The sequence below is a fragment of the Salvelinus alpinus genome, chromosome 9, assembly GCF_045679555.1.
Source record: "Salvelinus alpinus chromosome 9, SLU_Salpinus.1, whole genome shotgun sequence".
NCBI classification, from domain to species: Eukaryota; Metazoa; Chordata; class Actinopteri; order Salmoniformes; family Salmonidae; genus Salvelinus; species Salvelinus alpinus.
Genome location: NC_092094.1, coordinates 4213899 through 4358077, shown reverse-complemented (window position 1 = coordinate 4358077; position 144179 = coordinate 4213899). Strand labels below are relative to the sequence as shown.

The 144179-nt window shown below is 42.4% G+C and overlaps 2 protein-coding genes, 1 long non-coding RNA gene and 2 pseudogenes across 4 annotated transcripts; 2 read left to right on the top strand and 3 right to left on the bottom strand.

Annotated features, from left to right (window-relative positions):
• Nucleotides 1-6810: 6810 nt before the first annotated feature.
• On the top strand, nucleotides 6811-12820 carry LOC139584174 (uncharacterized). Of its 2 annotated transcripts, XR_011676728.1 has the most exons (6): nucleotides 6811-7206; nucleotides 7426-7489; nucleotides 7840-7890; nucleotides 9260-9324; nucleotides 11162-11269; nucleotides 11688-12820. It is a non-coding gene; the product is annotated as an uncharacterized lncRNA (long non-coding RNA). The 2 variants fall into 2 exon arrangements; XR_011676727.1 differs by lacking the exon at nucleotides 6811-7206 and having other exon boundaries at nucleotides 7231-7489.
• Nucleotides 12821-15617: 2797 nt separating this feature from the next.
• LOC139531048 (U2 spliceosomal RNA) lies at nucleotides 15618-15797 on the bottom strand (annotated as a pseudogene).
• Nucleotides 15798-16693: 896 nt separating this feature from the next.
• LOC139531083 (U2 spliceosomal RNA) lies at nucleotides 16694-16777 on the bottom strand (annotated as a pseudogene).
• Nucleotides 16778-26575: 9798 nt separating this feature from the next.
• LOC139584173 (growth arrest-specific protein 2) lies at nucleotides 26576-123970 on the bottom strand. Its single transcript, XM_071415719.1, has 8 exons — nucleotides 123694-123970; nucleotides 91462-91625; nucleotides 81790-81929; nucleotides 43521-43662; nucleotides 36394-36457; nucleotides 35249-35471; nucleotides 34873-34980; nucleotides 26576-28765 (listed from the first exon to the last, which is right to left on the bottom strand). Exons 2-8 carry the CDS (start codon nucleotides 91604-91606, stop codon nucleotides 28556-28558), a joined length of 1032 nt encoding a protein of 343 aa, XP_071271820.1. The 5' UTR covers nucleotides 91607-91625; nucleotides 123694-123970; the 3' UTR covers nucleotides 26576-28555.
• A 3643-nt stretch (nucleotides 123971-127613) lies between these two features.
• On the top strand, nucleotides 127614-129450 carry LOC139584107 (uncharacterized). Its single transcript, XM_071415614.1, has 2 exons — nucleotides 127614-128604; nucleotides 128657-129450. The coding sequence occupies exons 1-2, from the start codon at nucleotides 127614-127616 to the stop codon at nucleotides 129448-129450; spliced, it is 1785 nt and encodes a 594-aa protein (XP_071271715.1).
• The last annotated feature ends 14729 nt before the right edge of the window (nucleotides 129451-144179 follow it).

Sequence of the window (144179 nt, the reverse complement as noted above, 5' to 3'; positions counted from 1 at the left end):
CTCCTTCAAGACTGTTGGAAAAGCATTCCAGGTGAATCTGGTTGAGAGTGTGCAAAGCTGTCATCAAGGCAAAGGGTGGCTACTTTGATGATTTGTTTAACACTTTTTTTGGTTACTACATGATTCCATATGTGTTATTTCATAGTTTTGATGTATTCACTATTATTCTACACTGTAGAAAAATAGTAAAAATAAAGAAAAACCCTTGAATTAGTAGGTATTCTAAAACCTTTGACCGGTGGCATACATTTACTGACTGAAAAATTCTCAAAAAAGTACAAGTACTTGGAAAAGCTACTCAATTACAGTAACGAGAGTATTTGTAATTAGTTAATTCCCACCTCTGGTTAAAAGTATTACATTTTAAATTGTATTCGATATTCAACATGTATACTTACGCTACAATATGACTCCTGGGCCTGATCAATGCTTGTGCAGGCAGTCCTCTTTCCAACTCGTTACTGGTGGTGGGAGAAACTCTCAGGACAATGTTGTCTTTAGTATCTGGGGGACCAAGGTTTTAGGGGTCAGGTAAAATGGATACACATTTGAGACACTACCTTCGATTCAATATGTACAGTTGAAGTCAGAAGTTTACATACACCTTATACAAATACATTTATACTGTTTTTCACAATTCCTGATATTTAATCCTAGTAAAAATGACCTGTCTTAGGTCAGTTGGATCACCACTTTATTTTAAGAATGTGAAATGTCAGAATAATAGTAGAGAGAATGATTTATTTCCGCTTTTTTATCCTTCATCACATCCCCAGTGGGTCAGAAGTTTACATACACTCAATTAGTATTTGGTAGCATTGCTTTTAAATTGTTTAACTTGGGTCAAACGTTCTGGGTAGCCTTCCACAAGCTTACCACAATAAGTTGGGTGAATTTTGGCCCATTCCCATTCAGAGCTGGGGTAACTGAGCCATAAGTTACCCCAGCCATTACCCCAGCCATTTTGCCACAACTTTGGAAGTATGCGTGGGGTCATTGTCCATTTGGAAGACCCATTTGCAGCAGGTAGCCTAGTGCTTTAACTTCCTGACTGATGTCTTGAGATGTTGCTTCAATATATCCACATTAATTTCCTACCTCCTACCTCATGATGCCATCTATTTTGTGAAGTGCACCAGTCCCTCCTGCAGCAAAGCACACCCACAACATGATGCTGCCACCCCCGTGCTTCATGGTTGGGAATGGTATTCTTTGGTTTGCTATCCTCCCCCTTTTTCCTCCAAACATAACGATGGTCATTATGGCCAAACAGTTCTATTTTGTTTCATCAGACCAGAGGACATTTCTCCAAAAAGTACGATCTTAGTCCCCATGTGCAGTGGCAAACGGTAGTATGGCTTTTTTATGGAGGTTTTGACGATATAGGACTCGTTTTACTGTGGATATAGATACTTTTGTACCCGTTTCCTCCAGCATCTTCACAAGGTCCTTTGCTGTTGTTCTGGGAGTGATTTGCACTTTTTGCACCAAAGTACGTTCATCTCTTGGAGACAGAATGCGTCTCCTTCCTGAGCAGTATGACGTCTGCGTGGTCCCATGGTGTTTATACTTGCGTACTATTGTTTGTACAGATGAACGTGGTACCTTCAGGCATTTGGAAATTTCTCCCAAGGATGAACCAGACTTGTGGAGGTCTACAATTGTTTTTCTGAGGTCTTGGCTGATTTCTTTTGATTTTCCCATGATGTCAAGCAAAGAGGCACTGAGTTTGAAGGTAGGCCTTGAAATACATCCACAGGTACACCTCCAATTGACTCAAATGATGTCAATTAGCCTATCAGAAGCTTCTAAAGCTATGACATCATTTTCTGGAATTTTCCAAGCTGTTTAAAAGGCACAGTCAACATAGTGTATGTGAACTTCTGACCCACTGGAATTGTGATGCAGTGAATTATAAGTGAAATAAGTGGTCTCTAAACAATTGTTGGAAAAATGACTTGTGTCATGCACAAAGTAGATGTCCTAACCGACTTGCCAAAACTATAGCTTGTTAACAAGAACTTGTGGAGTGATTGAAAAACAAGTTTTAATGACTCAATGACTGAGAAAATATGTAATTATGATAGCTAGGTCTATTTAACCTGAATGGATCATTGTCATGTTAGCTAGCTAGCTTTTTACTCACCGTTTTTGGTCAGCCACAACGCCTTTCCCATTTGTCCAGCAAAAAGTAATTCCATTCAGCGCTGCTAGACTTGCTAAACAGCTGCAACAATCCTCATTGACAAGCTTACCTCATCACTTTGACCTTCTGGATTTGGCGGGAGAATTAACGCAGCATCAATAACCTAGCGTTAACAACCCAACCATGCTCTTTCTAAAGAAAGCAACCCAACTGACTGACCCAATGCCTGCAACCACCAGTCATCCAAACAACCCAGCATTTTGTGTAGTGTAATGTAGTGCATATGAATATATTTAAGGGGAGAAATACAGGTTAAATATGTATTCTACACAATTTCCCAATTACTGTTTGCATGGTCAAATAAGGGGCAAATTATATATTTTTTAATTATTGGAAATAGATTGACATGCATGTACAGTACCAGTCAAACATTTGGACACACCTACTCATTCCAGGGTTTTTCTTTATTTTTACTATATTTCTACATTGTAGGTTAGTAGTGAAGACATCAAAACTATGAAATAACACATATGGAATCATGTAGTAACCATAAAAGTGTTAAACAAATCAAAGTAACCACTCTTTGCCTTGATGACAATTTTGCACTCTTGGCATTCTCTCAACCAGCTTCACCTGCAATGCTTTTTCTACAGTCTTGAAGGAGTTCCCACATATGCTGAGCACTTGTTGGCTGCTTTTCCTTCACACTGCGGTCCAACTCATCCCAATTGGGTTGAGGTTGGGTGACTGTGGAGGCCAGGTCATCTGATGCAGCACTCCATCACACCTCCTTCTTGGTCAAATATCCATTACTGTCACGTCTGCTCCAGCTCCCACTCTCTGGAGCTCGAGGTCACCAGGCTGCTCATCATTACGCACACCAGCACTTCATTGGACTCCATCACGTCATTGATTGCCTCCCCTAGATCTGTCACTTCCTCAGTTTCATTCCCATGTCTGCATTGATGTTGTTTTTGTTTCTCTTGTCCAGATGCTGTTCTTGCTTTGTTTCATGTCTATTATTTATTAAATCCGCACCCTGTACTTGCATCCCATCTCCCAGCGTCTGTAGTTACGGAACGGTTACACTTACACAGTCTGGAGATGTGTTGGGTCATTGTCCTGTTGAAAAACAAATGATAGTCCCACTAAGCGTAAACCAGATGGGGATGGCGTATCGCTACACATGCAGAGATCATCCGTACACCTTCTATGCGTCTCACAAAGACATGTTGTTTTGGAACCAAAAATCTCACATTTGGATTTATCAGACCAAAGGACAGATTTCCACTGCTCTAATGTCCATTGCTCGTGTTTCTTGGCCCAAGCAAGTCTCTTCTTATTGGTGTCCTTTAGTAGTGGTTTCTTTGCAGCAATTTGACCATGAAGGCCTGATTCACACGGTCTCCTCTGAACAGTTGATGTTGAGATGTCTCTGTTACTTGAACTCTGTGAAGCATTTATTTGGGCTGCAATCTGAGGTGCAGTTACCTCTAATGAAATTATTCTCTGCAGCAGAGTTATCTCTGGGTCTTCCTTTCCTGTGGCGGTCCTCATGAGAGCCAGTTTCATCTTAGCGCTTGATGGTGTTTGCGACTGCACTTGAAGAAACTTTCAAAGTTCCTGAAATGTTCAGTATTGACTGACCTTCATGTCTTAAAGAAATGATGGACTGTCGTTCCTCTTTGCTTATTTGAACTATTCTTGCCATAATATGGACTTGGTCTCTTACCAAAAAGGGCTAGCTTCTGTATACCACCCCTACCACGTCACAACACAACTGATTGGCTCAAACACATTAAGAAGGAAAGAAATTCCACAAATTAACTTTTAAGAAGGCACACCTGTTAATTGGAATGCATTCCAGGTGACTCCCTCATGAAGTTGGTTAAGAGAATGCTGAGTGTGCAAAGCTGTCATCAAGGCAAAGGGTGGCTATTTAGAAGAATCTCAAATATAAAATATATTTTGATGTGTTTAACACTTTTTTTGGTTACGACATAATTCCATTTGTGGGATTTCATAGTGCTGATGTCTTCACTAATATTCTACAATGTAGAAAAAAAGAGAAACCCATAAATAAGTAGGTGTGTCCAAACTTTTGACGGGTACTGTATATTATTAGGCTAGTGCGTAAAATGTCAAATTCATAGCATGGCGCTCCATTGTGCCTCTGGAATAATTTATGATCATCGAAATTATAGCGGTTGAAATCTAATTCATGAGAAATGGAAACGTGTTGACTCTACCGAGAGTCGCTTCGCTTTATTAGGAAAATGTATGTCAGACAAACAAGGCTATCCCCGTGCCAATGAACGGAAGATAACCCCTTTATAATTATTCCAAAAAGAAAGTCTTTAAAAGTGAAGTTGGTGATAGCCCTACCTGTCTGCGTTGAGGAGAGTTCGAGTCCGGGATCCACTGAATGAAACTGAATTTGAGTATCCATGGTGCGATTCCGGTAGCCTAACCTCGGAGAAACTATGTCATTAGGCTAACTGATACACATGAAATTAAATATGGTTCCCCGAAACGGAGTCGGACCATGGTCTTCCAATAGACACTGACGCACTGTCCTTTGACATGTTCATCATAGCGGTATTCATGGGTGGGGTTTTGAAATTCGATTGGTTATGAGTCTGACAGCATTACATAATAAAACGCCTATTGATTATTGATTGGTGGAGTGGTGAAATCAAATCTGTGGAAAAAAATGCTCGCCTATTTAGCTGAACAGGGCTAATCCAAGATGACAAAAAAAGATGATCATAGGCTAGATTTCAAATAATCTAATATACTGGAATATTTACATATACAAGTCTGTACAGATCTCTTGATTGCATGTCAATGGATTACACACATAAAGATGCATAGCTGTGAAGTCTATCCATCTGAAGTGATCTTGTCCAGGGTATACTTTTGTAAATAACATGTAGGCGACAGTAGTACAGAAGAGTGTATTTTTGTTCATTTATACATGTCCTTTTTATTGATTTTGAAGGAACACGTCACATTCCCCTCCTATGCTCTCTTAAACCCCAAATCATGCAGCAACGGACTGACATTCCATGAGAGAAACTATGGAAACTAGCCATTATTTGTTTACATTTCCTATGATAAAAAAATAAAAAAACGAACAGTGGAGTCGTAATGTATAATGAAATCAATAATATTCCATTTGCTGGACAACCATCCCAACTGCATGAAAACGCTGGTGTTCCAAGACTTCTTTTTCCAGTTCTCCACAGATGATCAGATCTCACAACACCTGCATAGACGCCCGGCATTTTGCCTTCAAAATAAAAGTCGGCGGTATGACGCTATGTGTAAACTAATATTTTTTTTGCAGCTTTGAATAGTGCATGATGTTAAAATGATGTAAAAAATATAACTACACGTGTGAAAATTCTAAACGAAAGACAATTACTACATTATATAAGATAGATAATATTATAAGGTTTAGCACATTGAGGAAAGGTTGGAGTTTAAGTAAATTAATGTCAAGAACATAATAATAGCCTACTGGTAAAAAAAATATATACACAAATACATACAAATTTAAATAATAAAAAAACATTTTATTCTGATTGTAAGATTCTTGTTTATTTACTGGTGCTATTGTTCAAGGGATGCAATTTAGAAATGTAATGTTTAAGAAAAGTCACTGTATTTTTGTTCTATTGCACAAACAAATTGCACTGTACAGGAAAAATTATTGATTGTGTGTCCATAAAACCAGGGTTCAGTCTACTCACTAGAGTCCCTAGTCCAGTCTACTCACTAGAGTCCCTAGTCCAGTCTACTCACTAGAGTCCCTAGTCCAGTCTACTCTCACTAGTACCTAGTCCAGCCTACTCACTAGAGTCCCTAGTCCAGTCTACTCACTAGTATCTAGTCCAGTCTACTCACTAGAGTCCCTAGTCCAGTCTACTCACTAGAGTCCCTAGTCCAGTCTACTCACTAGAGTCCCTAGTCCAGTCTACTCACTAGAGTCCCTAGTCCAGTCTACTCACTAGAGTCCCTAGTCCAGTCTACTCACTAGAGTCCCTCGTCCAGTCTACTCACTAGAGTCCCTAGAATACAAATCAGTTTAAACAAAATGCTAGGTCATAGGAAATGTTGCTGGACTTTTACTGCGGTCAAACAGCTTAAAATGTGGTGCCTGGAAACTATACGGTACAAATATAGCACTTTACAGGAAAAACGATTCATACGGAATAACACAAGAGTGTTGCTGGCCTTTCTCCACCCATTCCATTGATCACAATGCAAATCACTGTATATGTAATACATATTGGCAACACTCCGTATTATTCAGAACACCATGAAATGACTCCATATATACATTCTACAGACACCTCTGAGTATTTCCTATAATACTTTTACTGTGGCACCCAGAATATGTGTTGCTCTATAGGCAAATAGGTATTCCATTTGCGTTGATTTGCATTGGGAACATTTATTTGACCTTAGAACATATATATTTTTTTTACAAATGTAATGCAAATGCAACTTAAATATGAACAAATATGAATCATTGTTAATGTTTAGACAATAGTTGTTCATATATCATGAATAAATACAAGTTATTCACACTTTTTATAATATTACGTGGGGGACTTTTATTTTGAAAGTTTCTTAAATTCCGCAACACGGAGGTACCGTTTTTTTTTGTGTTGCTGACAACAAGCTGGTGACTCCTCGTTACAGGGCGGCAGCTTCGATCGCACATGGCAGACTACAAAAGGGTTGTGTTTCAGATCGCAAAACGGTTCACAAATATATTCAGAACACACTATGCAGCCGGTCTGTATACATAAGTGTTGTGTGCAGCCTGTCCGAGTGGTGAGATGCCTTTGGATATACGGCGTAAAAAACAACATTATTTTATTGGGTTAGGCTGAAAGGCTGTAAAGTTGAGCATCCCACTGCGACTGTTCTAGATGACTGTTGGGAATATACAAGTAGACAAGGCAGTGGTTTTGGTTGGACAGTTGGAAAAACTTGCTGATGAGAGTGGTTGGAGGAAGTTGGAGGTTGGCCCTTCCGTGGTGATTAAGGTCTGTTCCTCCATGGTTATAGTTAGTTAACTCGTAGATTTAGCAAAAGCAGAGTGGGTAGCCACTTTGTCGATGTGCACAAGAGTAACTAACTAGGCACTTTTGCTAGCCTTGCCTGCTGGGTTCTTCTAGATTTAGCGAACTAACGTTAACTCAATCTAGTCAAGTAGCCAACAAACATTCAACACTGAAACTAAAAAGTTGATTTCCTTGCTCAAGTATGGGGATGTGCTTACCGTGCCTTGGTGGACCTGGAAACGACTTGTCCACCTCACCAGATCGAGTAAGTAGCAAGTTACAGTAGCTAGGTTCATTATTAGCTTGGTTGCTGCCGGTAACTAGCGAGCTACACGTTATATATATTGCCAGCTGTGTATATACACACACACACAATTGTCTATGTTTCAGGTCAACATCGTAAACCAATTGTACATACATTTGGATTCCAAAATGAAACAATGTAACATAAAACAGCATAACCAATAAACACCAAAACAATAAGAATTATACGTTCCCATTCAGATCTCTGCTCTTCATTTCTCATTACTTAAATTTTTTTTCTTCTCCTCATTAATTTCATTAACATTATTATTTAATTTTCCTCACACTCAACATGTTCTGCTTCCTTCCCAGGAGACAAGGAGACGTGAGCTGGCAGAGGCCGCTGAGAAGAGACAGAAAGAGGTATGACTGTTTTGGACAAGTCTTTATGACAACCATATATGGTAGGCTTACACTGGTACAGCAAAGGGCTGGTTTCCCGGACACAGATTAAGCCTAGTCCAGGATTGAAAAGCATTTTCCATGGAGATTCACCGTTAAATTATTCTTTTTTTTTAGTCCAGGACTAGGATTCATTTGTGTCCAGGAAACCAGCCCTATATAGCCTACACATGGTGGTCCTGTGTGGCTCAGTTAGATTAGGGTGTGGTGAGGTTGTGGGGTCAGTTCCCACAGGGATCCTGTACACCACTGTACCATGAGTCATTTAGCTGGGATGAGTGTCTTCTAAGTGGCGTACTGTAGACAACCACTGAACAGTCAGTAGAGCTGGGCGATACGGACAGAAATCCATATTGTGATAAATTGCCTGAATTTATGCGATAAAGTTTATAACATTTAATGTGCACCATTTGTACAAAAAATAAAAAAAATCCTTTAAACTCCTACTACTAGTTGTATGGTTGTAGCCATCTATTGTTCCATGAACAATCAGTCATATTAGAAAACATATTTAATTTCAAAACACGTTTCTCTAGTATAGGCTACTTATCGTAATGAACGATATCTGCCAAAATGCCTGTGATAAGTGATCGGTATGGTTTATTTGTCCCAACTCTACCAGTTCTACTCAGCAGCCAGCCACTCTCCCAGTCTTGTTATTCGTATAGCATAGAAGAGCTTACTGAGACAGAGTGGAGTCTGCTGGGAGAAGAGAGAAGGCATCTCATTACCTATCCCTTTTTACACTATCGTGTTAACTGACCGAAAACCCCTACTGCGCTGGCTCCAATCCCTTCCCAGCACGGTTCCAGCAGCTACAGATGTAGGATCTTAATGTGATCACCCTGTTGCAGGAGAACTGTCCTGCATTGCAGGACATTTAAAACTTGCAGTATATTTGAGATTTAAAAGGTCTTCTGAACTTTGTAATTTCCACTGTGAAATTTCAGACTCGATTTTTCCCTTACGAAAAATGTATCAACTCCTACAAAAAAAATTATATTGAATTATAATACACATAATAATTCACATTTCCTGTTGCTGCATGATTATGTTCAGGCTGTAGCAAACTGGCTCAAATGAAGATCCTACATCTGTACGGTAGATGTGCCGTGTAACCAGGTCGGCACACTGCAGCTCGGCTTGATTCGGCTCCGTAGTGTGAATAAATGTGCCTATATAACGAGCCTTGAACCAAGAAATCCAATCTAGAAATTCAATCTATGGTGTTTTGTACCCTTTGTTGCAAGGCTACTAAAGTCTCTTCAATCATAATGTTTAGTAGCTCCTCATAAGACTGGTGGGTATTTTTTGTTTTACTGTTATACAGAAATTCTTCAGTCAAAGCCAATTGTATCCAACCCATAAAACATGTCGCCCTACTAAAGCATCGAGGTGAGTATGAAGACCGTGTTCTTAGCTCCATGTTTTGACTCGGCTGGTATTTCCTCCCAACACCCACGCGACCCACCTCTCACTTCTGGTGCTGCAACACTTTGTCATTCTGTCTTAACTTTATTTTAAACGTTCCAGATCTGTTTGTGCTGTCCAATGGTTATTGTCACTCCGTCAACCACAGGAGTTGGCAAGACGGCACAAACGGATCTGGAACCAGGCTATAACTTATGCTTTTCCCCGACACAACAACACTATATACTGGAACGTAATGCCTCTAACAGATCTGGGACCAGGCCTCTTGCCACATTGGAGGTCATATAATCCAGCATGTGTCAAACAGCTGGCAACTGGGTTCCCACTAGATAGCACAGCCACAAAGTCAAAATTGTCAAAATTGTAAAATTCATGAAAGGGGGAAAAAATCTAATTTTTGTTGTCTTAATTTAAGGTAAGGCATAAGGTTAGCAGTGTGGTTATGGTTAGGTTTAAAATAATATTTTAAGAAGATAAATTGTAGAAATACGTGGTGTTAAGACTTTGTGGCTGTGGTAACTAGTGACGACCTGGCAACGGCTATCTGTCTGCATGAACTGTACTGAATGTCTCTCAGGAAGTCTGACAACTGGCTGCCCTGCCCAATGGCGAGCACTATCCTCTTTCAGGAAGTCTGACAACTGGCTGCCCTGCTCAATGGCGAGCACTATCCTCTCCCTGGAAGTCTGATAACTGGCTGCCCTGCCCAATGGCGAGCACTATCCTCTTTCAGGAAGTCTGACAACTGGCTGCCCTGCCCAATGGCGAGCACTATCCTCTTTCAGGAAGTCTGACAACTGGCTGCCCTGCTCAATGGCGAGCACTATCCTCTTTCAGGAAGCTCAGTTTGATTTGCAACCCTTCTGTATCTAGCGTTTAACCGTACAAATAGAATTACGTTCAACATAATATTTCTAGTCAGACCATGACATGCACATGTAGGCCTGTATTCTAGTAAAACTCTTGTCTGTAAATTCTCTCAATTATGCGAGACCCATTTCTGAAAAGATCGATAAAGTGAACTGAAGACGATGAATTAACTCGTTTCAACTGAACACATGATAAGAGACGTTAGACTTGTAACAGTGTAGTCAACACTATGGGCCCTTGTCTAAAGTAGTGCACTATATAGGGTTCTATATGGCCCTGGTCTAAAGTAGTGCACTATATAGGGAATAGGGTTCTGGTCTAAAGTAGTGCACTATATAGGGAATAGGGCTCTGGTCTAAAGTAGTGCACTGTATAGGGAATAGGGCTCTGGTCTAAAGTAGTGCACTATATAGGGAATAGGGCTCTGGTCTAAAGTAGTGCACTATATAGGGAATAGGGCTCTGGTCTAAAGTAGTGCACTATATAGGGAATAGGGCTCTGGTCTAAAGTAGTGCACTATATAGGGAATAGGGCTCTGGTCTAAAGTAGTGCACTATATAGGGAATAGGGCTCTGGTCTAAAGTAGTGCACTATATAGGGAATAGGGCTCTGGTCTAAAGTAGTGCACTATATAGGGAATAGGGTTCTATAGGATCCTGGTCTAAAGTAGTGCACTATATAGGGAATAGGGTTCTATAGGGCTCTGGTCTAAAGTAGTGCACTATATAGGGAATAGGGTTCTATAGGGCTCTGGTCTAAAGTAGTGCACTATATAGGGAATAGGGTTCTATATGGCTCTGGTCTAAAGTAGTGCACTATATAGGGAATAGGATCCTGGTCTAAAGTAGTGCACTATATAGGGAATAGAGTGCCAGTGGTGACAGAGCCGTGTGTCTGTAGCTGCCATTCTGACCTCTCCATCTCCTCGTAGACAACCTACAGGGGTGTCAAAAACCCCCAAGCAGTTGAGAGAAATAAAAAGAATAAGGAGATGGAGAAACAAGAGATGAGACCGTCTCTGCCTGGAGGAGGGCTGAAGGTTAGTCCTCATATTTTCAACACAGATTATGTCATGTCACAGTCTGCCTGCAACTTCAGGAGGTAAGTCTCTTAACGAATCAGCACACCTTTGAGAAAGGCAAGACGGCCTAACCTTGTATTCTTTGCTGACTTATAGATAATAAAATAAAATGAATTAATCATATAGGTCATTTGTTTTGAGCTAGAATAGTTAAATGATGTAGCCCAAAACATAAAGGCGTTTTAATGTCTCCGACTACATGAATGACTGAATCTGGTTTATTTATGGCACATATCGCCCACTTGTTGTTCGAATGTTTCCTGTTTCTCTCAACAGGTCATTTATTTGTCTACGAGTATGCTTTTCCCCTTTTTGAGGAGATGCGTGAGCTGTGTCTATTCAATCCTTTAATACCATGTTTTCTTCTGTTTTGTAGTGGCAGGTAGGCTAAAGATAGACATGGAGAGATCCTGGAAGTCTCAATGTAGACTGAGGTTCAGCTAACAACATGAAGAGTGTTGGTACCAGTTGACTTGAAAAGGCTTTTTTTTTTGGAATGTCAGCCCTTCTACTAGATTTTTTATTTTTAAATGCAAGCTTCTTTTCTCTTTTTTTTTGTTGGCGATTGTGTGTCTGCATCTCTCAACTTCGTAGGATAGTTTGCCAGGCTTCGACGCTGGTTACATTTTTTTTATTTTTTTTGGGCCGTGTGAATCACAGGACATGCCTCCCTTAATGCCAAGATATACAAGAGAATATGCAAGCCAGCCAATGGAGCTTTGGAACAGACAGAGTGGCATAGCTATGAATAGAATATAAACACTCAGAGGAAATATGCTCTCACACTACATCGATAAACTGTAGCAGGCGTCTTGTAGTGAACTCTCTCTCTTTGTGTTCTCTTTGTCCTCTCGCCTTTCTTTCTCTCAGCCATTTCAACTTTGCCAGCTTTAACACCATGGCGCTTACTTCTTTTGCAATTGTTTCAGACATTTTGAACTTTGAGGAATATTCTCATACTTGTGACCTATTTCCTGTATAGTATATTTTCCTTCTAAAATGATTTTATGCAACAAAGTCCTTTTTAATGTTCAAAATAGGCCTAGATTGTAGATCAGTGTGAAAAGAACTACATTTCCCATAGCTACTGATGAACCACGTGAATGTTTTAGAGTTCATGCACCAGCACTATTCAGTTGACTTTTCTATTGTAGATCAGTGTGAAAAGAACTACATTTCCCATAGCTACTGATGAACCACATGTGAATGTTTTAGAGTTCACGCACCAGCACTATTCAGTTGACTTTTGACTTTAGTGTTTGATTTTCATATGTCTGTGCAATATAAGTAATTTGCTACACGTTGTATTGGTTTGTAATGGTTTCTATCGGTTTGTAATGTATGAAGAAAATGCTATATTTTAAATGAGGTAAGAAGTTTGAGTTGTGAAAGCATGATGAAAAAGTGTTTTTTATGCATGAATATTTCTGTTTTTTTCTCCTCATTTCAACCTGTTCAGTAATATTGTTGACATGACAATGTTCCAGGAATTATGTTAATCCAAACATACACCGGTGTCACATAATGTTCTTTCTTGGGTATGCAGTCTGTTGTCAGGATGGTAATAGGACTACCGTTATTCACCAGGTTTCGGTCAATTCCATTTCAGTTCAGGAAGTACACTGAAATTACAATTATCTGCAATGGTTTTCAATGAGGAACATTTTTTTGATTTACTTTCTGAATTGAAATGGAATTGACCCCAAGCCTGTCATCCACTGGGGCGTACCTGTCCACGATGATAACTCTGCAGATCTCAGGTGGAAATGGGAAGAGAGCCTGAACGAGCAGGTGTTATTGTGCACTTGGAAGTATTGAATTTATACCTGCCTTGCTTTTTATACTTGAGGTTTTCTTGAGCATCCATCTTGGAACATACAGTACCGCCCTGTGATGATCTCTTATCACTGTAGGTGGTAGTAGTGAATTGTCATCATTGGCATCAGGACTGCAACTAACCTCTCGAGGTCAGTAATGGATATTTGAACCTTTATTTAACTAGGCAAGTCAGTTAAGAACAAATTCTTATTTTACAATGACGGCCTACCCCGGCCAAACCCTTCCCTATCCCCGGACGACGCTGGGCCAATTGTGCACCGCCCTATGGGACTCCCGATCACGGCCGGATGTGATACAGCCCAGGATCGAACCGGGGTCTGTAGTCATGCCTCTAGCACTGAGGTGCAGTGCCTTAGACCGCTGCGCATAACAATGTGTTTATAAGTAATGTAAAATAATAAACAATTTGTCACATACACTGGAAAGGTACAGTTTACAGGGTCAGCCATAGTACAGCACCCCTGGAGCACATTAGGGTAATAAGTGCCTTGCGCAAGGGCACATTAACAGATTATTCACCTTGTCGGCTCGGGTATTCAAACCGTCAACCTTTCGGTTACTGGCCCAACACTCTAACCACTAGGCTACCTGCCACCCTTTATGATGGACACACAAATCAAATCAGAGTTAATTGGTCACGTACACAGATATACATATAAAAAGATGCTTGTTTCTTGCTCCAACAGTGCAGTAATACACATATAAACCAAAAAGTAATAGAAAGATATTAAGAAATATCAGAACGAGCAATGTCATAGTCCGGAATATACAGTGTGTGTACACTACTTGTCAAAAGTTTTAGAACACCTACTCATTCAAGGGTTTTTCTTTATTTTTACTATTTCTACTGGCCTCTTTCTAGAGCTCCGACTTCCCGATTCATCTTGAAAGCACCATAATAGCTCAGAAATGAGCGAAATGACAGGCTACTTTGACACTGACACACTGAGAATCTGAGATCAATGAAAACAACCTCTTCTTGAATCCATCAATAGCCAATGCCTAGTTGTGTGGAGACACATATTGTAGGCTACAATATGAGGAGGAAATTATAGTCCTAAAAATGCTTTCCAGTTTCACTGACTCTCACCCAAAGATGTGCGGCTCACTCACTGGTGATGGCCTATGCGCTCATGTCTATCAGAGCAGAGAGAGGTCATAGAAAGTGAATCTCATTCTAGTTTGGTGAGAGATACAGGGGGGGGGGGGCAGAAGAATTAAGGAAGAGGCAACTCGAATGAACTTTGTTTGTGTTTATTCGAATTTTACATTGTAAAAAGTGACACTTATTTTTCATGCCACGAGAGGTACCAGATCCGGCCAAATAGGGTCCGGAACGAAACAGTCCAAAACGTAGAGGTGCCGGATCTTGTTCCGACAGGATTCGGCTCAAATTAAGCACTTGAACTTGTGTTCCTCCACCTTTCCTTAGTTCTGTTGTGGATTGTGTTTCTGTACGCCAATGGAAAGTCGACAAAACAAAGAGCAAACCAGCCTATGTATTGAATACATGGAATTGGATTGGGATGGTACTGATGAATGAATCACACACACAATCTGCTTATTTTTGAAATATTTTTTTGAAATCAGGTATCAAATTTGATTTGTAATATTGTTTGGTGAAATATGCTTAAAATGAGTCATTTCCCATAATTCTGTACCTTTGGATAGTTGCACTTCCAATTTTGATCATCATGATTTTAGTGACTGCAAAGAAAATGTATAGATCTACTGGGATTTTTTAAAATACAAAACTAACTTCCTGTTTTGTCCGCTTGGACACAAGAGACAAGTATAGTCGCGTTAATCTTTTTGTTGTTGCAAGCAGTCGTGTTCTTTTGATGAATGTATTTATGTTTTAAAAAGACAACTACATTTTGAAAATCCATTTCCTGTTTTGCAACAGCTCTGTAGGTCTTATGGACGCTGTTTTGAAACTCGACAACCTTGTTCCAAAAAAACTAGTAGGTAAAGACAGTTGTTTCCTGATTGAAATAGTACAAGAGTACACCATGAGGGACTCGTTTCGCTACCAGCAGGTTACGGGAGGACCAAAGTGCGTCCTTCAGACACGTGAGGGTGGGCCAGAGCTTGGTGGAGGCCTTCGGCCCACCCCATAACAGCATGAGCTGGGGCGTTAGGTCTTCCCCTGCTGGCAGACATGAGATCAGGGCCTGTTTTCTTCCACAGGTCCCTGGCGGGTCTCCCAGAGAACATATATTTTCTTATGGAAAAGTTTTATTGTTGCATTTTCTTTGAAAACAGCTCATATATATTTTTGTACATCATTTTATACACATAAAAACGGCATTAAATCATCAAAAACTATTTGAATTTGTTTTGATTAAATGGGTCACTGACCACTATCTAGTGACATAGACACAGACTTGCTCAAACCCAATATCCATCATGATTCTAATAAAAGAACCATCCGGTTACCTTCGTCTGCTTTTTTATTTACAACGGCAGGGGGTGCACCGTTCCTGGGGGTACTGCAATACCAGGTCGATGCGTGGAGTGGACGGAGCAAGCCCCTATTCCATCTCCCTATTCCAAAAATCAATTTAATATATGGTCCCCAGATAGGGGACGTATCAGATATTAAACTGATAAGAACAGATTTTTTTTTTTTTTTTGGAAAAAGAATTTTTATTTTCATTTCACATTGAAATACAATTACAAAATCAGTGCATTACATTACATCGATTCATAAAAACAGTATCCAAAAGTAGTGTAACAATATAAAAATATCAAAACTACTCAACAAAGTGCAGTTCTGCATAACCTGACCAGTATTATTACATTCAAGTTTAACTTGCCTCTAACAATCTCTAAAAACCAATACAAAGAATTCTATAAATACAAACATATACACATACCAAAGTGAATTCTGAATAAACCTAAGTGTATATCACATATGTACAAAGGCTTAGCCTACATTTGAATTGAAGGGTAAATCCCTTTCCATTTCTGTTTCACTGAAACAATGCCCCACTTATCTATATCGAATTGTACTCTCTTCCAAATGTCCTGTTTTATAAATTCAACTAATCCCGTCGGTGACCACTTGAGGGTGTCATTGACCGCACCACATCTGGCCTCCCAAAGTTTGGTCTTGATAAGGGACACCAGAGTCACTAATGCTAATAATTGCACCCTTTCCACATTTTTTAGTTCAAGTTTGGCTACCTCTTCATAATCAATGTTTTTTAAAATCTCAAAAAATAGTTTAATTTTTCTCCAAACCAATTTGGCAAAAGAACATTCCCATAAAACATGGGGAATTGTTTCAATTGCGAAACAATTGTCCCTGGGACAAAATTTATTCAGGGTCAAATTATGATCATATAATGTTGATCGGACCGGAAGACGTCTGTGTAAAACCAGCCAATTAAAATCTTTCAGTCTGTTGTCTAAACCTTTTAATTGTGTCCGTAGCCAGGTGGAAGGCGATATTGGTAATCTGTTTCTAGGACGACAATTTTCTATTAATTTCGCGTATAGCAATCTGTGGTTGATTACGTTTTCTTTTACTTTGCAGACAGGGGTTTTCTTTGCCCATTCCACTATTTTCTTAAAATGTAACAGATACTACACTTGATCTTAGCCAAAAGGCCGAGAAGCGATACCGCAATGCTTTCGGGAGAAAGGTGCCGTTCTCAGACACGTCAAATCCGGAAACGCTTACAGCAAAATGAGCTCTGTAAACTTTACATCAAATATCAAAGATTATGATGCTGTTAAAAAATGGTGGCATAGATCGGGATTTGATCAACGTCGGGAAAAGACACTTTTCACTGATACAAAGTAACACATTGGTAGGATACAAAGTCACGCGGTCATCCGCCCTCCAATCGGAAACTAGACAAATCCTTATTGAGTTAAAACCAGATTTACAGCTAAATTGGAATAATAATCTATCAAATACGAGTGGGAGAAACAATTTGCAGATAATAATATTGACATAACATTTTATAAAATATCTCAGGAAGCGTTGATGCCACAAGGGAACAAAACAAATTGTCCACTTGGTGGCGCCAGACTTCCACCGACCGTCGCCTTGTACAAGCAGTTCTATGTTGTCAATAAAATACACTTGAATGTTGAACCACTTGACTTCATCATCAACGCAAAAATAGCCTATGTATTTTTAAATCTGTCTGTAGAGCCTTGTATGATAAGGCCATTGTGAGGAGGCCTTTATAAAGTTGCCCTCCTAAATTACTCATACCGACAGCAGTGTCTGGTATACCAGCACCCTGTCCATCAAACGCTCAAAAGTAGCTGGAGCGTTGCACAGGCCAAAGCACAGGACCTTGAACTGCCAGTGTCCTCTGTTAGTGGAGAACACAGTTTTGTCTCTGGCCTCTGGGGAGAGGGGCACCTGCCAGTAGCCACTAAAATGAGCTAACAGTTCAAACTGAGCATGAAAAGCTTCCCAATCCGCCTTACCGGAACAGCTAGGGACGCAGCTGGGAACCGGGCGCTGCCATGTTTGTTTACATCCTGAGCCCCAGATTCCTCGTGTCGACGTCACACCTTCGGTCCGCCCACCAGAATCCGCGCGAAGCACAGTCGACGAAGCGCTCGTGCCCGCTTCAGCGGCCATCAATCTAACGTCCTCCCTCAAGCGGCCTCTGGGCTCCGACGCCCTGGCGATCTCCTCAGCCAGATCCTCCGACGTCCATTCACACGCACCTCCTTGGCCATAATCGTCCCCTACCTCTACCTTCACTTTCGGATTCCCTCGAAGCATTTTCAACCCCGTTCTCACCTACGGTAGCTAGCCACAGAAGTCAGCTAGCTAGCTGGCTAACTTTTATCAACGTTTTTACTTCTGACACCAATGTAATGACCTGACTAGATCATAAAGGAACAATTGTCCAGACAGAGGATTGAGTTTGCGAATTGACGGTTTATTAACCCAACTTTACACAGGCTACTGTTTGGCCGTAGCCCACGCCAAATAAATGAAAGATAACTCACAAGCCAACCGTGACCTTCTCTTGTGAAGGCCAGACGTAAGAGGGAGAACAAAGGCTGAACCTGGTCTTAACTTCCAATGCTCCACCCCCTGCCCAACCCCCCTCCACGCCACTCCGCCAACCACCACGATGCCTGGCATCAGAACATTCCAGGCATTCCCGTGATTGGCAGATAGCAGGTTGATTGACATGTCGGACCCCGCGAACACTGGGTGCTGGTCAGTACAACACAACCACCTACTAGCCTAACACATAACACACAGCTGTCTGTGCGGGTCGCTACAATATGTTAAAAGTACATGTTGTTATTAAAACAATAAAATAACCTAAGAAATAAGTAATTTTAAAAATATCCAATCTGTAAAAGCCATTTCAAATGTGCACATATAATTCAAACAAGAGTATACTTTTTTTAAAGACATGTAAAACGGTTTAAAAATCCCTTTATTAAAAAAGCGGTCTTCTCTCCTTTGTGGAGGAATGGGGTGAGTCCTTATCAAATTTGCATCCTCCTGCTCTTCCGAATCAACTCCGCCCCCATCCTTCAGGGCCCAGAAGAGATCCCTCCCCTAGGGGCCGCAGCACTGTCAGGCCGTGGCGGCCGGGACCTTAGATGTTGTGGGTGATACTTTGTCTGGGGTCGAGACTATTTTGTCCATACCACCTCAGGGCTTCCGTGGCTCTCAAGGCCACTACCTGGTGGGGGGTCTCCACCCGTTTCCCTACCAACAAGTTGTCAGAGGACCACAGTGTGTCCTTCGGACACCTGAGGGTGAGCCAGAGCTTGGTGGAATCGGCCTTCGGTCCACCCCATACAGCACGAGCTGAGGTGTTGTGTCCTCCCCTGCTGGCGGACACAGGGAGATCAGGGGGCTTCTTTCCACAGGTCCCTGGCTTATTTCACTGCAGTTACTCTTCTCTTCCTTATAGTTTCTTAATGTTTGGTATCTGTTTTGATATTTATATTGACATTGGTGGTACATAGACAGCGGAGACTGGGACAGGCCTTTCTCCAGTATTAACACTAAAGCTCACCACACCTCCTCCTCTTCCTCCAACCTTCTCCTCTTCCTCATCTTCTTTTGTTTCCTCCTCTCAACTCATTTATTTAACTAGGCAAGTCAGTTAAGAACAAATTCTTATTTACAACGACAGCCTACCGACCGGGCCAAACCCGGACGACACTGAGCCAATTGTGCACCGCACTACGGGACTCCCAATCACGGCCGGTTGTGATACAGACTGGAATCAATCCAGGGTGTCTGTAGTGACGCCTCTAGCACTGAGATGCAGTGCCTTAGACCGCTGTGCTGCTCGGGAGCCCAACAATGCCAAATCACTTATCTACCAATTTAAATCAACCTTTAAGTATAATTTATCTTGTATTCCCTGAACATCCAAACATAAAGGTGGATAAGAGATATTATGCTTTCAGACAGGCTGTGTCCTGCAAAACTCTGCTTTATCTGGGAGATATTGAATCTCTCTTGTTTTACTAGTAACTTTTAGAATTCTAATTGAATGGAGAAGCAGCCTAAATCCTCTTGATTTTTATCACCTTAGTTTATTCTCGTGTGAAGTTTCAGAAGCATGTGATTGTAACTGAGATATCCAAGATGTCTGTGGATTGACCGATAGCTTGGCTACTCAATGAAGACAAACATTGTTTTACTGTACTAAGATTACCACAAGTGCTTGTGAATAAAAAAAAATCTTACTTGAAGAACTATTTCTTCACAATTATTTTTACAGAAGGACGTTCAGAGAACAACCAGCCCATTGTTGGACCAGGCTGTATTCTCCCTTTCTACTGGTTCTGTTATGATGGGTTCATAAAGACTGTTATTTAGGAACTGCCAGGTGTAGCAGACTGTCTCAGAGGAGAGTACCACTTCACAGGTGTAGCAGACTGTCTCAGAGGAGAGTACCACTTTGCAGGTGTAGCAGACTGTCTGAGGAGAGTACCACTTTGTAGGTGTAACAGACTGTCTGAGGAGAGTACCACTTTGCAGGTGTAGCAGACTGTCTCAGAGGAGAGTACCACTTTGCAGGTGTAACAGACTGTCTCAGAGGAGAGTACCACTTTGCAGGTGTAGCAGACTGTCTGAGGAGAGTACCACTTTGCAGGTGTAGCAGACTGTCTGAGGAGAGTACCACTTTGCAGGTGTAACAGACTGTCTCAGAGGAGAGTACCACTTTGCAGGTGTAACAGACTGTCTGAGGAGAGTACCACTTTGCAGGTGTAGCAGACTGTCTGAGGAGAGTACCACTTTGCAGGTGTAGCAGACTGTCTCAGAGGAGAGTACCACTTTGCAGGTGTAGCAGACTGTCTCAGAGGAGAGTACCACTTTGCAGGTGTAGCAGACTGTCTCAGAGGATTACCACTTTGCAGGTGTAGCAGACTGTCTCAGAGGATTACCACTTTGCAGCTACACAGTGGCGTGCAAAAGTATTCACCCCTCTTGGCGTTTTTCCTATTCTGTTGCCTTACAACCTGGATGATCAATGGAAACAGGATGCACTTGAGCTCAATTTCGAGTCTCATAGCAAAGGGTCTGAATACTTATGTTTTTTTTATATATATATATTTGCAAAAAAATTATTTTCACTTTGTCATTATGAGTATTGTGCGTAGATTGATGAGGATTTAATTTTTCCCATTTTAGAATAAGGCTGTAACGTAATAAAATGTGGAAAAAGTCAAGGGATCTGAATTCTTCCCGAATGCACTGTATGTACAGGGGTAATGTGACTAGGCATCAGGATATATGATTTGTATTTAATTCAACTAGGCAAGTCAGTTAAGAATAAATTCTTATTTACAATGACGGCCTACACCGGCCAAACCCTAACGACGCTGGGCCAATTGTGCGCCCCACTATGGAACGCCCAATCATGGCCAGATGTGATACAGCCTGGATTTGAATCAAGGACTGTAGTGACACCTCTTGCACTGAGATGCAGTGCCTTAGACCGCTGCACCACTCAGGAGCCCAAACATAAACACAGTAGCAGCAGCTTGTGAGTGTGCATCTGTGTAGTCAGTATAAATGCATGTGCATATGTGTGTCATCAAATGATGTAGTGAGTGTTTGTGTGTGTGTTGGAGTGTCAGTGTGAGGGTGCATAGACACAGTCAAAAATAAAAACTCAGTTAAATACAAGGGTCAACTCAGATAGTCCGTGTAGCCACTTTGTTAGGTATATAGTTAGCTATTTAGCAGTCTTATGGCTTGGGGATAGTAGCTGTTCAAGAGCCTGTTGGTGTTTGCCGTGCGGAAGCAGAGAGAACATTCTATGGCTTGGGGATAGTAGCTGTTCAGGAGCCTGTTGGTGTTTGCCGTGCGGAAGCAGAGAGAACATTCTATGACTTGGGTTGCTGGAGTCTTTAACGGTTTTCCTTTTACACCACCTTATATACAGTGGGGAGAACAAGTATTTGATACACTGACGATTTTGCAGGTTTTCCTACTTACAAAGCATGTAGAGGTCTGTCATTTTTATCATAGGTACACTTCAACTGTGAGAGACGGAATCTAAAACAAAAATCCAGAAAATCACATTGTATGATTTTTAAGTAATGAATTTGCATTTTATTGCATGACATAAGTATTTGATCACCTACCAACCAGTAAGAATTCCGGCTCTCACAGACCTGTTAGTTTTTCTTTAAGAAGCCCTCCTGTTCTCCACTCATTACCTGTATTAACTGCACCTGTTTGAACTCGTTACCTGTATAAAAGACACCTGTCCACACACTCAATCAAACAGACTCCAACCTCTCCACAATGGCCAAGACCAGAGAGCTGTGTAAGGACATCAGGGATAAATTGTAGACCTGTACAAGGCTGGGATGGGCTACAGGACAATAGCCAAGCAGCTTGGTGAGAAGGCAACAACTGTTGGCACAATTATTAGAAAATGGAAGAAGTTCAAGATGACGGTCAATCACCCTCGGTCTGGGGCTCCATGCAAGATCTCACCTCGTGGTGCATCAATGATCATGAGGAATGTGAGGGATCAGCCCAGAACTACACGGCAGGACCTGGTCAATGACCTGAAGAGAGCTGGGACCACAGTCTCAAAGAAAACCATTAGTAACACACTACGCCGTCATGGATTAAAATCCTGCAGCGCACGCAAGGTCCCCCTGCTCAAGCCAGCGCATGTCCAGGCCCGTCTGAAGTTTGCCAATGACCATCTGGATGATCCAGAGGAGGAATGGGAGAAGGTCATGTGGTCTGATGAGACAAAAATAGAGCTTTTTGCTCTAAACTCCACCTGCCGTGTTTGGAGGAATAGAAGGATGAGTACAACCCCAAGACCACCATCCCAACCGTGAAGCATGGAGGTGGAAACATCATTCTTTGGGGATGCTTTTCTGCAAAGGGGACAGGACGACTGCACCGTATTGAGGGGAGGATGGATGGGGCCATGTATCGCGAGATCTTGACCAACAACCTCCTTCCCTCAGTAAGAGCATTGAAGATGGGTCGTGGCTGGGTCTTCCAGCATGACAACGACCCGAAACACACAGCCAGGGCAACTAAGGAGTGGCTCCGTAAGAAGCATCTCAAGGTCCTGGAGTGGCCTAGCCAGTCTCCAGACCTGAACCCAATAGAAAATCTTTAGAGGGAGCCGAAAGTCCGTATTGCCCAGCGACAGCCCCGAAACCTGAAGGATCTGGAGAAGGTCTGTATGGAGGAGTGGGCCAAAATCCCTGCTGCAGTGTGTGCAAACCTGGTCAAGAACTACAGGAAACGTATGATCTCTGTAATTGCAAACTAAGGTTTCTGTACCAAATATTCAGTTCTGCTTTTCTGATGTATCAAATACTTATGTCATGCAATAAAATGCAAATTAATTACTAAAAAATCATACAATGTGATTTTCTGGATTTTTGTTTTAGATTCCTTCTCTCACAGTTGAAGTGTACCTATGATAAAAATTACAGACCTCTACATGCTTTGTAAGTAGGAAAACCTGCAAAATTGTCAGTGTATCAAATACTTGTTCTCCCCACTGTAGAAGCTCTGCCCCAATGATGTACTGGGCTGTCCGCATCACCCTCTGTAGCAACATGCGATTGAGGGTATTGCTATTGCCGTACCAAGCAGTGATGCAGCCAGTCAAGATGCTCTCAATGGTACAGCTGTAGAACTTTTTGAGGATCTGAGGGCCCATGACAAACATTTTCAACCTCCTGAGGGGGAAGAGGCACTGTCACGCCTTCTTCACGACTGTGCGCACGTGTGGACCATTTTAAGTCGTTGGTAATTTGGACAGCGACGAACTAGAAGCTCTCGACCCGCTCCACTGCAGCCCAGTGGAGCGGGTCGGAGCCCAGCGGATCAGGTCCAATCACTAAATACAGTGCCTTGCAGAAGTATTCACCCCCCTTGCTGTTTTTCCTATTTTATTGCATTACACCTGTAATTTGAATTGATTTTTATTTGGATTTCATGTAATGGACATACACAAAATAGTCCAAATTGGTGAAGTGAAATGAAAAAAAGAACTTGGTTCAGATTTTTTTTATTTTTATAAAACGCAAAAGTGGTGCTTGCATATACACTGCTCAAAAAAATAAAGGGAACACTTAAACAACACAATGTAACTCCAAGTCAATCACACTTCTGTGAAATCAAACTGTCCACTTAGGAAGCAACACTGATTGACAATAAATTTCACATAGTGTTGTGCAAATGGAAAATGACAAAAGGTGGAAATTATAGGCAATTAGCAAGACACCCCCAATAAAGGAGTGGTTCTGCAGGTGGTGACCACAGACCACTTCTCAGTTCCTATGCTTCCTGGCTGATGTTTTGGTCACTTTTGAATGCTGGCGGTGCTTTCACTCTAGTGGTAGCATGAGACGGAGTCTACAACCCACACAAGTGGCTCAGGTAGTGCAGCTCATCAAGAAGGTTTGTCAGCGTAGTGTCCAGAGCATGGAGGCGCTACCAGGAGACAGGCCAGTACATCAGGAGACGTGGAGGAGGCCGTAGGAGGGCAACAACCCAGCAGCAGGACCGCTACCTCCGCCTTTGTGCAAGGAGGAGCAGGAGGGCACTGCCAGAGCCCTGCAAAATGACCTCCAGCAGGCCACCAATGTGCATGTGTCTGCTCAAACGGTCAGAAACAAACTCCATGAGGGTGATATGAGGGCCCGACGTCCACAGGTGGGGGTTGTGCTTACAGCCCAACACCGTGCAGGACGTTTGGCATTTGCCACAGAACACCAAGATTGGCAAATTCGCCACTGGCGCCCTATGCTCTTCACAGATGAAAGCAGGTTCACACTGAGCACATGTGACAGAGTCTGGAGACGCCGTGGAGAACGTTCTGCTGCCTGCAACATCCTCCAGCATGACCGGTTTGGCGGTGGGTCAGTCATGGTGTGGGATGGCATTTCTTTGGGGGGCCGCACAGCCTTCCATGTGCTCTCCAGAGGTAGCCTGACTGCCATTAGGTACCGAGATGAGATCCTCAGACCCCTTGTGAGACCATATGCTGGTGCGGTTGGCCCTGGGTTCCTCCTAATGCAAGACAATGCTAGACCTCATGTGGCTGGAGTGTGTCAGCAGTTCCTGCAAGAGGAAGGCATTGATGCTATGGACTGGCCCGCCCGTTCCCCAGACCTGAATCCAATTGAGCACATCTGGGACATCATGTCTCGCTCCATCCACCAACGCTACGTTGCACCACAGACTGTCCAGGAGTTGGCGGATGCTTTAGTCCAGGTCTGGGAGGAGATGCTTCAAGAGACCATCCGCCACCTCATCAGGAGCATGCCCAGGCGTTGTAGGGAGGTCATACAGGCACGTGGAGGCCACACACACTACTGAGCCTCATTTTGACTTGTTTTAAGGACATTACATCAAAGTTGGATCAGCCTGTAGTGTGGTTTTCCACTTTAATTTTGAGTGTGACTCCAAATCCAGACCTCCATGGGTTGATGAATTTGATTTCCATTGATCATTTTTGTGTGATTTTGTTGTCAGCACATTCAACTATGTAAAGAAAAAAGTATTTAATAAGAATATTTCATTCATTCAGATCTAGGATGTGTTATTTTAGTGTTCCCTTAATTTTTTTGAGCAGTGTATATATATATAGTTTCACAGACAAATTGTTGCATTTTTTTTCTGTTTTGTGTGAATTCGTTAAGAATAATATAAAACCAGTCTGCACACCACCAAGGTGAATTGGTTTAGTTTCAGACAGTAGCCTTCAAGTAACAAAATATAATTCAGTTGATTGAACATTAAATGTATTTCAATATGATTAAAATGGTCCTATTGTTTATATTTTAAAACAGTCATCGTTTTGCATTAGAAGCATATTTGTATTCGTCGCTTGTTAGTATAAATTGCAAAGGCATTGGCAACTTTGTATTTGTAGTCAACTTTGTTCAGATGTTATCGGCGGTCACAGACGGAAAAACACATGTGATTCTAGGTTCATGTTTTACCGGAGATCTGTTTATTAAAAATATTTAAAAAACATGTACCGACGCATTTAGCTGTTCTCCGAGTGGTCTGAGGTACCTTATTAGATTTACGAGCGTTTTCCAGTGCAACGTTAATAACAATGGTTTTGTGAAACCGCTCGGGAAATTGTACGATGTTCCTACGAAGGTTCTAACGATGAATTTATCCTTAACATGCTTTTGGGAAACCGGGCCCTATTCTGTTTGAATGATTCTAATCTAATGTTCCGTCCCTTTTTTTAAATAAATTCAATAAATTGTATTATAAAACGGATGTGTTGTCTTGGTGATTGTTTATGTATTCTAGTAGTTTGTGTGAATAAAGTGATGTTATTGAATTCTAGTAGTTCCTGGTTGGTTCATAGTTCTAATCTGTAATGTAACCCAGCAGTGATCTGTCGGTGCTACAGGCTCTACCAAATGACAGCCTATTCCCTGTCATCATGTGTACTTTTGAACACAACCCTATGGGGTCCTGGTCAAAAGTAGTGCACAGCACTATAGGCTAGAGTGTGTAAAATATACTATTTGTTCTGTGACTGAATAACATTGATGAAGGATAACGACTCCAATTTCTATGCTGTTGTAAAACGGGTTACTTTGTAAATGCGAATAAAAGAGGATTAGATTTGATTGGAGGTTGCTCTGACGGTTGGTTGAATGTCATGTTATAACATGTCTGTTAGTGTGGTTTCGCAAGGCTTCTTGGAACAAGCCAGTGCCAGCCATCACGTTGTAGTTGTGGATGGCCATTTTCAGTACTGTAACATACCAGTAGGTGTCAGTAAAGTAGCAATCAACACTAGTCTTGTCTACCAGCCAGCTCTCTAAGCAATTTGCCAGCGGATGAGGTTGAATGTACACAAATCTACGTTATCGTAGACAGACCATACAATACATGTTATCTGGATCAGTCCTATTGCCATTCACAAGAATCAAAAATAAATATTCTACATTTGATTGTCTCTTTAATCCTCGGAAATAATCTTCTCACAATAATGATGTTAATAGCGTTCCTTAACAAATGATCAAAAGCTTTTAACTTCAAAACAGGAGAGCAGAACTAGCTCGTGAAAAGAAGAGAATCACTCATAATAGACATTACAGAGAAATCCATAATCAGCACCATAATAAACACATCCTACAGCTGTTCATATTAGTCAGGACTTTTAACATAATAAAGTAGCACTATTTCAAACATATTTTAAATGTTGACTTCCATTAGATTGAATGGTGGAACCCTTTGGTCTTTAAAGCAAAAAAGCTCAAGCCAGAGACAAGTCCCTGGGCATGGTAACCAGTAAGCCTGTACTGTGACTGATTGTGTGATTACATGAATACATTTATTAAAACATATTGTTTTAGCCATGATTATCTTCCCTTGTGTGGTGTAGCTGCATATTTAGAAAACAAGGAAAGGAGAAACCCCATGATTGGTGGAACCGTAGGAGGAACATGATTGGTGGAACCGTAGGAGGAACATGATTGGTGGAACCGTAGGAGGAACATGATTAGTGGAACCGTAGGAGGAACATGATTAGTGGAACCGTAGGAGGAACATGATTAGTGGAACCGTAGGAGGAACATGATTAGTGGAACCGTAGGAGGAACATGATTAGTGGAACCGTAGGAGGAACATGATTGGTGGAACCGTAGGAGGAACATGATTAGTGGAACCGTAGGGGGAACATGATTAGTGGAACCGTAGGAGGAACATGATTGGTGGAACCGTAGGAGGAACATGATTAGTGGAACCGTAGGAGGAACATGATTAGTGGAACCGTAGGAGGAACATGATTGGTGGAACCGTAGGAGGAACATGATTGGTGGAACCGTAGGAGGAACATGATTAGTGGAACCGTAGGAAGAACATGATTGGTGGAACCGTAGGAGGAACATGATTAGTGGAACCGTAGGAGGAACATGATTAGTGGAACCGTAGGAGGAACATGATTGGTGGAACCGTAGGAGGAACATGATTAGTGGAACCGTAGGAAGAACATGATTGGTGGAACATGTCCAGATTCAGCTTTACCAGTATCCAATCACTATTCAGAATATATCAATTATTACAGAAGTCATACTTTCACACTATTAAATGAATGAATGACAAAAGTCAAACAAAATACACACAAGGTAACATTAGAAAACATGCTTTTAGAACCAAATATACCAGCCTCAATCCTCGACTAAAAATGATTGTCAAAATGATTGCATAGATTATTCTCAAAGGCTGGAAATCCAAATCAAACTGTCACGTGACGCTAGTTTGCCATGACCGCTAGGACAGGATATATATACCTGCTGGCCACTGTCTGTTCTGTAGCTCAGGTGGGCTGGCTGTGGCTTACATCAACTAGAAGACATACTGTACAAGCAACTGGTTGGAATCTGGTTGGAATGACAGTGTCAGCTGGCTTTGCCCTGTGTCACTATCATCTCAATCAGTTTTGCTAGTTGGGAAAGGCAAGAGGTAATTTCCTCAGGTCCTCATAAATGTCTTTACTTCTTGTTGCGGTAGTAGGCGGCCATCTTTACTTCTTGTTGTGGTAGTAGGCGGCCATCTTTACTTCTTGTTGCGTAGTAGGCGGCCATCTTTACTTCTTGTTGTGGTAGTAGGCGGCCATCTTTACTTCTTGTTGTGGTAGTAGGCCATCACCATCCTCGCCTTGCTCAAACTGATCCCCTTGGTTGAAGCGCCAGTTGACTTCTTGCTGCGGTAGTAGGTGGCCATCTTTACTTCTTGTTGTGGTAGTAGGCGGCCATCTTTACTTCTTGTTGTGGTAGTGTACGGCCATCTTTACTTCTTGTTGTGGTAGTAGGCGGCCATCTTTACTTCTTGCTGCGGTAGTGTACGGCCATCTTTACTTCTTGCTGCGGTAGTAGGCGGCCATCTTTACTTCTTGTTGTGGTAGTAGGCGGCCATCTTTACTTCTTGCTGCGGTAGTGTGCGGCCACCACCAAGTAGCTGTCTGGGGTGAGGTCCTTGGTGTTGGGGGACTTGGGGGACATGGGAAAGGTCTTCCCCTCCACTCTGGAGATCTGGAGCATCCGACATGGGTCGTGTTTCAACAGGTAGCTCTCAAAGGTCTCCCAGCCTCCTCCCACACGCACCATCACATGCTTGTTGTGTAGCATCTAGGAGAACAAGAAGAAGAAGATTACTATATTGTCCAGTCAGTGTTCACAAACGTAAAAAAAAAAACTCTGGGAAAATCTGTAGCTGACAAGGATATTATTTCATGGTGTAGTACAAAGGGGCTATTCAAATCCCAGCCTGGAGGTCCAGAGTACTGCTGGTGTTCTGTTCTACCTGATAATTCATCGCACTGACCCGATGTCCCAGGACTAAATCAGACCTTGATTAGAGGGGAAGAATGAAAATCACAATGGAAATGTCTTTTGAGATCCAGATTTTAATTTGCCTAGTGTAGTAGATGGACATCTCTAGTAATTCACAGCTAATACAATGGCTTTGTTTGATTCCTTTTTCACTAATAAATGACTCCAAAACTAAAAATTCATGTGCTGTGGTTTAACCAAGAAATTGTAATGATGTGGGTTGCATTGTATATAGCAATATTCTGTTAATTTCCTTCACACCTTTTAAATTACAACAACTCTCCTGCCTGCCACCTGCTACCTTCTGTAACGTGGTACTACTGTAAACACTACTCCTGCCTGCTACCTTCTGTAACGTGGTACTACTGTAAACACTACTCCTGCCTGCTACCATCTGTAACGTGGTACTACTGTAAACACTACTGCTGCCTGCTACCTTCTGTAACGTGGTACTACTGTAAACACTACTCCTGCCTGCTACCTTCTGCAACGTGGTACTACTGTAAACACTACTCCTGCCTGCTACCTTCTGCAACGTGGTACTACTGTAAACACTACTCCTGCCTGCTACCTTCTGTAACGTGGTACTACTGTAAACACTACTCCTGCCTGCTACCTTCTGTAACGTGGTACTACTGTAAACACTACTCCTGCCTGCTACCTTCTGCAACGTGGTACTACTGTAAACACTACTCCTGCCTGCTACCTTCTGTAACGTGGTACTACTGTAAACACTACTCCTGCCTGCTACCTTCTGTAACGTGGTACTACTGTAAACACTACTCCTGCCTGCTACCTGCTACCGTCTAACATGGTACTCCTGTACGTTTCCTGGGTTGGTTACCGTGGCAGCATCTACACCACACAAATAAATAGCGGGACAGGGAAATAAAAAGGGCGCCATTGCCATATCCACAATACGTTGTGATTCCATTAAACTACATAGCTATCCTGCCATTATCAATCCTACTAAATACATGATAAACAAAAGGAGATCACATTTACAGTAGAATGTCTTTAGAGCACAATCAATCCAAGCAGGAATGAGTGCCTGCAGAAAGCCCCATTTGACAGACAGTGACAGGAAGTACCAGCTAACCCATGGAGTGTACGTTCATGGAGAGTGCTGCTGATTGTTGACATTAATGGCCAAATACAAACAGAACATATTGTATATGAAATATTGCTACAGACCTCCGACTCGACAATCAAGCCTGAATGAAAGTAGCAAGTTAGATTGTGTGTCCCATAGAATTACATATATCATTTAATAGTCTCTCTCTCTCTCTCTCTCTCTCTCTCTCTCTCTCTCTCTCTCTCTCTCTCTCTCTCTCTCTCTCTCTCTCTCTCTCTCTCTCTCTCTCTCTCTCTCTCTCTCTCTCTCTCTCTCTCTCTCTCTCTCTCTCTCTCTCTCTCTCTCTCTCTCTCTCTCTCCTCCACCAGCATAACATCAAACATTTATAAGCCTCTTTAACAGAATCAATCAACAGGCCATTGGCGGGACACTCGTCCCATGAATGTGTGCCCTCTCAGGCATTGTGACTAGGGATATAATGGGCTTTTTTCAATTATGTCTCTATTGTGCTGGGAGACAGGGGGACCCCGGCTAGGCCTGTACCCAGGAGAGAGAGAGGAGCCTGGGTGTGAACAGGAGTCCTGATGGCCGGTTAGCAAAGCATTTTATTGGAGAAGAGAGACAGTGGAAAGAGAGAGAGATTTTTTGGGTATCTGTATTTTACTTTACTATTTATATTTTTGACAACATTTACTTTAACTTCACTACATTCCTAAATATAATAATGTATTAAAAAAATGGAAATACCTTATTTACATAAGTATTCAGACCCTTTGCTATGAGACTTGAAATTGAGCTCAGGTGCATCCTGTTTCCATTGATCATCCATGAGATGTCTATACAACTTGATTGGAGTCCACCTGTGGTCAATTGACATGATTTGGAAAGGCACACACAGTGTATGTCACAGCAAAAACCATGAGGTTGAAGGCAGGATCGTGTCGAAAGCACAGATCTGGGGAAGGGTACCAAAAAATGTCTGCAGCATTGAAGGTCCCCAAGAACACAGTGGCCTCCATCATTCTTAAATGGAAGAAGTTTGGAACCACCAAGACTCTTCCTAGAGCTGGCCACCTGGCCAAACTGAGAAATCGGGGGAGAAGGGCCTTGGTCAAGGAGGTGACCAAGAACCCGATGGTCACTCTGACAGAGTTATAGTTCCTCTGTGGAAATGGGAGAACCTTCCAGAAGGACAACCGTCTCTACAGCACTCTACCAATCAGGACCTTATGGTAGAGTGGCCGGACGGAAGCCACTCCTCAGTAAAAGGCACGACAGCCCACTTGGAGTTTGCCAAAAGGCACCTAAAGACTCTCAATGTCACGCCCTGACCTTAGAGAGCCGTTTTATTTCTCTTTTTGGTTAGGTCAGGGTGTGATGTGGGGTGGGCATTCTATGTTTTGTGTTTCTATGTTTTGGCCGGGTATGGTTCTCAATCAGGGACAGCTGTCTATCGTTGTCTCTGATTGGGAATCATACTTAGGCAGCCTTTTTTGCCACCTTAGTTTGTGGGATGTTGTTTTTTGTTAGCTCTGTGTAGCCTACGGAACGTGACGTTCGTTATTCTTTTGTTGTTTTGTTTGGTGTTCTGAGGAAATAAAGAATCATGAACACGTACCACGCTGCACCTTGGTCCACTTCTTCCGACGGGCGTTACACTCAGACCATGAGAAACAAGGTTCTCTGGAAAGACCTGAAAATAACTGTGCAACAACACTCCCCATCCAACCTGACAGAGCTTGAGAAGATCTGCAGAAAAGAATGGGAGAAACTCCCCAAATACAGGTGTGCCAAGCTTGTAGCGTCATACCCAAAAAAGACTCAAGGCTGTAATCGCTGGTCAAGGGGTCTGAATACTTTCCGAAGGCACTGTACTTTTTCCTCCATACATTTCCCCTGACACCCAAAAGTAGTCATTACATTTTAAATGCTTAGCAGGGCAGAATCATTTTTTGAAATTCACACATTTATCAAGAGAACATCCCTGATCCTCCATTCTGCCTCGATCTGGCAGACTCACTAAAGAAAAATTATTCGTTTGTAAATGATGTCTGAGTGTTGGAGTGTGCCCCTGGCTATCCACATTTTTTTTAAATATAATAATTGTGCTGTCTGGATTGCTTAATATAAGTAATTTTAAATGATTTATACTTTTACTTTTGATACTTAAAGTTGTACTATGCAGAAATCACACCACCATTTCCTGGTTGCTAATATTCTAATAGTTTTCCTAATTTCAGTTTATGTGACAAAACAAACAAGTATAGTGTAGAGAATCAATGTACAATCTAAAACCGCTTTGAAATATATTTTCCATAAACAAAAAATATTAATATTGTATTTTCAACTGTTTGAAGTACAAAACCGAAAGTAAAATATACAGAAACGAAACGTAAGAACAGGAAGCATAGAAATAGCACACATAGAACAGATCTACCGCTTCTTAGACTTCCTTTCAATTGTGAATGACACATCTAGAACTCACATTTCTATGTGAATTTGATGGGTCGCCCAAAAAAGTTACATATTGTAGCTTTAAATAGATTTTAGCAATTACATTTACTTTTGATACTTAATATAAGTAATATTATAGCTTTCATTTATATTTAAAACCCGAATACTTTAGACTTTTACTCAAGTAGTATTTTACTGGGTGACACCTTGACTTGAGTCATTTTCTATCAAGGTACCTTTACTTTTACTCAAGTATGATAATTGGAGTACTTTTTCCACCGCCATTGCTAGCTGAGAACCAGAGTGAGATGGAGGTTCACACCTTCCGTGACTTAACAGGCAGCCCATGTAGAGAGCACACAGCAACAGACGTTTCATTTCATCCAACACTCTAGAGTCCAAGAAGCTCATTATTGGAATTGAACAGTCATGGACCAAGAAGAATCAAGACCCGCCTTTAGTTGTGACTTGTCCTTGGTTGCTCAGCAACTCTCATGGATGGTTGAAAGAAACGTCTATCGTACAAAAGATGTCTGGGTTCCCCCTCTCTGTATGGTATCTACTTGACAGCAGAGGGCACTATCGGAACAAAAGGTTTATTTTAGACCCTGAACACTGGTCCATGTACGTTAAAGCCAGGCTAACATACAACCTTTCTCTTATTCTGCATTTGTGATCCTCAAAGAGCTATCCATCCAGAAATTGTGATACTGTGTGCTACCAGCAGGGGTCCTTCTAGAGCGCATTGTCAGCCCTTGTTGACCTACAGTCCAGATCCTCCTTCAACAGCATTTTAAGACATGTGAATCCTGGTTGTGAATCCAAGATCCCAAGAGCACCAATGATACTTCACCAATCTGTACTTGTCAATAGAATTCATTCTTGCAAGGCATTTTTTTTGCAAGGTCTGTGTGAGTTAGGGGTGGCAGGTAGCTTAGTGGTTAGAGTGTTGGGCCAGTAACCGAAAGGTTGCTGGATCGAATCCCCGAGCTGACAAGGTAAATATCTGTCATTCTGCCCCTGAACAAGGCAGTTCCTAGGCTGTTATTGTAAATAATAATTTGTTCTTAACTGACTTGCCTCGTTAAATAAATAGAAAGTTACAGTATATATTTACATAAGAACATTTATATTTTATGTAAACGAGGAAACAATTAAGAATAAATACAAATTAGGGCGATAGCTCATTGGCAACAATAACTGCATATGCATTATCGTAAAGTATCTTTGTGTTATTCCAATCCTATGTATTATTTGTCAAGCCTGTTGATCCTGAGGGCTCTCTTTTCCCCCGAACCCCATCAACCCTGGCTGGCCCATAGAGGTAGAAAGAGGAGTCTAGATGGATATAAACCATTTTTTTTTAGCATGGATAATACAAAGAGGAGTTCTCTTTCTATCTCTATGGGCCAGGACACAGACATAGTTGGAATAGCATCACCAGTAAATGAAGGCTCACAGCAGAGGAGCTGCTACCAGCAGAGACAATGGACGTCTGTCATCCACACAGTCAGGCAGTCCAAATATCAACACACTGCAATGTGCAGTGTGTGTGTGTGTGTGTGTGTGTGTGTGTGTGTGTGTGTGTGTGTGTGTGTGTGTGTGTGTGTGTGTGTGTGTGTGTGTGTGTGTGTGTGTGTGTGTGTGTGTGTGTGTGTGTGTGTGTGTGTGTGTGTGTGTGTGTGTGTGTGACTCAGTTCACATTGAGATGAGAAACATTATTGTTGTTAAACTGAAAACCTCATATAACTCCAACCTGGATAAAAAAAATCCTGCCAAAAGTGAAAGGTCAATAAACAACAAATTCCTGAAAAAAGTGGGTCAGCCAAAATCCAGACTCATAAAATTCAGACTCATCAAATCCAGACTCATAAAATTCAGACTCATCAAATCTAAGAACAAGAAGGAAAGAGTGGGTTTGTTATGAGGACAGAATTGGCTGTCATTAATAAACAGCCATCTGTAGTCATCAATGGTCTGTGGTCCCTGAGGACACTGAGAAGCAATGGACCTAAGTAAGTAAGGAAGTATTTCTGTAGCCGGACATACAATCCGTATTCATATCTGCCGTATCAATATAATATTCACAGCAATATGAAACACCACAACCCCAGTGTAAATCACTTACAGTACAAGCCAGCCATGTGCAAAATTATTTACACCAGATTTCAACACTTCAGATTTGACCCCACCGAACCCAAAACATTCGGTCAAAGATATTTTGGCAGGCACAGTCCAAGCCCAATTTAAAGTCCAGCTGCTGTTAACTACGTGGCTGAGCCGTGTGCAACTAGAAAATCACGTTACAAAAACAAGGTGGTTTTGTGTCAGAGAAAGTGCGTTAAAAAAGAAGACGAGGAGGTGGCACACACACCCGGATGAAGAGCATCTTCTCTCCGACGCGATAGCGGCCCTGAGCCTGTCTCTCCACACAGAACTTATTGGGACACTTGCAGGGAGGGTCCTCAAAGATATGCTTCACCTGAGACGCACACATGCACAAACAAACATCATTAGATTAGTCCGGAGGTCAACACAACAACCCTCCACAAAATGCATGTTAATCTTCATAAATTCCTGGTAAACCTGATACATTCCTGGTAAACCTCATAAATTCCTGGTAAACCTGATACATTCCTGGTAAACCTCATAAATTCCTGGTAATCCTCATAAATTCCTGGTAATCCTCATAAATTGAAAAGTTCAACGTAATTTCATGTAATTGTGTTGACCTTGTGTACTCTACTCACAGCATCATCCAGCAGCTTCCCTGTGCTCTTCTTGCTAGACGACAAGCACTTGGTTGGAGAGGGGGTTGCAGAGGGGGTTGCAGAGGGGGTTGTGGGGTTTGGAGAAGGGGATGGAGAGAGGGATGGGGAGGGAGAGACAGGCGAGGGTGGAGGTAGAGGTACTTTCTCCTCCTGTTCTATCTCCTTCTCCAGCTTGATAAGCCCCGGAGGCTCCACATTGTACCTAAAGATAATAGGACAACAGTTTACATTAAGGTATACATTATAATGGCCTGGGGTCAAATACATTATAGTGGCCTGGGGTCAAATACATTATAGTGGCCTGGGGTCAAATACATTATAGTGGCCTGGGGTCAAATACATTACAGTGACCTAGTGTGGTCTGGGGTCAAATACATTATAGTGGTCTAGGGTGGTCTGGGGTCAAATACATTATAGTGGCCTGGGGTCAAATACATTATAGTGGCCTGGGGTCAAATACATTATAGTGGCCTGGGGTCAAATACATTATAGTGGCCTGGGGTCAAATACATTATAGTGGCCTGGGGTCAAATACATTATAGTGGCCTGGGGTCAAATACATTATAGTGGCCTGGGGTCAAATACATTATAATGGCCTGGGGTCAAATACATTATAATGGCCTGGGGTCAAATACATTATAATGGCCTGGGGTCAAATATATTACAGTGGCCTAGAGTGGTCTGGGGTCAAATCATGTATACCACTGCAGCGTGGGGTTGAATCTGTCCCAATGCTATTTCAGCAAAGTCTCTCCTCTATCTCTGTTCTATACAATAAACTAATAAAAAAACATGAGCTGGTGCACATCCAGAGAATTTTTACTTATTTAGAGGTGCTGACTAACGGCGAATAAACTATAAGCTATGAAAATAAAGAGAGTCGCACACTCTATATACAGTATATATAAACTACCAGTAATGTATTGGGTAAATCATCCAACGTTTCAGTATCCCTGTGCCTTCTTCTATACAATAAACTACAAATATGTTAGGAGAGGGACTACCCCACTCCTTTTGAATGTTTTCTTTACTAAATCGTTTCTGAGAGGAAGCTTTTTAAGTGAATCATTTAAATCAAGGCAAAGAGGGAAAATCCCTTACGGGAAAGAGGGAAAATCCCTTACCGAGATGCTATCCTTCCTAGTTGTAGGAGACAGAGGCATACTTCCCGTGGCTGTTTGTGAAGAACTAAGGGGAGAAATACATGGAAAAGAGTACATGATCTTCACTGTGTTCCTTTGCAACACATCTCAATTACAGGGTGGTAATATTATCCCTGTCACATTGAAACTTGCGTTATAAAGTGATGTGGGAAAGTGGTTTAAAAACTCTTACACACATGCCAGTGGGTACAGAGAAAATGAGAAGTGTTCTTTGTGATAAGTGGTGATTGAGTTATTGATATTGGTGTGTTAGTGTGAGGTGAACATAAGTGTGAGCTCAAAACAGCTACAGAATTATTATTATTTTTTTTTAAGATCAACAAGCAGCAATTTCACACAAGACTAAAAACTACATGAAATTAAATGTTCCACAAACACAGTGCCAGGCAGTAAGATGATTGATGGGCATGTGACGTGACACAGCACACCATGCGTCATGACAGCAATAGTTCTCTCCAAACCTGTTGTCGTATGCTACACCGTGATGATGCACTTTTCAATCCACCACAGAAGAAGGAAAAGAAGGGGAAAGAGAGGGAACAGGATAGTTAGCTAGCTACCCTGTTGTAACGCACCAGGCTTGTGTGACCACACTAACTAGCCTTGGATGGACAACCAAGTTCTATTCAATTACGGTCTAATAAATTCTAGTCTAATTAGTAAGTTATCCATCATTTCACCGGAATAAAACGTCCAAGGGGGGCACAGCTGGTTGGGGTTGAAAGTAGAGAAGAATAAACCAATCGTCAGCCAGAAAACGGACAAGGAGAGAAAAACACGAGAATCGTCTGTACCTCCCTACCGCTGACATGGCCTTATCACTCTGGTTTAATAGGTACATACCTGCTGAGGTATCTGAGATCATCTTCACATTACGTCAGACTATAACAGCCTGAGACGTAGTTCTACAAACAGTGTAAAAGAGAGCAACACAAAACTCCCCTCATCACTGCATACTGAGTGAAACATTTACCAGAAAGTGTGTGCCCCCAGGCTTGGATTGAAGCAAATGTCATTCCGCTACCCAGGAATAGTAAAGTCCCCTTTACTGGCTCAAATAGCCGACCAATCAGCCTGTTACCAAAACCCTTGGTAAACTTTTTGGGAAAAAATTGTGTTTGACCAGATACAATGTTATTTTTGCAGTAAACAAATTGACAACAAACTTTCAGCACGGTTATAGAGAGGGACATTCAACAAGCACAGCCCTAACACAAATGACTGATGATTGGCTGAGAGAAATTGATGAAAAAAAGATAGTGGGGGGCTGTTTTGTTAGACTTCAGTGCAGCTTTTGACATTATTGATCGTAGTCTGCTGCTGGAAAGAACATATGTGTTATGGCTTTACATCCCCTGCTATAATGTGGATAAAGAGTTACCTGTCTAACAGAACACAGAGGGTGTTCTTTAATGGAAGCCTCTCAGACATAATCCTGGTAGAATCAGGAATTCCCCAGGGCAGCTGTCTAGGCCCATTACTTTTTACAATCTTAACTAACGACATGCTACTGGCTTTGAGTAAAGCCAGTGTGTCTATGTATGCAGATGACTCAACACTATACACGTCAGCTACTACAGCGACTGAAATGACTGCAACACTTAACAAAGAGCTGCAGTTAGTTTCAGAATGGGTGGCAAGGAATAAGTTAGTCCTAAATATTTCTAAAACTAAAAGCATTGTATTTGGGACAAATCATTCACTAAACCTCAACTAAATCTTATAGTACATAATGTGGATATTGAGCAAGTTGAGGTGACTAAACTGCTTGGAGTAACCCTAGATTGTAAAAACATATTGATTCCACAGTAGCTAAGACAGGGTGAAGTCTGTCCATAATAAAGTGTTGCTCTACCTTCTTAACAACACTATCAACAAGGCAGGTCCTACAGGCCCTAGTTTTGTCACACCTGGACTACTGCTCAGTCATGTGGTCATGTGCCACAAAGAGGGACTTAGGAACACTGAATTGGCTCAGAACAGGGCAGTACAGCTGGCTCTTCGATGTACACAGAGAGCTAATATGAATAATATGCATGTCAATCTCTCCTGGCTCAAAGTGGAGGAGAGATTGACTTCATCACTAATTGTATTTATGAGAGGTATTGACATGTTGAATGTCATCCATGAATACCCCACAAGACATGGCACCAGAGGTCTCTTCACAGTCCCCAAGCCCAGAACAGACTATGGGAGGCACACAGTACTACATAGAGCCATGACTACATGGAACTCTATTCCACATCAAGTATCTGATGCAGCAGTAAAATTAGATTTAAAAAAACAGATCAAAAATACACCTTATGGAACAGTGGGGTCTGTGAAGCAACACAAACATTGGCACAGACACATGCATACACACACACACGATAACATACGCACTATACACACACGTACACATGGATTTAGTATTGTAGATATGTGGTAGTGGTTGAGTAGGGGCCTGAGGGCACACAGTGTGTTGTGAAATCTGTGAATGTATTGTAAAAAAAAAAAAAAAATGTTTTATTGTATAAACTGCCCTAATTTTGCTGCACCCTAGGAAGAGTAGCTGCAGCCTTGGCAGGAACTAATGGGGATCCATAATAAATACAAATACATAACATTGCCCTACTTTCTCTCTCTCCAGCTAGCTAACGCCTCACTGTCTGTCTTCACTCACTTTCACTCTGTGTTTCCTGGGAGGTTCTGTACAGCGAACGACTGTTTAAAATCCACATAACTGTTCATATCATTCATCTGGTAAGCCAAGACAGTCACAGCGTTCTCAGAACATAGCCTGAAGTAGGTATTGTGTGAAGTCAGGGTATTGTGGGTGGAGTCTGTGGACAACAGAAGAGGAGCTTGTGTACAGAGAGAGGAGAGGAGGAGAAGGAGAAGAAGAGGAGAGATCTAAGAGATGCCTTTGTGTCTCTCTCTCTCTGCATCCCACCAGTCAGTCCTTCACCCATAGACGGCAGTCTGGGTCTATCCTCCTCCCTGGAAGTGCTGCTGACAGCCTGAGGCAGATCCGGACAAGGCCATATTTAGTGTGACTTGCTTCAGAAGTCACATTCCCAATCTTCAACTTATTTGAGACGTATTATAGTTGTTATTATTATTTGGCCATATTTATTAAAGGAAACTGAAACCTGACTATCTGTGACCAGAGCGGTGTACTGTTCTCACCAGGGTTTGGGGTTAATTCCATTTCAATTTAGTGAATTCATGAAACTTTCGGAAGCATTGTTCTAGAACCTAATGAGTGGTCATTGAGATCTCTGCCATTTGTTCTGTTGTGTTCTAGAACCTAATGAGTGGTCATTGAGATCTCTGCCATTTGTTCTGTTGTGTTCTAGAACCTAATGAGTGGTCATTGAGATCTCTGCCATGTGTTCTGTTGTGTTCTAGAACCTAATGAGTGGTCATTGAGATCTCTGCCATTTGTTCTGTTGTTTTCTAGAACCTAATGAGTGGTCATTGAGATCTCTGCCATGTGTTCTGTTGTGTTCTAGAACCTAATGAGTGGTCATTGAGATCTCTGCCATGTGTTCTGTTGTGTTCTAGAACCTAATGAGTGGTCATTGAGATCTCTGCCATTTGTTCTGTTGTGTTCTAGAACCTAATGAGTGGTCATTGAGATCTCTGCCATGTGTTCTGTTGTGTTCTAGAACCTAATGAGTGGTCATTGAGATCTCTGCCATTTGTTCTGTTGTGTTCTAGAACCTAATGAGTGGTCATTGAGATCTCTGCCATTTGTTCTGTTGTGTTCTAGAACCTAATGAGTGGTCATTGAGATCTCTGCAATTTGTTCTGTTGTGTTCTAGAACCTAATGAGTGGTCATTGAGATCTCTGCCATTTGTTCTGTTGTGTTCTAGAACCTAATGAGTAGTCATTGAGATCTCTGCCATTTGTTCTGTTGTGTTCTAGAACCTAATGAGTAGTCATTGAGATCTCTGCCATTTGTTCTGTTATGTTCTAGAACCTAATGAGTGGTCATTGAGATCTCTGCCATTTGTTCTGTTGTGTTCTAGAACCTAATGAGTGGTCATTGAGATCTCTGCCATTTGTTCTGTTGTGTTCTAGAACCTAATGAGTGGTCATTGAGATCTCTGCAATTTGTTCTGTTGTGTTCTAGAACCTAATGAGTGGTCATTGAGATCTCTGCCATTTGTTCTGTTGTGTTCTAGAACCTAATGAGTAGTCATTGAGATCTCTGCCATTTGTTCTGTTGTGTTCAAGAACCTAATGAGTGGTCATTGAGATCTCTGCCATTTGTTCTGTTATGTTCTAGAACCTAATGAGTGGTCATTGAGATCTCTGCCATTTGTTCTGTTGTGTTCTAGAACCTAATGAGTGGTCATTGAGATCTCTGCAATTTGTTCTGTTGTGTTCTAGAACCTAATGAGTGGTCATTGAGATCTCTGCCATTTGTTCTGTTGTGTTCTAGAACCTAATGAGTAGTCATTGAGATCTCTGCCATTTGTTCTGTTGTGTTCTAGAACCTAATGAGTAGTCATTGAGATCTCTGCCATTTGTTCTGTTGTGTTCTAGAACCTAATGAGTGGTCATTGAGATCTCTGCCATGTGTTCTGTTGTGTTCTAGAACCTAATGAGTGGTCATTGAGATCTCTGCCATTTGTTCTGTTGTGTTCTAGAACCTAATGAGTGGTCATTGAGATCTCTGCCATTTGTTCTGTTGTGTTCTAGAACCTAATGAGTGGTCATTGAGATCTCTGCCATTTGTTCTGTTGTGTTCTAGAACCGAATGAGTGGTCATCGAGATCTCTGCCATGTGTTCTGTTGTGTTCTAGAACCTAATGAGTGGTCATTGAGATCTCTGCCATGTGTTCTGTTGTGTTCTAGAACCTAATGAGTGGTCATTGAGATCTCTGCCATGTGTTCTGTTGTGTTCTAGAACCTAATGAGTGGTCATTGAGATCTCTGCCATGTGTTCTGTTGTGTTCTAGAACCTAATGAGTGGTCATTGAGATCTCTGCCATTTGTTCTGTTGTGTTCTAGAACCTAATGAGTAGTCATTGAGATCTCTGCCATTTGTTCTGTTGTGTTCTAGAACCTAATGAGTAGTCATTGAGATCTCTGCCATTTGTTCTGTTATGTTCTAGAACCTAATGAGTAGTCATTGAGATCTCTGCCATTTGTTCTGTTGTGTTCTAGAACCTAATGAGTGGTCATTGAGATCTCTGCCATTTGTTCTGTTGTGTTCTAGAACCTAATGAGTGGTCATTGAGATCTCTGCAATTTGTTCTGTTGTGTTCTAGAACCTAATGAGTGGTCATTGAGATCTCTGCCATTTGTTCTGTTGTGTTCTAGAACCTAATGAGTAGTCATTGAGATCTCTGCCATTTGTTCTGTTGTGTTCTAGAACCTAATGAGTAGTCATTGAGATCTCTGCCATTTGTTCTGTTGTGTTCTAGAACCTAATGAGTGGTCATTGAGATCTCTGCCATGTGTTCTGTTGTGTTCTAGAACCTAATGAGTGGTCATTGAGATCTCTGCCATTTGTTCTGTTGTGTTCTAGAACCTAATGAGTGGTCATTGAGATCTCTGCAATTTGTTATGTTGTGTTCTAGAACCTAATGAGTGGTCATTGAGATCTCTGCCATTTGTTATGTTGTGTTCTAGAACCTAATGAGTAGTCATTGAGATCTCTGCCATTTGTTCTGTTGTGTTCTAGAACCTAATGAGTGGTCATTGAGATCTCTGCCATGTGTTCTGTTGTGTTCTAGAACCTAATGAGTGGTCATTGAGATCTCTGCCATGTGTTCTGTTGTGTTCTAGAACCTAATGAGTGGTCATTGAGATCTCTGCCATTTGTTCTGTTGTGTTCTAGAACCTAATGAGTGGTCATTGAGATCTCTGCCATTTGTTCTGTTGTGTTCTAGAACCTAATGAGTGGTCATTGAGATCTCTGTCATTTGTTCTGTTGTGTTCTAGAACCGAATGAGTGGTCATCGAGATCTCTGCCATTTGTTCTGTTGTGTTCTAGAACCGAATGAGTGGTCATCGAGATCTCTGCCATGTGTTCTGTTGTGTTCTAGAACCTAATGAGTGGTCATTGAGATCTCTGCCATGTGTTCTGTTGTGTTCTAGAACCTAATGAGTGGTCATTGAGATCTCTGCCATGTGTTCTGTTGTGTTCTAGAACCTAATGAGTGGTCATTGAGATCTCTGCCATGTGTTCTGTTGTGTTCTAGAACCTAATGAGTGGTCATTGAGATCTCTGCCATGTGTTCTGTTGTGTTCTAGAACCTAATGAGTGGTCATTGAGATCTCTGCCATGTGTTCTGTTGTGTTCTAGAACCTAATGAGTGGTCATTGAGATCTCTGCCATGTGTTCTGTTGTGTTCTAGAACCTAATGAGTGGTCATTGAGATCTCTGCCATGTGTTCTGTTGTGTTCTAGAACCTAATGAGTGGTCATTGAGATCTCTGCCATGTGTTCTGTTGTGTTCTAGAACCTAATGAGTGGTCATTGAGATCTCTGCCATGTGTTCTGTTGTGTTCTAGAACCTAATGAGTGGTCATTGAGATCTCTGCCATGTGTTCTGTTGTGTTCTAGAACCTAATGAGTGGTCATTGAGATCTCTGCCATGTGTTCTGTTGTGTTCTAGAACCTAATGAGTGGTCATTGAGATCTCTGACATGTGTTCTGTTGTGTTCTAGAACCTAATGAGTGGTCATTGAGATCTCTGCCATTTGTTCTGTTGTGTTCTAGAACCTAATGAGTGGTCATTGAGATCTCTGCCATTTGTTCTGTTGTGTTCTAGAACCTAATGAGTGGTCATTGAGATCTCTGCCATTTGTTCTGTTGTGTTCTAGAACCTAATGAGTGGTCATTGAGATCTCTGCCATGTGTTCTGTTGTGTTCTAGAACCTAATGAGTGGTCATTGAGATCTCTGCCATTTGTTCTGTTGTGTTCTAGAACCTAATGAGTGGTCATTGAGATCTCTGCCATGTGTTCTGTTGTGTTCTAGAACCTAATGAGTGGTCATTGAGATCTCTGCCATGTGTTCTGTTGTGTTCTAGCTTGCAAGAGAATCAAAACAGAGCATTAAAATGCAAACTGACATGCATCCGTACTCACCCAGTCCCTCAGACTCAAACAGGCAGGTCTCTCCCACCCCCACCTGACGACACCAGGTCAGGAAGTTAGCTGTGTTGTCCCTGGCGAAGAAGGACCCGGAGGGCGCACTGGCACGACACGGGATCCTCCGGCATGGGATGGCCTGGTGGAGGGAGACATTAGAAGAAAATAGATTCCTTTTTGTGAGAAATGGAAGTGCCCCTGGTTGGAAGGAGAGCTTGCTCAAGGTTACAACGGCAGGGGAGACACATTAGGAAGAGATAAACATTTACATTTTAGTCATTATCCAAACTTACCGTAGTGAGTTCATACATTTTCATACTTTACCCCGTACTAGTCCCCCATGGGAATCAAACCCACAACCCTGGCATTGCAAGCACCATCCTCTACCAACTGAGCCACACAGGACCCCAAACATCAACCACAATATCAGTTGGTGTTTTTTGTAAATAGCAACTTATTAATACAAAGCAACGTCACAGACAATTGTCTCGGCGGGTATCCTAGAGGCTGTAGAGGCGGACCAGCAACCCTCCATCCAGAGATGCCCTGACTGACCCTGTACCTCTCAACATGTGTGTGTGTGTCTGAGGGCGTAAGGAAAAAAGGCTGTTTCTGTTTTCATCAAATGGACAATAAAATATCTATTGTATTCTCAACAGAACAGCAAGGCTGTGATAGTGATACTTTGTAATGATTTATCCTCAAAGGGGGGGAAAGATTTTCAGACAGTGACCACAAACTGTAGCTGCACGGCCGACTGTAGTCCACCAGGCCCAACAGAAGTTGGTCGGACTTCATTGTTCCTTTCAGAGAAAAGACAGTCCTTGTTAATTCACTCTCAGTCTCAGATCGAATCTGAGCTTCCCATCCCCCCAACCCCCAGTCAGTTGGGTTCCCATCAGAACACACTATAACCATCTACCCCCATACACTTATGTCTATCCCTAGTACATATGCCGCCTGTCGTTTCCAGATTTCTTCTCCATATGTTGAGGGGCTCTGGTTTCAGCTCTGGATCGAGGAACTTTTCCTTTCGCAGATCAATATTGTAGATGACGGCTGGGGGGGAAACCGAGAGAGGGAGAGAGAGATGGAGAGGAGGAGGGGAGGAGGGCTAGACTACTACTGCACCAGGCCTGGCCTGGTATGGGAGAGAGGGATGGGGAGGAGGAGGGGAGGAGGGCTAGACTAATACTGCACCAAGCCTGGCCTGGTATGGGAGAGAGGGATGGGGAGGAGGAGGGGAGGAGGGGAGGAGGAGGGGAGGAGGGCTAGACTAATACTGCACCAAGCCTGGCCTGGTATGGGAGAGAGGGATGGGGAGGAGGAGGGGAGGAGGGGAGGAGGGCTAGACTAATACTGCACCAAGCCTGGCCTGGTATGGGAGAGAGGGATGGGGAGGAGGAGGGGAGGAGGGGAGGAGGAGGGGAGGAGGGCTAGACTAATACTGCACCAAGCCTGGCCTGGTATGGGAGAGAGGGATGGGGGGGAGGAGGGGAGGAGGGCTAGACTAATACTACACCAGGCCTGGTCTGGTATGGGAGAGAGGGATGGGGAGGAGGGGAGGAGGAGGGGAGGAGGAGGGGAGGAGGGCTAGACTACTACTGCACCAGGCCTGGCCTGGTATGGGAGAGAGGGATGGAGGGGAGGAGGGGAGGAGGGCTAGACTACTACTGCACCAGGCCTGGCCTGGTATGGGAGAGAGGGATGGGGGGGAGGAGGGGAGGAGGGCTAGACTAATACTACACCAGGCCTGGTCTGGTATGGGAGAGAGGGATGGAGGGGAGGAGGGGAGGAGGGCTAGACTACTACTGCACCAGGTCTGGTCTGGTATGGTCTGGTCTGGTATGGTTTGACTTGAGGATCAAATGACACTTGAGGCTACACACAGGCAGCAGCCCCCCACCAAACCTGGGTTCAAATACTATTTGAAAATCTCTTCAAATGATGTATCTGTGCTTGATTGGGTTTGCCTGGCTCGATGGAACCAATTGAATAGTTCCAAAACCGCAATTGGGACTCCAGGCATGCTTAAGTAAATACGTAAAGTATTTTAACAATTTCAAATAATATTTGAACCCAGGTTTCAGGTCTGCCCCCCACACGATGGGGCCTGGGCTGCGATGAGGTAGATTTATGCTCCTTGCTATGGTTTAATACAGGATGTGTGCGTCTCCGAGCTGAGAGAAAGGGTTTGCCTCCCTAATGTCACCCTATTCCCTATATAGTGCACTACCTTTGACTGGCTCTGGTCACAAGTGGTGACCTATATAGGGAATAGGGTGCCATTTGGGATGCAGACAAAGAAAGGTACAATGAGGTCATGGTGGAAAAATGCAGTGTTTTCTTTCATTCCAGGCTCTTCTAGTTGGCTCCTCTCTGGGAGGGACTCTCTGCCTTTCTCCTTTCATTCCAGGCTCTCCTAGCTGGCTCCTCTCTGCTATTGGCCACATTAGCTCACATTCTTTGGTTGAAGGTTATGCCCGCATCTTTGTTTTAGTGGACCACCGTATTAGTATGAGCTACTCTGTACACTACCGACTCAGTGGTCTTGTGGTTAGAGTGTCCGCCCTACGTCGGCAAGGTTGGGAGATCAATTCCCGGCCGGGTCGAAGACTAAACTACTGTCTCTGCTTGGCACTCAGCATTAAAGATATAGAATGGGGCTAAGGTCCTGTGATAGACTAACGTCATGTCCAGAGGATGGCTCGTGCCTGGTTACATACAACTATGGATACTGTAGCTACCTGCAGAACCCTCCTCGCCTGTATAGTTAGTATTTAGTATGGATGGAGATGGTAATCTGTATAGTTAGTATGGATGGAGATGGTAATCTGTATAGTTAGTATGGATGGAGATGGTAACCTGTATAGTTAGTATTTAGTATGGATGGAGATGGTAATCTGTATAGTTAGTATTTAGTATGGATGGAGATGGTAATCTGTATATTTAGTATGGATGGAGATGGTAATCTGTATAGTTAGTATGGATGGAGATGGTAATCTGTATAGTTAGTATTTAGTATGGATGGAGATGGTAATCTGTATAGTTAGTATGGATGGAGATGGTAATCTGTATAGTTAGTATTTAGTATGGATGGAGATGGTAATCTGTATAGTTAGTATGGATGGAGATGGTAATCTGTATAGTTAGTATTTAGTATGGATGGAGATGGTAACCTGTATAGTTAGTATGGATTGAGATGGTAACCTGTATAGTTAGTATTTAGTATGGATGGAGATGGTAACCTGTATAGTTAGTATGGATGGAGATGGTAATCTGTATAGTTAGTATGGATGGAGATGGTAATCTGTATAGTTAGTATTTAGTATGGATGGAGATGGTAACCTGTATAGTTAGTATTTAGTATGGATGGAGATGGTAACCTGTATAGTTAGTATGGATGGAGATGGTAATCTGTATAGTTAGTATGGATGGAGATGGTAACCTGTATAGTTAGTATTTAGTATGGATGGAGATGGTAATCTCTATAGTTAGTATGGATGGAGATGGTAATCTGTATAGTTAGTATGGATGGAGATGGTAACCTGTATAGTTAGTATTTAGTATGGATGGAGATGGTAATCTGTATAGTTAGTATGGATGGAGATGGTAATCTGTATAGTTAGTATTTAGTATGGATGGAGATGGTAATCTGTATAGTTAGTATGGATGGAGATGGTAATCTGTATAGTTAGTATTTAGTATGGATGGAGATGGTAATCTGTACAGTTAGTATGGATGGAGATGGTAACCTGTATAGTTAGTATTTAGTATGGATGGAGATGGTAACCTGTATAGTTAGTATGGATTGAGATGGTAATCTGTACAGTTAGTATTTAGTATGGATGGAGATGGTAATCTGTATAGTTAGTATTTAGTATGGATGGAGATGGTAACCTGTATAGTTAGTATGGATGGAGATGGTAATCTGTATAGTTAGTATTTAGTATGGATGGAGATGGTAATCTGTATAGTTAGTATTTAGTATGGATGGAGATGGTAATCTGTATAGTTAGTATGGATGGAGATGGTAATCTGTATAGTTAGTATTTAGTATGGATGGAGATGGTAACCTGTATAGTTAGTATTTAGTATGGATGGAGATGGTAATCTGTATAGTTAGTATGGATGGAGATGGTAATCTGTATAGTTAGTATGGATGGAGATGGTAATCTGTATAGTTAGTATTTAGTATGGATTGAGATGGTAATCTGTATAGTTAGTATGGATGGAGATGGTAATCTGTATAGTTAGTATTTAGTATGGATTGAGATGGTAATCTGTATAGTTAGTATGGATGGAGATGGTAATCTGTATAGTTAGTATTTAGTATGGATGGAGATGGTAATCTGTATAGTTAGTATGGATGGAGATGGTAATCTGTATAGTTAGTATTTAGTATGGATGGAGATGGTAATCTGTATAGTTAGTATTTAGTATGGATGGAGATGGTAATCTGTATAGTTAGTATTTAGTATGGATGGAGATGGTAACCTGTATAGTTAGTATTTAGTATGGATGGAGATGGTAATCTGTATAGTTTAGTATGGATGGAGATGGTAATCTGTATAGTTAGTATTTAGTATGGATGGAGATGGTAATCTGTATATTTAGTATGGATGGAGATGGTAACCTGTATAGTTAGTATTTAGTATGGATGGAGATGGTAACCTGTATAGTTAGTATTTAGTATGGATGGAGATGGTAATCTGTATAGTTAGTATGGATGGAGATGGTAATCTGTATAGTTAGTATTTAGTATGGATGGAGATGGTAACCTGTATAGTTAGTATTTAGTATGGATGGAGATGGTAATCTGTATAGTTAGTATGGATGGAGATGGTAATCTGTATAGTTAGTATGGATGGAGATGGTAATCTGTATAGTTAGTATTTAGTATGGATGGAGATGGTAATCTGTATAGTTAGTATGGATGGAGATGGTAATCTGTATAGTTAGTATTTAGTATGGATGGAGATGGTAATCTGTATAGTTAGTATGGATGGAGATGGTAATCTGTATAGTTAGTATTTAGTATGGATGGAGATGGTAACCTGTATAGTTAGTATTTAGTATGGATGGAGATGGTAATCTGTATAGTTAGTATTTAGTATGGATGGAGATGGTAATCTGTATAGTTAGTATTTAGTATGGATGGAGATGGTAACCTGTATAGTTAGTATGGATGGAGATGGTAATCTGTATATTTAGTATGGATGGAGATGGTAATCTGTATAGTTAGTATTTAGTATGGATGGAGATGGTAATCTGTATATTTAGTATGGATGGAGATGGTAACCTGTATAGTTAGTATTTAGTATGGATGGAGATGGTAATCTGTATAGTTAGTATGGATGGAGATGGTAACCTGTATAGTTAGTATTTAGTATGGATGGAGATGGTAATCTGTATAGTTAGTATTTAGTATGGATGGAGATGGTAATCTGTATAGTTAGTATTTAGTATGGATGGAGATGGTAATCTGTATAGTTAGTATGGATGGAGATGGTAATCTGTATAGTTAGTATTTAGTATGGATGGAGATGGTAACCTGTATAGTTAGTATGGATGGAGATGGTAACCTGTATAGTTAGTATTTAGTATGGATGGAGATGGTAATCTGTATAGTTAGTATTTAGTATGGATGGAGATGGTAACCTGTATAGTTAGTATTTAGTATGGATGGAGATGGTAATCTGTATAGTTAGTATGGATGGAGATGGTAATCTGTATAGTTAGTATGGATGGAGATGGTAATCTGTATAGTTAGTATTTAGTATGGATGGAGATGGTAACCTGTATAGTTAGTATGGATGGAGATGGTAACCTGTATAGTTAGTATTTAGTATGGATGGAGATGGTAATCTGTATAGTTAGTATTTAGTATGGATGGAGATGGTAATCTGTATAGTTAGTATTTAGTATGGATGGAGATGGTAATCTGTATAGTTAGTATGGATGGAGATGGTAACCTGTATAGTTAGTATTTAGTATGGATGGAGATGGTAATCTGTATAGTTAGTATTTAGTATGGATGGAGATGGTAACCTGTATAGTTAGTATGGATGGAGATGGTAATCTGTATAGTTAGTATTTAGTATGGATGGAGATGGTAATCTGTATAGTTAGTATTTAGTATGGATGGAGATGGTAATCTGTATAGTTAGTATTTAGTATGGATGGAGATGGTAATCTGTATAGTTAGTATTTAGTATGGATGGAGATGGTAACCTGTACAGTTAGTATTTAGTATGGATGGAGATGGTAATCTGCATAGTTAGTATTTAGTATGGATGGAGATGGTAATCTGTATAGTTAGTATTTAGTATGGATGGAGATGGTAATCTGTATAGTTAGTATTTAGTATGGATGGAGATGGTAATCTGTATAGTTAGTATTTAGTATGGATGGAGATGGTAATCTGTATAGTTAGTATTTAGTATGGATGGAGATGGTAATCTGTATAGTTAGTATTTAGTATGGATGGAGATGGTAATCTGTATAGTTAGTATTTAGTATGGATGGAGATGGTAATCTGTATATTTAGTATGGATGGAGATGGTAATCTGTATAGTTAGTATGGATGGAGATGGTAATCTGTATAGTTAGTATTTAGTATGGATGGAGATGGTATTCTGTATAGTTAGTATGGATGGAGATGGTAACCTGTATAGTTAGTATTTAGTATGGATGGAGATGGTAACCTGTATAGTTAGTATGGATGGAGATGGTAATCTGTACAGTTAGTATGGATGGAGATGGTAACCTGTATAGTTAGTATTTAGTATGGATGGAGATGGTAACCTGTATAGTTAGTATGGATTGAGATGGTAATCTGTACAGTTAGTATTTAGTATGGATGGAGATGGTAATCTGTATAGTTAGTATGGATGGAGATGGTAACCTCTTTAGTTAGTATTTAGTATGGATGGAGATGGTAATCTGTATAGTTAGTATTTAGTATGGATGGAGATGGTAATCTGTATAGTTAGTATTTAGTATGGATGGAGATGGTAATCTGTATATTTAGTATGGATTGAGATGGTAACCTGTATAGTTAGTATGGATTGAGATGGTAACCTGTATAGTTAGTATTTAGTATGGATGGAGATGGTAATCTGTATAGTTAGTATGGATGGAGATGGTAATCTGTATAGTTAGTTTTTAGTATGGATGGAGATGGTAACCTGTATAGTTAGTATTTAGTATGGATGGAGATGGTAATCTGTATAGTTAGTATTTAGTATGGATGGAGATGGTAATCTGTATATTTAGTATGGATTGAGATGGTAACCTGTATAGTTAGTATTTAGTATGGATGGAGATGGTAATCTGTATAGTTAGTATGGATGGAGATGGTAATCTGTATAGTTAGTATGGATGGAGATGGTAACCTGTATATTTAGTATGGATTGAGATGGTAACCTGTATAGTTAGTATTTAGTATGGATGGAGATGGTAATCTGTATAGTTAGTATGGATGGAGATGGTAATCTGTATAGTTAGTATTTAGTATGGATGGAGATGGTAACCTGTATAGTTAGTATTTAGTATGGATGGAGATGGTAATCTGTATACTTAGTATGGATGGAGATGGTAATCTGTATAGTTAGTATGGATGGAGATGGTAATCTGTATAGTTAGTATGGATGGAGATGGTAATCTGTATAGTTAGTATTTAGTATGGATGGAGATGGTAACCTGTATAGTTAGTATTTAGTATGGATGGAGATGGTAATCTGTATAGTTAGTATGGATGGAGATGGTAATCTGTATAGTTAGTATTTAGTATGGATGGAGATGGTAATCTGTATAGTTAGTATTTAGTATGGATGGAGATGGTAATCTGTATAGTTAGTATGGATGGAGATGGTAATCTGTATAGTTAGTATTTAGTATGGATGGAGATGGTAATCTGTATAGTTAGTATTTAGTATGGATGGAGATGGTAATCTGTATATTTAGTATGGATGGAGATGGTAACCTGTATAGTTAGTATTTAGTATGGATGGAGATGGTAATCTGTATAGTTAGTATTTAGTATGGATGGAGATGGTAATCTGTATAGTTAGTATTTAGTATGGATGGAGATGGTAATCTGTATAGTTAGTATTTAGTATGGATGGAGATGGTAATCTGTATAGTTAGTATTTAGTATGGATGGAGATGGTAATCTGTATAGTTAGTATTTAGTATGGATGGAGATGGTAATCTGTATATTTAGTATGGACGGAGATGGTAATTGTATAGTTAGTATGGATGGAGATGGTAATCTGTACAGTTAGTATTTAGTATGGATGGAGATGGTAATCTGTATATTTAGTATGGATGGAGATGGTAATCTGTATATTTAGTATGGATGGAGATGGTAACCTGTATAGTTAGTATTTAGTATGGATGGAGATGGTAATCTGTACAGTTAGTATTTAGTATGGATGGAGATGGTAATCTGTATAGTTAGTATTTAGTATGGATGGAGATGGTAACCTGTATAGTTAGTATGGATGGAGATGGTAATCTGTATAGTTAGTATTTAGTATGGATGGAGATGGTAATCTGTATAGTTAGTATTTAGTATGGATGGAGATGGTAATCTGTATAGTTAGTATTTAGTATGGATGGAGATGGTAATCTGTATAGTTAGTATTTAGTATGGATGGAGATGGTAATCTGTATAGTTAGTATGGATGGAGATGGTAATCTGTACAGTTAGTATTTAGTATGGATGGAGATGGTAATCTGTATATTTAGTATGGATGGAGATGGTAACCTGTATAGTTAGTATTTAGTATGGATGGAGATGGTAATCTGTATAGTTAGTATGGATGGAGATGGTAATCTGTATAGTTAGTATGGATGGAGATGGTAATCTGTATAGTTAGTATTTAGTATGGATGGAGATGGTAATCTGTATAGTTAGTATTTAGTATGGATGGAGATGGTAATCTGTATAGTTAGTATGGATGGAGATGGTAATCTGTACAGTTAGTATTTAGTATGGATGGAGATGGTAATCTGTATATTTAGTATGGATGGAGATGGTAACCTGTATAGTTAGTATTTAGTATGGATGGAGATGGTAATCTGTATAGTTAGTATGGATGGAGATGGTAATCTGTATAGTTAGTATGGATGGAGATGGTAATCTGTATAGTTAGTATTTAGTATGGATGGAGATGGTAATCTGTATAGTTAGTATTTAGTATGGATGGAGATGGTAATCTGTATAGTTAGTATGGATGGAGATGGTAATCTGTATAGTTAGTATTTAGTATGGATGGAGATGGTAATCTGTATAGTTAGTATGGATGGAGATGGTAATCTGTATAGTTAGTATTTAGTATGGATGGAGATGGTAATCTGTATAGTTAGTATGGATGGAGATGGTAATCTGTATAGTTAGTATGGATGGAGATGGTAATCTGTATAGTTAGTATTTAGTATGGATGGAGATGGTAACCTGTATATTTAGTATGGATGGAGATGGTAACTCTGTATAGTTAGTATTTAGTATGGATGGAGATGGTAACCTGTATATTTAGTATGGATGGAGATGGTAATCTGTATAGTTAGTATTTAGTATGGATGGAGATGGTAATCTGTATAGTTAGTATTTAGTATGGATGGAGATGGTAATCTGTATAGTTAGTATGGATGGAGATGGTAATCTGTATAGTTAGTATTTAGTATGGATGGAGATGGTAATCTGTATAGTTAGTATGGATGGAGATGGTAATCTGTATAGTTAGTATGGATGGAGATGGTAATCTGTATATTTAGTATTTAGTATGGATGGAGATGGTAACCTGTATATTTAGTATTTAGTATGGATGGAGATGGTAATCTGTATAGTTAGTATGGATGGAGATGGTAATCTGTATATTTAGTATGGATGGAGATGGTAATCTGTATAGTTAGTATTTAGTATGGATGGAGATGGTAATCTGTATAGTTAGTATTTTGTATGGATGGAGATGGTAATCTCTATAGTTAGTATGGATGGAGATGGTAATCTGTATATTTAGTATTTAGTATGGATGGAGATGGTAATCTGTATAGTTAGTATGGATGGAGATGGTAATCTGTATATTTAGTATGGATGGAGATGGTAATCTGTATAGTTAGTATTTAGTATGGATGGAGATGGTAATCTGTATAGTTAGTATTTAGTATGGATGGAGATGGTAATCTCTATAGTTAGTATGGATGGAGATGGTAATCTGTATAGTTAGTATGGATGGAGATGGTAATCTGTATAGTTAGTATTAAGTATGGATGGAGATGGTAACCTGTATATTTAGTATGGATGGAGATGGTAATCTGTATATTTAGTATTTAGTATGGATGGAGATGGTAATCTGTATAGTTAGTATGGATGGAGATGGTAATCTGTATAGTTAGTATTTAGTATGGATGGAGATGGTAATCTGTATAGTTAGTATTTAGTATGGATGGAGATGGTAATATGTATAGTTAGTATGGATGGAGATGGTAATCTGTATATTTAGTATGGATGGAGATGGTAATCTGTATATTTAGTATTTAGTATGGATGGAGATGGTAACCTGTATATTTAGTATGGATGGAGATGGTAATCTGTATATTTAGTATTTAGTATGGATGGAGATGGTAATCTGTATAGTTAGTATGGATGGAGATGGTAATCTGTATATTTAGTATGGATGGAGATGGTAATCTGTATATTAGTATGGATGGAGATGGTAATCTGTATAGTTAGTATTTAGTATGGATGGAGATGGTAATATGTATAGTTAGTATGGATGGAGATGGTAATCTGTATATTAGTATGGATGGAGATGGTAATCTGTATATTTAGTATGGATGGAGATGGTAATCTGTATATTTAGTATGGATGAGATGGTAATCTGTATATTAGTATGGATGGAGATGGTAACCTGTATATTTAGTATGGATGGAGATGGTAATCTGTATATTAGTATTTAGTATGATGGAGATGGTAACCTATAGTTAGTATGGATGGAGATGGTAATCTGTACAGTTAGTATTTAGTATGGATGGAGATGGTAATCTGTACAGTTAGTATTTAGTATGGATGGAGATGGTAATCTGTATAGTTAGTATTTAGTATGGATGGAGATGGTAATCTGTATAGTTAGTATTTAGTATGGATGGAGATGGTAATCTGTATATTTAGTATGGATGGAGATGGTAATCTGTATATTTAGTATGGATGGAGATGGTAATCTGTATAGTTAGTATTTAGTATGGATGGAGATGGTAATCTGTATAGTTAGTATTTAGTATGGATGGAGATGGTAATCTGTATAGTTAGTATGGATGGAGATGGTAATCTGTACAGTTAGTATTTAGTATGGATGGAGATGGTAATCTGTATATTTAGTATGGATGGAGATGGTAACCTGTATAGTTAGTATGGATGGAGATGGTAATCTGTATAGTTAGTATGGATGGAGATGGTAATCTGTATAGTTAGTATGGATGGAGATGGTAATCTGTATAGTTAGTATGGATGGAGATGGTAATCTGTATAGTTAGTATGGATGATGGTAATCTGTATAGTTAGTATTTAGTATGGATGGAGATGGTAATCTGTATAGTTAGTATTTAGTATGGATGGAGATGGTAATCTGTATAGTTAGTATTTAGTATGGATGGAGATGGTAATCTGTATAGTTAGTATGGATGGAGATGGTAACCTGTATAGTTAGTATTTAGTATGGATGGAGATGGTAATCTGTATAGTTAGTATGGATGGAGATGGTAATCTGTATAGTTAGTATTTAGTATGGATGGAGATGGTAATCTGTATAGTTAGTATGGATGGAGATGGTAATCTGTATAGTTAGTATGGATGGAGATGGTAATCTGTATAGTTAGTATTTAGTATGGATGGAGATGGTAACCTGTATAGTTAGTATTTAGTATGGATGGAGATGGTAATCTGTATAGTTAGTATTTAGTATGGATGGAGATGGTAATCTGTATAGTTAGTATGGATGGAGATGGTAATCTGTATAGTTAGTATGGATGGAGATGGTAATCTGTATAGTTAGTATTTAGTATGGATGGAGATGGTAATCTGTATAGTTAGTATGGATGGAGATGGTAATCTGTATAGTTAGTATTTAGTATGGATGGAGATGGTAATCTGTATAGTTAGTATGGATGGAGATGGTAATCTGTATAGTTAGTATTTAGTATGGATGGAGATGGTAATCTGTATAGTTAGTATTTAGTATGGATGGAGATGGTAATCTGTATAGTTAGTATTTAGTATGGATGGAGATGGTAATCTGTATAGTTAGTATGGATGGAGATGGTAACCTGTATAGTTAGTATTTAGTATGGATGGAGATGGTAATCTGTATAGTTAGTATGGATGGAGATGGTAATCTGTATAGTTAGTATGGATGGAGATGGTAATCTGTATAGTTAGTATTTAGTATGGATGGAGATGGTAACCTGTATAGTTAGTATTTAGTATGGATGGAGATGGTAATCTGTATAGTTAGTATGGATGGAGATGGTAATCTGTATAGTTAGTATTTAGTATGGATGGAGATGGTAATCTGTATAGTTAGTATTTAGTATGGATGGAGATGGTAATCTGTATAGTTAGTATGGATGGAGATGGTAATCTGTATAGTTAGTATTTAGTATGGATGGAGATGGTAATCTGTATAGTTAGTATTTAGTATGGATGGAGATGGTAATCTGTATATTTAGTATGGATGGAGATGGTAACCTGTATAGTTAGTATTTAGTATGGATGGAGATGGTAATCTGTATAGTTAGTATTTAGTATGGATGGAGATGGTAATCTGTATAGTTAGTATTTAGTATGGATGGAGATGGTAATCTGTATAGTTAGTATTTAGTATGGATGGAGATGGTAATCTGTATAGTTAGTATTTAGTATGGATGGAGATGGTAATCTGTATAGTTAGTATTTAGTATGGATGGAGATGGTAATCTGTACAGTTAGTATTTAGTATGGATGGAGATGGTAATCTGTATATTTAGTATGGATGGAGATGGTAATCTGTATATTTAGTATGGATGGAGATGGTAACCTGTATAGTTAGTATTTAGTATGGATGGAGATGGTAATCTGTATAGTTAGTATGGATGGAGATGGTAATCTGTACAGTTAGTATTTAGTATGGATGGAGATGGTAATCTGTATAGTTAGTATTTAGTATGGATGGAGATGGTAACCTGTATAGTTAGTATGGATGGAGATGGTAATCTGTATAGTTAGTATTTAGTATGGATGGAGATGGTAATCTGTATAGTTAGTATTTAGTATGGATGGAGATGGTAATCTGTATAGTTAGTATTTAGTATGGATGGAGATGGTAATCTGTATAGTTAGTATTTAGTATGGATGGAGATGGTAATCTGTATAGTTAGTATGGATGGAGATGGTAATCTGTACAGTTAGTATTTAGTATGGATGGAGATGGTAATCTGTATATTTAGTATGGATGGAGATGGTAACCTGTATAGTTAGTATTTAGTATGGATGGAGATGGTAATCTGTATAGTTAGTATGGATGGAGATGGTAATCTGTATAGTTAGTATGGATGGAGATGGTAATCTGTATAGTTAGTATTTAGTATGGATGGAGATGGTAATCTGTATAGTTAGTATTTAGTATGGATGGAGATGGTAATCTGTATAGTTAGTATGGATGGAGATGGTAATCTGTACAGTTAGTATTTAGTATGGATGGAGATGGTAATCTGTATATTTAGTATGGATGGAGATGGTAACCTGTATAGTTAGTATTTAGTATGGATGGAGATGGTAATCTGTATAGTTAGTATGGATGGAGATGGTAATCTGTATAGTTAGTATGGATGGAGATGGTAATCTGTATAGTTAGTATTTAGTATGGATGGAGATGGTAATCTGTATAGTTAGTATTTAGTATGGATGGAGATGGTAATCTGTATAGTTAGTATGGATGGAGATGGTAATCTGTATAGTTAGTATTTAGTATGGATGGAGATGGTAATCTGTATAGTTAGTATGGATGGAGATGGTAATCTGTATAGTTAGTATTTAGTATGGATGGAGATGGTAATCTGTATAGTTAGTATGGATGGAGATGGTAATCTGTATAGTTAGTATGGATGGAGATGGTAATCTGTATAGTTAGTATTTAGTATGGATGGAGATGGTAACCTGTATATTTAGTATGGATGGAGATGGTAATCTGTATAGTTAGTATTTAGTATGGATGGAGATGGTAACCTGTATATTTAGTATGGATGGAGATGGTAATCTGTATAGTTAGTATTTAGTATGGATGGAGATGGTAATCTGTATAGTTAGTATTTAGTATGGATGGAGATGGTAATCTGTATAGTTAGTATGGATGGAGATGGTAATCTGTATAGTTAGTATTTAGTATGGATGGAGATGGTAATCTGTATAGTTAGTATGGATGGAGATGGTAATCTGTATAGTTAGTATGGATGGAGATGGTAATCTGTATATTTAGTATTTAGTATGGATGGAGATGGTAACCTGTATATTTAGTATTTAGTATGGATGGAGATGGTAATCTGTATAGTTAGTATGGATGGAGATGGTAATCTGTATATTTAGTATGGATGGAGATGGTAATCTGTATAGTTAGTATTTAGTATGGATGGAGATGGTAATCTGTATAGTTAGTATTTTGTATGGATGGAGATGGTAATCTCTATAGTTAGTATGGATGGAGATGGTAATCTGTATATTTAGTATTTAGTATGGATGGAGATGGTAATCTGTATAGTTAGTATGGATGGAGATGGTAATCTGTATATTTAGTATGGATGGAGATGGTAATCTGTATAGTTAGTATTTAGTATGGATGGAGATGGTAATCTGTATAGTTAGTATTTAGTATGGATGGAGATGGTAATCTCTATAGTTAGTATGGATGGAGATGGTAATCTGTATAGTTAGTATGGATGGAGATGGTAATCTGTATAGTTAGTATTAAGTATGGATGGAGATGGTAACCTGTATATTTAGTATGGATGGAGATGGTAATCTGTATATTTAGTATTTAGTATGGATGGAGATGGTAATCTGTATAGTTAGTATGGATGGAGATGGTAATCTGTATAGTTAGTATTTAGTATGGATGGAGATGGTAATCTGTATAGTTAGTATTTAGTATGGATGGAGATGGTAATATGTATAGTTAGTATGGATGGAGATGGTAATCTGTATATTAAGTATGGATGGAGATGGTAATCTGTATATTTAGTATTTAGTATGGATGGAGATGGTAACCTGTATATTTAGTATGGATGGAGATGGTAATCTGTATATTTAGTATTTAGTATGGATGGAGATGGTAATCTGTATAGTTAGTATTTAGTATGGATGGAGATGGTAATCTGTATATTTAGTATGGATGGAGATGGTAATCTGTATATTTAGTATGGATGGAGATGGTAATCTGTATATTTAGTATTTAGTATGGATGGAGATGGTAATCTGTATAGTTAGTATGGATGGAGATGGTAATCTGTATATTTAGTATGGATGGAGATGGTAATCTGTATATTTAGTATTTAGTATGGATGGAGATGGTAACCTGTATATTTAGTATGGATGGAGATGGTAATCTGTATATTTAGTATGGATGGAGATGGTAATCTGTATAGTTAGTATGGATGGAGATGGTAATCTGTATAGTTAGTATTTAGTATGGATGGAGATGGTAACCTGTATATTTAGTATGGATGGAGATGGTAATCTGTATATTTAGTATTTAGTATGGATGGAGATGGTAACCTGTATATTTAGTATGGATGGAGATGGTAATCTGTATATTTAGTATTTAGTATGGATGGAGATGGTAATCTGTATAGTTAGTATGGATGGAGATGGTAATCTGTATATTTAGTATGGATGGAGATGGTAATCTGTATAGTTAGTATGGATGGAGATGGTAATCTGTATATTTAGTATGGATGGAGATGGTAATCTGTATATTTAGTATTTAGTATGGATGGAGATGGTAATCTGTATAGTTAGTATGGATGGAGATGGTAATCTGTATATTTAGTATGGATGGAGATGGTAATCTGTATATTTAGTATGGATTGAGATGGTAATCTGTATAGTTAGTATGGATGGAGATGGTAATCTGTATAGTTAGTATTTAGTATGGATGGAGATTGTAATCTGTATAGTTAGTATTTAGTATAGATGGAGATGGTAATCTCTATAGTTAGTATGGATGGAGATGGTAATCTGTACAGTTAGTATTTAGTATGGATGGAGATGGTAATCTGTACAGTTAGTATTTAGTATGGATGGAGATGGTAATCTGTATAGTTAGTATTTAGTATGGATGGAGATGGTAATCTGTATAGTTAGTATTTAGTATGGATGGAGATGGTAATCTGTATAGTTAGTATGTATGGATGGAGATGGTAATCTGTATATTTAGTATGGATGGAGATGGTAATCTGTATAGTTAGTATTTAGTATGGATGGAGATGGTAATCTGTATAGTTAGTATTTAGTATGGATGGAGATGGTAATCTCTATAGTTAGTATGGATGGAGATGGTAATCTGTATAGTTAGTATTTAGTATGGATGGAGATGGTAATCTGTATATTTAGTATGGATGGAGATGGTAACCTGTATAGTTAGTATGGATGGAGATGGTAATCTGTATAGTTAGTATGGATGGAGATGGTAATCTGTATAGTTAGTATGGATGGAGATGGTAATCTGTATAGTTAGTATGGATGGAGATGGTAATCTGTATAGTTAGTATGGATGGAGATGGTAATCTGTATAGTTAGTATTTAGTATGGATGGAGATGGTAATCTGTATAGTTAGTATTTAGTATGGATGGAGATGGTAATCTGTATAGTTAGTATTTAGTATGGATGGAGATGGTAATCTGTATAGTTAGTATGGATGGAGATGGTAACCTGTATAGTTAGTATTTAGTATGGATGGAGATGGTAATCTGTATAGTTAGTATGGATGGAGATGGTAATCTGTATAGTTAGTATTTAGTATGGATGGAGATGGTAATCTGTATAGTTAGTATGGATGGAGATGGTAATCTGTATAGTTAGTATGGATGGAGATGGTAATCTGTATAGTTAGTATTTAGTATGGATGGAGATGGTAACCTGTATAGTTAGTATTTAGTATGGATGGAGATGGTAATCTGTATAGTTAGTATTTAGTATGGATGGAGATGGTAATCTGTATAGTTAGTATGGATGGAGATGGTAATCTGTATAGTTAGTATGGATGGAGATGGTAATCTGTATAGTTAGTATTTAGTATGGATGGAGATGGTAATCTGTATAGTTAGTATGGATGGAGATGGTAATCTGTATAGTTAGTATTTAGTATGGATGGAGATGGTAATCTGTATAGTTAGTATGGATGGAGATGGTAATCTGTATAGTTAGTATTTAGTATGGATGGAGATGGTAATCTGTATAGTTAGTATTTAGTATGGATGGAGATGGTAATCTGTATAGTTAGTATTTAGTATGGATGGAGATGGTAATCTGTATAGTTAGTATGGATGGAGATGGTAACCTGTATAGTTAGTATTTAGTATGGATGGAGATGGTAATCTGTATAGTTAGTATGGATGGAGATGGTAATCTGTATATTTAGTATTTAGTATGGATGGAGATGGTAATCTGTATATTTAGTATTTAGTATGGATGGAGATGGTAATCTGTATATTTAGTATGGATGGAGATGGTAATCTGTACAGTTAGTATTTAGTATGGATGGAGATGGTAACCTGTATAGTTAGTATGGATGGAGATGGTAATCTGTATAGTTAGTATTTAGTATGGATGGAGATGGTAATCTGTATAGTTAGTATGGATGGAGATGGTAACCTGTATAGTTAGTATGGATGGAGATGGTAATCTGTATAGTTAGTATTTAGTATGGATGGAGATGGTAATCTGTATAGTTAGTATGGATGGAGATGGTAACCTGTATAGTTAGTATTTAGTATGGATGGAGATGGTAATCTGTATAGTTAGTATGGATGGAGATGGTAATCTGTATAGTTAGTATGGATGGAGATGGTAATCTGTATAGTTAGTATGGATGGAGATGGTAATCTGTATAGTTAGTATTTAGTATGGATGGAGATGGTAATCTGTATAGTTAGTATGGATGGAGATGGTAATCTGTATAGTTAGTATTTAGTATGGATGGAGATGGTAATCTGTATAGTTAGTATGGATGGAGATGGTAATCTGTATATTTAGTATTTAGTATGGATGGAGATGGTAATCTGTATAGTTAGTATGGATGGAGATGGTAATCTGTATAGTTAGTATTTAGTATGGATGGAGATGGTAATCTGTATAGTTAGTATTTAGTATGGATGGAGATGGTAATCTGTATATTTAGTATGGATGGAGATGTTAACCTGTATAGTTAGTATGGATGGAGATGGTAACCTGTATAGTTAGTATTTAGTATGGATGGAGATGGTAATCTGTATAGTTAGTATTTAGTATGGATGGAGATGGTAATCTGTATAGTTAGTATTTAGTATGGATGGAGATGGTAACCTGTATAGTTAGTATTTAGTATGGATGGAGATGGTAATCTGTATAGTTAGTATTTAGTATGGATGGAGATGGTAATCTGTATAGTTAGTATGGATGGAGATGGTAATCTGTATAGTTAGTATTTAGTATGGATGGAGATGGTAATCTGTATAGTTAGTATGGATGGAGATGGTAATCTGTATAGTTAGTATTTAGTATGGATGGAGATGGTAATCTGTATATTTAGTATTTAGTATGGATGGAGATGGTAACCTGTATATTTAGTATTTAGTATGGATGGAGATGGTAATCTGTATAGTTAGTATGGATGGAGATGGTAATCTGTATATTTAGTATGGATGGAGATGGTAATCTGTATAGTTAGTATTTAGTATGGATGGAGATGGTAATCTGTATAGTTAGTATTTTGTATGGATGGAGATGGTAATCTCTATAGTTAGTATGGATGGAGATGGTAATCTGTATATTTAGTATTTAGTATGGATGGAGATGGTAATCTGTATAGTTAGTATGGATGGAGATGGTAATCTGTATATTTAGTATGGATGGAGATGGTAATCTGTATAGTTAGTATTTAGTATGGATGGAGATGGTAATCTGTATAGTTAGTATTTAGTATGGATGGAGATGGTAATCTCTATAGTTAGTATGGATGGAGATGGTAATCTGTATAGTTAGTATGGATGGAGATGGTAATCTGTATAGTTAGTATTAAGTATGGATGGAGATGGTAACCTGTATATTTAGTATGGATGGAGATGGTAATCTGTATATTTAGTATTTAGTATGGATGGAGATGGTAATCTGTATAGTTAGTATGGATGGAGATGGTAATCTGTATAGTTAGTATTTAGTATGGATGGAGATGGTAATCTGTATAGTTAGTATTTAGTATGGATGGAGATGGTAATATGTATAGTTAGTATGGATGGAGATGGTAATCTGTATATTTAGTATGGATGGAGATGGTAATCTGTATATTTAGTATTTAGTATGGATGGAGATGGTAACCTGTATATTTAGTATGGATGGAGATGGTAATCTGTATATTTAGTATTTAGTATGGATGGAGATGGTAATCTGTATAGTTAGTATTTAGTATGGATGGAGATGGTAATCTGTATATTTAGTATGGATGGAGATGGTAATCTGTATATTTAGTATGGATGGAGATGGTAATCTGTATATTTAGTATTTAGTATGGATGGAGATGGTAATCTGTATAGTTAGTATGGATGGAGATGGTAATCTGTATATTTAGTATGGATGGAGATGGTAATCTGTATATTTAGTATTTAGTATGGATGGAGATGGTAACCTGTATATTTAGTATGGATGGAGATGGTAATCTGTATATTTAGTATGGATGGAGATGGTAATCTGTATAGTTAGTATGGATGGAGATGGTAATCTGTATATTTAGTATTTAGTATGGATGGAGATGGTAACCTGTATATTTAGTATGGATGGAGATGGTAATCTGTATATTTAGTATTTAGTATGGATGGAGATGGTAACCTGTATATTTAGTATGGATGGAGATGGTAATCTGTATATTTAGTATTTAGTATGGATGGAGATGGTAATCTGTATAGTTAGTATGGATGGAGATGGTAATCTGTATATTTAGTATGGATGGAGATGGTAATCTGTATAGTTAGTATGGATGGAGATGGTAATCTGTATATTTAGTATGGATGGAGATGGTAATCTGTATATTTAGTATTTAGTATGGATGGAGATGGTAATCTGTATAGTTAGTATGGATGGAGATGGTAATCTGTATATTTAGTATGGATGGAGATGGTAATCTGTATATTTAGTATGGATTGAGATGGTAATCTGTATAGTTAGTATGGATGGAGATGGTAATCTGTATAGTTAGTATTTAGTATGGATGGAGATTGTAATCTGTATAGTTAGTATTTAGTATAGATGGAGATGGTAATCTCTATAGTTAGTATGGATGGAGATGGTAATCTGTACAGTTAGTATTTAGTATGGATGGAGATGGTAATCTGTACAGTTAGTATTTAGTATGGATGGAGATGGTAATCTGTATAGTTAGTATTTAGTATGGATGGAGATGGTAATCTGTATAGTTAGTATTTAGTATGGATGGAGATGGTAATCTGTATATTTAGTATGGATGGAGATGGTAATCTGTATATTTAGTATGGATGGAGATGGTAATCTGTATAGTTAGTATTTAGTATGGATGGAGATGGTAATCTGTATAGTTAGTATTTAGTATGGATGGAGATGGTAATCTGTATATTTAGTATGGATGGAGATGGTAACCTGTATAGTTAGTATGGATGGAGATGGTAATCTGTATAGTTAGTATGGATGGAGATGGTAATCTGTATAGTTAGTATGGATGGAGATGGTAATCTGTATAGTTAGTATGGATGGAGATGGTAATCTGTATAGTTAGTATGGATGGAGATGGTAATCTGTATAGTTAGTATTTAGTATGGATGGAGATGGTAATCTGTATAGTTAGTATTTAGTATGGATGGAGATGGTAATCTGTATAGTTAGTATTTAGTATGGATGGAGATGGTAATCTGTATAGTTAGTATGGATGGAGATGGTAACCTGTATAGTTAGTATTTAGTATGGATGGAGATGGTAATCTGTATAGTTAGTATGGATGGAGATGGTAATCTGTATAGTTAGTATTTAGTATGGATGGAGATGGTAATCTGTATAGTTAGTATGGATGGAGATGGTAATCTGTATAGTTAGTATGGATGGAGATGGTAATCTGTATAGTTAGTATTTAGTATGGATGGAGATGGTAACCTGTATAGTTAGTATTTAGTATGGATGGAGATGGTAATCTGTATAGTTAGTATTTAGTATGGATGGAGATGGTAATCTGTATAGTTAGTATGGATGGAGATGGTAATCTGTATAGTTAGTATGGATGGAGATGGTAATCTGTATAGTTAGTATTTAGTATGGATGGAGATGGTAATCTGTATAGTTAGTATGGATGGAGATGGTAATCTGTATAGTTAGTATTTAGTATGGATGGAGATGGTAATCTGTATAGTTAGTATGGATGGAGATGGTAATCTGTATAGTTAGTATTTAGTATGGATGGAGATGGTAATCTGTATAGTTAGTATTTAGTATGGATGGAGATGGTAATCTGTATAGTTAGTATTTAGTATGGATGGAGATGGTAATCTGTATAGTTAGTATGGATGGAGATGGTAACCTGTATAGTTAGTATTTAGTATGGATGGAGATGGTAATCTGTATAGTTAGTATGGATGGAGATGGTAATCTGTATATTTAGTATTTAGTATGGATGGAGATGGTAATCTGTATATTTAGTATTTAGTATGGATGGAGATGGTAATCTGTATATTTAGTATGGATGGAGATGGTAATCTGTACAGTTAGTATTTAGTATGGATGGAGATGGTAACCTGTATAGTTAGTATGGATGGAGATGGTAATCTGTATAGTTAGTATTTAGTATGGATGGAGATGGTAATCTGTATAGTTAGTATGGATGGAGATGGTAACCTGTATAGTTAGTATGGATGGAGATGGTAATCTGTATAGTTAGTATTTAGTATGGATGGAGATGGTAATCTGTATAGTTAGTATGGATGGAGATGGTAACCTGTATAGTTAGTATTTAGTATGGATGGAGATGGTAATCTGTATAGTTAGTATGGATGGAGATGGTAATCTGTATAGTTAGTATGGATGGAGATGGTAATCTGTATAGTTAGTATGGATGGAGATGGTAATCTGTATAGTTAGTATTTAGTATGGATGGAGATGGTAATCTGTATAGTTAGTATGGATGGAGATGGTAATCTGTATAGTTAGTATTTAGTATGGATGGAGATGGTAATCTGTATAGTTAGTATGGATGGAGATGGTAATCTGTATATTTAGTATTTAGTATGGATGGAGATGGTAATCTGTATAGTTAGTATGGATGGAGATGGTAATCTGTATAGTTAGTATTTAGTATGGATGGAGATGGTAATCTGTATAGTTAGTATTTAGTATGGATGGAGATGGTAATCTGTATATTTAGTATGGATGGAGATGGTAACCTGTATAGTTAGTATGGATGGAGATGGTAACCTGTATAGTTAGTATTTAGTATGGATGGAGATGGTAATCTGTATAGTTAGTATGGATGGAGATGGTAATCTGTATAGTTAGTATTTAGTATGGATGGAGATGGTAACCTGTATAGTTAGTATTTAGTATGGATGGAGATGGTAATCTGTATAGTTAGTATGGATGGAGATGGTAATCTGTATAGTTAGTATGGATGGAGATGGTAATCTGTATAGTTAGTATTTAGTATGGATGGAGATGGTAATCTGTATAGTTAGTATGGATGGAGATGGTAATCTGTATAGTTAGTATTTAGTATGGATGGAGATGGTAATCTGTATAGTTAGTATGGATGGAGATGGTAATCTGTATAGTTAGTATTTAGTATGGATGGAGATGGTAACCTGTATAGTTAGTATTTAGTATGGATGGAGATGGTAATCTGTATAGTTAGTATTTAGTATGGATGGAGATGGTAATCTGTATAGTTAGTATTTAGTATGGATGGAGATGGTAACCTGTATAGTTAGTATGGATGGAGATGGTAATCTGTATATTTAGTATGGATGGAGATGGTAATCTGTATAGTTAGTATTTAGTATGGATGGAGATGGTAATCTGTATATTTAGTATGGATGGAGATGGTAACCTGTATAGTTAGTATTTAGTATGGATGGAGATGGTAATCTGTATATTTAGTATGGATGGAGATGGTAACCTGTATAGTTAGTATTTAGTATGGATGGAGATGGTAATCTGTATATTTAGTATGGATGGAGATGGTAACCTGTATAGTTAGTATTTAGTATGGATGGAGATGGTAACCTGTATAGTTAGTATGGATGGAGATGGTAACCTGTATAGTTAGTATTTAGTATGGATGGAGATGGTAATCTGTATAGTTAGTATTTAGTATGGATGGAGATGGTAATCTGTATAGTTAGTATTTAGTATGGATGGAGATGGTAATCTGTATAGTTAGTATGGATGGAGATGGTAATCTGTATAGTTAGTATTTAGTATGGATGGAGATGGTAATCTGTATAGTTAGTATGGATGGAGATGGTAATCTGTATAGTTAGTATTTAGTATGGATGGAGATGGTAATCTGTATAGTTAGTATGGATTGAGATGGTAATCTGTATAGTTAGTATTTAGTATGGATGGAGATGGTAATCTGTATAGTTAGTATTTAGTATGGATGGAGATGGTAATCTGTACAGTTAGTATTTAGTATGGATGGAGATGGTAATCTGTATAGTTAGTATTTAGTATGGATGGAGATGGTAATCTGTACAGTTAGTATTTAGTATGGATGGAGATGGTAATCTGTATAGTTAGTATTTAGTATGGATGGAGATGGTAATCTGTATAGTTAGTATTTAGTATGGATGGAGATGGTAATCTGTATATTTAGTATGGATGGAGATGGTAATCTGTATATTTAGTATGGATGGAGATGGTAATCTGTATAGTTAGTATTTAGTATGGATGGAGATGGTAATCTGTATAGTTAGTATTTAGTATGGATGGAGATGGTAATCTCTATAGTTAGTATGGATGGAGATGGTAATCTGTATAGTTAGTATTTAGTATGGATGGAGATGGTAATCTGTATATTTAGTATGGATGGAGATGGTAACCTGTATAGTTAGTATGGATGGAGATGGTAATCTGTATAGTTAGTATGGATGGAGATGGTAATCTGTATAGTTAGTATGGATGGAGATGGTAATCTGTATAGTTAGTATGGATGGAGATGGTAATCTGTATAGTTAGTATGGATGGAGATGGTAATCTGTATAGTTAGTATTTAGTATGGATGGAGATGGTAATCTGTATAGTTAGTATTTAGTATGGATGGAGATGGTAATCTGTATAGTTAGTATTTAGTATGGATGGAGATGGTAATCTGTATAGTTAGTATGGATGGAGATGGTAACCTGTATAGTTAGTATTTAGTATGGATGGAGATGGTAATCTGTATAGTTAGTATGGATGGAGATGGTAATCTGTATAGTTAGTATTTAGTATGGATGGAGATGGTAATCTGTATAGTTAGTATGGATGGAGATGGTAATCTGTATAGTTAGTATGGATGGAGATGGTAATCTGTATAGTTAGTATTTAGTATGGATGGAGATGGTAACCTGTATAGTTAGTATTTAGTATGGATGGAGATGGTAATCTGTATAGTTAGTATTTAGTATGGATGGAGATGGTAATCTGTATAGTTAGTATGGATGGAGATGGTAATCTGTATAGTTAGTATGGATGGAGATGGTAATCTGTATAGTTAGTATTTAGTATGGATGGAGATGGTAATCTGTATAGTTAGTATGGATGGAGATGGTAATCTGTATAGTTAGTATTTAGTATGGATGGAGATGGTAATCTGTATAGTTAGTATGGATGGAGATGGTAATCTGTATAGTTAGTATTTAGTATGGATGGAGATGGTAATCTGTATAGTTAGTATTTAGTATGGATGGAGATGGTAATCTGTATAGTTAGTATTTAGTATGGATGGAGATGGTAATCTGTATAGTTAGTATGGATGGAGATGGTAACCTGTATAGTTAGTATTTAGTATGGATGGAGATGGTAATCTGTATAGTTAGTATGGATGGAGATGGTAATCTGTATATTTAGTATTTAGTATGGATGGAGATGGTAATCTGTATATTTAGTATTTAGTATGGATGGAGATGGTAATCTGTATATTTAGTATGGATGGAGATGGTAATCTGTACAGTTAGTATTTAGTATGGATGGAGATGGTAACCTGTATAGTTAGTATGGATGGAGATGGTAATCTGTATAGTTAGTATTTAGTATGGATGGAGATGGTAATCTGTATAGTTAGTATGGATGGAGATGGTAACCTGTATAGTTAGTATGGATGGAGATGGTAATCTGTATAGTTAGTATTTAGTATGGATGGAGATGGTAATCTGTATAGTTAGTATGGATGGAGATGGTAACCTGTATAGTTAGTATTTAGTATGGATGGAGATGGTAATCTGTATAGTTAGTATGGATGGAGATGGTAATCTGTATAGTTAGTATGGATGGAGATGGTAATCTGTATAGTTAGTATGGATGGAGATGGTAATCTGTATAGTTAGTATTTAGTATGGATGGAGATGGTAATCTGTATAGTTAGTATGGATGGAGATGGTAATCTGTATAGTTAGTATTTAGTATGGATGGAGATGGTAATCTGTATAGTTAGTATGGATGGAGATGGTAATCTGTATATTTAGTATTTAGTATGGATGGAGATGGTAATCTGTATAGTTAGTATGGATGGAGATGGTAATCTGTATAGTTAGTATTTAGTATGGATGGAGATGGTAATCTGTATAGTTAGTATTTAGTATGGATGGAGATGGTAATCTGTATAGTTAGTATGGATGGAGATGGTAATCTGTATAGTTAGTATTTAGTATGGATGGAGATGGTAATCTGTATAGTTAGTATGGATGGAGATGGTAATCTGTATATTTAGTATTTAGTATGGGTGGAGATGGTAATCTGTATAGTTAGTATGGATGGAGATGTTAATCTGTATAGTTAGTATTTAGTATGGATGGAGATGGTAATCTGTATAGTTAGTATGGATGGAGATGGTAATCTGTATAGTTAGTATGGATGGAGATGGTAATCTGTATAGTTAGTATTTAGTATGGATGGAGATGGTAATCTGTATAGTTAGTATGGATGGAGATGGTAATCTGTATAGTTAGTATTTAGTATGGATGGAGATGGTAATCTGTATAGTTAGTATGGATGGAGATGGTAATCTGTATATTTAGTATTTAGTATGGATGGAGATGGTAATCTGTATAGTTAGTATGGATGGAGATGGTAATCTGTATAGTTAGTATTTAGTATGGATGGAGATGGTAACCTGTATAGTTAGTATTTAGTATGGATGGAGATGGTAATCTGTATAGTTAGTATGGATGGAGATGGTAATCTGTATAGTTAGTATTTAGTATGGATGGAGATGGTAATCTGTATAGTTAGTATGGATGGAGATGGTAACCTGTATAGTTAGTATTTAGTATGGATGGAGATGGTAATCTGTATATTTAGTATGGATTGAGATGGTAATCTGTATAGTTAGTATTTAGTATGGATGGAGATGGTAATCTGTATAGTTAGTATTTAGTATGGATGGAGATGGTAATCTGTATAGTTAGTATGGATGGAGATGGTAATCTGTATAGTTAGTATTTAGTATGGATGGAGATGGTAATCTGTATAGTTAGTATTTAGTATGGATGGAGATGGTAATCTGTATAGTTAGTATGGATGGAGATGGTAATCTGTATAGTTAGTATGGATGGAGATGGTAATCTGTATAGTTAGTATTTAGTATGGATGGAGATGGTAATCTGTATAGTTAGTATTTAGTATGGATGGAGATGGTAATCTGTATAGTTAGTATGGATTGAGATGGTAATCTGTATAGTTAGTATTAAGTATGGATGGAGATGGTAATCTGTATAGTTAGTATTTAGTATGGATGGATGGAGATGGTAATCTGTATAGTTAGTATTTACTGTATGTATGGATGGAGATGGGAACCAATAATTCCAGATCTTAAAAGCAAACATCTTAAAGGTTTTCTGCTGGGAAACGATAGACAGCTCTACATCAGCAGCTCTTTATCAACAGCTCTATATCGACAGCTCTATATCGACAGCTCTACATCAGCAGCTCTTTATCAACAGCTCTATATCGACAGCTCTATATCGACAGCTCTACATCAGCAGCTCTATATCGACAGCTCTATATCGACAGCTCTATATCGACAGCTCTACATCAACAGCTCTACATCAGCAGCTCTATATCAACAGCTTTATATCAACAGCTCTACATCGACAGCTCTACATCGACAGCTCTATATCAACAGCTCTATATCAACAGCTCTATATCAACAGCTCTATATCAACAGCTCTATATCAACGGCTCTACATCAACAGCTCTACATCAACAGCTCTACATCAACAGCTCCACATCAACAGCTCTATCAACAAGTCTATATCAACAGCTCTATATCAACAGGTCTATATCAACAGGTCTATATCAACAGCTCTATATCAACAGCTCTATATCAACAGCTCTATATTCACAGCTCTTTATCAACAGCTCTATATTCACAGCTCTTTATCAACAGCTCTATATCAACAGCTCTATATTCACAGCTCTATATCAACAGCTTTTATATCCCACTAGTTTTATTACATCGTTCCAAATACAGAGAGGACTTCAAAGCTTTAGCTCAAACTGCTCCAAACTACTCCGGTTTGGAGCAGTTTGGAGCTATAACTTTGAAGTCTTCTCTGTATTTTAGTAGAAATTACTCGGCCTTTTAAAACAAAACTGTTCTGAATCTGAGTAGAGATGACTGGGCCATTTAAAACCAAACTGAGTCTGAGCAGAGATTACTTTTAAAAGTAATAATTAAAAAATAATTGCAGGAGACACTGTGTAACTTCAGATTGTTTAAATGAAATAAAATAAAAAGCCCTGTGAAATAATGAATTGACAAGTCTTGGAGAGAAATTGCCCCCCAGGTATCCTGTGTAACTCAGGTATAAGTAATAAGCCTGAACTGACTGACTGGCTGGCTGGCTAGCTGACTGGCTGACTGACTGGCTAGCTGGCTGACTGGCTGACTGACTGGCTGACTGACTGGCTAGCTGGCTGACTGACTGACTGACTGGCTAGCTGGCTGACTGACTGACTGACTGACTGACTGGCTGGCTGGCTGGCTGACTGACTGGCTAGCTGGCTGGCTAGCTGACTGGCTGACTGACTGGCTAGCTGGCTGACTGACTGGCTGACTGGCTAGCTGGCTGACTGGCCAGCTGACTGGCTAGCTGGCTGACTGGCTAGCTGGCTGGCTGACTGACTGGCTAGCTGGCTGACCGGCTGACTGACTGGCTAGCTGGCTGACTGACTGGCTGACTGGCTAGCTGGCTGACTGGCCGGCTGACTGGCTAGCTGGCTGGCTGACTGGCTAGCTGGCTGACTGGATGGCTGGCTGACTGGCTAGCTGGCAGACTGGCTAGCTGGCTGACTGGCTAGCTGGCTGACTGGCTGGCAGACTGACCGGCTGACTGACTGGCTAGCTGGCTGACTGACTGGCTGACTGGCTGACTGGCCGGCTGACTGGCTAGCTGGCTGACTGGCTGACTGGCTAGCTGACTGGCTGACTGGCTGACTGGCTGACTGGATGGCTGGCTGACTGGCTAGCTGGCAGACTGGCTAGCTGGCTGACTGGCTGGCAGACTGACCGGCTGGCTGGCTGACTGGCTAGCTGGCTGACTGGCTGGCTGACTGGCTAGCTGACTGACTGGCTAGCTGACTGACTGGCTAGCTGACTGGCCGGCTGACTGACTGACTACCTTTCAAGTCCAGTCTCTATCCAAACATGATCTATTGACCTCAGAGATACAAATATGTTTCGCCCTATTTTCTTTTAGGGGGAGTGAACAGAATTTCTAGGTCAGACAAGCCCAAATAAACCCAAACCATTTTCTCCAGAGTTCCTGTCTCTGTCTCTCTCTCTTTCTCCCTCCCCCTCTCCCTCAGTCTCTCACTCCCTCCCTTTCTCTCTCTTTCCTAGATCAATAGGCTGCTCTATATTCACAAGAGGCCTCCCTATGGCCATTGACCTCAAGTATTTCCACACATCTGTGCTACTAGCTGATCTACTACCACCAGCATCAGGAGACCCATCACCAGCAGCCCTGTAACAGACTACCACCAGCATCAGGAGACCCACCACCAGCAGCCCTGTAACAGACTACCACCAGCTTCAGGAGACCCATCACCAGCAACTCTGTAACAGACTACCACCAGCATCAGGAGACCCACCACCAGCAGCCCTGTAACAGACTACCACCAGCATCAGGAGACCCATCACCAGCAGCCTTGTAACAGACTACCACCAGCATCAGGAGACCCATCACCAGCAGCCCTGTAACAGACTACCACCAGCATCAGGAGACCCATCACCAGCAGCCCTGTAATGGCTCAGACCAGCATCAGGAGACCCATCACCAGCAGCCCTGTAACAGACTACCACCAGCATCAGGAGACCCATCACCAGCAGCCCTGTAATGGCTCAGACCAGCATCAGGAGACCCACCACCAGCAGCCCTGTAATGGCTCAGACCAGCATCAGGAGACCCACCACCAGCAGCCCTGTAATGGCTCAGACCAGCATCAGGAGACCCACCCCCAGCTGCCCTGTAATGGCTCAGACCAGCATCAGGAGACCCACCACCAGCTGCCCTGTAATGGCTCAGACCAGCATCAGGAGACCCACCACCAGCAGCCTTGTAACAGACTACCACCAGCATCAGGAGACCCATCACCAGCAGCCCTGTAACAGACTACCACCAGCATCAGGAGACCCATCACCAGCAGCCCTGTAATGGCTCAGACCAGCATCAGGAGACCCATCACCAGCAGCCCTGTAACAGACTACCACCAGCATCAGGAGACCCATCACCAGCAGCCCTGTAATGGCTCAGACCAGCATCAGGAGACCCACCACCAGCAGCCCTGTAATGGCTCAGACCAGCATCAGGAGACCCACCACCAGCAGCCCTGTAATGGCTCAGACCAGCATCAGGAGACCCACCCCCAGCTGCCCTGTAATGGCTCAGACCAGCATCAGGAGACCCACCACCAGCTGCCCTGTAATGGCTCAGACCAGCATCAGGAGACCCACCACCAGCTGCCCTGTAATGGCTCAGACCAGCATCAGGAGACCCACCACAAGCTGCCCTGTAATGGCTCAGACCAGCATCAGGAGACCCACCCCCAGCTGCCCTGTAATGGCTCAGACCAGCATCAGGAGACCCACCACCAGCTGCCCTGTAATGGCTCAGACCAGCATCAGGAGACCCACCACCAGCTGCCCTGTAATGGCTCAGACCAGCATCAGGAGACCCACCACCAGCTGCCCTGTAATGGCTCAGACCAGCATCAGGAGACCCACCACCAGCTGCCCTGTAATGGCTCAGACCTCTGTTAAAATACTATTTGAAGTCATTCAAATACTTTGAGCGTTTGCTTTCGTCTGCCTGGAGTGCCAGATGGGCGGAGTTTGCACTTTTGCAACCTGTATTCTATTTCTAGATTCTATTGGTTCCAACCTGTATTCTATTTCTAGATTCTATTGGTTCCAACCTGTATTCTATTTCTAGATTCTATTGGTTCCAACCTGTATTCTATTTCTAGATTCTATTGGTTCCAACCTGTATTCTATTTCTAGATTCTATTGGTTTCAACCTGTATTCTATTTCTAGATTCTATTGGTTCCAACCTGTATTCTATTTCTAGATTCTATTGGTTTCAACCTGTATTCTATTTCTAGATTCTATTGGTTCCAACCTGTATTCTATTTCTAGATTCTATTGGTTCCAACCTGTATTCTATTTCTAGATTCTATTGGTTCCAACCTGTATTCTATTTCTAGATTCTATTGGTTCCAACCTGTATTCTATTTCTAGATTCTATTGGTTCCAACCTGTATTCTATTTCTTGATTCTATTGGTTCCAACCTGTATTCTATTTCTAGATTCTATTGGTTCCAACCTGTATTCTATTTCTAGATTCTATTGGTTCCAACCTGTATTCTATTTCTAGATTCTATTGGTTTCAACCTGTATTCTATTTCTAGATTCTATTGGTTCCAACCTGTATTCTATTTCTAGATTCTATTGGTTCCAACCTGTATTCTATTTCTAGATTCTATTGGTTTCAACCTGTATTCTATTTCTAGATTCTATTGGTTCCAACCTGTATTCTATTTCTAGATTCTATTGGTTTCAACCTGTATTCTATTTCTAGATTCTATTGGTTCCAACCTGTATTCTATTTCTAGATTCTATTGGTTCCAACCTGTATTCTATTTCTAGATTCGATTGGTTTCAACCTGTATTCTATTTCTAGATTCTATTGGTTCCAACCTGTATTCTATTTCTAGATTCTATTGGTTTCAACCTGTATTCTATTTCTAGATTCTATTGGTTCCAACCTGTATTCTATTTCTAGATTCTATTGGTTCCAACCTGTATTCTATTTCTAGATTCTATTGGTTTCAACCTGTATTCTATTTCTAGATTCTATTGGTTTCAACCTGTATTCTATTTCTAGATTCTATTGGTTTCAACCTGTATTCTATTTCTAGATTCTATTGGTTTCAACCTGTATTCTATTTCTAGATTCTATTGGTTCCATTACACCAGGCAAGCTCAATCAAGCCCAGCTAAATGACTCCAAATGATTTCAAATACTATTTGAACACTATTGAAAATGTACAACGTAAACTTCATGCTTGGTGTATTTCCCATCAAGGATACAAACAAAGTCAACCCGTTTCTGTCATTAGTTTAGTCGTATGAAACAGCACGGTCAGAGTTTAACAAGCTATACAGTACCTTCCTATACAGTTTAACAAGCTATACAGTACCTTCCCATACAGTTTAACAAGCTATACAGTACCTTCCCATACAGTTTAACAAGCTATACAGTACCTTCCTGTACAGTTTAACAAGCTATACACTACCGTCCCATACAGTTTAACAAGCTATACACTACCGTCCCATACAGTTTAACAAGCTATACAGTACCTTCCTGTACAGTTTAACAAGCTCTACACTACCGTCCTGTACAGTTTAACAAGCTATACACTACCTTCCCATACAGTTTAACAAGCTATACAGTACCTTCCCATACAGTTTAACAAGCTCTACACTACCTTCCCATACAGTTTAACAAGCTATACACTACCTTCCCATACAGTTTAACAAGCTATACAGTACCTTCCCATACAGTTTAACAAGCTCTACACTACCTTCCCATACAGTTTAACAAGCTCTACACTACCTTCCCATACAGTTTAACAAGCTATACAGTACCTTCCCATACAGTTTAACAAGCTATACAGTACCTTCCCATACAGTTTAACAAGCTATACAGTACCTTCCCATACAGTTTAACAAGCTATACAGTACCTTCCCATACAGTTTAACAAGCTATACAGTACCTTCCTGTACAGTTTAACAAGCTATACACTACCGTCCTGTACAGTTTAACAAGCTCTACACTACCTTCCTATACAGTTTAACAAGCTATACAGTACCTTCCCATACAGTTTAACAAGCTATACAGTACCTTCCCATACAGTTTAACAAGCTATACAGTACCTTCCTGTACAGTTTAACAAGCTATACACTACCGTCCTGTACAGTTTAACAAGCTATACACTACCTTCCCATACAGTTTAACAAGCTATACAGTACCTTCCTGTACAGTTTAACAAGCTCTACACTACCGTCCTGTACAGTTTAACAAGCTATACACTACCTTCCCATACAGTTTAACAAGCTATACAGTACCTCCCCATACAGTTTAACAAGCTCTACACTACCTTCCCATACAGTTTAACAAGCTCTACACTACCTTCCCATACCGTTTAACAAGCTATACAGTACCTTCCTGTACAGTATAACAAGCTATACAGTACCTTCCCATACAGTTTAACAAGCTATACAGTAGCTTCCCATACAGTTTAACAAGCTCTACACTACCTTCCCATACAGTTTAACAAGCTATACAGTACCTTCCCATACAGTTTAACAAGCTATACAGTACCTTCCCATACAGTTTAACAAGCTATACAGTACCTTCCCATACAGTTTAACAAGCTCTACACTACCTTCCCATACAGTTTAACAAGCTATACAGTACCTTCCCATACAGTTTAACAAGCTATACAGTACCTTCCCATACAGTTTAACAAGCTATACAGTACCTTCCCATACAGTTTAACAAGCTATACAGTACCTTCCTGTACAGTTTAACAAGCTATACACTACCGTCCTGTACAGTTTAACAAGCTATACACTACCGTCCCATACAGTTTAACAAGCTATACATTACCTTCCTATACAGTTTAACAAGCTATACATTACCGTCCTGTACAGTTTAACAAGCTATACACTACCTTCCTATACAGTTTAACAAGCTATACATTACCTTCCTGTACAGTTTAACAAGCTATACACTACCGTCCTGTACAGTTTAACAAGCTATACACTACCGTCCCATACAGTTTAACAAGCTATACATTACCTTCCCATACAGTTTAACAAGCTATACATTACCGTCCTGTACAGTTTAACAAGCTATACACTACCTTCCTATACAGTTTAACAAGCTATACATTACCTTCCTATACAGTTTAACAAGCTATACACTACCGTCCCTTACAGTTTAACAAGCTATACATTACCTTCCCATACAGTTTAACAAGCTATACAGTACCTTCCCATACAGTTTAACAAGCTCTACAGTACCTTCCCATACAGTTTAACAAGCTATACATTACCTTCCTGTACAGTTTAACAAGCTCTACACTACCTTCCTATACAGTTTAACAAGCTATACAGTACCTTCCCGTACAGTTTAACAAGCTATACACTACCTTCCTGTACAGTTTAACAAGCTATACATTACCTTCCTGTACAGTTTAACAAGCTATACACTACCGTCCTGTACAGTTTAACAAGCTATACACTACCGTCCCATACAGTTTAACAAGCTATACATTACCTTCCTATACAGTTTAACAAGCTATACATTACCGTCCTGTACAGTTTAACAAGCTATACACTACCGTCCTGTACAGTTTAACAAGCTATACACTACCGTCCCATACAGTTTAACAAGCTATACAATACCTTCCTATACAGTTTAACAAGCTATACATTACCTTCCCGTACAGTTTAACAAGCTATACACTACCTTCCTGTACAGTTTAACAAGCTATACATTACCGTCCTGTACAGTTTAACAAGCTATACAGTACCTTCCCATACAGTTTAACAAGCTATACAGTACCTTCCCGTACAGTTTAACAAGCTATACAGTACCTTCCCATACAGTTTAACAAGCTATACAGTACCTTCCTGTACAGTTTAACAAGCTATACATTACCGTCCTGTACAGTTTAACAAGCTATACAGTACCTTCCCATACAGTTTAACAAGCTATACAGTACCTTCCTGTACAGTTTAACAAGCTATACATTACCTTCCTATACAGTTTAACAAGCTATACAGTACCTTCCCTTACAGTTTAACAAGCTATACATTACCTTCCTATACAGTTTAACAAGCTATGCACTACCTTCCTATACAGTTTAACAAGCTATACAGTACCTTCCTATACAGTTTAACAAGCTATACATTACCTTCCTATACAGTTTAACAAGCTATACATTACCGTCCTGTACAGTTTAACAAGCTATACATTACCTTCCTATACAGTTTAACAAGCTATACATTACCTTCCTATACATTACCTTCCTATACAGTTATTCTCACTTTAACTTCCAGCATATGGCCTCTACTCAAATATGGGGCCCCAGAATGAGGACAGCTTGTACCAATAGCTATATACAGCCATGGTATGACATACCAAAGACCTTGCAGAAACAGACTTACTCAAATACCCTTAAAAAAATAGACATTTTGCCGAAGACTCACTAACCACGATGGCCTATCGGGTCATGGCCTATCGGGTCATGAAATATCAGTTGCTGCAGGACTACCAGTCTCTTATGTGAAGGTTAGCGAATTGGCTTTCAGCTGGCATAAGAACTGATTGCAGTTCAGCTGGCATAAGAACTGATTGCAGTTCAGCTGGCATAAGAACTGATTGCAGTTCAGCTGGCATTAGAACTGATTGCAGTTCAGCTGGCATAAGAACTGATTGCAGTTCAGCTGGCATAAGAACTGATTGCAGTTCAGCTGGCATTAGAACCGATTGCAGTTCAGCTGGCATTAGAACTGATTGCAGTTCAGCTGGCATTAGAACTGATTGCAGTTCAGCTGGCATTAGAACTGATTGCAGTTCAGCTGGCATTAGAACTGATTGCAGTTCAGCTGGCATTAGAACTGATTGCAGTTCAGCTGGCATTAGAACTGATTGCAGTTCAGCTGGCATTAGAACTGATTGCAGTTCAGCTGGCATAAGAACTGATTGCAGTTCAGCTGGCATAAGAACTGATTGCAGTTCAGCTGGCATTAGAACTGATTGCAGTTCAGCTGGCATTAGAACTGATTGCAGTTCAGCTGGCATTAGAACTGATTGCAGTTCAGCTGGCATTAGAACTGATTGCAGTTCAGCTGGCATTAGAACTGATTGCAGTTCAGCTGGCATTAGAACTGATTGCAGTTCAGCTGGCATTAGAACTGATTGCAGTTCAGCTGGCATTAGAACTGATTGCAGTTCAGCTGGCATAAGAACTGATTGCAGTTCAGCTGGCATAAGAACTGATTGCAGTTCAGCTGGCATTAGAACTGATTGCAGTTCAGCTGGCATTAGAACTGATTGCAGTTCAGCTGGCATTAGAACTGATTGCAGTTCAGCTGGCATTAGAACTGATTGCAGTTCAGCTGGCATTAGAACTGATTGCAGTTCAGCTGGCATTAGAACTGATTGCAGTTCAGCTGGCATTAGAACTGATTGCAGTTCAGCTGGCATTAGAACTGATTGCAGTTCAGCTGGCATTAGAACTGATTGCAGTTCAGCTGGCATTAGAACTGATTGCAGTTCAGCTGGCATTAGAACTGATTGCAGTTCAGCTGGCATTAGAACTGATTGCAGTTCAGCTGGCATAAGAACTGATTGCAGTTCAGCTGGCATTAGAACTGATTGCAGTTCAGCTGGCATTAGAACTGATTGCAGTTCAGCTGGCATTAGAACTGATTGCAGTTCAGCTGGCATAAGAACTGATTGCAGTTCAGCGGGCATAAGAACTGATTGCAGTTCAGCTGGCATAAGAACTTATTGCAGTTCAGCTGGCATTAGAACTGATTGCAGTTCAGCTGGCATTAGAACTGATTGCAGTTCAGCTGGCATTAGAACTGATTGCAGTTCAGCTGGCATTAGAACTGATTGCAGTTCAGCTGGCATTAGAACTGATTGCAGTTCAGCTGGCATTAGAACTGATTGCAGTTCAGCTGGCATTAGAACTGATTGCAGTTCAGCTGGCATTAGAACTGATTGCAGTTCAGCTGGCATTAGAACTGATTGCAGTTCAGCTGGCATTAGAACTGATTGCAGTTCAGCTGGCATTAGAACTGATTGCAGTTCAGCTGGCATTAGAACTGATTGCAGTTCAGCTGGCATAAGAACTGATTGCAGTTCAGCTGGCATTAGAACTGATTGCAGTTCAGCTGGCATTAGAACTGATTGCAGTTCAGCTGGCATTAGAACTGATTGCAGTTCAGCTGGCATAAGAACTGATTGCAGTTCAGCTGGCATAAGAACTGATTGCAGTTCAGCTGGCATAAGAACTTATTGCAGTTCAGCTGGCATTAGAACTGATTGCAGTTCAGCTGGCATTAGAACTGATTGCAGTTCAGCTGGCATTAGAACTGATTGCAGTTCAGCTGGCATTAGAACTGATTGCAGTTCAGCTGGCATTAGAACTGATTGCAGTTCAGCTGGCATTAGAACTGATTGCAGTTCAGCTGGTATAAGAACTGATTGCAGTTCAGCTGGCATTGAAGTGGGTTGGATACTCATACTGTTTAACATGTTTAACAAAAAATAATTTAAAAAATGGTAAAATAATCTCTCTAACCACAGACTAATATTATGTCTAGGTTTCAGATAGATAGGCTAAATATGAACACTGTCCTGGAGTAGTGTTCTAGAAGCTTCCACATCCAAAGCAATATCCTGATTTTTAATCTGAAGATCTCTGAGGTTTTTCCACAATGACATTACATGAGCCCGGGTTGCATTCTTTTGGCATTCGTAATACTCTGAGTCAAAGTATTTTATTTTAAGAATTATATTCCAAGGTGGCGGTTTGTCCATGAGTTATTGCAGTAGTATACTAGCATTCAATTCAAGGACAACAAAAACAACAAATTCCCAAATATACCAGAAGGTATTTGCTGGCAATCTATACAATTTTTAAAATAAAGATTAGCACTGCATGGGACAACCTAACCTCAACTAAATTAGTCTGGTGTTCACCACTATGATTCTTAGCCTGGTCCCAGATCTGGTGCAGTTAGTGCTGTCTTGCCACTTTCATGGTCATTGGCATATCAAACAAACAAACAAACCAACCAACCAACCAACCAACCAACCAACCACAGGAGTTGGCTATAAGGCACAAACAGATCAGGGCTCGTAATCAAAAACAATCTCAGAGTATTAAGTGCTGATCTAGGATCATGTCCCCCCCCCCCTCCTCCCCGTCCATATAATGCTATTCATTATGATTTAAAAGGCAAAACTGATAATCCTATGTCAGCACTTTTACTTTGACACTCTTTTTGACACACAGGCCCTAGATCAGACTAGACCCCTGCCTTGGTTTTTACTTGCTCCGGTGTAGGTTTCCCAAAGCTTTACCGTTTCCGGAACCAGGCAAGGACCAGCCACCGCGCCATTGGTTCTGATTTACTATTCGGGTCAGCATGATAGTGTGAAAAAGGGCATAGGTTTCTCAGTACCTTTCCATTGCCTAGAGGCAGTTCTCCATGGTTCTGAGTCTGGTTCTGCTTGAACTTCTCCTGTAGCGTCTCAGCCAGCTGGCACAGCAGGAAGCCATTGTCCAAACGCTCCATGAAGCTCTCTGCTGTGATCTCCAGACCTGAGGTGGAGAGGGATGTGGAGGGAAGGAGACCCATTAAATATATGTTAATACTCTGAGATGCTTTTTGATTACGAGCCCATTTTATATATATATATATATATATATATATATACTACCCTTCAAAAGTTTGGCACGTTGTGTTAGCTAATCCAAGTTTATCATTTTAAAAGGCTAATTGATCATTAGAAAACCCTTTTGCAATTATGTTAGCACAGCTGAAAACTGTTGTTCTGCTTAAAGAAGCAATAAAACTGTTCTTCTTTAGACTAGTTGAGTATCTGGAGCATCAGCATTTGTGGGTTCAATTACAGGCCGGAAACAAAGACCTTTCCTCTGAAACTCGTCAGTCTATTTTTGTTCTGAGAAATGAAGGCTGTTCCATGTGAGAAATTGCCAAGAAACTGAAGATCTGTGTACTACTCCCTTCACAGAACAGCGCAAACTGGTTCTAACCAGAATAGAAAGAGGAGTGGGAGGGCCCGGTGCACAACTGAGCAAGAGGACAAGTACATTAGAGTGTCTAGGTTTGAGAAACAGCGCCTCAACTGGCAGCTTCATTAAATAGTACCTGCAAAACACCAGTCTCAAAGTCAACATTGAAGACGCAACTCCGGGATGCTGGCCTTCTAGGCAGAGTTACAAAGAAAAAGCCATATCTCAGACTGGCCAATGAAAATAAAAAGATTAAGATGGGCAAAAGAACACAGACACTGGACAGAGGAACTCTGCCTAGAAGGCCAGCATCCCGGAGTTGCCTCTTCACCGTTGACGTCGAGACTGGACAGAGGAACTCTGCCTAGAAGGCCAGCATCCCGGAGTCGCCTCTTCACCGTTGACGTCGAGACTGGACAGAGGAACTCTGCCTAGAAGGCCAGCATCCCGGAGTCGCCTCTTCACCCTTGACGTCGAGACTGGACAGAGGAACTCTGCCTAGAAGGCCAGCATCCCGGAGTCGCCACTTCACCGTTGACGTTGAGACTGGACAGAGGAACTCTGCCTAGAAGGCCAGCATCCCGGAGTCGCCTCTTCACCCTTGACGTTGAGACTGGACAGAGGAACTCTGCCTAGAAGGCCAGCATCCCGGAGTCGCCACTTCACCGTTGACGTTGAGACTGGACAGAGGAACTCTGCCTAGAAGGCCAGCATCCCGGAGTCGCCTCTTCACCCTTGACGTCGAGACTGGACAGAGGAACTCTGCCTAGAAGGCCAGCATCCCGGAGTCGCCTCTTCACCCTTGACGTCGAGACTGGACAGAGGAACTCTGTCTAGAAGGCCAGCATCCCGGAGTCGCCACTTCACCGTTGACGTTGAGACTGGACAGAGGAACTCTGCCTAGAAGGCCAGCATCCCGGAGTCGCCTCTTCACCCTTGACGTCGAGACTGGACAGAGGAACTCTGCCTAGAAGGCCAGCATCCCGGAGTCGCCTCTTCACCGTTGACGTCGAGACTGGACAGAGGAACTCTGCCTAGAAGGCCAGCATCCCGGAGTCGCCACTCCACTGTTGACGTTGAGACTGGACAGAGGAACTCTGCCTAGAAGGCCAGCATCCCGGAGTCACCTCTTCACCCTTGACGTCGAGACTGGACAGAGGAACTCTAGTATGCCGTGCTGGTAAAGGTTCTGCCTATCAGATAATGGTGAAGAAATTTAAGATGACAGTAGCCTACTAAAGCATGTGTGACTGAAAACACTGTACGTCATAAGAGAGAGAGAGCAACAAAGACACAGTCTGACTGATAGTAAGGCCATGTGAACAGCTCTTAGACCTAGCATGCTGCATAACATGACACAGTCAGACTTAATACAGGCCAGGGGCCATCTGATACTGCACAGTAATGATACACTCTCCAGAGCTCTCTCTCTCTCACTCACACACACACACACACACACACACACACACACACACACACACACACACACACACACACACACACACACACACACACACACACACACACACACACACACACACACACACACACACACACACACACACACACACACACACACACACACACACACAGATCAACATGTGGTATTTCTAGTTGACTGGCATCCAGACGACCATTCCTTCTTAGTTAGATCATTCTGACTGCAATAGGAGGTGGCAGGGGGGCGTCTAACTGTGGAAAAGAAACCAGGGGGATTTCTGTCTTCATCTATTTTTCTTTTGGTAGAGAGAGGAGGGGGCTGGAGGAGAAGGAGAGGGGTTAGAGTTTGGTAGAGGGAGGAGGCGGCTGGAGGAGAAGGAGGGGAGTTAGGGTTTGGTAGAGGGAGGAGGGGGCTGGAGGAGAAGGAGGGGGGGTAGGGTTTGGTAGAGGGAGGAGGGGGCTGGAGGAGAAGGAGGGGGGTTCGGGTTTGGTAGAGAGAGGAGGGGGCTGGAGGAGAAGGAGGGGGGTTAGGGTTTGGTAGAGGGAGGAGGGGGCTGGAGGAGAAGGAGGGGGGTTAGGGTTTGGTAGAGGGAGGAGGGGGCTGGAGGAGAAGGAGGGGGGGTTAAGAGTTTGGTAGAGGGAGGAGGGGGCTGGAGGAGAAGGAGGGGAGTTAGGGTTTGGTAGAGAGAGGAGGGGGCTGGAGGAGAAGGAGGGGAGTTAGGGTTTGGTAGAGGGAGGAGGGGGCTGGAGGAGAAGGAGGGGAGTTAGGGTTTGGTAGAGGGAGGAGGGGGCTGGAGGAGAAGGAGGGGGGTTAGGGTTTGGTAGAGGGAGGAGGGAGGGGGGGGCTGGAGGAGAAGGAGGGGGGTTAGGGTTTGGGAGAGGGAGGAGGGGGCTGGAGGAGAAGGAGGGGCGTTAGGGTTTGGTAGAGGGAGGAGGGGGCTGGAGGAGAAGGAGGGGGGGTTAAGAGTTTGGTAGAGGGAGGAGGGGGCTGGAGGAGAAGGAGGGGAGTTAGGGTTTGGTAGAGAGAGGAGGGGGCTGGAGGAGAAGGAGGGGGGTTAGAGTTTGGTAGAGGGAGGAGGGGGCTGGAGGAGAAGGAGGGGGGTAGGGTTTGGTAGAGGGAGGAGGGGGCTGGAGGAGAAGGAGGGGGGTTAGAGTTTGGTAGAGGGAGGAGGGGGCTGGAGGAGAAGGAGGGGGGGTAGGGTTTGGTAGAGGGAGGAGGGGGCTGGAGGAGAAGGAGGGGGGTTCGGGTTTGGTAGAGAGAGGAGGGGGCTGGAGGAGAAGGAGGGGGGTTAGGGTTTGGTAGAGAGAGGAGGGGGCTGGAGGAGAAGGAGGGGGGGTTAAGAGTTTGGTAGAGGGAGGAGGGGGCTGGAGGAGAAGGAGGGGAGTTAGGGTTTGGTAGAGGGAGGAGGGAGGAGGGGGCTGGAGGAGAAGGAGGTGGGTTCGGGTTTGGTAGAGAGAGGAGGGGGCTGGAGGAGAAGGAGGGGGGTTCGGGTTTGGTAGAGAGAGGAGGGGGCTGGAGGAGAAGGAGGGGAGGTTAGAGTTTGGTAGAGAGAGGAGGGGGCTGGAGGAGAAGGAGGGGGGTTAGGGTTTGGTAGAGGGAGGAGGGGGCTGGAGGAGAAGGAGGGGGGTTAGGGTTTGGTAGAGGGAGGAGGGGGCTGGAGGAGAAGGAGGGGGGAGGTGGGTTCAGGGGTTTTAATGAGTTCCAAATGTTGTAATTGATCCCAGAGGATGGAGGGAGAGACAGGGAGATGGAGAGAGAGAACTTGGGAAATACCCTTTATTCCTGCCTTATTCTCATGCAGTAACACTTTCTATTAACTATCCTTTATAAACCATACATCATTAGTAAATAAATAAACTATTAACAAATGATTTATAAATGTTGTAAAAGATTAGTACATTATTAGCAACTATATTAGTTAAACGTTCACAAATCAATATATTTACTAATAATGTACTAGTTTTACAAACATTTATAAATAATTATAAATAATTAGTTAATATTTAGTTAATTATTTACTAATGACCTGGCTTATAAAGCAGGGGGGTTATGTGAAAGTGTTACCGTCCCCTCCCTCATAAGAGAACTGCTGCTTTCAAAGCAAATCTGAGATTTAAATTTTTTTATTTAACCTTTATTTAACTAGGCAAGTCAGATAAGAACAAATTCTTATTTACAATGACGGCCTACCGGGGAACAGTGGGTTAACTGCCTTGTTCAGGGGCAGAACGACATATTTTTACCTTGTCAGTTCTGGGATTCAATCCAGCAACCTTTCGGTTACTGGCCCAACGCTCTAACCACTAGGCTACCTGCCGCGCCAAAGTACATATATTACATGTCTTGTTTATTGAGGCCTTTTCAAACATATCTACAGGATTAAGAACAAAAAAAAACGTTTAAATGAGAAGTAGGCATTGGTCTGTAGGCATTGGTCTGAAGCTGAAAAAGAAAGGAAATTCACATGAGCACCACAATGCCTACCAGCCATGCTCTACCAAGGTTTTTCCAGCACACAGCTTTAGCTTACTTTGACCTAAGTTGCTCTATTGTATTTCAATCAATGTGTAGGATTGCTTCGAATTCAAACCTTCTCAAAACAGCCTAACTCATACTCTTAGAGGAAGTGCTCGACAAAAAAAAAGAAGAAGTGATTTGTACCGCATCAGACTTGAATTTCAATACAGTGAAACTGAAAAGCTCTAATCAAATCCAGACATATTAATATGCTTTTGAACGATACTTCTGGTTTGGACTGGAAAGTGATTATTCTCGGGGATGGAACATTTGTAAAATACCAGGAAAATATTAAACTCTAGTCTGTAGCTTATTCCTTAGATGTTTGGGGTTGCTGATGAACCATGATGTGCAGGTATAATCAAAGTGACATTGGACTTGTAACGGTAGTCCTCCTCCTCTTCAACCGAAAAGGAGGAGTAGTGATGGAACCAAGGCGCAGCGGGTTGTGAACACATAATTTATTAAAGAAAACACGAAAACACGAACTTGACTAAACTAACAAAACAACAAACGGTGTAGACAAACCTGGACGACGAACTCACATAAACACGAAGAACGCACGAACAGGGAGAATAGCCTACACATAAATGACGATGAACAAACATACCGAACAGTCCCGTATGGTGCGACAAACACTGACACAGGAGACACGCACTTCAAGCCTAGTGCGGGGAGCAGGGACAGGGCACACTGACCTCTCAAAGCGCACTATAGGCCTGGTGCGTGGTACCGGCACTGGTGGTACCGGGCTAAGGGCACGCACCTCAGGGCGAGTGCGGGGAGAAGGAACAGTGTGTACAGGACTCTGGAGACGCACAGGTGGCTTAGTGCGTGGTGCCGGAACTGGAGGCACCGAACTGGATACACGCACCATAGGAAGAGTGCGTGGAGGAGGAACAGGGCTCTGGAAACGCACTGGAAGCCTGGTGCGTGGTGTAGGCACTGGTGGTACTGGGCTGGGGCGGGGAGGTAGCGCCGGAAATACCGGACCGTGCAGGCGTACTGGCTCTCTTGAGCATTGAGCCTGCCCAACCTTACCTGGTTGAATGCTCCCGGTCGCCGACCAGTGCGGGGAGGTGGAATAACCCGCACCGGGCTATGTAGGCGAACCGGGGAAACCATGCGTAAGGCAGGTGCCATGTATGCCGGCCCGAGGAGACGCACTGGAGACCAGACGCGTTGAGCCGGCCTCATGACACCTGGCTCAATGCCCAATCTAGCCCTACCAGTGCGGGGAGGTGGAATAACCCGCACCGGGCTATGCACACGTACAGGAGACACCGTGCGCTCTACTGCGTAACACGGTGTCTGCCCGTACTCCCGCTCTCCACGGTTAGCCTGGGAAGTGGGCGCAGGTCTCCTACCTGCCCTTGGCCCACTACCTCTTGGCCCACTACCTCTTAGCCCCCCCCCAAGAAATTTTTGGGTAGTACTCACGGGCTTTTCGGGCTTCCGTGCTAGACGCGTCCCCTCATAACGCCGGTTCCCCTCTCCGGTTGCCTCTGCTCTCCTCAGTGCCTCCAGCTGTTCCCATGGGCGGTGATTCACTTTAGCCCATGGTCCTTCTCCGTTAAATACTTGCTCCCAACTCCACAAGTCCTGTATACTTTCCCGTTGCTCGAAATTACGCTGCTTGGTTCTGGATTGGTGGGTGGTTCTGTACAAATAGCCGCTCTGGGCTGAGGGACAGCTCATGACTGGCTGACGGCTCTGGACGCTCATGGCTGGCTGACGGCTCTGGACGCTCATGGCTGGCCGACGGCTCTGGACGCACTGTAGGCCTGTCTGGTTGGCGGCTCTGGCAGATCCTGTCTGGTTGGCGGCTCTGGCAGATCCTGACTGACGACTGGCTCTAGCGGCTCCTGACTGACTATCGGCTCTGACGGCTCGGGACAGACGGGCGGCTCTAATGGCTCGGGACAGACGGATGGCTCAGACGGCGCTGGGGAGACGGATGGCTCAGACGGCGCTGGGGAGACGGATGGCTCAGACGGCGCTGCGGAGACGGATGGCTCAGATGGCGCTGCGGAGACGGATGGCTCAAACTGCTCCTGTCTGGCGAGGCAGGCTCTCCTTCCCGTTCGGGTGGCGCTCGGCGGTCGTCGTCACCGGCCTACTAGCTGCCACTGACTCTTTTTCCTCCCCCTCCTTATGTGTTTATTTGTGTGTCCTGTTTCAGTGTTTGTCGCACCATACGGGACTGTTCGGTATGTTTGTACATCGTCATTTTTGTGTAGTCTATTTTTCCCTGTTCGTGCGTTCTTCGTGTTTTATTGTAAGTTCGTATGTCTAGGTTTGTCTACACATTCGTTTTGTTATTTTGTTAGTTAATTCAAGTCTAGTTCGTTTTCTGTCTTAGTTGTTTGGTCGTGTCTTTATTAAATCATGTCATTTCACAAAGCTGCGCCTTGGTTCAATCACTACTCCTCCTCTTCGGTTGAAGAGGAGGAGGACTACCGTAACAGGACTAGTGCACTTGCGAGTGTCTTTGTGGTAAATTGTGTTCTAAAGGCACTGCGCCTCAGTGCAAGAGGCTTCACTACAGTTCCTGGTTCGATTCCGTGATTGGGAGTCCCATAAGATCGTCGTCCGGGTAGGCAGTCATTGGTAGGCAGTCATTGTAAATAAGAATAGTTAAATAATTTTTCCACAGGTGGACTCCAATCAAGTTGTAGCGACATCTCAAGGATGATCAATGATCCTATCTGGATGCATCTGAGCTCAATTTCGAGTCTCATAGCAAAGGTTCTGAATAGTTATGTAAATAAGGTATTTATGTCTATTTCCACATTTTGTTACGTTAAAGCCTTATTCAAAAATGGATTAAATAAATACAAATCCTCATCAATCTACACACAATACCCCATAATGACATCACAATACCCCATAATGACATCACAATACCCCATAATGACATCACAATACCCTATAATGAGAAAACAAAAACAGGTTTTTAGAAATGTTTGAGGATCTGGGGACCCATGCCAAATCTTTTCAGTCTCCTGAGGGGGAAAAGGCATTGTCGTGCCCTCTACACGGCTTTGTTGGTGTGTTTGGACCATGTCGCAATTGTAAATGAGAACTTGTTCTCAACTTGCCTACCTGGTTAAATAAACATGAAATAAATGATAGTTTGTTGGTGATGTGGAACACCAAGGAACTTGAAACTCTCGACCCGCTCCACTACAGCCCCATTGATGTGAATGGGGGCGTGTTCAGCCCTCTTTTCCCTGTACTTCACAAGAATCACTTTATAAACACTATAGTCTCGTTTTAATCTGATGTCTAGAATTTGAGCTAGGTAGGTAGGCCGCAGAAAATACTCTGAAAACTAAATTGCTAACGACCCTCCGGTATGTTGTTCACGGTAAAGGCCGCAGGGCTCATGACGTTAGGCAGGGAGTGTATTCTGTATCTCCGATCAGGTCGATCAGGTTTGTGAATTTTCATTGACATTGGTTTAGATAAGATGCTTTAACCAATGTCATACTATTGTGGGGGGGCAATCTTTTCCTTGTAATTGTCAAATCTAGACAGGAGATGAACGTTCTGCATTGTAATGAATCATGAAGGAAGATATCATCATCAGTAGCTGATTATTTGCAAACTGGTTCGGGAGCACGAGGCCAGATAAACCGTGTGATGTATCTGTTTCCTGTATAGTCTCCTCTCCTCTCCCCCCCCCCCCCCCCACCCCCCCGGGCTAACCAGACCACATCAGAGGCCAAACCTCATATCTCAGCTCAGCTGGCTACCCTATGCTAACAGATAGGGACTGAGAATGCACACGCACACACTTCTAACAGATAGGGACTGACACAGATGGGAAGAGAGTGTCAATATAGGGTCGGATAGGATCAAACGTAATATGCTGATTTGAAGCACTTCCTGGAATAGGAAGTGTTGAAAAATCAAGAGGCTAATAATAGCCATTATTCAATTAGGAGAAGGTTGCAAGGTGTGTGTGACACACTCAGGGGCGTACTGGCCGAAATGCTAGATGGGCTGGTCCATTTTAAGCCCAGTGGGCCTGTCTAATTATTATTATCTGGCTAATAATGAGGGCCTCAAAGAAAAAAAAAATGGGCTGATGTGTTAGAAATGCCAGGGCCGATTTCTGGTCCCAGTCCGCCCCTGGACACAATCTCCATTCCAGACTCATTAACGATTGATTGGTAATGACCTTCAGATCAACAGGATAATGCAAGTCCCTTGAGAATCCATTCAATTTAAAGGAAATAGTGAATAATGGCTGAAGCTGATTAGGCTACAAAAGTATCTGCACAATAACTAACTAACTAACAGCAAACAATAGGCCATCACCTGTGTTTAAGGTGTACACAACGTGGTGTAACACAGTTAGATTATTGTTTGTTGAACAGGATATGCTTTGGATAGCTTTGCAAATCAGACACAGCGACATCAAATTGCTTCCTGAACTACGATCAGTCACAGTTACAACCCCATGACTGAAACAGCCTGCAGACTGGTTTGGCTGTTGTATTTTTACAAACAGGTTTACCTTTACTTAGCACAACACACATGTTTATTAGATATAATGCCTCAGTAACCCAGCCTGGATCCCAAACAGAACATGCCTCAGTAACCCAGCCTGGATCCCAAAGAGAACATGCCTCAGTAACCCAGCCTGGATCCCAAAGAGAACATGCCTCAGTAACCCAGCCTGGATCCCAAAGAGAACATGCCTCAGTAACCCAGCCTGGATCCCAAAGAGAACATGCCTCAGTAACCCAGCCTGGATCCCAAAGAGAACATGCCTCAGTAACCCAGCCTGGATCCCAAAGAGAACATGCCTCAGTAACCCAGCCTGGATCCCAAAGAGCAAGCAGAAGTAAAGTGGCAAGGAAAAACTCCCTGGAAGAATGAAACCTTTAGAGGAACCAGACTCAGAACAAATGTTCTTATACATCTGCTACACTGAGAGATGTAAACAGATCATGTGTTGATGACAGCCAGCCACATCAAGGCCATTTCCAGAGCTACATCGAGCATGTTGTTGAGCCACATGTCCTCCATCATGAGCAGTAGACCCAAACACATACATACTGTAGGATTCACATGTATATTAATCTATATATGAATGTGTATATATTCTATACGTCATATAGAACTTACCCAGCATGCTGGTTAGCCATAGGGCCAGGTCTTCCTTCATTGGCAAAAGGCTGGCTTCGTGGCGGCTGGCCAGCCATTGGCTGTACTGCTGCATATCCGTCAGGCCTGGGCCAATCGGCTGCTTGGGACTCAGAGAGCTGCACATGGTGGGTCTCTCCCGTCACCTTGAGAGAGAAGAGGGTCGGACAGTCACAACAAACACTGGCCTTGAGAGAGAAGAGGGTCGGACAGTCACAACAAACACTGGCCTTGAGAGAGAAGAGGGTCGGACAGTCACAACAAACACTGGCCTTGAGAGAGGAGAGGGTCGGACAGTCACAACAAACACTGGCCCTGAGAGAGGAGAGGGTCGGACAGTCACAACAAACACTGGCCTTGAGAGAGAAGAGGGTCGGACAGTCACAACAAACACTGACCTTGAGAGAGGAGAGGGTCGGAGAGTCACAACAAACACTGGCCTTGAGAGAGGAGAGGGTCGGACAGTCACAACAAACACTGGCCTTGAGAGAGGAGAGGGTCGGACAGTCACAACAAACACTGGCCTTGAGAGAGGAGAGGGTCGGACAGTCACAACAAACACTGGCCTTGAGAGAGGAGAGGGTCGGACAGTCACAACAAACACTGGCCTTGAGAGAGGAGAGGGTCGGACAGTCACAACAAACATTGGCCTTGAGAGAGGAGAGGGTCGGACAGTCACAACAAACACTGGCCTTGAGAGAGGAGAGGGTCGGACAGTCACAACAAACACTGGCCTTGAGAGAGGAGAGGGTCGGACAGTCACAACAAACACTGGCCCTGAGAGAGGAGAGGGTCGGACAGTCACAACAAACACTGGCCTTGAGAGAGGAGAGGGTCGGAGAGTCACAACAAACACTGGCCTTGAGAGAGGAGAGGGTCGGAGAGTCACAACAAACACTGGCCCTGAGAGAGGAGAGGGTCGGACAGTCACAACAAACAAGTAGAAGTAAATCAACATTTTAAAATGTAAAGATTTGATAGACAGTTACATTATTTTGACCTCCCCACCGTTCAGTGGAAGTGAGAACTAACAGTCTATTAGCTAGAACGGTATCTTGGGTCGCGTAGAGAACATTTTGCAGTTTCTAAGTTCATTTCCATCAATTCTACACAGTTTGGCATGGAGCTAAGAGACAATTTTACAGTTTAAAGTCCATTTCCATCAATTCTACACATTTTTTCCTTGGCTTCCTCTGCTCAAACATTATAACTAAATCAACGGACATGCCTGGTTTTGGGAATGTTCGATTCTCCCAGACTGTCTAGTTTTTATTTGATTGTTAGTTCTCAAAGACTGTTTTATAAAAAATAAAATATATAGGTCAATACCTTTTCTCCACACTTTCTATCTAGTTTTGGTCGTTTAAGTTGACACTGAAACCGTTTTTCCATCCTGAACATTACCACTTAGACAACCCGCCTTAAGAATTTTCTATACAGAAAAAAAATCCTTTAATTATCTCCGATGACTGTTATTTCCTCCATATTAAAGGGATAGTTTGAGATTTTGGCAATGAAGTCATTTATCTTCTTCCTCAGAGTCGTTAGCTAGTATGCTAACTGTTCCTGTAGACTTTCAGTCATTGTGCTAACACTAGTTAGCATTGGCTTGTGAAACTACCTCTAACTTCCTTCATACGGGACGCAGAAACATAAAATAGTATCTAAGATTGTATTCTGTTGCAGCTAGGGATATTCATAATTAAAAAAAATAATTTTCAGATATAATCCCACCCCACAAATGTCCTGATATTTCTCTGGTGTGATTTACTCTTCACAGTGAATCTAATGTTCTGGCTGTGTTGATCTAGGATCAGTTTCAGATCATAATGAATGAGATTATATTAACAGGAGGGACCTGATCCTAGATGCTATGTGAATATGGGCCCTTGTCTTGGCCCCTGGTGTGGTTTACGGTGGTTCTAATGACACAGAACATTCTCAGTAAACCCTGACAGGCCAGCTCCTATTCCCATCATTATATCCCACCTAGAACACTAGTCTGTTTCATACAGCAGCCAACACAGGACAGTAGGACTTCTATCTACTGTAGCAGACCAACAGAGAGGAAAGGAGAGGCTAGATGACGATATCGGTGTTATGTAGCTACAGTGAAACCTGAAACAGCAGCTCTCCAGTTGTCAGTTTATTCCCACTCTTTTTCATTGTTACCCCACCACAACACTATCCCAACCCAGAGCCCCCCACCACAACACTATCCCAACCCAGAGCCCCCCCAACACAACACTATCCCAACCCAGAGCCCCCCACCACAACACTATCCCAACCCAGAGCCCCCCAACACAACACTATCCCAACCCAGAGCCCCCCACCACAACACTATCCCAACCCAGAGCCCCCCACCACAACACTATCCCAACCCAGAGCCCCCCACCACAACACTATCCCAACCCAGAGCCCCCCACCACAACACTATCCCAACCCAGAGCCCCCCACCACAACACTATCCCAACCCAGAGCCCCCCACCACAACACTATCCCAACCCAGAGCCTCCCAACACAACACTATCCCAACCCAGAGCCTCCCAACACAACACTATCCCAACCCAGAGCCCCCCAACACAACACTATCCCAACCCAGAGCCCCCCACCACAACACTATCCCAACCCAGAGCCCCCCGCCACAACACTATCCCAACCCAGAGCCCCCCACCACAACACTATCCCAACCCAGAGCCCCCCACCACAACACTATCCCAACCCAGAGCCCCCCGCCACAACACTATCCCAACCCAGAGCCCCCCGCCACAACACTATCCCAACCCAGAGCCCCCCAACACAACACTATCCCAACCCAGAGCCCCCCACCACAACACTATCCCAACACTATCCCAACCCAGAGCCCCCCAACACAACACTATCCCAACCCAGAGCCCCCCACCACAACACTATCCCAACCCAGAGCCCCCCCAACACAACACTATCCCAACACTATCCCAACCCAGAGCCCCCCACCACAACACTATCCCAACCCAGAGCCCCCCACCACAACACTATCCCAACCCAGAGCCCCCCGCCACAACACTATCCCAACCCAGAGCCCCCCGCCACAACACTATCCCAACCCAGAGCCCCCCAACACAACACTATCCCAACCCAGAGCCCCCCACCACAACACTATCCCAACACTATCCCAACCCAGAGCCCCCCACCACAACACTATCCCAACCCAGAGCCCCCCACCACAACACTACCCAACCCAGAGCCCCCCACCACAACACTATCCCAACCCAGGGCCCCCCACCACAACACTATCCCAACACTATCCCAACCCAGAGCCCCTCAACACAACACTACCCAACCCAGAGCCCCCCACCACAACACTATCCCAACCCAGGGCCCCCCACCACAACACTATCCCAACCCAGAGCCCCCCACCACAACACTACCCAACACTATCCCAACCCAGAGACCCCCACCACAACACTATCACAACACTATCCCAACCCAGGGCCCCCCACCACAACACTATCCCAACCCAGAGCCCCCCACCACAACACTATCCCAACCCAGAGCCCCCCACCACAACACTATCACAACACTATCCCAACCCAGAGCCCCCCACCACAACACTACCCAACACTATCCCAACCCAGAGCCCCCCACCACAACACTATCCCAACACTATCCCAACCCAGAGCCCCTCAACACAACACTACCCAACCCAGAGCCCCCCACCACAACACTATCCCAACCCAGGGCCCCCCACCACAACACTATCCCAACCCAGAGCCCCCCACCACAACACTACCCAACACTATCCCAACCCAGAGCCCCCCACCACAACACTATCCCAACCCAGGGCCCCCCACCACAACACTATCCCAACCCAGGGCCCCCCACCACAACACTATCCCAACCCAGGACCCCCCACCACAACACTATCCCAACCCAGAGCCCCCCACCACAACACTATCCCAACACTATCCCAACCCAGAGCCCCCCAACACAACACTATCCCAACCCAGGGCCCCCCACCACAACACTACCCAACCCAGAGCCCCCCACCACAACACTATCCCAACACTATCCCAACCCAGAGCCCCCCAACACAACACTATCCCAACCCAGAGCCCCCCAACCACAACACTATCCCAACCCAGAGCCCCCCAACACAACACTACCCAACCCAGAGCCCCCCACCACAACACTATCCCAACCCAGAGCCCCCCACCACAACACTATCCCAACCCAGGGCCCCCCACCACAACACTACCCAACCCAGAGCCCCCCACCACAACACTATCCCAACACTATCCCAACCCAGAGCCCCCCAACACAACACTATCCCAACCCAGGGCCCCCCACCACAACACTACCCAACCCAGAGCCCCCCACCACAACACTATCCCAACACTATCCCAACCCAGAGCCCCCCAACACAACACTATCCCAACCCAGAGCCCCCCACCACAACACTATCCCAACCCAGAGCCCCCCACCACAACACTATCCCAACCCAGAGCCCCCCACCACAACACTACCCCAACCCAAAGCCCCCCCACCACAACACTATCCCAACCCAGAGCCCCCCACCACAACACTATCCCAACCCAGGGCCCCCCACCACAACACTATCCCAACCCAGGGCCCCCCACCACAACACTATCCCAACCCAGAGCCCCCCACCACAACACTATCCCAACACTATCCCAACCCAGAGCCCCCCCCACAACACTATCACAACACTATCCCAACCCAGAGCCCCCCACCACAACACTATCCCAACCCAGAACCCCCCAACACAACACTGTCCCAACCCAGAGCCCCCCACCACAACACTATCCCAACCCAGGGCCCCCCACCACAACACTATCCCATCCCAGGGCCCCCCACCACAACACTATCCCAACCCAGAGCCCCCCACCACAACACTATCCCAACCCAGAGCCCCCCACCACAACACTATCCCAACCCAGAGCCCCCCAACACAACACTATCCCAACCCAGAGCCCCCCACCACAACACTATCCCAACCCAGAGCCCCCCGCCACAACACTATCCCAACCCAGAGCCCCCCACCACAACACTATCCCAACACTATCCCAACCCAGAGCCCCCCACCACAACACTATCCCAACACTATCCCAACCCAGAGCCCCCCACCACAACACTATCCCAACCCAGAGCCCCCCACCACAACACTATCCCAACCCAGAGCCCCCCACCACAACACTATCCCAACCCAGAGCCCCCCACCACAACACTATCCCAACCCAGAGCCCCCCCACCACAACACTATCCCAACCCAGAGCCCCCCACCACAACACTATCCCAACCCAGAGCCCCCCACCACAACACTATCCCAACCCAGAGCCCCCCCAACACAACACTATCCACAACACTATCCCAACCCAGAGCCCCCCACCACAACACTATCCCAACCCAGAGCCCCCCACCACAACACTATCCCAACCCAGAGCCCCCCACCACAACACTATCCCAACCCAGAGCCCCCCAACACAACACTATCCCAACCCAGAGCCCCCCAACACAACACTATCCCAACCCAGAGCCCCCCACCACAACACTATCCCAACCCAGAGCCCCCCACCACAACACTATCCCAACCCAGGGCCCCCCACCACAACACTATCCCAACCCAGAGCCCCCCACCACAACACTATCCCAACCCAGAGCCCCCCAACACAACACTATCCCAACCCAGAGCCCCCCAACACAACACTATCCCAACCCAGAGCCCCCCCAACACACAACACTATCCCAACCCAGAGCCCCCCACCACAACACTATCCCAACCCAGAGCCCCCCACCACAACACTATCCCAACCCAGAACCCCCCACCACAACACTATCCCAACCCAGAGCCCCCCACCACAACACTATCACAACACTATCCCAACCCAGAGCCCCCCACCACAACACTATCACAACACTATCCCAACCCAGAGCCCCCCACCACAACACTATCCCAACCCAGAGCCCCCCACCACAACACTATCCCAACCCAGGGCCCCCCACCACAACACTATCCCAACCCAGAGCCCCCCACCACAACACTATCCCAACCCAGAGCCCCCCAACACAACACTATCCCAACCCAGAGCCCCCCACCACAACACTATCCCAACCCAGAGCCCCCCAACACAACACTATCCCAACCCAGAGCCCCCCACCACAACACTATCCCAACCCAGAGCCTCCCAACACAACACTATCCCAACACTATCCCAACCCAGAGCCCCCCACCACAACACTATCACAACACTATCCCAACCCAGAGCCCCCCAACACAACACTATCCCAACCCAGAGCCCCCCACCACAACACTATCACAACACTATCCCAACCCAGAGCCCCCCCACCACAACACTATCCCAACACTATCCCAACCCAGAGCCCCCCACCACAACACTATCACAACACTATCCCAACCCAGAGCCCCCCACCACAACACTATCACAACACTATCCCAACCCAGAGCCCCCCACCACAACACTATCCAACACTATCCCAACCCAGAGCCCCCACCACAACACTATCCAACACTATCCCAACCCAGGGCCCCCCACCACAACACTATCCCAACCCAGAGCCCCCCCACCACAACACTATCCCCAACACTATCCCAACCCAGAGCCCCCCACCACAACACTATCACAACACTATCCCAACCCAGAGCCCCCCACCACAACACTATCACAACACTATCCCAACCCAGAGCCCCCCAACACAACACTATCCCAACCCAGAGCCCCCCACCACAACACTATCCCAACCCAGAGCCCCCCACCACAACACTATCCCAAAATGATGTGACTAAACTCAACAAAAAGAAGAAGAAACTGTATTATGAAGCCAAGATCAATGATATAAAGAATGATGGAGAAAAACAATTAGTACTTTAAATGAAATTATGGGCAGAAAGACAAATTCAACTCCATCTTTCATCGAATCAGATGGCTTATTCATCACAAAATCATTTGATGTTGCCAATTATTTTAATTATTATTTCATTGGCAAAGTGGGCAAACTTAAACAGGAAATGCCCACGACAAACAGTGAGCAATTATATTTATATTTGGTGCGGCAGGTAGCCTAGTGGTTAGAGTGGAGGGGCAGCAGGTAGCCTAGTGGTTAGAGTGGAGGGGCAGCAGGTAGCCTAGTGGTTAGAGTGGAGGGGCAGCAGGTAGCCTAGTGGTTAGAGTGGAGGGGCAGCAGGTAGCCTAGTGGTTAGAGTGGAGGGGCAGCAGGTAGCCTAGTGGTTAGAGTGGAGGGGCAGCAGGTAGCCTAGTGGTTAGAGTGGAGGGGCAGCAGGTAGCCTAGTGGTTAGAGTGGAGGGGCAGCAGGTAGCCTAGTGGTTAGAGTGGAGGGGCGGCAGGTAGCCTAGTGGTTAGAGTGGAGGGGCAGCAGGTAGCCTAGTGGTTAGAGTGGAGGGGCGGCAGGTAGCCTAGTGGTTAGAGGGGGGGAGGCAGGTAGCCTAGTGGTTAGAGTGGAGGGGCAGCAGGTAGCCTAGTGGTTAGAGTGGAGGGGCAGCAGGTAGCCTAGTGGTTAGAGTGGAGGGGCAGCAGGTAGCCTAGTGGTTAGAGTGGAGGGGCAGCAGGTAGCCTAGTGGTTAGAGTGGAGGGGCAGCAGGTAGCCTAGTGGTTAGAGTGGAGGGGCAGCAGGTAGCCTAGTGGTTAGAGCGTTGGACCAGTAACCGAAAGGTTGCAAGAACAAATCCCCAAGCTGACAAGGTAAAAATCTGTCGTTCTGCCCCTGAACAAGGCAGTTAACCCACTGTTCCTAGGCCGTCATTGAAAATAAGAATTTGTTCTTAACTGATTTGCTTAGTTAAATAAATAAATAAAATATTCATGCATAAAAAAACAAATAATGAAAGGAAAGCAGTGCAAGTTTGAATTTTGTAAAGTTAGAGGTGGGAAAGGTGGAAAAATTATTGTTGACGATCAATAATGACAAACCTCCTGGCATTGACAACTTAGATGGAAAGCTACTGAGGATGGTAGATGACTCTATAGCCATTCCTATCTGTCATATCTTTACCCTTAACAAAGAGCTGCTGTCTGTTTTGGAATGGGTGGCCAGTAATAAACTGGTCCTGAACATCTCTAAAACTAAGAGCATTGTATTTGGTTCAAATCATTCCTTAAGTTCTAGACCTCAGCTGAATCTGGTAATTAATGGTGTGGCTGTTGAACAAGTGGAGGAGATTAAATGACTTGGGGTTACCTTAGATTGTAAACTGTCATGGTCAAACATATAGATTCAATGGTTGTAAAGATGGGGAGAGATCTGTCCATAACAATGAGATGCTCTGCTTTATTGACACCCCACTCCAAAAAGCAAGTCCTGTAGTCTCTAGTTTCATCTTATCTTGATTATTGTTCAGTCGTGTGGTCCAGTGCTGCAAGGAAAGACCTAGTTAAGCTGCAGCTGGCCCAGAACAGAGCGGCACATCTTGCTCTTGTAATCAGAGGGCTGATATAAATACTATACATGCCAGTCTCTCTTCGCTAAGAGTTTAGGAGAGACTGACTGCATCACTTCTTCTTTTTATAAGAAACATTAATGTGTTGAAAATCCCAAATAGTTTGCATAGTCAACCTACACACAGCTCTGACACACACACTTACCCCACCAGACATGCCACCAGGGGTCTTTTCACAGTCACCAAATCCTTAACAAATTCAGAAAGCTTACAGTATTATATAGAGACATTATTGCATGGAACTCCCAACTCATATTGTTCAAATAAACAGCAAACCTGGTTTAAAAAAACAGATAAAGCAACACCTCTCGGTACAACGTCTCTCCCTTATCTGACCTGGATAGTTTGTGTGTATGCATTGATATGTAGGCTACGTGGGCCTTTTTAAAAATGCATGTAGTTCTGTCCTTGAGCTGTTTTTGTCTAATGATGTTCTGTATGATGTCATTCTGTATTATGTTTCATGTTTTGTGCGGGGACCCAGGAAGAGTAGCTGCTGCTTTTGCAACAGCTAATGGGGATCCTGATAAAATACCAAATACCCCCCCCCCCCCCCCCACCACCACCACCACCCCTACCCCACCCCAACATCAACGCCACATCACTCCTTCCCACCAACCCACATCATAGAGGAGCAATACTTTTTTTGGCAGTAAATTGGCCGTTATATTGTCTGTATGCTGGATGGAGTAGCCGCAGCGGGTAAATGAAAGACTACCCGACTCTTTCTCAATAGTATTCCTTGCCAGCCATTCATAGTTTAACAGAGAGGACTGCAAAAAAAAAATAAAAATGTAGGAATCGTTTATGTTTTTTTACTCCTCATGTTATCTCAATAAGTCTGATACATTACCGCGGAAAGCGTTTCCGTTGGGGCTGATAGATTGACAGACCGTCCGACCGAACGACCAACTGGAAGCCAGATGTATAGGCTGTAACGACCGACAGAGTGTCATCAACAGCCAACTCCGTGCAGAGTTTATTTTCTCAGAGAGGAGCTTGGGGTATATAGCAGGTCTTATGCATTCAGTGTGTGACCCACCGTGTCACTAACAGGATGTGAAGATTATAATAAAAAATATGCAAAGAATCTATTCTGAGGCAGACCTGGACTGCTAGATAGACAGGTTTTTGCAAATTTGGGACTTTTACATTGGGTTTTACAATGTGGACATTCATCCCGGGCAGGCACAATTGACCATTCGCTAAGCACAGGATAGTGACATCACAAGGATGCTGTCGACTGTCCCCATTACCACATAGGTTAAAGACATGCTCCACACAAGACTTAAACGCAGACAGACTTCTTGACTTTTCTCAATGAGACAGTCCATTAGAGTGGCTCATGAGACAGCCCATTAGAATGGCTCATGATACAGCCCATTAGAGTGGCTCATGAGACAGCCCATTAGAGTGGCTCATGAGACAGCCCATTAGAGTGGCTCATGACACAGCCCATTAGAGTGGCTCATGAGACAGCCCATTAGAGTGGCTCATGAGACAGCCCATTGGAATGGCTCATGATACAGCCCATTAGAGTGGCTCATGACACAGCCCATTAGAGTGGATCATGATACAGACCATTGGAATGGCTCATGATACAGCCCATTGGAATGGCTCATGATACAGCCCATTGGAATGGCTCATGATACAGCCCATTGGAATGGCTCATGATACAGCCCATTAGAATGGCTCATGATACAGCCCATTAGAATGGCTCATGATACAGCCCATTAGAATGGCTGATGATACAGCCCATTAGAATGGCTCATGATACAGCCCATTAGAATGGCTCATGATACAGCCCATTAGAATGGCTCCTGATACAGCCCATTAGAATGGCTCCTGATACAGCCCATTAGAATGGCTCCTGATACAGCCCATTAGAATGGCTCATGACACAGCCCATTAGAATGGCTCATGATACAGACCATTGGAATGGCTCATGATAAACACCATTGGAATGGCTCATGATACAGCCCATTAGAATGGCTCATGATACAGACCATTGGAATGGCTCATGATAAACACCATTGGAATGGCTCATGATACAGCCCATTAGAATGGCTCCTGATACAGGCCATTAGAATAACTCCTGATACAGTCCATTAGAATGGCTATTGATACAGCCCATTAGAATGGCTCCTGATACAGCCCATTAGAGTGGCTCATGAGACAGCCCATTGGAATGGCTCATGATACAGCCCATTAGAGTGGCTCATGACACAGCCCATTAGAATGGCTCATGACACAGCCCATTAGAATGGCTCATGAGACAGCCCATTAGAGTGGATCATGATACAGCCCATTGGAATGGCTCCTGATACAGCCCATTGGAATGGCTCATGATACAGCCCATTAGAATGGCTCATGATACAGCCCATTAGAGTGGCTCATGATACAGCCCATTAGAATGGCTCATGATACAGACCATTGGAATGGCTCATGATACAGCCCATTGGAATGGCTCATGATACAGCCCACTGGAATGGCTCATGATACAGCCCATTGGAATAGCTCATGATACAGCCCATTAGAATGGCTCATGATACAGCCCATTAGAATGGCTCATGATACAGCCCATTAGAATGGCTGATGATACAGCCCATTAGAATGGCTCATGATACAGCCCATTAGAGTGGCTCATGATACAGCCCATTAAAATGGCTCATGATACAGACCATTGGAATGGCTCATGATAAACACCATTGGAATGGCTCATGATACAGCCCATTAGAATGGCTCCTGATACAGCCCTTTAGAATGGCTCCTGATACAGGCCATTAGAATGGCTCCTGATACAGCCCATTAGAATGGCTCCTGATACAGCCCTTTAGAATGGCTCCTGATACAGGCCATTAGAATGGCTCCTGATACAGCCCATTAGAATGGCTCCTGATACAGCCCATTAGAATAACTCCTGATACAGTCCATTAGAATGGCTATTGATACAGCCCATTAGAATGGCTCCTGATACAGCCCATTAGAGTGGCTCGTGAGACAGCCCATTGGAATGGCTCATGATACAGCCCATTAGAGTGGCTCATGACACAGCCCATTAGAATGGCTCATGATACAGCCCATTAGAGTGGCTCATGAGACAGCCCATTAGAGTGGATCATGATACAGCCCATTGGAATGGCTCCTGATACAGCCCATTGGAATGGCTCATGATACAGCCCATTAGAATGGATCATGATACAGCCATTAGAGTGGCTCATGATACAGCCCATTAGAATGGCTCATGATACAGACCATTGGAATGGCTCATGATAAACACCATTGGAATGGCTCATGATACAGCCCATTAGAATGGCTCCTGATACAGCCCATTAGAATGGCTCCTGATACAGCCCATTAGAATGGCTCCTGATACAGCCCATTAGAATGGCTCCTGATACAGCCCATTAGAATGGCTCATGACACAGCCCATTAGAATGGCTCATGATACAGACCATTGGAATGGCTCATGATAAACACCATTGGAATGGCTCATGATACAGCCCATTAGAATGGCTCATGATACAGACCATTGGAATGGCTCATGATAAACACCATTGGAATGGCTCATGATACAGCCCATTAGAATGGCTCCTGATACAGGCCATTAGAATAACTCCTGATACAGTCCATTAGAATGGCTATTGATACAGCCCATTAGAATGGCTCCTGATACAGCCCATTAGAGTGGCTCATGAGACAGCCCATTGGAATGGCTCATGATACAGCCCATTAGAGTGGCTCATGACACAGCCCATTAGAATGGCTCATGACACAGCCCATTAGAATGGCTCATGAGACAGCCCATTAGAGTGGATCATGATACAGCCCATTGGAATGGCTCCTGATACAGCCCATTGGAATGGCTCATGATACAGCCCATTAGAATGGCTCATGATACAGCCCATTAGAGTGGCTCATGATACAGCCCATTAGAATGGCTCCTGATACAGCCCATTGGAATGGCTCATGATACAGCCCATTAGAATGGCTCATGATACAGCCCATTAGAGTGGCTCATGATACAGCCCATTGGAATGGCTCATGATACAGCCCATTGGAATGGCTCATGATACAACCCACTGGAATGGCTCATGATACAGCCCATTGGAATAGCTCATGATACAGCCCATTAGAATGGCTCATGATACAGCCCATTAGAATGGCTCATGATACAGCCCATTAGAATGGCTGATGATACAGCCCATTAGAATGGCTCATGATACAGCCCATTAGAGTGGCTCATGATACAGCCCATTAAAATGGCTCATGATACAGACCATTGGAATGGCTCATGATAAACACCATTGGAATGGCTCATGATACAGCCCATTAGAATGGCTCCTGATACAGCCCTTTAGAATGGCTCCTGATACAGGCCATTAGAATGGCTCCTGATACAGCCCATTAGAATGGCTCCTGATACAGCCCTTTAGAATGGCTCCTGATACAGGCCATTAGAATGGCTCCTGATACAGCCCATTAGAATGGCTCCTGATACAGCCCATTAGAATAACTCCTGATACAGTCCATTAGAATGGCTATTGATACAGCCCATTAGAATGGCTCCTGATACAGCCCATTAGAGTGGCTCGTGAGACAGCCCATTGGAATGGCTCATGATACAGCCCATTAGAGTGGCTCATGACACAGCCCATTAGAATGGCTCATGATACAGCCCATTAGAGTGGCTCATGAGACAGCCCATTAGAGTGGATCATGATACAGCCCATTGGAATGGCTCCTGATACAGCCCATTGGAATGGCTCATGATACAGCCCATTAGAATGGCTCATGATACAGCCATTAGAGTGGCTCATGATACAGCCCATTAGAATGGCTCATGATACAGACCATTGGAATGGCTCATGATAAACACCATTGGAATGGCTCATGATACAGCCCATTAGAATGGCTCCTGATACAGGCCATTAGAATGGCTCCTGATACAGCCCATTAGAATGGCTCCTGATACAGCCCATTAGAGTGGCTCATGAGACAGCCCATTGGAATGGCTCATGATACAGCCCATTAGAGTGGCTCATGACACAGCCCATTAGAATGGCTCATGATACAGACCATTGGAATGGCTCATGATAAAGACCATTGGAATGGCTCATGATACAGCCAATTAGAATGGCTCCTGATACAGCCCATTAGAATGGCTCCTGATACAGCCCATTAGAATAACTCCTGATACAGCCCATTAGAGTGGATCATGAGACAGCCCATTAGAGTAGATCATGATACAGCCCATTGGAATGGCTCATGATACAGCCCATTGGAATGGCTCATGATACAGCCCATTGGAATGGCTCATGATACAGCCCATTACAGCCCATTAGAATGGCTCATGATACAGCCAATTAGAGTGGCTCATGATACAGCCCATTAGAATGGCTCATGATACAGCCCATTAGAATGGCTCATGATACAGCCCATTAGAATGGCTCCTGATACAGCCCATTAGAATGGCTCCTGATACAGTCCATTAGAATGGCTCCTGATACAGTCCATTAGAATGGCTCCTGATACAGCCCATTAGAATGGCTCCTGATACAGTCCATTAGAATGGCTCCTGATACAGCCCATTAGAATGGCTCCTGATACAGTCCATTAGAATGGCTCCTGATACAGCCCATTAGAATGGCTCCTGATACAGCCCATTAGAATGGCTCCTGATAAAGCCCATTTAGAATGGCTCCTGATAAAGCCCATTCAAATGGCTCCTGATAAAGCCCATTAGAATGGCTCATGATACAGCCCATTAGAATGACTCATGATAAAGCCCATTAGAATGGCTCCTGATACAGCCCATTAAAGAGGCTCTAATATTTATGTCGCTCACAATTCCAGCCTGTCACACTGAGCCCTCTGGAAAGCATGTGTGAGAATAGAGCATGCTGGAACACTATCACTCCCCCTGGCTCCTCCTGACAACACACAAGCCTGTACTGGTTCCTCCTGACAACACACAAGCCTGTACTGGTTCCCCCTGACAACACACAAGCCTGTACTGGTTCCCCCTGACAACACACAAGCCTGTACTGGTTCCCCCTGACAACACACAAGCCTGTACTGGTTCCTCCTGACAACACACAAGCCTGTACTGGTTCCTCCTGACAACACACAAGCCTGTACTGGTTCCTCCTGACAACACACAAGCCTGTACTGGTTCCTCTTGACAACACACAAGCCTGTACTGGTTCCCCCTGACAACACACAAGCCTGTACTGGTTCCTCCTGACAACACACAAGCCTGTACTGGTTCCTCCTGACAACACACAAGCCTGTACTGGTTCCTCCTGACAACACACAAGCCTGTACTGGCTCCTCCTGACAACACACAAGCCTGTACTGGTTCCTCCTGACAACACACAAGCCTGTACTGGTTCCCCCTGACAACACACAAGCCTGTACTGGTTCCTCCTGACAACACACAAGCCTGTACTGGTTCCTCCTGACAACACACAAGCCTGTACTGGTTCCTCCTGACAACACACAAGCCTGTACTGGTTCCTCCTGACAACACACAAGCCTGTACTGGTTCCCCCTGACAACACACAAGCCTGTACTGGTTCCCCCTGACAACACACAAGCCTGTACTGGTTCCTCCTGACAACACACAAGCCTGTACTGGTTCCCCCTGACAACACACAAGCCTGTACTGGTTCCTCCTGACAACACACAAGCCTGTACTGGCTCCTCCTGACAACACACAAGCCTGTACTGGTTCCTCCTGACAACACACAAGCCTGTACTGGCTCCTCCTGACAACACACAAGCCTGTACTGGCTCCTCCATACTCTGCAGCAGTAGTACACAACCCTCTTTATTATCCTCCACATGACAGACACACACAAACCTGTTGTTGGTTCAATTTTACCAGCCTCCTCCAGATTATCCTGCTGCTCTAACCAAACAACAGCTGAGGCTCCATACTCTATCCATTACCCGTTCTATTATCCTGTTCATCTAACCAAACAACATGTCTTTCCTACATTGGCTTATGGTTGAGAGAAGAAGAGAGGGACTGGACCAATACTAGATGTGAATACAATACAACTCTACAGAACATAATACACACTTTATTGTCCAATTGGTTAGAATAGAAATTAGTCTTCTGCTTTCCCCCCCCCCGAATACCCCCAGACACAAGGGTTGCCAGGCTCAGGGCTTGAACCTGGCTGCTGGTCTGATCTAGTCTGCCTGCTGTCCTTCTGTCCTGTCCTGGTAGTTTCCTGCTCAGGATGTTTTCTCATCTTGACCTAGAGACAGCACATCCCCCTGGCAAGGTGTACTATAGTTCAACCAGACAGCAGTACTATGGTTCAACCAGACATCAGTACTATGGTTCAACCAGACAGCAGTACTATGGTTCAACCAGACAGCAGTACTATGGTTCAACCAGACAGCAGTACTATGGTGTTCAACCAGACAGCAGTACTATGGTTCAACCAGACAGCAGTACTGTGGTTCAACCAGACAGCAGTACGGTGGTTCAACCAGACAGCAGTACTATAGTTCAACCAGACAGCAGTACTATGGTTCAACCAGACAGCAGTACTATAGTTCAACCAGACAGCAGTACTATAGTTCAACCAGACAGCGGTACTATGGTTCAACCAGACAGCAGTACTATGGTTCAACCAGACAGCGGTACTATGGTTCAACCAGACAGCAGTACTGTGGTTCAACCAGACAGCGGTACTATGGTTCAACCAGACAGCAGTACTATGGTTCAACCAGACAGCAGTACTATGGTTCAACCAGACAGCAGTACTATGGTTCAACCAGACAGCAGTACTATGGTTCAACCAGACAGCAGTACTATGGTTCAACCAGACAGCAGTACTATGGTTCAACCAGACAGCAGTACTATGGTTCAACCAGACAGCAGTACGGTGGTTCAACCAGACAGCAGTACTATAGTTCAACCAGACAGCAGTACTATGGTTCAACCAGACAGCAGTACTATAGTTCAACCAGACAGCAGTACTATAGTTCAACCAGACAGCAGTACTATGGTTCAACCAGACAGCAGTACTATAGTTCAACCAGACAGCAGTACTATGGTTCAACCAGACAGCAGTACTATGGTTCAACCAGACAGCAGTACTATAGTTCAACCAGACAGCAGTACTATAGTTCAACCAGACAGCGGTACTATGGTTCAACCAGACAGCAGTACTATAGTTCAACCAGACAGCGGTACTCTGGTTCTACCAGACAGCGGTACTATGGTCCAACCAGACAGCGGTACTATGGTCCAACCAGACAGCAGTACTATGGTCCAACCAGACAGCGGTACTATGGTTCAACCAGACAGCGGTACTATGGTTCAACCAGACAGCGGTACTGTGGTTCTACCAGACAGCGGTACTATGATTCAACCAGACAGCAGTACTATGGTTCTACCAGACAGCAGTACTATGGTTCAACCAGACAGCAGTACTATGGTTCAACCAGACAGCAGTACTATGGTTCAACCAGACAGCAGTACTATGGTTCAACCAGACAGCAGTACTATGGTTCAACCAGACAGCAGTACTATGGTTCAACCAGACAGCAGTACTATGGTTCAACCAGACAGCAGTACTATGGTTCAACCAGACAGCAGTACTATGGTTAAACCAGACAGCAGTACTATGGTTCTACCAGACAGCAGTACTATAGTTCAACCAGACAGCAGTACTATGGTTCTACCAGACAGCAGTACTATGGTTCTACCAGACAGCAGTACTATGGTTCAACCAGACAGCAGTACTATAGTTCAACCAGACAGCGGTACTATAGTTCAACCAGACAGCAGTACTATGGTTCAACCAGACAGCAGTACTATGGTTCAACCAGACAGCAGTACTATGGTTCAACCAGACAGCAGTACTATGGTTCAACCAGACAGCGGTACTATGGTTCAACCAGACAGCGGTACTATGGTTCAACCAGACAGCAGTACTATGGTTCAACCAGACAGCAGTACTATGGTTCAACCAGACAGCAGTACTATGGTTCTACCAGACAGCAGTACTATGGTTCAACCAGACAGCAGTACTATGGTTCAACCAGACAGCAGTACTATGGTTCAACCAGACAGCGGTACTATGGTTCAACCAGACAGCAGTACTATGATTCAACTAGACAGCAGTACTATGGTTCAACCAGACAGCAGTACTATAGTTCAACCAGACAGCAGTACTATGGTTCAACCAGACAGCGGTACTATGGTCCAACCAGACAGCAGTACTATGGTTCAACCAGACAGCAGTACTATGGTTCAACCAGACAGCGGTACTATGGTCCAACCAGACAGCAGTACTATGGTTCAACCAGACAGCAGTACTACGGTTCAACCAGACAGCAGTACTATGGTTCAACCAGACAGCAGTACTATGGTTCAACCAGACAGCAGTACTACGGTTCAACCAGACAGCAGTACTATGGTTCAACCAGACAGCAGTACTATGGTTCAACCAGACAGCAGTACTATAGTTCAACCAGACAGCGGTACTATGGTCCAACCAGACAGCGGTAGTATGGTTCAACCAGACAGCAGTACTATGGTTCTACCAGACAGCAGTACTATGGTTCAACCAGACAGCAGTACTATGGTTCAACCAGACAGCAGTACTATGGTTCAACCAGACGGCAGTACTATGGTTCAACCAGACGGCAGTACTATGGTTCAACCAGACGGCAGTACTATGGTCCAACCAGACAGCAGTACTATGGTCCAACCAGACAGCAGTACTATGGTCCAACCAGACAGCAGTACTATGGTTCAACCAGACAGCAGTACTATGGTTCAACCAGACGGCAGTACTATGGTTCAACCAGACGGCTGGATGGTTTAATACAACGTGCCAGAAGGCTTTAAACAAGGAAGGATGTGAAGCCATTACCATCACAATGCGGTATGACGGTCGCCTAAAGGGAAAGGGGGGATACCTAGTCAGTTGTACAACTGAATGCCTTCAACTGAAATGTGTCTTCCGCATTTAACTCAACCCCTCTGAATCAGAGAGGTGCGGGGAGCTGCCATAATCGACATCTGGATTGACTGCCTTACTCAGGGGGCAGAACGACATATTTTTACCTTGTCAGCTCAGGCATTCGATCCAGAAACCTTCCGGTTACTGGCCCAACGCTCTAAAGACGTGACACATTCAGTATGAGTGGAGAAAGAGAAGAGTGCCTCACAACGACAAGACTAAAGGCTTGGCTGTGGAAAGAGACTACTCTCACGTAGGCTACTGTTTTAACACGAGGGTTCACAGCATGGTCCAAGTCATATTCAATAACAATCTTTTCATTATTTGACGAATTTACAGTATGTGAACTAAATCTTTCAACACACATCTTGTAAAAAGGTATTTGGTATTTTATTCGGATCCCCTTTAGCTTTTGCGAAAGCAGCAGCTACTCTTCCTGGCTGTCACGTGTGCTCCCTCTCCGGCCTCTAGGTCACCAGGCTGCTCGTTTAAGGCACACACCTGTCACCATCGTTACGCGCATTAGCGCATAATGACACTCACCTGGACTCCATCACCTCCTTGATTACCTGCCCTTTATATGTCACTCCTCTTTGGTTTCTTCCCCAGTCGTCATTGTTTCTGTTCCTGTTTCATTTGGATGTGCTGTTTGTGCTACGTGTCCGTGCTACGTGTCCGTGCTACGTGTCCGTGCTACGTGTCCGTGCTACGTGTCCGTGCTACGTGTCCGTGCTACGTGTTTGTTTCATTTATTTATTACATTTATTCACTCCCTGAACTTGCTTCCTTGACTCTCAGCGTGCATCGTTACACTGGGGTCCGCACAAAACATGAACCTTGACATAATACAGAACATTAATAGACAAGAACCACTGAAGGACAGAACTACATACATTTTAAAATGGCACACGTAGCCGACATATCAATACATACACACAAACTATCCAGGTCAAATAGGGGAGAGGCGTTGTGCCGTGAGGTGTTGCTTTATCTGTTTATTGAAACCAGGTTTGCTGTTTATCTGAGCAATATGAGATGGAAGGAAGTTCCATGTAATAAGGGCTCTATATAATACTGTACATTTTCTTGAATTTGTTCTGGATTTGGGGACTGTGAAAAGACCCCTGGTGACATGTCTGGTGGGATAAGTGTGTGTGTCAGAGCTGTGTGTAAGTTGACTATGCAAACAATTTGGAATTTCCAACATTAATGTTTCTTATAAAAAGAAGAAGTGATGCAGTCAGTCTCAACTCTTATCCAAGAGAGACTGGCTGCATAGTATTTATATCAGCCCTCTGATTACAATGAAGAGCAAAACGTGCCGCTCTGTTCTGGGCCAGCTGCAGCTTAACTAGGTCTTTCCTTGCAGCACTGGACCACACGACTGGACAATAGTCAAGATTAGACTAAACTAGAGCCTGCAGGACTTGCTTTTTGGAGTGTGGTGTCAAAAAAGCAGAACATTTATTTATTACGGACAGACCTCTCCCCATCTTTACAACCGTGGAATCTATATGTTTTCACCAGGATAGTTTACAATCTAAGGTAAAAATCAAGTAATTTAGTCTCCTCAACTTGCTCAACAGCCACACCATTAATTACTAGATTCAGCTGAGGTCTAGAACTTAAGGAATGATTTGTACCAAATACAATGCTCTTAGTTTTAGAGATGTTCAAGGACCAGTTTATTACTGGCCACCCATTCCAAAACAGACGGCAGCTCTTTGTTAAGGGTTTCAGTGACTTCATTAGCTGTGGTTGCTGATGCATATATGATTGAGTCATCAGCATACATGGACACACAGGCTTTGTTTAATGCCAGTGGCAGGGGGCCTAGAGAGCTGCCCTGTGGTACACCACACCCTTCATGTTTGACATTAGAGAAGCTTCCATTAAATAAAAACCCTTTGAGTTCTATTAGATAGATAGCTCTGAACCCACGATACGGCAGATGTTGAAAAGCCATAAAATATGTTTTCTCAACAACAGGTTATGGTCAATAATATCAAAGGCTGCACTGAAATCTAACAGTACAGCTCCCACTATCTTCTTATTATCAATTTCTTTCAACCAATCATCGGTCATTTGTGTCAGTGCAATACATGTTGAGTGCCCTTCTCTATAAGCATGCTGAAAGTCTGTTGTCAATTTGTTTACAGAGAAATAGCATCTAGCTTGATACGCAGCTAACAGTGGCAGCTAGGTTAGCTGCTACGCCAAGCAGCTCATCAGACCCTTGGTCAGTAGGATCCCTGGACAGATAGCAGCAGTCCCGGCAACGGATGCCAACCGTGCCGCGGAATCCAAATTCAAAAGTTAGCTAGATAGTAACAAAACTTTTTCAATAGAACACTGTTTCAGAGACTTTCACAACTTTCCAGAACAACAAACCGAGTTCCTCCTCATTCTGCTTTCAACGCGAAGTGTCACGACATGTGGTGGAAGTCTGAAGTAAAGGGAGATATATAGGGCCTATAGAGTAGCCTAAAGAAGGTTAGTGTTGTAAGGGTCCCTTGTTGTGGAGGACCGTGGCTTTAGTCCTCGACCTCTGACCTCTCGCCATGACCCACATACTGACACACACACACACGTCCTGTCACACCATGGTGCTGAACACCTGGAACAGGAACACACACACACACACACTTCCTGTCACACCATGGTGCTGAACACCTGGAACAGGGACACACACACACACACACACACACACACACACACACACACACACACACACACACACACACACACACACACACACACACACACACACACACACACACACACACACACACACACACCATGGTGCTGAACACCTGGAACAGGGACACACACACACACACTTCCTGGCACACCATGGTGCTGAACACCTGGAACAGGGACACACACACACACACACACTTCCTGGCACAATATAGTGGTGAACACTGGATACACTGGGCCTTGATGGCAAACCCTATCTCTCTAAAAACAACAGCTACACACACATCGCAGCAGCGACACACATGTGCAACATTCCCACGTCTACTGTGGGACAGTTCTGACAAACAGAGCAGAGCACAGACCAACTAACCACTGTTATCACTGGTTACTGTCCTCCCATAGAGCTCTGTCCTGTTGCTCTTTCCTTTCCCAGGTCATGGTCCTTGTTACTGTCCTCCCATAGAGCTCTGTCCTCTCTCCCGGCTGCCCTTTCCCAGGCCTCTCAATGTACTGTGGCCTTGATCTCTGTCTGCTGGAGGAGAAAGTTACACAACCATGCCCCTTGCTCTGGCTACAACCATGTCCTGGCCCTGGCCCACCGGCCAAACACAACCCGCCTAAGCCTTGTTCACATTGGCAGTTTGAAGTGACTCAAATCTAATTCCTGGCCATGCGACTTGTGTCTGAACTGTCCAAATTAGGATGTATTTGCCCTCAAGGGGTTTCTAGACTGTTATTTGGCATATATTGTTGCTCGCTAGCTACACTGTTGACAGTCTGACAAGAACATGTGGTAGCTAACTAGCTTGTTCATAGTTTACAAACAAATGAGTGAATGTGCTAGAAAGCTACACTGCTACCTAGCTAGTTGACTGCTGTGGCTACCTAGCTAGGTGACTGCTGTGGCTACCTAGCTAGCTGACTGCTGTGGCTACCTAGCTAGCTGACTGCTGTGGCTACCTAGCTAGCTGACTGCTGTGGCTACCTAGCTAGTTGACTGCTGTGGCTACCTAGCTAGGTGACTGCTGTGGCTACCTAGCTAGCTGACTGCTGTGGCTACCTAGCTAGCTGTCTGCTGTGGCTACCTAGCTAGCTGACTGCTGTGGCTACCTAGCTAGCTGACTGCTGTGGCTACCTAGCTAGCTGACTGCTGTGGCTACCTAGCTAGCTGACTGCTGTGGCTACCTAGCTAGTTGACTGCTGTGGCTACCTAGCTAGTTGACTGCTGTGGGGTCTTTTATCAATCAATTATCAACTGACAAGGGGTCTTTTATCAATATATGCAACTGTATTTACCCCCCAAAATGAAGTGCTAATTAGTTGCTAATGTGGCTATCATAAAGAACTACAAATGCCATGATGATCTGGACGAGACTGCCAAATCGAGGCAAAGGTAAGAATCTCTGGATTATCTATCTAATGTTAGCTAAATGTAGTAATGAATAAATTGGCTACATTTCTTTAAAATTGACAATTCTGTGAAAGTTTTAAATTGGCACAATACCTGTTAGCAAAGGTGTCGGGTAGCGATGATGTGCAGGAGCTTGCAGGGATTTGTAGTTTTGCATGATGTCTACTTTGATGCTAATTAGCATTTTCTAATCTGAGAGTAAATAGAGTTGAATATATTGATAAAAGTCACCTTGTCCTAGAGAGATTTACACGGTTATCAAAACGTCACGCCACGGTAAGCCTACAGGAAACACAGCCCTTTTTTGAATTCTTTCTAAAAATCTATTATGGGAAAAATAAATAAAACCATTTCCCTGTTTGACGGCTAGGTTTTATGGGTATTATGACACCACCACTGTGGGGGCTCTATGGTTGTCACCTTAGCTTGCTACATAACTTCTGAGTGACCACCACCAATCAGCCTTCACCACTGGGCACACACCGGTCGTTACTATGACAACTAGTGTAGCCATGTCAGCAAATGACTGCTGTTTGAACACACATCTGATCTGCTCACTTGTAACTTGCTGTTTGAACAGTCAATATTCCAAAACGGATTTGAAAAACTAAACTGAGCATTTTCTAAATTTTACCTTTATTCAACCAGGCAAGTCAATTAAGAACAAATTCTTATTTTCAAAGACGGCCTAGGAACAGTGGGTTAACTGCCTTGTTCAGGGGGCAGAACGACAGATGTTTTTACCTCGTCAGCTCAGGGATTTGATCTTGCAACCTTGGGGGCCAACGCTCTAACCACTAGGCTACCTGCCGGCAGCGAGAACAAGGCTCTAGTCTCACATGACAACTATGCATATTTTAGCTCAAGAGTTGGTCATGGCTCAAAATAATACATTCCACTGAAGAATAGGGCCTCCTGCACCATCCAACGAAGGGCACATCTTCACATGCTTGTTGTGACGAACCACAAATTGAGCTAAAATCTTCAAAGTAAACATACAGAGTAAACTGCTAAAATAATGGAAACGCGAGTAAATGAGGGATACAAAGTATATTGAAAGGTGTGGTTCCTGAATTAATTAAGCAATTAACATCACATCGTGCTCAGGGTCATCATAGAGATAGAGGACTCATCATGGATTTAATCCTTTTTTTTTTAGCATGGACATTGCCATTGAGTAGTCAACTGGGTGGGGATTCCTATGAGCTTGGAGAAAATCAGCCAATGAAGAAGAAGAAGAACAAATATTACTTTAGAATGGAGATGGTCCCAATGGCGTTGCCCATACTGTCACATACACTATAATGGCACATATACAAAGATGAGTCCTCTATCTGTCTCTATGGGTCATGTATAAAAAAATATATATAATAATAAAAAATGGGCAGTCCATTATTTTGGTTACCATGGCTATGTCCCTATAGGATGACAATGCCCCATCCACAGGGCACGAGAGGTCGATGAAGGGTTTAATGAGCATGTAAAAACGATGTTAACCATATGTCATTGGCCGTTTCAGTCACCGGATCTGATGGTACATTGCAGCTGTTCTGGCTCGTGGTTTCTGGCTCGTGGTGGTCCAATGCCCTAGTAACACACTTTATGTTGATATTTCCTGTATTTTGTCAGTTACCTGAATGTGTGAAAATTGTATTTTATTCAAAGTAAACATATGTGTGAAAATTGTTACTGTTTTTCAAAGTTAACGTATGAAAATGTATTTAAAGTTATACAAAGTAAATATATGGTATGTGTGAAAATGTAGTGAAGTTATTCAATGTAAACATATGGTATGTGTGAAAATATAGTTAAATTATTCAAAGTAAAGAATGTGCTCCCAGTAGTTCCCACAGAGACCTTTTAGGTGACCCTGGATAGCGTAGACATAACAACATAGCAAAACCCAGTTGGCTCCAGACTGGACCAGGACAGACAGGGTCTCATAAGGAATCATGGAATGCTGCTGAGTCACTCAATGAAAACACTAGCAATTATTTCTCTCCCTCACTGCCCTTCACTGTGCTGCGGCCTGACCTCTCTCTCAACCAGAGATTTGTATTTGTATTTATTATGGATCCCCATTTAGTTCCTGCCAAGACAGCATCTACTCTTCCTGGGGTTTATTGTGGATCCCCATTAGTTCCTGCCAAGGCAACAGCTACTCTTCCTGGGGTTTATTATGGATCCCCATTAGTTCCTGCCAAGACAGCATCTACTCTTCCTGGGGTTTATTATGGATCCCCATTAGTTCCTGCCAAGACAGCATCTACTCTTCCTGGGGTTTATTGTGGATCCCCATTAGTTCCTGCCAAGGCAACAGCTACTCTTCCTGGGGTTTATTATGGGTCCCCATTAGTTCCTGTCAAGGCATCAGCTACTCTTCCAGGGGTTTATTATGGATTCCTATTAGTTCCTGCCAAGGCAGCAGCTACTCTTCCTGGGGTTTATTATGGATCCCCATTAGTTCCTGCCAAGGCAACAGCTACTCTTCCTGGGGTTTATTATGGGTCCCCATTAGTTCCTGTCAAGGCATCAGCTACTCTTCCAGGGGTTTATTATGGATCCCCATTAGTTCCTGTCAAGGCAGCAGCTACTCTTCCTGGGGTTTATTATGGATCCCCATTAGTTCCTGTCAAGGCAGCAGCTACTCTTCCTGGGGTTTATTATGGATCCCCATTAGTTCCTGTCAAGGCAGCAGCTACTCTTCCTGGGGTTTATTATGGATCCCCATTAGTTCCTGCCAAAGCAGCAGCTACTCTTCCTGGGGTTTATTATGGATCCCCATTAGTTCATGCCAAGGCAGCAGCTACTCTTCCTGGGGTTTATTATGGATCCCCATTAGTTCCTGCCAAGGCAGCAGCTACTCTTCCTGGGGTTTATTATGGATCCCCATTAGTTCCTGCCAAGGCAGCAGCTACTCTTCCTGGGGTTTATTATGGATCACCATTAGTTCCTGCCAAGGCATCAGCTACTTTTCCTGGGGTTTATTATGGATCCCCATTAGTTCCTGCCAAGGCAGCAGCTACTCTTCCTGGGGTTTATTATGGATCCCCATTAGTTCATGCCAAGGCAGCAGCTACTCTTCCTGGGGTTTATTATGGATCCCCATTAGTTCCTGTCAAGGCAGCAGCTACTCTTCCTGGAGTTTATTATGGATCCCCATTAGTTCCTGCCAAGGCAGCAGCTACTCTTCCTGGGGTTTATTATGGATCCCCATTAGTTCCTGCCAAGGCAGCAGCTACTCTTCCTGGGGTTTATTATGGATCCCCATTTAGTTCCTGCCAAGGTAGCAGCTACTCTTCCTGGGGTTTATTATGGATCCCCATTAGTTCCTGCCAAGGCAGCAGCTACTCTTCCTGGGGTTTATTATGGGTCCCCATTAGTTCCTGCCAAGGCATCAGCTACTCTTCCTGGGGTTTATTATGGATCCCCATTAGTTCCTGCCAAGGCAGCAGCTACTCTTCCTGGGGTTTATTATGGATCCCCATTAGTTCCTGCCAAGGCAGCAGCTACTCTTCCTGGGGTCCAGACACATTAAGGCATTTACATTACATATAAAACAAAAGATAAAACAGTACATCATATAACATTAATACACCACTACATATCTACAGAACAAAATGTATAATACCACCATACAGCAAGGGGCCTAAACAGCTGCCCTGGAGAATTCCTGATTTTACCTGGATTATGTTTGAGAGGCTTCCATTAAAGAACACCCTCTGTGTTCTGTTAGACTGGCAACTCTTTATCCACAATACAGCAGGGGGTGTAAAGCCACAACACAATACGTTTTTCCAGCAGCAGACTATGGTCGATAATGTCAAATGCCGCACTGAAGTCTAACAAAACAGCCCCCACAATGTTTTTTTTGCATACATTTCGCTCAGCCAATGATCACCAACCTGTAGCCATATTACTTCATAAGTATTTAACATGAGATTCTCTCTAAGCTTTACAGAAATGTGGCTCTGAATATAGACCACAACACCGCCTCCATTGGCATTTATGTATTTTCTGTAGATGTTATAACCATGTATTGCTACCACTGTATCATAAAAGGTATTATCTAAGTAGAGTTTCAGAGATAGTCAGAATGTGAATGTCATCATTTACTTTTCTGGGATGCTTGATTTGTTTTTATTGCTTTACTGGACCGTTTATCTGATTTGGATGGACTCCGTCATTCCTGTAGAGTAGCTTCTGTTTCCAGAAGGTGTCAAAGTTATCTATAAAAGTGATTCCAACAGAGCTACAGTAATATTTTAGCCAGGTGTGTAATGCCAACAGTCTGCTAAATCTTTCACACCCCGCGGCCCAACGATGGTACCGGACCTGAAAAAAAATTGGCCGCTTTTTGGAATCTTTCAGTGCTAGAAACAGTTTAAAAACAAATCTAATTTCAGAAGTTCCGAACTAGCCCTCCTGCTGTCGTTTGACCCCACATTGACTATGACAGCGTCAGCTCCCTGCATCTGTCATAGACCGGTCGGAAGTAGCCTTGTAATGTAAGATAGGGTCACAACCATGCCCTGGTCTGGCCCACTGGCAATCACGTTCCACCAAATAACCGGTTTGCCAGTAGCATCACCAAATACAAGATTTACACGAAAATAAAGAAAACACAAGCCTCTCTCTCTCTCTCTCTCTAACCTCTCTTTCTAATCTCCCTGTCTCAAATCTCTCTATTTAATCTATCTGTCTCTCTAATCTCTCTCTCTCTAACCTCTCTAATCTCACTGTCTCTCTAATCTCTCTCTCTCTAACCTCTCTAATCTCACTGTCTCTCTAACAGCTCACTTTAATCTCTATCTCTCTATCTCTCTAATTTCTGTCTCTCTAACCTCTGTCTCTAACCTCTCAGCCCTTTCTCTCTCCAATCTCTCTAACCTCTCTCTTTCTAACCTCTCTCTTTCTAACCTCTCTAATCTCTCTCTCTCTTAACTCTCTCTTTCTAACCTCTCTCTTTCTAACCTCTCTAATCTCTCTCTCTCTAACCTCTCAGCCCTTTCTCTCTCTAACCTCTCTATCCAATCTCTCTAACCTCTCTCTTTCTAACCTCTCTAATCTCTCTCTCTCTAACCTCTCAGCCCTTTCTCTCTATCTCTCTATCCAATCTCTCTAACCTCTCTCTCCAATCTCTATCCAATCTCTCCAACCTCTCTAATCTCTCAGCCCTTTCTCGCTATCTCTCTAATCTCTCTCTCCAATCTCTAACCTCACTCTCTAACTGCTGTCTCTAATCTCTCAACTCTCTCTCTACCTTCTGTCTTATGTAACCATACCAAATGTAACATATCATACTAATTGGACTGTCCTCAGATTTACGTTTACTATGTTACGTCTAGTCTATGAGACCAGGCTGGGTATTCTGCTCTAGACAAACACTGACTCAAACCCTACTGGATTTTATTATTATTATTACGCATTATAATATCCAGCGTGTCATCATAATGTTATAATTGAATGTAGTACTGTAACAGTGTTCTGACATTGGCTGTATAGAAAATAATAAATTCATAATCATGAAAACTGTGAAATATGTTTCTGCACATTCCAAGAATGTTGTTCATTTCATGATATCCTTATAAACACAGCATACCATTGAGTGTGTGTGTGTGTGTGTGTGTGTGTGTGTGTGTGTGTGAGTGAAATGTAGACGGTTCTCTGCAAAGAAGTTGCATACAGCATCAGCCATAGAAATTGCATCATGGCACAAGTTAGGCATCTCATAACACAGATCCAGTAATGTGATCATAGAGGATTATTGGGAAACCAAATAGCATTCTGGGTGTTCCTGTCCTGGGCTGGACCCAGACAAATCTTAATGGACGTCAGGGTATCAGTGTAGGTGGCTGAGGCCTTGGATAAAACCATTATATTCATTCAGTCTATGGATAATACCATTATACTCATTCAGTCTATGGATAATACCATTATACTCATTCAGTCTATGGATAATACCATTATATTCATTCAGTCTATGGATAATACCATTATACTCATTCAGTCTATGGATAATACCATTATACTCATTCAGTCTATGGATAATACAATTATACTCATTCAGTCTATGGATAATACCATTAAACTCATTCAGTCTATGGATAATACCATTATATTCATTCAGTCTATGGATAATACCATTATACTCATTCAGTCTATGGATAATACCATTATACTCATTCAGTCTATGGATAATACCATTATACTCATTCAGTCTATGGATAATACACATTATATTCATTCAGTCTATGGATAATACCATTATATTCATTCAGTCTATGGATAATACACATTATACTCATTCAGTCTATGGATAATACACATTATACTCATTCAGTCTATGGATAATACCATTATATTCATTCAGTCTATGGATAATACCATTATACTCATTCAGTCTATGGATAATACCATTATATTCATTCAGTCTATGGATAATACACATTATACTCATTCAGTCTATGGATAATACCATTATATTCATTCAGTCTATGGATAATACCATTATATTCATTCAGTCTATGGATAATACACATTATACTCATTCAGTCTATGGATAATACCATTATATTCATTCAGTCTATGGATAATACCATTATACTCATTCAGTCTATGGATAATACCATTATACTCATTCAGTCTATGGATAATACCATTATACTCATTCAGTCTATGGATAATACACATTATATTCATTCAGTCTATGGATAATACACATTATACTCATTCAGTCTATGGATAATACCATTATACTCATTCAGTCTATGGATAATACCATTATATTCATTCAGTCTATGGATAATACACATTATACTCATTCAGTCTATGGATAATACCATTATACTCATTCAGTCTATGGATAATACCATTATATTCATTCAGTCTATGGATAATACCATTATACTCATTCAGTCTATGGATAATACCATTATATTCATTCAGTCTATGGATAATACACATTATACTCATTCAGTCTATGGATAATACACATTATACTCATTCAGTCTATGGATAATACACATTATATTCATTCAGTCTATGGATAATACCATTATATTCATTCAGTCTATGGATAATACCATTATATTCATTCAGTCTATGGATAATACACATTATACTCATTCAGTCTATGGATAATACCATTATACTCATTCAGTCTATGGATAATACCATTATACTCATTCAGTCTATGGATAATACACATTATACTCATTCAGTCTATGGATAATACACATTATATTCATTCCAAAGGACTGAATAAACTCATGATATTATTCCTTTTAAAATTATAATTGTATAAACTAGGACAAAACATTTGTTTTTGTTTTCAATCGATAAAAGGAATACAAATTTTAGGCATATATAAAATACATAACTGACAAGTTCAAGCAGATTTAGCTTCTTTAAAACATGTACAGTGCCTTTATTATTGAAGTATGCCCACTTAGTTCACGCTAGCAAAAAGGAGCTTCTGAAAATGGTTTGTGAGCGTCTGAAAATGATTTGTGAGCGTCTGAAAATGGTTTGTGAGCGTCTGAAAATGATTTGTGAGCGTCTGAAAATGGTTTGTGAGCGTCTGAAAATGGTTTGTGAGCGTCTGAAGATGGTTTGTGAGCGTCTGAAAATGGTTTGTGAGCTTCTGAAAATGGTTTGTGAGCTTCTGAAAATGGTTTGTGAGCTTCTGTAAATGGTTTGTGAGCGTCTGAAAATGGTTTGTGAACTTCTGAAAATGGTTTGTGAGCGTCTGAAAATGGTTTGTGAGCGTCTGAAAATGGTTTGTGAGGGTCTGAAAATGGTTTGTGAGCTTCTGTAAATGGTTTGTGAGCGTCTGAAAATGGTTTGTGAGCTTCTGAAAATGGTTTGTGAGCGTCTGAAAATGGTTTGTGAGCGTCTGAAAATGGTTTGTGAGCTTCTGTAAATGGTTTGTGAGCGTCTGAAAATGGTTTGTGAGCTTCTGAAAATGGTTTGTGAGCGTCTGAAAATGGTTTGTGAGCTTCTGAAAATGGTTTGTGAGCGTCTGAAAATGGTTTGTGAGCTTCTGAAAATGGTTTGTGAGCGTCTGAAAATGGTTTGTGAGCGTCTGAAAATGGTTTGTGAGCGTCTGAAAATGGTTTGTGAACGTCTGAAAATGGTTTGTGAGCATCTGAAAATGGTTTGTGAGCTTCTGAAAATGGTTTGTGAGCTTCTGAAAATGGTTTGTGAGGGTCTGAAAATGGTTTGTGAGCGTCTGAAAATGGTTTGTGAGTTTCTGAAAATGGTTTGTGAGCGTCTGAAAATGGTTTGTGAGGGTCTGAAAATGGTTTGTGAGCGTCTGAAAATGGTTTGTGAGCGTCTGAAAATGGTTTGTGAGCGTCTGAAGATGGTTTGTGAGCGTCTGAAAATGGTTTGTGAGCGTCTGAAAATGGTTTGTGAGCGTCTGAAAATGGTTTGTGAGCGTCTGAAAATGGTTTGTGAGCGTCTGAAAATGGTTTGTGAGCGTCTGAAAAGGGTTTGTGTGCTTCTGAAAATGCATTTAAACAGTGTTTTTGTCACGTTTATGTCAGTGCATGTGTTAATGTCATTATGCATTTTCATTTTTACAACTGTAATAACTTTTCAAAGCTGTCTCCTCATTTACAGTTTATATTCCTGCCACTCATAAAAGGAACCAACCACAACAACTACACAGCTAGTTCAGCCATTTTAAAATGGCATTGAAACACACACGCTCACACACACACGCTCACACACACACGCTCACACATGCGCACGTGTGCTAACACGCATGCACGTGCGCTCACACGCATGCTCACACACACACGCACGCTCAAACACACACGCACACGCACGCTTGCTCACACACATACACGCACAGGCCCGCTCACGCACACATACACAATCTCACACAGACACGCTCACACACGCAGGCTCACACACACACTGAAAATATGAAATGTCTGACATTTGATGAAAACTTACAGTTAGATAAGAAAACAGCAACAGCTATTCTGTGTGATAAAATAAAAAGCATTTGAAGTTATTCATATGAGGTTCATTAAAAGTTGCAGCAGCAGCTGAGTTATAGGTTCTTCTGCAAAACAAGTGGACTGACTAACTGACTCCGCACACAGGCAGCTTGGTGGCAGAGAAATGTTTACTGGGTCTTTTGTTTAAAAAAATACAAAGAGAAGGATTCTAGTCAACTACTCTGAAGGGATATTTTGAATAATCTGCCTAAATATTTGCATATTGAGTTTATTTGTTTATGCATTTTGACACTGTCCACTGTAAGCTATATTGAAGAAGAATACTTATCCTACCAACATTGGGCATAAGACTACTTACTGTGTGAAGCCATGGTTATAGTAGCCTATACTCAATAGGGTAGTGATCAAGCTTTTTCCTAAATTCTGAAGTTTAATAAAGAAATAGAAATCACAATAGATGTATTGTTGAAAAAAGTAAGTGTATTATCGTTTATTCTAACTATTATTATTCTAAATATTTAATAAGTTTACAGCAAAATGCGATAATATATTTGGGGATGAATGGTAAATTCACGTATAAAAATAACACACACAAATAAAACGGTATGCTTGAGCATCAATCAGAGGTATGCAATTAATCGACAGTCCTATGCGTCTTCCACTCACCCTCGTCAAAGCAACTCTTCTATCCGTTACCGTTACCGTCCTCTCGTTCCGTCTCTTTGCTCCTCAGTGCGTTCTATATTCATGCTTTTCTAGCCTACCCTACGGTCTGTCGCTGAAAACAGTGGGTAGGATCAGGCAATGCATATATCTGTCTCTCAAAAAACCTGTACCCAAGTCGCTGCTGCACCGCCGATAGAAGGGAAGTTTATGATCAGTCATGCTGGACTGGGTGGGAATGTTATGCTGTGTTCTTCCTCTCCCTCTCTCTCCCTGCACTCCTGACTCCAATATGACGTTGGAGAAACTCGTTCGTGCGCAAGATTGCAATTAGATGTTTAAGAGGAAGTCTATTAATTGGCCCAGGCATTGTGTAGTTTTAATTATTGCAATTGCTCGAGTCAATACACTGAAAGTTACACAATACAGTGACTAGATTTAGATTGGACTAGATTTATTCGTCTACAATCTACACACATATTCAGTAATAACAATTTTTAAAGTGAAAACTCACATGGGAAAATAATTTTATTCTCGAAGGACAATACATGTGCTTTATTCTATTATATCGGGCAGGTTGTATGATTTACATAACTTTTATTTTGAAGTGACTGTGACGCGTTCCCCCCATAACCGAAAGTTCACTCCAAAACACCACCTTGTGGGTGTCCACTAATTACCACAGCCACAAAGTCTGACACTAAATCGTAACAATTCATTAAAACAAAAATTTGCTTTTTGTTATGCATAAGGTTAGCAATGGGGTTAAGGTTAGATTTAAATGCAACATTTAAGAAGATAAATTGTGGAAATAGGCGGGGTTTATGACTTTGTGGCTGTGTTAACTAGTTTACAACCCAATTTGTGGCGGAAAGAAGAGAGAACGAAGACAAATTGTCACACAAGTTGTTAAAACACAAAACTTTTCAGAACAAACTTTACAATTATTTTAAACAACATTTTAACATTTCCAAAGACAAAAAAATGTGAATACGACACCGGAACCTCACGTGCAGATATTCTAAGAGCCGATAGCGCCACATGGAGGCTGTTCTAAAGAACTTGTAGAGGACCGTGAAGCTACTCGCCTTGTCGCAAACCGAATAGTGGAACAATCCCAGGACAGAGCCTTCCAATGGACTCAGTACGAACACCTCCACGCAAGGTTCAACTCAAACACAGCCATCGTGGAGATATTGGAAAAACAACTACAGTCAACCAACGAAAGCTTACGAGCAATTGTTCAAGGATAATAAAACGGATATCACGTTCTCTGACCGGTAGCAGTGTCAACTCTTGCTGCTCGTGGGATTACAAAAGAACGCCTCGGTCCCAAGCTTTTCGACACTTCTAGTTCCAGAACGGTTGGAGCGAAATCGAAAGATGCCACAAGTCATTGTACTGAGCTCATTGAAATCTTGAGTGCCGTTCATTTGAAACGGAGTACATCATTTCCTAGTCCTTATGCCGACGTGATGGGCATGACACTTGATGGAGATATTGGACATCCTACTCTCCCTAGAGATACTGGCGGGTCCAAGATGGGCCAAGCAGAGAAGTTCTTGGACTCCCATCTTACAAAGCTCGGGGTGGATTTGAAAACTTCTCTGAGGTTGTTGCTGCTGCTCTCATGTCTTAACAACAACAACAACAAAAGAAAAACAGCATCAACAACAATTGCTTCAGGAGTTTGGTTGCAACAACACCACAGTTTACCCCAGCATATGTGTTCCATGTGCCCTGTTGATCAACCTCTCCCAGCAGTCTGTAAAGTCTGCAGTCTGTAAAGTTTGCAGTCTGTAAAGTCTGCAGTCTGTGCAGTCTGTAAAGTCTGTGCAGTCTGTAAAGTCTGCAGTCTGTAAAGTTTGCAGTCTGTAAAGTCTGCAGTCTGTAAAGTTCAGGGTGGCCTACTGTGACATGTTGAAGGAGTGGGGGGGGGGGGGGGTCACAGTTGGAGTATGACGTGGATAAAGGAGATTGGGTTCAAATGTATGTCACCAAAGGGGGGGGGGGGACGTTATAGGTCACTACCATGGGCTTGTCTGTCACTGAAGGAGGACATTGAGAGAGAGCTGACAACACTAAAGGTTGCAGATGGGGACTTTTGATGTTAGAGGGTTAAACGCATGAACTGACCTCCTGTCTGAGCTTCAGTGGCGCTTTTTACAAAAGTGTAACATGTCAAAATGGCATCACGTTGTCGGTGTTGTTCCAAATACCTTTGACCTTTTAAAGAAAATGGTAGATACCATTAAATATTTTTTTTGTGGGAGGATACAGTTGTTTATTCTGTCTATTCATATCATTTTTAAACAGAGTAAAGATTTGCTTCATTTCTTTACACTCATTGCTGTGTTTTTTTTTTTTTTCAAGGCTTCAATATGTTTTCTTTTGGACACACTGAACACCTAACCTGGTCCCAGATCTGTTAGTTCACGTCTAAGACCAGGATATTGAACACCTAACCTGGTCCCAGATCTGTTAGTTCACGTCTAAGACCAGGCTACTGAACACCTAACCTGGTCCCAGATCTGTTAGTTCACGTCTAAGACCAGGCTACTGAACACCTAACCTGGTCCCAGATCTGTTAGTTCACGTCTAAGACCAGGCTACTGAACACCTAACCTGGTCCCAGATCTGTTAGTTCACGTCTAAGACCAGGCTACTGAACACCTAACCTGGTCCCAGATCTGTTAGTTCACGTCTAAGACCAGGCTACTGAACACCTAACCTGGTCCCAGATCTGTTAGTTCACATCTAAGACCAGGATACTGAACACCTAACCTGGTCCCAGATCTGTTAGTTCACGTCTAAGACCGGGCTACTGAACACCTAACCTGGTCCCAGATCTGTTAGTTCACGTCTAAGACCGGGCTACTGAACACCTAACCTGGTCCCAGATCTGTTAGTTCACATCTAAGACCAGGATATTGAACACCTAACCTGGTCCCAGATCTGTTATTTCACATCTAAGACCAGGATATTGAACACCTAACCTGGTCCCAGATCTGTTAGTTCACGTCTAAGACCAGGATATTGAACACCTAACCTGGTCCCAGATCTGTTAGTTCACGTCTAAGACCAGGATATTGAACACCTAACCTGGTCCCAGATCTGTTATTTCACATCTAAGACCAGGATATTGAACACCTAACCTGGTCCCAGATCTGTTATTTCACATCTAAGACCAGGATATTGAACACCTAACCTGGTCCCAGATCTGTTAGTTCACGTCTAAGACCAGGCTACTGAACACCTAACCTGGTCCCAGATCTGTTAGTTCACATCTAAGACCAGGCTACTGAACACCTAACCTGGTCCCAGATCTGTTAGTTCACGTCTAAGACCAGGCTACTGAACACCTAACCTGGTCCCAGATCTGTTATTTCACATCTAAGACCAGGCTACTGAACACCTAACCTGGTCCCAGATCTGTTAGTTCACGTCTAAGACCAGGCTACTGAACACCTAACCTGGTCCCAGATCTGTTAGTTCACATCTAAGACCAGGATACTGAACACCTAACCTGGTCCCAGATCTGTTAGTTCACATCTAAGACCAGGATACTGAACACCTAACCTGGTCCCAGATCTGTTAGTTCACATCTAAGACCAGGATACTGAACACCTAACCTGGTCCCAGATCTGTTAGTTCACGTCTAAGACCAGGATAATGCACACCAGAATGAGCTGGTAAATTAAATACAAATCTCAACGAGCAGGAATGACAGATGGGAGCATCACACGTTTTCCCAGTCAATCACTTCCTGGACTCTGAAGATGAAAGAGAGGATGTCATGTGCGCCTCCCAAATGAGTCCCCAGGGAGACACAAAGACTCGTGTGCCTTATTGTAGATTTCATCTCACTCACTATCAGATCAGTTTGGAGGGGGAAAATTCGTAGCCTGAGGAAGAGGGTTACAATGAGGAACAGGGCTACGGTGAGGAAGAGGGCTACGGTGAGGAAGAGGGCTACGATGAGGAAGAGGGCTACGGTGAGGAAGAGGGGCTACGATGAGGAAGAGGGCTACGATGAGGAAGAGGGCTACGATGAGGAAGAGGGCTACGGTGAGGAAGAGGGCTACGGTGAGGAAGGGGGCTACGGTGAGGAAGAGGGCTACAATGAGGAAGGGGGCTACAATGAGGAAGGGGGCTACGGTGAGGAAGAGGGCTACGGTGAGGAAGGGGGCTACGGTGAGGAAGAGGGCTACGGTGAGGAAGAGGGCTACGGTGAGGAAGAGGGCTACAATGAGGAAGGGGGCTACGGTGAGGAAGAGGGCTACGATGAGGAAGGGGGCTACGATGAGGAAGGGGGCTATGGTGAGGAAGAGGGCTACGGTGAGGAAGAGGGCTACAATGAGGAAGGGGGCTACGATGAGGAAGAGGGCTACGGTGAGGAAGAGGGCTACGATGAGGAAGAGGGCTACGGTGAGGAAGAGGGCTACGGTGAGGAAGAGGGCTACGGTGAGGAAGAGGGCTACGATGAGGAAGGGGGCTACGATGAGGAAGGGGGCTACGGTGAGGAAGAGGGCTACGGTGAGGAAGAGGGCTACAATGAGGAAGGGGGCTACGGTGAGGAAGAGGGCTACGATGAGGAAGAGGGCTACGGTGAGGAAGAGGGCTACGGTGAGGAAGAGGGCTACGGTGAGGAAGAGGGCTACGGTGAGGAAGGGGGCTACGGTGAGGAAGAGGGCTACGATGAGGAAGAGGGCTACGGTGAGGAAGAGGGCTACGGTGAGGAAGAGGGCTACGGTGAGGAAGAGGGCTACGATGAGGAAGGGGGCTACGATGAGGAAGGGGGCTACGGTGAGGAAGGGGGCTACGGTGAGGAAGAGGGCTACGATGAGGAAGGGGGCTACGGTGAGGAAGAGGGCTACGATGAGGAAGAGGGCTACGGTGAGGAAGAGGGCTACGGTGAGGAAGAGGGCTACGGTGAGGGGTGAGGAAGAGGGCTACGGTGAGGAAGAGGGCTACGGTGAGGAAGAGGGCTACGGTGAGGAAGAGGGCTACGATGAGGAAGAGGGCTACGGTGAGGAAGAGGGCTACGATGAGGAAGGGGGCTACGGTGAGGAAGAGGGCTACGGTGAGGAAGAGGGCTACGATGAGGAAGAGGGCTACGGTGAGGAAGAGGGCTACAATGAGGAAGGGGGCTACGATGAGGAAGAGGGCTACGATGAGGAAGAGGGCTACGGTGAGGAAGAGGGCTACGATGAGGAAGGGGGCTACGGTGAGGAAGAGGGCTACGATGAGGAAGAGGGCTACGGTGAGGAAGAGGGCTACAATGAGGAAGGGGGCTACGGTGAGGAAGAGGGCTACGGTGAGGAAGAGGGCTACAATGAGGAAGGGGGCTACGGTGAGGAAGAGGGCTACGGTGAGGAAGGGGGCTACGATGAGGAAGAGGGCTACGATGAGGAAGAGGGCTACGGTGAGGAAGAGGGCTACGGTGAGGAAGAGGGCTACGGTGAGGAAGAGGGCTACGATGAGGAAGAGGGCTACGATGAGGAAGAGGGCTACGGTGAGGAAGAGGGCTACGGTGAGGAAGAGGGCTACGGTGAGGAAGAGGGCTACGATGAGGAAGGGGGCTACGATGAGGAAGGGGGCTACGGTGAGGAAGGGGGCTACGGTGAGGAAGAGGGCTACGATGAGGAAGGGGGCTACGGTGAGGAAGAGGGCTACGATGAGGAAGAGGGCTACGGTGAGGAAGAGGGTTACGGTGAGGAAGAGGGCTACGGTGAGGAAGAGGGCTACGGTGAGGGGTGAGGAAGAGGGCTACGGTGAGGAAGAGGGCTACGGTGAGGAAGAGGGCTACGGTGAGGAAGAGGGCTACGATGAGGAAGAGGGCTACGTGAGGAAGAGGGCTACGATGAGGAAGGGGGCTACGGTGAGGAAGAGGGCTACGGTGAGGAAGAGGGCTACGATGAGGAAGAGGGGCTACGGTGAGGAAGAGGGCTACGATGAGGAAGAGGGCTACGATGAGGAAGGGGGCTACGATGAGGAAGAGGGCTACGATGAGGAAGGGGGCTACGGTGAGGAAGAGGGCTACGATGAGGAAGAGGGCTACAATGAGGAAGAGGGCTACGGTGAGGAAGAGGGCTACGATGAGGAAGAGGGCTACGATGAGGAAGAGGGCTACGGTGAGGAAGAGGGCTACGGTGAGGAAGGGGGCTACGGTGAGGAAGAGGGCTACGATGAGGAAGAGGGCTACGGTGAGGAAGAGGGCTACGATGAGGAAGAGGGCTACGGTGAGGAAGAGGGCTACGGTGAGGAAGAGGGCTACGATGAGGCTTTTAGATCATCCTGAGTTTGTTGATTTCTAGATGTTCTGATGTGTGAAAATACATTCATTTTATTTTATATCATAGCTTAACTTCTAGGCATCTTGAGATCCTGTCTAACACACTCCTTTTGAAATCTAATTACAAACACTAAACATGTGTCACATTTTGCGGGGGGAGGGTGGGGGGTCTAAAATCTAAATATATTGTGCAATATTTATGTTGCTGTTTTCATATATTTACATTCCATCTTTACTGAATATGAAAATGTAGCTGATTCCATCACACTGAATCAGTGGAAATACAAATCATTGTGAAACTAACTAGTAAAGGACAATGTCAGTGAATTTAGGACAATTTATTTCCCCATCTATTCTGTTTTATTAGTATGGCTAGCATCATGACAGGTTGTTGACTCGAGTGACACTGAATAACAATTAGGCTGTCTCACAGGCCACATAGAGTTTATTCCCCTCATAGCATCCCTGGCCAGGTTTATAGCACTGAACAAGACTACACAGGCTTGCCATGTCAATAAGCTATCATGCCGCATTTCATATTTGCTTTATGTAGTCTATTGCACATTTGGTCCTGTTTCCTGTTTCCTGTTTCCGGTTTCCTGTTTGTTTCTCGGGGTTTGTTTGAAATGTCGTCAAAAGTTTAAAAAAACATTTAAAAAAAAACCATGTTTTTATTGTCACATACACCAGATAGGTGCAGTGAAATGTGTTGTTTTACAGGGTCAGTCATAGTAGTATGATAGGTGCAGTGTAATGTGTTGTTTTACAGGGTCAGTCATAGTAGTATGATAGGTGCAGTGAAATGTGTTGTTTTACAGGGTCAGCCAATTTCCAAACTACTAAACCAAATAGGATGTCATATCCTCAAACCACAATTCAGTATTAAATCCAATTAGGAATGTAAAATGGCACTGACACGTGAGCTGCCAGTTTCTCACATTAGTCAAATAGAAGCAAGACAAATGAGATCTACTAACAAACAAATTGACACGTGAGTGGAACTTTCCTGATCTGGATAAATGGGTTGAGGTGGGACTGAGGCTGTGTCCCAAATGGCACTATGGGCCCTGGTCAACAGTAGTGCACTATGGGCCCTGGTCAACAGTAGTGTACTATGGGCCCTGGTCAACAGTAGTGCACTATGGGCCCTGGTCAACAGTAGTGCACTATGGGCCCTGGTCAAGAGTAGTGCATTATGGGCCCTGGTCAACAGTAGTGCACTATGGGCCCTGGTCAACAGTAGTGCATTATGGGCCCTGGTCAACAGTAGTGCACTATGGGCCCTGGTCAACAGTAGTGCACTATGGGCCCTGGTCAACAGTAGTGCACTACGGGCCCTGGTCAACAGTAGTGCATTATGGGCCCTGGTCAACAGTAGTGCACTATGGGCCCTGGTCAACAGTAGTGCACTATGGGCCCTGGTCAACAGTAGTGCACTATGGGCACTGGTCAACAGTAGTGCACTATGGGCCCTGGTCAACAGTAGTGCACTATGGGCCCTGGTCAACAGTAGTGCATTATGGGCCCTGGTCAACAGTAGTGCATTATGGGCCCTGGTCAACAGTAGTGCACTATGGGCCCTGGTCAACAGTAGTGCACTATGGGCCCTGGTCAACAGTAGTGCACTATGGGCCCTGGTCAACAGTAGTGCATTATGGGCCCTGGTCAACAGTAGTGCCAATAGGATGCCATTTGAGATGTAACCTGGAACGAGTCAGCCAGGGCAGATTCAAGCTGACCAGCCAGGGCAGATTCAAGCTGACCAGCCAGGGCAGATTCAAGCTGACCAGCCAGGGCAGATTCAAGCTGACCATGCTACTTCGCCACAAAAAGAGAATTGCTCCCATTAATTCTCAATTACTCACTAAGTGGCACACAATCAACTATTGATAGAAACAAATTGCTCGGGCTTGCTGTGGGAGTTACCCTGAAATTCTAATGTTTCATTTGCAGTAATAAGTCGATACACATGGAGCACAGGCTGGTGTCTCTCCATGGAGGGATGGAAGTAGGAATGGAAGGAGGGAAATAGGAATGAATGGAGGGAAGGAAATAGGAATGAATGGAGGGAAGTAGGAATGAGGGAGAGAAGTAGATATGGAGGGAGGGAAATAGGAATGAATGGAGGGAGGGAAGTAGGAATGGAGGGAGGGAAGTAGGAATGGAGGGAAGGAAATAGGAATGAATGGAGGGAAGGAAATAGGAATGAATGGAGGGAGGGAAGTAGGAATGAGGGAGAGAAGTAGATATGGAGGGAGGGAAATAGGAATGAATGGAGGGAGGGAAGTAGGAATGGAGGGAGGGAAGTAGGAATGAATGGAGGGAGGGAAGTAGGAATGGAGGGAAGGAAGTAGGAATGAATGGAGGGAGGGAAGTAGGAATGGAGGGAAGGAAGTAGGAATGAATGGAGGGAGGGAAGTAGGAATGGAGGGAAGGAAGTAGGAATGAATGGAGGGAGGGAAGTAGGAATGGAGGGAAGGAAGTAGGAATGAATGGAGGGAGGGAAGTAGGAATGGAGGGAAGGAAGTAGGAATGGAGGGATGGAAGTAGGAATGAATGGAGGGAGGGAAGTAGTAGTATCCCCACAGTCTTACCTCCACCAGACCTTGTAGTATCCTAACACAGATGACACAGCGATAGTATTACCTCCACCAGACCTTGTAGTATCCTAACACAGATGACACAGTGATAGTATTACCTCCACCAGACCTTGTAGTATCCTAACACAGATGACACAGCGATAGTATTACCTCCACCAGACCTTGTAGTATCCTATCACAGATGACACAGCGATAGTCTTACCTCCACCAGACCTTGTAGTATCCTATCACAGATGACCCAGCGATAGTCTTACCTCCACCAGACCTTGTAGTATCCTATCACAGATGACCCAGCGATAGTCTTACCTCCACCAGACCTTGTAGTATCCTATCACAGATGACCCAGCGATAGTCTTACCTCCACCAGACCTTGTAGTATCCTATCACAGATGACACAGCGATAGTCTTACCTCCCCCAGACCTTGTAGTATCCTATCACAGATGATGCAGCGATAGTCTTACCTCCACCAGACCTTGTAGTATCCTATCACAGATGACCCAGCGATAGTCTTACCTCCACCAGACCTTGTAGTATCCTATCACAGATGACACAGCGATAGTCTTACCTCCACCAGACCTTGTAGTATCCTATCACAGATGACCCAGCGATAGTCTTACCTCCACCAGACCTTGTAGTATCCTATCACAGATGACCCAGCGATAGTCTTACCTCCCCCAGACCTTGTAGTATCCTATCACAGATGACGCAGCGATAGTCCACCTGAGCTGCGGAGGGGATGAGTATGTTGAGGATGGATGTGAAGAAGATGGCTAGCCCAAACACTCTACGAACAAAGGGAAAAGACAGTTTGTAATCCACGACAGCCTACATTAGCAGCCCTAGCATATATATTCAATTTATATTGTGCTTTAAACCAAAGAGTATGTAAATTATAGGGCTTGGAAATTATGTTCAAGATATCAACAAAGCCATTTCATTAATATCCTATTTCATCTGCAGCAAAACAATTGTAGCCTATTTTCTCTCTATTTAACACTTTTGTTTTAAAAACATCAAAATAATCAAGAAATTTGAAAAATTGTGCAGTCTACAATTCTATGTAGGAAACCAAATATTTGTAGCCTACTTATTCAGCTGAAACTTAGTTTAGAGTAGCTGAATAAACTCCACTTCATGGTGAAGGAAGTTTCTGATAAACTCCACCAATGGAGTGGAAGCAACTTACCATGTACCTATGTTTGTCCTCTGTAGTTGCATGCCTTTCTTTGTTTTTCCTGAAATCCATACTTTTTCTAAAAACTTTAATCAAATACAACCACTGCGGACTGTTTGCGCATTGCTGTTGCTCTAAAATGGCAACGCAGTGCAAATGCGCACGTGCCAATTGAATCTCATCAAGGAAACATTCGGCGATTGTAATTTCGTTATTAACGTCTATTAAAAAAGTATGGACAGACTCCGACTACAGTACAAGGTAAGCCTTTCATAATTCATAATTTTTGTAAGTATAGACGTTGGGTGAATGATGTACTGTAGTCGGAGCTGAATTCAAAGCTTGGTCTCTGCTTCACACGGATGGTGTTCATCAGAAAATTCCTTCACCATGGAGTGGAGTTTAGTCAGCTACGTTTAGAAGGTGAGAACAGACAGATAGACAGCGTGTGGCTGTCTATGTTTACACCATAAGATGAGATAGACTGGAGACACATTTCTCACCTCCATCACTCCTCTCTCCATGCCAACAAAATAGAATATTGCCCATTTGCACTGGCATCATTGTTGTAATGCCTGTCTAGGCTATAGGCCTATAGCCCATAATGTTGTCTGTAGGCCTTTACAATAAAAGGTGAACATTTTATTTATTTATTTCACCTTTATTTAACCAGGTAGGTTAGTTGAGAACAAGTTCTCATTTACAACTGCGACCTGGCCAAGATAAAGCAAAGCAGTGCGACACATACAACAACACAGAGTTACACATGGGATAAACAAACGTACAGTCAATAACACAAAACATATTGTAACGATCCTGGGTTTATAGGCGCGGAAGTCGACTCTGCCGCACGAGCATGCTTTTGCGGCACAGTCAATAGCGCGCTGGACTTCGGGCTAGAAGGTCGAGGGTTCGAGACCTGCTCCCGGCTGTTTCATTACACTACAGTCAATAACACAATAGAAAAGTCTATATACAGGGTGTGCAAATGATGTATGATAAGGGAGGTAAGGCAATAAATAGGCCGCAGTGGCGAAATAATATTAGGACAATACTATTGTTGATTAAAAAAATGATAGACAAATAGGCCTATCTGTGTAGTCTATACATGTGCACACGAATGCGCGTAACACATCTGGCATTACTACTAGCCGTTGCCATGCCTCCCGCCGAATTAAAAAAACATTTGACACCGTAGTCTTGCGGGAACTCATTAACACGACGAGATACAACGACGAACGCCTTGCGGGCAGTAATACAATCCCTGATATCTGGCGAGAGGTCAGACTGCCATCCCGCTCGACATGCTAAACCCACCGGTCTGACATTCATCTGGCTTTAGTTAGTGTCTGCTTCAAACTGAAACGTGTTCTGTGGTCAGGGACATCTCACAGGTAGATAATATCATCAACAACAAAAAAAGTAGGCTATTTGAATAGAATAGAGATTCACCACAGTAGGCTATAGAATATAACTGAAAATAAAAATAACTTTATTAGGACTACTTATTTTTCTCAGAAGGAACTTTAGTAGCCTAAGTATATATAATAATAGATACATGTTATACCTAAGCAATAAGGCCCGATGAGGTGTGGTATATGGCCAATATACCACGGATAAGGGCTGTTCTTAAGCACGACCCAATGCGCAGTGCTGGGAACACAGTCGTTGTATATTGGCAATATATCACAAACCCCCGAGGTGCCTTATTGCTATTATAAACTGGTTACCAGCGTAGTTAGAACAGTAAAATACATGTTATGTCATGGTCTGATATACCACGGCAGTCAGCCAAATCAGCATTCAGGGCTCGAACCACCCAGTTTATAATATCTATGTAATATTCTGCAGATGATATATACCTGTTTGCTGCCAGTCGTGAGCAGATCCACCCTCCGGGTATTTGTGTGACGATGTAGCCCCAGAAGAATGAACCGTGGATCATCCCCACCGTCTCTGGGGGATTCCAGCGGAACGTCGCTTTCTTCCCAAAACCAAACAATAACCCACAGAAACACTCGCCAACAACCACCACATTAGTTATTTGTAATTATTTCATATGTATAACAATGTCTTAATTGTGTTCCTTTTTTTATTTTTAATTAATCAACGGCAGATAATACTCTCGTTGTATTTCCTCAATTCCACATCAGGCTAAGGGGGATATTGGATGGTTAATTGAAGAAGCAGCCTCAGCTTTGGCATCTTGGGTAAATAATCAAGAAATGTCGATTAAATTCTGAACCATACTTTTGCTTAATATTTAAATAGGCGAACTGAAACGGGTGGGGAAAACACACCAGAGCAGATATGAATTTGAGAATTGTAAGTTTGCCTAACAAACATCATGCCTATAAATTTAGAAAAGTATTGATGACTGCAAGGATTTACGTAGGCTATGGTGTCTGTTTGTTGGAGGATTCATTCATTTAAAATCGTGCCTTGGTATCTCAGAGCCTTAGAGGAAAGGGGGCGGAGACTGGGTAATTTGTTTCCGTTCCAAATGTCACCCTATTCACTGGCAAGGCCTATAGTGCACTACTTTTGACCAGGGCCTATAGGGAGTAGTGTACCATTTGTGGGGTCCTAGGGATCTGGTCAAAAGTAGAGCACTATGTAAGGAATAGGGTACCATTTCACGACTGAGTTTATATGATAGGCACCTCTGTGATGATGATCTTGCCGTCCTTGTGGATGGTGCTGTTATTGACCACGTCCACGATAGCCACGCCCAAGTTACACCGGATGCCAAAGGAGATGCAGAAGCCGAGGCCGGATCATGATGGCGATGATGTAACGCCGCGGGAGGCCGAAGCACGTACAGTCACATAAAGGCGGTTTCTTCTCATGCTGCTCCGAAGGCCGTCCGTCCTCCGTTAACACGATCACCTCACCTGTCTTCTGACGCTTCTCCACCACCCTTTAGATCAAACAAACACTCGTAGGCCTATTAATAACATCCTTTATTTGCTTTAAAAATATATTTTTTAATATTTGACTATTCTTGCAATGATTAGGTATATTTAAAAATTCCATGGGAAACCGTTAGGCTTTTAAATTAAAATACAGATCTATATTCTAAGCTAATTAAAAAGAGATGGCTATGGTGACAAAGGAGGGACATTTCGTTCTATTACATTGTAATACGTGGAATGTAATCACTTATTTTGAACGTTTGAAGCAATTCTTAAAGATAATTGATTGGTATTTTTTATAGGCTGTTTTTGTCCATTTCTGTTTTTGTCAATAAAAAATAAAAAATCTAAATAGGGATTACTCGTCCTTCGAATATGAATAAACATCATTTAAAATAGCCTAGACTATGAACCTAATTTTAGTAATTTTACACCGAAGTTTAAAGTTTTATTAGTCTTATGTAGCCTACAGGATACGCAAGTATAAACCGCCCAATGAAATGCTTACTTGCACGTTCCTTCTCCACAATGCAACAACAATAAGAAATAATAAAATATAAGAATAGGAACATAAAGTAAACGGCTCAGTAGAATAAACATTTTAGCACATCAAAGATAATGTAAATCAAGGGGAGAGTTCTGATATTAGGAATATTTAGAACCTTTTACCGTTCCATTTTTCGTTCAGTGTTTTAATGTTCACTTTGTTCTGAGGGAGACAGCTTGGCTAAACGAAGACCATTAAAACGACCTTAATACCACACCGCAGCAGTACACAGGCAGCACGGAATGTACATTCAGACAGTCTGTGTTGGTATACTGAGAGCTCATATAATAAGGAGTTTTGAACTTTATCCGATTAAAAAACGTAAGATTTACTAAAAAATAATTAAGATAAATTCTATACATCTGATGAGATAAGATAGTATTGGAAAACCACAAGTCTTCCAATTGTAGCGTGGCGTGTGACGTTTTCCAGTATTATTATTCAGTGGAATGGTTCATACCTCCAACCGCTGGGAATAGAAACACTGGAATGAATAGAATATCCCCGACTCCAGATTTAATTTCGTCAGAAAAAGGTGTTTAATTGCTGATAAAAAAAATTTATGGTGGAAAACATGCTCTTTTCAGTCACCTACAACGAAATTAATTTCCCGAAATGATGCTTTTGGAAAGACACGAGTTGAAACGTAGCCAACTTTAAATCGTGATATGTTTTGCTATTCTAAATTATTCGATCGAACTATGAATTTTTAAATAAGACATGTAATACGAGTATTTTAGTCAATGCAGTAGCCTACAATCCCACAAAATCCTCCCCGGGTCCAATGTAGTGTTGTATTACAGCACCGAACAGAGTGTATTCTATGACAGGTTGAGATCAAACAGATCGTTCTTGGTTAATACTGATGAATATATAAGCGAACAGACATCGTCGACCCTGTGTCACGACGCGTTCTGTTGTATTATTCATTAAAAACACCCTCAGCTGCCTGCGCTTGAAGGAGGATGGGGGGGGTAGAGGGAGGGTCACTCTCCCGGGAAATAACGGACCCTTAAATATTCGGCATGTCTGACATAATTGTGATTTTTCCACTTCCTGATCCTGGTTTTCTATTTGGAATTTTATTCAAAATCACAGTAACCAATTTACAAGTGAGACTTTGTTCTGATGGGTTTTTTAGCGGAAGTGAGATTTTTTTCTCAGTGCCTTGATGAGACAGGAGACAATTCACACCTGCATTTGATATGGATATAGCCTAGAGTTTAACATTTTATATTCCCTATTGATTCCTTTTTGAAGCGTAACCCAAGGTATTGATTCCTTCTTGAAGCGTAACCCAAGGTATTGATTCCTTCTTGAAGCGTAACCCAAGGTGAAAAGCAGACAGAGAGAAAAGGGGAGTATTCAAGCTACTTACCTGTATAGATGTCGGAAGGTCTTTCCTGACAAATTCTTCATCCCTTGTTTACTGGGCGGGGAAACCCCGCGGTTTAACTGGTTCAGATTCCATTATTCCAAATTCTTCATCCCTTCTTTACCTGGGCGGGGAAAGCCCACGGTTTAACTGGTTCCGGGTCCAAATTCTTCTCTGCTCGAATTCTATGATTATTATGATAACGAATTCAAGTGTAGAATATTGTTAAACATATTTGTCAAGATGTTCATCCGAATTATGTGCCTCTTTCTCGGAAGAAAATCGGTGTTTAGGCATCCAATGCCAAGTGTATTAAATGAGCTGAGAAAAAACGATGATATTGCAGAATTAGGCGACCAATCTGGTATGGTTTGGTTTCACAGTCACAAAACAGTAGTCTGATAAATATTTATTTGCCATATGCAATGTACATCTATCTATTCAGTACCATTTTGTACAGATACCAGTCAACTGGTAAAAAAAAATAATAATCACCCTCTTGATAAAGTTTAAAATGTATCCATAATATGATAAGACCAAAAGAGACAACGTGATTAGGTTGAAAATTACAAATTGAATGAATATTTTCCAAGCAAAGACGCTCCACTCTCCCTTATCTGTGGTGAGGATCTCCGCTGAGGCGGGTAGCTGTTTAGGAGCGGAACGGCCGCGCTAAGGAGCGGAACGGCCGCGCACGGAGTCAGTTGTGTCAAGTACCTGTCGACAGCTCCACTCTGCGGCGAGCGAGACACAACACATGCGCACACTCCTCTCTCCTCACAGCCAGGGGGTTTTCTCTTTTATTTCTGTATTAATTTGTTTACTCACGGGGGTGTATTCATATTGGCAACATTGATGGGGCGGCAGGTAGCCTAGTGGTTGGAGCATTGGGCCAGTAACCGAAAGGTTGATGGATCGAATCTCCCCGAGCTGACAAGGTAAAAATCTGGTCGTTCTACCTCTAAACAACCCACTGTTCCCCGCTAGGCCGTCGTTGTAAATAAGAATTTGTTATTAACTAGTTAAATAAAAAAAATAGATTCAGTGTACACACTTTGTGACTAAAATAGGATTATTGTTTAAACTTAAGCCTGAAAACCAAATAGGCCTACAATGTTTTCCGTCAGGCACAACAAGTCAAGTCCTCTAGGGTCCTCACTCATACCCTAGGTACAAAAACAAGTGGTCCTATAATCTCCCATCTTCCATCTCTCTTAATAGTCTCTTATAGTCTTTGGTCTAACCATCTGTTATTTTACTGTCTGTTTAATGTTTACTCTATTTCTCTTGTCAATTCAGACTCTCAGGGCAAATTTTCTACTGGGTTTGGTTTCATGTGGCTGGTGAATGGCATGATTCAAGGCTATCTGTATATTTAACGGCTGATTCAGTGCATCGTTATTGTTGGCTACACGGCTTTGTGTATCTCATTTGTCAAGAGATTTGGAAGATTTAGTTTTTGAGTTTAAGGAAGTTTTATGTGACAAAAGGTTGAAGATAAATAACTGGATCACATGAGACCAAGTAGCTTTAACATGCCAAATCGAAAATGCTCTTTATGAGTAAATGCAGGGAGGAAGAGGAAGAGAGAGGCCCAACTCAGCGGAAAATCTGTCTCCTACCAGCAGGTGGCGTGTTTTCGTTGTTTCGCCCACCAAGCAATGAGTTTTGTATCAAGGTCAATGAGTGTCGAATTTGGTCATCAAAAAATGAATGGCTTATTTGCTACATGAGGTTTATTTGATGGAATATACGTTTTGGTACGCTTATTTTATTTGTTTATTAAAAAAAAAAGTAACCTTTATTTAACTAGGCGAGTCAGTTAAAGAATAAATTCTTATTTTCAATGACGGCCTACCGGGGAACAGTGGGTTAACTGCCTTGTTCAGGGGCAGAACGACAGATTTTTACCTTGTCAGCTCAGGGGTTTCGATCTAGATGCGATAAAGATTCACTATGCAGAAATCACATTCCATTTCCTGGTTGCTAAAATTAAAATAGTTTGCCTAATTTCAGTTTATGTGACAAAACAAGCAAGTATAGTGTAGAGAATCATTGCACCTTCTAAACTGCTGTGAAATATACTTATCAAAACACAAAATATTGTATTTTCAGCTGTTTGAAGCTGATGTACAAAACCGAACGTAAGACATGGAAAGTAAATTTAAGCACAGTTGTCTCCAGAAGACTCTGTGAATTCATGGCATGAGGCTGGTAGCATATAGCATCTCTCTCCATTGAATACAGGCGGATGACGTCAACAATCATGAGATGTATCCACCAATCCAAAGAAAGGATAGGCGGGGGCAAGACAGCCCACCATACTGCTTTGTGGACAACGACTCCCATTGTTACAGTGGAGAGACGTGTATCTTGTCAGTATATCCATAATCTTTGGTAAAAGTTACTACAAGCTTCACTCCATTGATCTACTGTATGTGCGTCCGTGCAAGTGGGTGGAATTAGATTTTTGGAGTAGTGGATACCTTTTGGTAACATGATATCCTCGCCGGTCCCACTCCCATTCACAAGAGGGCGATAGCAAAGTGTTTCTTTCTTGTCTTTTCATTTTGTGAAAACAAGGAAGTTGTCTTCCCTTGCTAGTAGTACACTAAACATGAATATAAACCCAACATGCAACATTTATTCAAATAAATAAATTAGGCCTTAATCTATGGATTTCACATGACTGGGCAGGGGCGCAGCTATGGGTGGGCCTGGGAGGGCATAGCCAATCAGAATGGGTTTTCCCCACAATAGGGCTTTATTACAGACAGAAATACTCCTCAGCCCCCCCCCCCCCCCCCATCCCTTCTGACGATCCCTCAGGTGAAATCAGTGTCAGTATAGAGACAAAGTGGAGTCGCAATTTAACGGCTCAGACACGAGCCGTATGTGGCAGGGTCTACAGACGATCATAGACTACAAAAGGAAAACCAGCCACGTCACGGACACCGACGTCTTGCTTCCAGACAAACTAAACACCTTCTTTGCTTTGAGAATAACACAGTGCCATCGACGTGGCCCGCTACCAAGGACTGTGGGCTCTCCTTCTCTGTGGCCGATGTTAGTAAGACATTTAAACGTGTTAACCCTCGCAAGGCTGCCGGCCCAGATGGCATCCCTAGCTGCGTCCTCAGAGCATGCGCAAACCAGTTGGCTGGTGTGTTTACGGACATATTCAATCTCTCCCTATCCCAGTCTGCTGTCCCCACATTCTTCAAGATGGCCACCATTGTTCCTGTAACCAAAAAAGCCAAAGGTAACTGAACTAAATGACTATCGCCCCGTAGAACTCACTTCTGTCATCATGAAGTGCTTTGAGAGACTAGTCAAGGATCATATCACCTTCACCTTACCTGCCACCCTAGACCCACTTCAATTTGCTTACCACATCAATAGGTCCACAGACGATGCAATCGCCATCACACTGCACACTGCCCTAACCCATCTGGACAAGAGGAATACCTATGTAAGAATGCTGTTCATTGACTATAGCCCAGAATTCAACACCATAGTACCCTCCATTAAGCTTGAGGCCCTGGGTCTCAACCCCGCCCTGTGCAATTGGGTACTGGACTTCCTGACAGGCCGCACCCAGGTGGTGAAGGTAGGAAACAACATCTCCACTTCGCTGATCCTCAACACCGGGGCCCCACAAGGGTGCGTGCTCAGCCCCCTCCTGTACTCCTTGTTCACCCATGACTGCGTGGCCATGCACACCTCCAACTCAATCATCAAGTTTGCACAACAGTAGTAGGCTTGATTACCAACAACGACGTAACACCCTACAGGGAGGAGGTGAGGGCACTCGGAGTGTGGTGTCAGGAAAACAACCTCTCACTCAACGTCAACAAAACAAAGGAGATGATCGTGGACTTGAGGAAACAGCAGAGGGAGCACCCCCCTATCCACATCGACGGGACAGCAGTGGATAAGGTGGTAAGTTTTAAGTTCCTCGGTGTACACATCATGGACAAACTGAAATGGTCCACCCACACAGACAGTGTGGTGAAGAAGGTGAACAGCGCCTCTCCAACCTCAGGAGGCTGAATAAATTTGGCTTGTCACCTAAAACCCTCACAAATTTTTACAGATGCACAATTGAGAGCATCCTGTCGGGCTGTATCACAGCCTGGTATGGCAACTGCACCGCCCCCAACCGCAGGGCTCTCCAGACGGTGGTACGGTCTGCATCACCGGGGGAAAACTACCTGCCCTCCAGGACACCAACAGCACCCGATGTCACAGGAAGGCCAAAAAGATCATCAAGGACAACAACCACCCAAGCCACTGCCTGTTCACCCTACTACCATTCAGATGGCGAGGTCAGTACAGGTGCATCAAAGCAGGGACCGAGAGACTGAAAAACAGCTTCTATCTCAAGGCCATCAGACAGTTAAACAGCCATCACTAACACAAAAAGCCTGCTGCCTACATACAGACAATGAAATCATTGGCCACTTTAATAATGTTTACATATCTGGCATTACTCATCTCAAATGTGTATATACTGTATTTTATACCATCTATTGCTTCTGGCCTATGATGCTCTGTCATTGCTCATACATATATTTATATATATACATTCTTATTCCTTTACTTAGATTTGTGTGTATTAGGTAGTTGTTGGGGAATTGTTAGATTACATGTTAGATATTGCTGCACTGTCTGAACTAGAAGCACAAGCATTTCGCTACACTCGCAATAACATCTGCTAACCAATAACATTTGATTTGAGTTAATGGCGCCACTTCAGATTAATCTGTACTTCGTGATTGATGAAAACTTACTTGGTTGATGTCCTCATTGTTGTTTCACAGTCTTGTTTAATACGTTTTATGTACACACTTTATTAGAGTTATTAAAATATTTGAAATGCACATTGTTATAGTTGGTAACATATGCTTTCCTTATACTCCAACCCCATTGGATGCTATGTCTACATAAGGCTGCAAATTAAAAACACTCACAAAAGCTCTGACGAAGGCCTTGAGGCCGTTACGTAAAGCTTATTAAAGAGCAGTGATATTATCCAGAGCAATGTGCGGGTTTCTTCTTGTTTTCTCACTATCGATCACCACATTCTTTTGGAGAGATTGGAAACCCTAATTGGTCGACACGGACAAGTTCTTGCCTGGTTTAGATCTTATCTGTCAGAAAGATATCAGTTTGTCTCTGTGGATGGTTTATCCTCGGACAAATCAATTGTACGTTTCGGTGTTCCTCGAGGTTCCATTTTACGACCACTATTGTTTTCTCTATATATTCTACCTCTTGGTCGTTTGGAAACACAATGTTAACTTCCACTGCTCTGCGGACGACACACAGCTGTACATTTCGATAAAACATGGTGAACCCCGTCCTAATTGCCTACCCTGGAAGTCTGTGTTTCAGACATATGGAAGTGGATGGCGGACAAAACAGAGATGATAGTTCTAGGTCCCAAGAAACAAAGAGATCTTCTGTTGGATCTGACAATTCATCTCGATGGTTGTACAATCGTCTCAAATAAAACTGTGAAGGACCTCAGTGTAATTCTGGACCTCGATCTCTCTTTAGAATCTTTTAAGGGCAGCTTT

Bases quoted from the DNA above. Each gene is read 5' to 3' on its own strand.
- LOC139584173 (XM_071415719.1), bottom strand. From the start codon at position 91,606: ATGTGCAGCTCTCTGAGTCCCAAGCAGCCGATTGGCCCAGGCCTGACG. The intron at 81,930-91,461 runs GTAAGTTCTATA...TCTCCACCTCAG, and splicing joins ATGGCTAACCAGCATGCTGG to GTCTGGAGATCACAGCAGAG. The intron at 43,663-81,789 runs GTACTGAGAAAC...TCCCTCCACCAG, and splicing joins TGCCTCTAGGCAATGGAAAG to GCCATCCCATGCCGGAGGAT.
- LOC139584107 (XM_071415614.1), top strand. From the start codon at position 127,614: ATGAGGAACAGGGCTACGGTGAGGAAGAGGGCTACGGTGAGGAAGAGG. The intron at 128,605-128,656 runs GTGAGGAAGAGG...ACGGTGAGGAAG, and splicing joins CGGTGAGGAAGAGGGCTACG to AGGGCTACGGTGAGGAAGAG.